We start from the raw sequence: 144179 nt of genomic DNA, 5'->3' as shown, positions 1-144179 counted from the left end.
ACAGGACAAGCCATTCAGAGTATAACTAGAATGCAACTACTCTGTCTCTACCCATTATTTGCAATACCATAGCTAAATAAGATAAATAATTTAGCATCTCTGTCTTAGGCAGTGTAATAAAGCTGATGTCTCCATACAGCGGGGATCTGGCTGGCTGTGCAGTTTCTAAGTGAGATGGATGAGGCAAAGCCTAAACTGCTGAGGGGTGAAGTGAATTAGGCTCACATTAGGGGCTTACATTTTACCATTACACTCAAAATGGAGACTGGGCAAACCTTATTCCTCTGCTAAAAGAGCCCAAGCCTTACCTTAGTCACAGTTTAATGAATAGGATTAAAAGTTTTAATGAAACTAAGGTGAAATTTCATTAGTTCTGATAGAGCAATTAAAATTTTAGATAACAATGACAAGGGCTATCTAATATATAGCCATATGTTAGGTGTGTGTGTGTGTGTGTGTGTAGGTGTAGGTGTGTGTGTGTGTGTGTGTGCGTGTGTGTGTGTGTGTGTGTGTGTGTGTGTGTGTGTCACATACAGTACGTGTGTGATCTGCTATGAAACAGAAATTAAGATAATTCAGTTAATTATGATGTGTGATGTGCTTACTGCACATATTTGACAATGGTAGATCCAAATTCATTTACCTCTATTATCAACCTTAAAGTAAATTAAACATCCTGTGCACATGGTAATTAATTTTCTGCCTTGCTGAAGATTGTATTGTCTGCCAAATCTGTGTGATTATCTCTAACATAGAGCTAAGTAATTTAGATCCATATCTATCAAGTCTGTTACTGATTATGGAGATTCAACAATAAATTGTCATAATGCAAACAGAAACATTGAGAAACTGAATAAACATTACAGTAAGACATGTTCTCTTCTGCCTTTTTCCTTTGCTTTCTTTCCCTGTGTATGCGTTGTTCTATCTCTCCCTACACTGGCTAACTCAAATTATAAAACCCCAAAATGCACACAGTTCAATTACCAATTCAATTTGCATTATCAGACACCAAGGATTACAGTATAAGAGACAAAGGACAGAGAAAGAGAAAAAAAAAAGTCTTCTGACAGGCTTTCACCTTGGTAATAAAATGTCAGAATGTCAAGGCTTTCTACTTGGCACTACTTGCAGAAGCCTCATTTGATACCCAATAAATGTATGACGACATTTTAGCAGAGCAGTCAGGCAAAGGCCTGGGTCGCATTTTAAAAACATCTCCTGACCTTTCCACGGTGGCGGTAATTGCTAATGCCAGACAAGGAGAGAATGTAAGTCTCTTATGAGTCACAGCATTGAGAACGGACCCAGTGGTGTCCATGATGGCAGAGAGGTTGAGAAGCCTGCAGCAAGGCAGGGTGGAAAACACACAACAAGCCCAGTCTCCAGGGAAAATCCTACCTACACTGCTGAGGAGAGGTTGCAGTTTACACCGAGCTGTAAATGCATCCAAATCACCCCCACACAGCACAGATACCTCAGCTGATAATGAAAATAAACTCCTCATCCTATCCTATTGAAACGACACAATACTCTTAAGTCTCAGAGGGATCCGAGTCTCATTTTCTTTACCTTTCTCTCAATGTCTAGGGGCTAAAAGTTGATGTCGGTGTGACAACAAATCCATTCTTCCTATTTCATTCCTGCCCACTGCGGCAATGCTGTGGCAGAGACAGATCAGAGATGAAATTAGAGAGACATAAAGATGACTCAAGGAGTTGGGGGGAAAAAAAAAAATCCTCTTGAAGAGAGGAAACGGCTTCACTCCGGAGCACAGTCAGGAAACTTCTAAAGGATCTCACCAGTGAGCGTGTCAAAAGGAATTCATCACTGGGAATAAAAATAAAGCTCCTTTCATATCGAGTTATTAAGACTCAGCTTTCCCACAGCAGTTATTCTTGCTGATGAAATATCTAGTTCATATTATATCTAAATAGGTAAAAGACTGGGGCTTTCCATTTCAAATAAATCTGTTTTAGATGTGATGGAAACTATTAGAGGCGCGGTGAGGAGTGGGGCTCTCCAGGTAACAGGTACGGCCTCTCATGCATTCATAACATATAATATGCTAAACATTAGTTACAGAGAATAGTGGCGTGGTTGTTGAACAGCCCGTTGAACACTATGTAAATTTCACCAGCTGTGTTCGGCGAGACCTAAATCAGAGATAAGTAGTAACAGGTGTACACTTCACAAGCAGCACCATGTGTTTGCTAAAAGTATAATGGCGTTACCCATTGTGCGATCCCACCCATGCCTGCCACCAATCACGGGTTCCCAACAGCCCTTCTGGCCAGCGAAGGAGGGACGTTAATCTCATCGCCCCGGTCCATTGTTGACCACACTAATCACAACCGGAGGAGACGTTGGATGGATGGAAATATATGTGTTTATGGCGCCTGGAACAGGACTTAAGCAGGTGTTTGGTTTCTGTGCCATCGCCCGCGCCAGTGCTCACTCACTGCCCATTCGCATTATAGCCTTCAGCCAAAGAGACAGCTTGTGAGGCACTGGCCCCTGATCCCAGCACATTAGTTTAATGCCTAGATCTGTGGAACGGTTCCTGACTCCCTCTCTGGCTTGGCACAGCAGCCTGCCAGACAGACAGACAGAAACACGTACACACACACACGAATACACGCACGCACACACGCAATCATACACTCTCACACATACACACCCCTCCCCCCTCATACCACAGTCCAGAAATGCAAAATAGCATCCTTAGAAATTGTGCTTGCTTTGACTTTCTCTCTAGCTTCTCTAACTGGCATCAACAGCGAACAGCTGTGTCATGTGGCAAAGATATAAATATTTCAGAGTGTAGTATTTAACAAAAAGGCAGGGCTGAAATACCCAAATGGCTAAGAATGTCTTTGTGTGTTTGTGCTACAGTCTTTTGTTCAAGACATGTGTGCACTTACTGCAGAATTGATTATCGTGGCGGTAACTCTCCCCATAAGCCCAGCATGTGCTCGTGATTAGGAGTTATTTACCAAGAGTAAACAGGATCTATGGAGTAGATCACTGAGTAAATATACAGCAGGTTGTGAGATGACCAATCGTCCCTTAAAAATAACCCCATCCATCCTCGTAGACACCGTCAGATGGAGACCAAGGGGGCAACTAGCAACCCATCTGTCTGGATGTCAGCACCTATGTGTCAGTGCTCAGGAGGCGCAATCTGCTCAAGAAAAGCTGCCAGAGGAAGTGACCAAATAAACATCTGCATGTATATTTATATATCCTAGCCCGCACCATGAGCGCCGGGCACAGGTTGAGGATTTGGATTTGAGTCCGGGCCAGCATTAAAGCACATCATCTGCTAAGATGTTCTCTCCTCTCCTTTTCTCGGTTTCACCTGGACTCCAAGACATGTTGACAGCTGCAGAAGCCTCCGGAGTGGAGATCTGGGAGCAAACATATGGGCTGTCAGTAGAATGGGAGAGACAATCTCTTGTCAGGGATTTTTCATTTTGCCCGACAGTTGGCGAGGATGGAAATTTTTTTAGAAAGGTTGGCTGAAGGGGCTGTCTTCAACAACAGGGTGCATGTGGTGAAATTACAAAAAAAAAAAAAAAAGAAAAAAAAAAACCTGCAGCCAGAATCACCACAGTGTCTAAATAATGATCGGGCTGCATGGAGCAGCAAATGTGACAAAGTCAGCTGGCAAGACTGCACTATCAATACAATGCAAGTGAACGATACACATTTCATGAGATACTCTGGATGAGCTGTATAATGTCTTCTGACAAAGAAACCATTTGTGGAGGGAAAGGGTAAATCAGTGGCTGAATCCTGGCAGGAAAATATCATTCCACTTCAGGAATAAATATAACTGGCATTATTGACTATTTTGCATAATGAGCATCATTCAATAAACTTTCATTGAATTGCAATAGTGTCAAAAAGTAAAGTGATGGGGTATCATTTTTCATACCTTTCCTACGTCGCTAAAATAACTGGAAATAAAATATGCTTAATTTCTACCCAGAAAATGCATTTTCTGTCTACCCAGACTGTATGTGGGTGGTGAAAACAAAGAGTATTTTTTTGATTCATAATGGGATGATTGCAAACAATGCATGATTGTTGACTGTTGTCACTGCATGACAATGAATTACTGCACGAGTTGTGTTATGAGCAGTAATTACGAGATAAATAATTACAAACTGAATAAACTGAATACACAAATATAAAGTACATTAACTGTAAAGTGTAACCACAGATGTGAACCTTCAATGAGATAGTAGTGTCTAGTAGCTAGATAGTAGCATCTATCTATCTATCTATCTATCTATCTATCTAGCTAATGGAGGGACAACACAGGCAGAGGGAGGGAGGGAGAGAGGGAGAAAGAGACGGACATAACTTGAGGGGGGGGGGGGGATAGTTCATTAACATTCTGGGTAATACTCTTCCCGCAGGATGCCAACATCCTCTCTCAACCCTGCCCAGCCCTCCACTCAAAACCAGCCCCAATCCCCCACACCCCACCCCACACTCACTGCTAAAAATGTCCATCTTAACAAGTCACTTCGTCTCAAATTCAGAGAAAAATAGAAAAATGTAAAATACATTTCTACCAATAGGGCTGAGATTATTGCACTTGTTTCCAATGCAGTTTCATTTGTCTCAGGAATTGCTCTAGTATCAGGGAAATTATGCTTAATTCAACAAAATTCTTGAAACATGTTGATTTGCATCGGAAACAATATATCATTGGCATTATCATTATCATTCTCCCATTGGCAGATTTTTTTTCACTTGTTTTAAGAAAATCTTTATGACTCAACACTAGATAATATAAGATGGATATTTTTCTGCAGTGTGTGCGCACACACACACACACACACCTGTCTCTAATGCCTTGTCAACACCCCTCCCCACCCTGTCTGATGTGACATGAACATCAGCGCTTGTTTGATCGGCCCATAAATTAGGAGCTGCAAATGTTTGCAGAGTTTAACCTTGTATAAGGGAGGGCTGTTTGAGGAATTCAGAGAAACTGAGCATAGTGTGTGTGTGTGTGTGTGTGTGTGTGTCTGTGTGTGTGCATGTGCGTGTGTGTGTTTCAATGAAGGTGTTAGGAAACTTGAAAAGGCCAGATTTCAGCCTGGGCTCACCTCTATGCCCCGTCAGCTCTTTGTTCCCTCGACAGGCTCCAGTTTTTTTGTTTTTTTTTCCGCACTCTGCTCCTTAAATACAATTTCAGCTCCTATGCTCCCTTAAGACAATTTCAGGCCTTATGATCCCTCACCTCTATGTTCCCTTTATCCCTCAATCCTATGTTTTTTCCAACACTGCACCATTTCTTAAAGGAGAGTGAGCAGTCTATCCTCCATAAGTATTTCTTTTCTAGAAAGTATCATGAACAGGATAGTGATGAGAGGAAAGTGTAAGAGCACAACAGCGGCTAGATTTGAACATCATTTCAGTTATAACCCAGTTGGGGAAAGTGGTTGTGGTCGGGTTGCAACAGCTGCTGAGTGGAATCAGATTCTACTTACCACGACCGTTTATGGAGAATGCCCATGGTCACGGAACTCTAATCTTGGAATTTTCATTAAGCGCAATACACATTCAGAAGAAAGTGTCTTGAAACACTGATTGTGATGTTTACTATGTTTTGAGACCAAGAAAAGGAGTGTGAAAGCTAAATTTCAAACCTTCATTTTGAATTTTTACATTATTGCTGCTGTAAAATAATTTGCATTGTCTTTTTTTTTTAAAGCATGAAGGAAAAAAAAGAAAGAAACAGTGCAGCACATGTTGTTGTAGTGGTTGAGTGACTATAGTGCACTCTCCTGGGAGATCATCCATATGCCAAAAGTTTTCAAATCTAGCTCACAGTATGTCATTACATTGCTCTCCTCTTTTTCTATATGAAAAACAAACCTAACGCAGACTCTCCTGTAAAATACAGCTTTAAGAGAAATGTGTGTGCATGTACAATAAATCTCTATTTCCACCCAGCTACAACATTTGTACAAACTTGATGTACTTTTGGTGACTGATGCTGCTCATGCCAAGGATTCAATGAGCTCAGCTGCCTTGTGTAGTTAGTGTCCATCCTGAGACTGAGAGCTTGTGAGTTCACTTCCTTCGGGTTGTAGCTGAAGTTGGCAATCAACACTTTAAACTTGCTAAAGCAGTAAGACAGAGACCTTTCTGAAGGGGTGTAACACTTTTTAACTGTATGAATATTTCAAAAGTGTCTCCGTATCTACGGATCAGAATTCTGACAAGTTTCGGAGAATTTAATTTAGTATTCCACTACATATTTTAAAGCTTTTCACTTGAGTGTCTCACTTTGCTTTTTAATGTGTCACTTTTTATGTGTCTCATTCACAAGAGAGTGGTTTTGGACATTTTGAGTGTTATGTAAACACCAGCAATAAGACTCTGAAATGTAGTCACAAATGTTGCAATTCAATTCATAACACTAAAGCATAGCTACAGTGCCAGATCTCTCTCTCTCTCTCTCTCTCTCTCACACAGATAGATAGATAGATACATAGATAGATAGATAGATAGATAGATAGATAGATAGATAATGTAAACACATCTATTATTCAAATACCTTTTCAATTTTTGTAAGTAATGTGGATTAAGGGAAAATAGGACTGACCTTTTTTACCATGTGACTAATTCTCTCACTAGATGATCTCACATCCAACCATACAGCCCCTTTTTGCAGCTTCAATGTTTATCATATTGAACCAGGCCATTTTGTCAGCTTGGCTAGCGTTGTCTCCTCCCCCGATCCATCATGGCAGTCCTGCTTATGGTTGAAAAGAAGGTGACAGGGTCTCTAGGCTTTCAGTTTAGTTTGAGGAGTTGCCTTTAGGGTCCTGACAAGGACAACTGGCTTCACGCACCGCCTGCCAATAATGTTAACAAGGACCCACAGCCCCATGCTGATGTGGCCTGTTCCAGCACTGGAGGGATTGCTGGCAGTAATGGCCATATCTCTCCCACATGGTGTCCAGCTCTCAGGAATCCTCCCCGCAGCTCGCAGTACAGCACACTCTCCATCCAGCCGGAGGAGACAACACACAACCCACGCATATACAGCACCAAGCCCTCAGTATGGCTTCAATGTGCGCTGAAGCACCTGCATCTATTCTGTATACCGAAATCAAGAGAGGAGAGACAAATTGTGAAGTTTTGAAATAAACTGTGCTTACTATGCTACATTAAGCTTTACTGTTTAAACAAAGATAATGGCATTGTAAAAATTCTCTCTATGGAGTGAGTCACGCTTGTTTGTAGTTTCTAAAGCAACATGCTGCAGACAGTATGCAAAAAATATATTGACATATGATTTTAAATATAGTTTCAAATATTTGAACTCGATGAGGGCCGCTTGATTGATTGTGCCAAGCACTACCTTAAAAAATGGTAAGCAAACACCCACTTTTTGTTTTCCAGGCAGGAATATAAATGCGTTTAACCACTGCTTTATTCAATTTTACCCATGTGTGCCTCTAGATTTGATTTAAAACAAACTTTGGTGAATGCAGCAGAGATTTAATCATTGTGATCAGTGTAAAAGGCAACACGAGGAATCAGGATTATGGCTCCACAACATTTCTGCCTGATTATACATGTTGAGAGATGGGTGAGAGGGGAAAACAAACCATACAACATGCTTGAGCAGAACATTTCTGAATCAGAGTAACTGGCTTGTTGTGTATTAGCGGTATCATTTCACGGTGCTCAGGCGATTTAAATACAGTCACTTCTCCTCCCCAACTATTATGGCATGCATAGTAAAGAGGTGGCGCAATCATTCGTCGGGCTTTGATGGAAGTTATTTTGCACCCAAGGGAGGGGCGCATTTTTTTCCACTCGCAGTTTGATTCAAGGTAAACAGAGGCTATGTGAGCGAGGGCGGTAGCTGTTCACCCGACTCAAAAAGCCCCCAACATTTAATACTCAGAACAAAATTATTATCAAAGCATTTTGTGGACAGAGGCTTCCCCTCACATGAGAGCTAATCAGTTTTAATGGGTATGTGTGCTGTAATCATGGTGCCAACACAGTCCCAAGGCTCGGGGCCTATTACACTCTGTAAAACATTAATGACTCTCCAGTAAAAACCATTTAAAAGCAACTCCCAGAAGACATGGAAGCCCAACAAACATCTTCCCCCCTGCTGAGCACTCTGAGACAACTCATCTCTGAATGTGCCTCTCTTCCCAAGCATTAACCACTGACCTTGGTAATAGAGTGTGTCATCGTCGTTCTGGTGACTAATACAGAGTGCGCGCACGTATTGACAAACTAAAAGCTAAAGCACTGTGAACAGGCTTCTGAGTGGATTGAAGCCTAAATAAAGTTTGGGAAATGTGTTTTGGGGGAAATTACGGAGTCGGCCAGAGCCAAAATTTCAGCATGGAAAAGTGTGCTGTCAAAAACTGACTGCATGAAGTACTAAATTGCATCATTTGGCGGTGAATGGGCTGCCTTATTGTCTTCGCTGGTCTGTTCGGCTTGCGTACGCGCTCCGGCCAGCTGTGACAGGCCCTCAGTGTGAGCGGCTGAGAGTGTGGACAGCCAGACCGGGGCCGGTGCTGGACGGTTAGGTTGGGCGACAGACCAGACCTCGTGTAAAGATCGTCCTTGCCCTTAATTACACAGAAGGAAATGAGTGTGATATCTTCCCTCTGACGCTCATTACATATCATCACAGCACAGTGGCCAATCCACTTAGCACATTCGCTGGCTTTGTAGAACTCCTCCATCTCATGAAGAACAGCCAGACTGACGAACAAATAGACACGAGGATGATAATAACTAGGGTGATGGAGCGATTGAATCGGAGTGAGATGAGCTGTGGAGCGCTCGCATCACGGAGAAAAAAGAATTACAAAGAATCAGGAAACATCACGGTGTTGATCATATTTATTACTCATCAATCACAGTACAAGGTCTCTTTGCAGTATCTTAAAAATGGGTGTTATGAAATTTTAATCCTAAATCAACATAGATGAAAAGGAACTGAAGACAAACAAACAAAAAAAAAAAACAGATGATGCTAGTGGGAGCAGATGGCAAGTGCTGCCACAGACACAGCACCTGGACTCCACTTAGATCATAAAACATTTTCACTCTCCTTTTATCATTCAGAACACCGGTGGGTAGACAGTTATTGTTCAAACAAGTGTATCTGCACCGTAATGTGCCATAAACATATCATAGGGGCACAATCTTCAATATGGCAACGGTAATAGCCCATAACACCAGTGATACAGAGAATGCCAGTCTGGAAGAGGTGCCATTAAGTGGAAGTAATGGGAGAACTGGTAATAGGACTATTAACGGAGAAACAGCAAGCGCTTGCATTGTCCTGCATGACACTCTGATAATTTGAAGAATATACTCATGCACAGCATTCATGCATGGATAGCCATAGATGAAAATAGCAAGAAAATTAGGCCAAATCCGCACTACCATCATTCAAGTGAGGACCTGTGAGGGCCTTTAAACCATGTTGTAATTACAAATTATTTTTTCTAATTAATTTTGGGCTTCGTGTTCCATTAGCTCGCGGTTATGCGGGTTGCAGCTAATTGAAAATGTTATTAAGCTAACAATGTTTACTTTGTCTTGTGTGGGTTGAACCCGGTACTGTTAAGTGCATCTCCTCCCTCTCTCTCTTTCATTCCCAGGAGCTGTTTGCTTATTGTAATTGAAGATGGGAGAGGATTTTTTCCTCCAGGGCAACTTCAGTCCCCCTAATCCATATTGACATGGTGTCTCCAGGAGATGGGCTGAATGTTAACCTGCAGTGCTGCTGTGTCCCTCATTATAGAGTGGCAGGGACCAAGGGACACAGGCAGGCCAAGTGGCTGCCTCCTCCCTCCTAAAGCACCCGTGACTACTCTCCTGTTCTATATATCACTGTCCAAGGAAGTGTCTCCCACTTGAGAGGAACTAGTTTATCCATGTGTTAAAGCATAATGTATGCATACACGCACGCCTCATTGCTGTGCCTGAAGTAACATTATGACACACATTTGTGGGTGGCGAGTGTTTGGCCTGAGCTTGGCTCGACAATGACGATGTTGTTGTTTGTTTTAATGTTATTACATTTTGCGAGAAACAAACAAAATAATTTCAAATGTGCTATATTGTTCAGTTATTTACCTTAATTTGATATGATGCAGATGAAAGTGAGAAAATAAGCGTAAAGCATAATGTGTAGTTTTAATTTCTCCTTTCTAATCTGTGTTGGTCTTTGTTATTCAGTGGCATACTGCGATGTAACCGTGAACAACACGTCCTCAATCTAATTTTCCGCCCATACCACTCTGTCTAACTTCATCAGTTATCAGCCAATCACATGGCAGTAAGTATTAAAGGTAGGCATAACCATTAGGATCAGCTATTAACACAGTCAGTGTTTTGAATGGTTTGCAGACATGATATTCCATGGTGCAATCTAAATTGGTGATTTGCATTGGAGACCACCCTGTTTAATGCCACCCTGAAGCACTGGGTGAAGTAAACAGGCTAACAAAATAATTATGTGTACAATAAAAATGAGATTGTACTGTTCAAAAACAACAAACTCATTTCTGCTTCATGTACCCTTACCTTTGATTCTTTAATTTTTTGAAAATTCATAGTAACATAGGGAGCTCACCCTCACTGCATGTGCAATGTGGAAAATGTCTTTTCTGTTCTTTGTTTGCCATGGTTAATATAACTGTGCCAATATCTGATCATAAAACATGTTACTGCAGATAACGTGAGCATATGTTAGGGCTTTACAACTCATAATCTTATATTTGGCCCAATGTTTCTTTGAATATCCAAAGAAAATATGCTGTACAGAGTAGACATACTTTTCTGCACCAAATCCTCTTCATTAAATATATATATATATATATATATATATATATATATATAAATATATTTATATTAAAAAAACTCCAGCTGATTGTGAAACTTTTGGGCCATGTCAATTTAATTGGGAAGTTTGAGCTTTTTCTGAACAGCATGACAGGACAATATCCAAGAAGCTTGAAGTGACAAGAACCAAGAAGAAAAACAACAGCCACAGCGACAAACATTAAGCTAATTTTAGTAACGTGGGAGCATTGTAAATCCTTGCCTTTGTTAAAATGATTATTCTCTCCATTCTGACAGTAGCGAAGGCATCTCGTGAGCAGTGACACGTTAATGTGTTTGGTTCACTGTGCTTGTCTTAGTTCAACTCTCACATACTGGGATAATGATCTTTAGTCTCCAACCAATGGCTACAATACAAATAAAGTGACTTTTACCATCCATTACTGCCTTTTGAATTTTAGACTTCCACAGCTTCAGGTTCCCAGGTGTGAGCACCAGTTGACTGATACAAAACTTTGCTTTCAAATCCGGTGCCCGGTCTACTTAACCTCTCGGTGTTCTCCTCACCTTGTTCCTGCCTTTTCCACAGCCCAGCTACCGAGTGGAGGGAGCCAATTTCCCATCAGTCTGCTGGAGCTAGATTTGCATTAATGAGGCCTGCAGCGTTAAGCCTGAGGGGTGGCTTTTGGTCGAATCACCAGCTGTCGCAAAATAAGCCACAAACTTTTACTGACACAAGCATTTAGCCAGGTTGAGCACTCAAGAGGATCTAAGGTAGAGGACATTTGAAGGAGACTGCCTTGATGACAGCCTTGTATCCTTTGAAATTTTCTAGGTCTACTATGAGGAGGAAAGCATATTTTTAAGGTGATTTTTGTTGTGCATCTGAGCCGACAAAATGTTATTCCATTGTAGTTGCTGTGCAAATGTCAAGTGCCAATCAAAACTGGATCCAAGTCATTTTCCCAAACTCTTGCAGCAACAATTCATCAATGGCTGAGTGCTTAACCTCAAGTATGAATGAAACTAATTCAGTTATAAACAAGCCTAAACATGTATTTACATTTGCACAGGATGTGATGTAACAATCAGGGGTGCGTATCCATCCCGAAACCCAATTCAGATGTCACAAGAATGATGTACTAACCCCCCAATGGTGACCGCAGAGGACATCAGGCTATGTCATCACAAATCTACAGGACCATCAGACGAGCAGCACCATCACTAGCTACCTAATCTAAATGTTACCAGTTTGAGTGTGTGGGTATATTTTGAGTTAGGCCCATATGACATTTCCCATAACACCTCATTTAAATGAGCCTCAGCGCAAACTTCCACTAGATCAGGTAACAATCTGAGGACGGCTGCTCAAGTTCAAAGAAATTATCCTTATGTAACTATCCACTGCCAAGATCTATAAAGCAGAAGCTCAATTATAGAGACATGGGAACAGGCAGGGAAACATATATCAGAACTTTTATCACAACAATCAACCTAACAAACATTACATATTAACAATATATTAACTTCAAAGGTATCTATCTATGTAATTATTTATTCTCAGATTGCCAGCAGCAAGATTTTGGGGGGATACAGGGTGGATGGGGTGGAAGTGGGGGGTGTTGGGTTGTTACAAAATACTGTGTCTCTTGCATTTTATTGTTGATTGTACATACTTTGTATATCAATTTAAAAAAATGATGCCTTTATTTCACATATTTGAAAGGTCATGTACTGCTGTGAAAACCAGAGATAATTTAAGGATTCGAGGATACATCCTCGGTGGGAAATCAAATGAGGGACAGTGTAATACCATAAAATTACACAAGCACAGCAAATATGCTTTTGCAATAAAATAGAACTTGAGCTCTGTGCGCAAACATTAAAGTTGGGAAATAGCTATAAAAATGTCAGTACTACCTGAAACTATCACATATTAGAGAGAAATGTAACAACCAGTATGGTGGATTGTGGATTTCTGTTTTGAGATGTAAGTAGCATTTTGGAGCAAGTAGCCATTTGGATCCCACTCAGTTTCTGAGTTGTGACCAAGCTGAGCTCTCCTTCCCTGCAACTCTCCCAAGCTTCACTGTATAAGCATGTTGACAATGAGTGAGATTTTCTGTAATGTATTCCAATGGTGTTAAAGTTAATGCTAGCTGGTCAGAGCACTGTCCTTTAACTCTCGTTGGTTTGGTGCTAACTACATCTCAGTAGGTTTTGGTTGATACACAATATGTAGAAATAAAATTCACTGATTTTAATAGTTAAATTCACTGAGTTTAAGTTGAATAGAAGTTTAATCAATCACTAATCAATAATCAATCAATCACATGTTCTCGCTGAGCATAGAGTATATATTCAGGAACTCATTACTTATCATCAAATATAATACCAAAAAGTATCAAGGACACTAATAAAACATGACACTGCTTAGTTTGCCACAGTGGAAAATTGATAGTAAATTTGATAGAAATGGTAGAAATTGAAGTTTCAAAATGAATGGAATCCCAAAGCTAAGGGAAAGAAACGTGTCTATTTGCCAACAGCCTAAATGGGTCTGAGTGAGAGGAGAAATTGAAGATTTGTGTGAAAAACCGATATTTTTCCTTGACAAAATCACAATAAATTGTAATACGATGTACTGTATATTTGGTTCATTGGGTCTATGCAGAAGAGCAAAAATATATTGTGCATCCATCCACCACCATGAGTTCATAAAGTGAGGAACCATTATCCACCCGAGTAACGGTAACAGTTTGTCATGTCCCACAATTTTAATCTAGTGGAAGCAATTAGCCATCATTAAGAAAAATAAATCTGCATGTTTTCCCCTCAGCGTGCTCCTCCTCACTGTCACCCTCCCCTGAAGCCAGGTTGCTGGCCCCATACCCAGACACCATGGAGAGGCCTCGCAGGCCGGCGGATGTTAACAGACTGTTTGTGTTGCTCGTCTTTAATTTATAGCAGACTGCTCCCATCCCGAGCGTGCTACATTGGCCACAGGGAGCTCAGACTTAATGTTCAAGGCCCAGATAGCTCTCAGCAGCAGTTCTCACCTCAAACAAAAATTGATGCTCTCCCTGGTGCTTCATACGCACAGTATGAATAAGCATTGTGTAAATGCTTCATGACTGCTGTGAAACTGTTTCACATTGATGGAAAAACACGATTGCGTTGGTGAATTTGAAATTGATTCTGAAGTTGAATCCATGAATTTGCATAAAATCCTTTTGTTCAGGCCAATCCACACAGATATTTACAGTGGGTCATTATTCCTCACCACATGTATTCCCATTCAGAATCTTCCACTGATCAATCTACACTCATGTTATTATTATTATTGAAGCTATTTCCAGCAATAAGAGTAAGATTGGAGCTCCAGTGACTTGTTGAATAAAACCCTAATGGATAGCTGTGGGAAACTGCCACAGAGAGTGATTAATTAGACCTTCGCCATGAGCTCTAAAGCCTCTCCTCTCCATCTCATTAGAACAAAAGCCTCCACATCTTGGCTACAATGCTTATTATCCTTTCACAGTCGTGAAAACTGATATTCTCTGCATGCAACATTAGAGCGTGTGCATCACATAACAATATGGCCAGTTAGATAGTAATTTAGTATTTCATCCTGAAACAATGAGACTGATCAGGGTCACCATCTTTTCTAGCTATGTGCAATATTCAGTTCCTCATACTTAATTTGACAATTTCCATTAATGCCCAGACCAGGCATTATTTTGTTGGTGGGTTAGGGTTAGGGTTAGTGCATCTCCTTGACATGCTTATGCATAAATTCTACAATAAATCTAACCTATGTAATCACCTCACTCCTCCATTCTCTTAGGGATCAAAAATACATCACCTTCTTGCCATTCTGTGTCAGTGCGCATTTAATGCGATGCAGTCAGGCAGACAGTGGCGGTAAAGTAGTATGCCGGAGAGCTGGCATGGTGCCAGACTGGACCAGAAACATCTGTTCGCATTATTAATGAATCAATTATATGTCACACATGTGCCAGGCCTTCAGGGGCAGAGGGTGAGATGCGGTGAGGGAGAGGGGAGAGAGAAGCCCAGAGTCTGCATGTGCCAAGGGTTTGGGCTCCCCACAGGGCCATGGCCTTCAGCCACTGCCACGGCCCCTGTGTCCCCCACAGATGACTCATATACAACCTGTCAGGACTGCATGGAGGGACAGTCAGTACACATAAAAAGTGTACCTTTGAAATCAAAGGGCAGCTGTGTAGCAAATAATGGGAATAGAAGGCAGAGGTGGGTGGAAAACAGAGAAAAGAGGGTTGTTATATCTCATAAGTTCATTCAAACAGTGAAAAAAAGTGCTAAGCCTTTGTTCCAAGTTGCAGTGTCACACTCAAGTTGCAGATGAGTGGAGGAAGGATAAAACAGTCACTGAGACTATTCCAAAAGTGGTCCACAATCATACCACAAACCACAATCTTGTGTTACTTTCTAACTGCGGTTTGAAAAAATATGTGCCATTACCGCCTTAGTCTGTGCATGTCTGCAGGCGCACACATACATGTAATGGTACATGTCAACAGTCAGACAGGTAGTGCTTACTGTTTACCCGGTCTGTGTGATTCATCATGCAGGCTGTGTGCGGGGCTGCTGTCAAGAAGCATTTACATCATTAGAGAAGAGGTGAGGCCACATTCTCCATGCTTAACATGGTGGCCATTGACTCTTAATGGGCTCCAGCATGTTTCATACCCCCCTAGAGAAAGAGCTGCTTGCCAGGGCAAACAAACTGTACATCCTCGCGCTCCCCACGGCAGCGGCTGCGGAGGGCTTCCCTCTCCCAGTCAAACTCAAATAGCATGGAAAAAAGTGAAAGAAAATAACTAAGAAAATGAGGATTAAGCCGAAAGGAAAACTCGATCATTGCCAAAAAAACAAGGTACATATATACAGTGACAGCCCTGTATTTACATTATGTCTGATGTGTCAAATGCCTGATGCATAAACATCATATATGTACACAACACATATTCCAGTGTTACTAAGTGTTGATTTTTCAGTTAGGATTATTTTGAGTTGACAAGTGTCGACTGGAGAGTTGTTTGTCCACTAGGAACTGATGTGGCTCTGACGCATGTGTTCAAAAATATAAAAAGTATTAAATTAACTCTTATATAAACACTGGAATAGTGCTGATTTTTACACTCAGAGTTAAATTAACACTGATAATTTTGCAGTGTAACATCTTGACATACAGGCTTGAGCAAATCTTTTCTCGATTATCTGCACAGTAGTTTATTGTTCGTAAGAGAATAGTCAAGCTGTTGTTTTTTTCTTATTCTCCAGAAATTGCTACGTTAAAACAATACAGAGAAATATCTCTGCAATAAGAATGGAGCGCACACTAAAGAGGCAGAAGTCTGCAATGTCATCAGAACCGTAGGAACTGACAGCTCTGTCAAAGCACGCCGTTTGGACAGGTCATTCCCCTGTGGTCTCCTCAGATTCAATTTCTATGATTTAGTTCCATTTTAAAATGCTGCTCCTTCACAACTGTCAAAGTTACTTATATCTAGCAGTAGACAGCCTATTCCTTTTAGGCTAGTCTTTGTATGATATACTGTTTTCTGCAAGTCTATATGATGACGAGTGTGTTAAACTCATCTACAGAGAGAATTACAAGGAAATGGTCTTAATTCCAATGCTCATTTTGTGCATTATTATTAGTAGCAGCAGCAGTAGTAGTATTAGTAGTGGTAGTAGTAATACTAGTAGTAGTAGTCATAGTAGTAGTAGTATTAACAAAAAAAAGGTTGTATTACTTTTTAAATATTAATTTTATTGAATGTATTAAGCAATAAATAAGCATGGAAATCTGGTTGCATTTATTTTTAGGACTATTGGCAACCTAATAGTTCTTTTTTTGAAATTCTACCAGTACTTGAAAATTACTGAGTAGTGTAAAAGTATCTTTGATAGAATAGTGAGAGGACACAAATTTAAGTTGATTTAAGTTTTATGCATTAGTAAGTTCAATACAATCTGCAAACATTTCAAAAAACCTTCTTCCATAGCCAGCAGATCACTTCAAGAAATACCTGGTTCCCTAACTCCTCTGCCAGTACAGAATAGAGAAGAAATCAGATTGAATAAGATTCAGGTTATTCAAACCGCTTTTACCTCGCCTGGAATTTGGATCGCTCAGCACTTTTTCACAAAAGAACTGTCCTTTTGCATTAAAATGAGTGACCCTCCTCTGTCATACAAAGTTCCACGCAGACCTATATTTTTGTTGATGCAGTTAGCTGTGCTTTAGGCAAAATAACAACTTGCTTTTTTTGACCAGAGCTGATGGCTTTTTTCCCTTTTTTTGTTGAGACACAAGGGAAAAAAAATTACTTCCATTCCAGTGCCCATTTGTTGCCCTTCCAGTGATGTGTGACCCTGTTTTATTTGATTTCATTTGTTCACTTTCATCACTGTTATTCATTTTGATTTACAGAAATGGCCAGGCGGAGAAGTTAGACATCTATTTGAAATGGCACTGGAAAAACCTCTGTCATCACCTCTAAAAGTACTCATCCAGTTACTTTTCTCAGAAACTCAGAAAAAAAACTGGGAGGAAAATATTCGGTGAATGGAGAAATACATATTATTGGATGTATATTATTGCTATATTATTGCAGCATGTTACTCCAGTGACCCTCAAGACACGGTTTCATCTCTTTGTAGAATCTTAGTTTTTTATGTAACATAATTTCCTATTCTGGACCCTTAGTCTCTGTTGTATAAGTTCATGAATATGTCAGTAGATTGCCAATTTATCCTGATATTCCAATTTCCATAAATAGGAAAAATGGAAGTACAGTGCTGCCAAGCAATCACTCTCAGTGACACTCTGATTAACAGCAGGGTAGTCGGAGGGCAGAGGGCAGGGCAGCTGGCACAGTGCACTGACCCTCCAGCTAACAAGCATAGGGCATAATTAGTAACTTAAGCAGCCTTATAGGCTCTGTCTGTGCCCTTCACACTAGGATCCCCCTGAAAACAAGGTGGAATTGCAGCTCATGTTCCCTGACTGCTCACCAAGCAATTACCGATTGGCACATCACCAAAGGAAAGGGGATTAGATCGGGAGGTAAAGTGAACCAGGAGAGAAGGGCAAACAAGAGGACGGAAGACATCATTGTCTCTCATTTTTGCATGTGATTAGACATGTAGCTCTCACTGTGATTTTGGACTTTTTTTTATCACAGAGATCAAACCTCAGAGAGTGGGTGTTTAATAATGACAAAACACCAACGATAACGATGAAAGCCAAACTCAGCAAATTAATTTGACGATTGGACAGCTGCTACACTATTATTTGCTTCAAAGTAATCAAAATTTGTCATTTGGGATTTAATTTAATATATAATGAGCGAGTGCTTGTGAACAGTGTAACCATACTAGATGTTTTCTAAGGTCTAGATTTTTTATCCTTTTCCACTAACAAATATTGACTCTACTTCACTGATTTCCCTCTCTGCCCTTTCCTCTGAAGTAGTTTTAAATGACCTTAGTTTATGGTTGATTGTTCCGCTTTAACTGAAAACCAACACATTACATCCATTATCCTGAGAAGTGGGTGGCTGAATTTCCCCGAGATGTGACTTTAACGCTTGCACAGCACATACAGCGACTGCATTATTTCTGTCTTGGTGAAAAAGGGTGCCGACGCATTCGAAGACCACAGCACATAGTTAGAAAATCTCCAGAGAGAGCCAAAGATAGCACATTCAGACGGATGAGCAATTGATGTAAAATGACTGCCACAATCACAGCTAGCAATGGTTATCAGAAATATTGGCTAGGGAGCACTCACCATTTCTGACTGGTTTAACAAGCAAAGAGGAGGCTATTATTTAGAGGGTGTTTCCGTTGGCCCTGGCAACATGTTAAGGGCGTGATGATCAGATGAGAGTAATTCATATCAATGCCTGCGAGGAAGGCTGATATTTACCAGTACTTAGGACAGCGTGAAATCTGTCCTACTTGAAGCTCTAACACGATTAAAAACTGCTAGGATTTTGTGTTTGCCTATTCTAGGGAAAATACTGAGACTGTAGAGTACTAATCAAAAGTAAAAAATATATGCAACCTTTAACCTTTAAGAGTCATTATTATGAGGCATTATTATTATTATTAATTCTGATCCATGAAAGTCAAAATGTGGTGGCAGTAATTTCAGGTTAAAAGCTTCTGCAGTGACAGAATGCTTTGTTTTATCATACTAGAAATAAAAATGTACATTTCATGAGGTAAGTAATAGTAAAGCTTACCAGCTACACTCTGTTAGTCTAACCCAGTCCAACTAGTAGGGCGATTAACAATGGTGTCAAAATAGTTACCGGCAAAGAAATAGCATTTTTTTTTTTTTGAGTGAAAAAAAAAATCAAAAATCTCACAAAAAAGTAAAGCCTTTGTCCCATTTCTATCAAGCCAAGGAAACAGGCTATCCCCAGTGGACAGAGTGTCATCATCGGCGGAGCGCTCTTGTCACTGATGCGGAGGAACACGCCGCCCCCCGTGCCCCCGTCTCAGACCACGCTGATCCCACTGCACCAGATGGGAGTGACTTTTCCCCCGCCCCTCTCTCTCCAGGCCCTGTCACCCATGGCTGCGGGGACAAAGCGCGGCGGAGAGCAGGGGCAGGCTGGTCAAACCCACAGGATACACAGATACAGGGAGATGAGCCACCAGAGACAAGGAGGGAGACTCTGACCCCCTCCGCTTGCTTATCTCCATCACCCGTCTCCTCCCTGTTCTCTATCCCGTGCTCCATAAATGATTTGAATGTTTATGTTTCAGGAAGTCTGCTGGGGTTCTGGGGTGTCTGTCCTGCCTCAGGCTGCCCATAGCTTGTCTCCGCGGCCCTTTACCCCTCACCCAGGTTGTGTAAACTGTTGTGTAAATCAAGCTCACACCCTTAGAGACATTTCCTATCTCTCTTTCTCTCTCTCCTCCTCCTCCTCCTCTCTCGCTCTCTTTTCCCCTCTAAGCCTCAGAGTAGCACATGTACCAGGCAGTGGATAAGGTCTAAGTCCTACTGGCACTCGAGTATGGGAGTTCATTTGTGGACTTAGAGTTTGCCAGTGCCCCAGAAAAGGCAGCAGAAGTAATTTTCAGCTCCCAGCTTAATAGCATTTCGGTCCCTTCCAAGTCGTTCTTCATATGCTCCCCCCGTTCTGATAAATATTAACAAATGAATCAGAGTTAATGCTTTAAATTAAGTGTCTGTGACCAGTCATCATTAATAAGTTCTATGGGGTTCCTCTCTTGCAAGCTCATTACAGTATTGTTCATAATTTATTACTGTTGACTCCCTAATGGCTTCTTAAAGGACTATTACAGAAAGCCCGTCCTATTTTTTTTTTCTGTAATAGCCACAAGTCAATCTATTTAAGAGGCTGGAGTGCCAAACACAAAATATTCTGAGAAGTCCATTTCAGACTCAGTTCCTGTAAAGGGCAAGATAAAATACCAGTAAAACGGTAGACAATATTAGCTGGACTAGACACAATGTGCAACCCCCACACCCCAACACACACACACACACGCACATACACACAGGAGGGAGGGGGAGAGAGGGGGAAAGAGAGAGAAAGAGAGAGAATTCGGGCAGTCTGGATATACCATGAAGATTTTGCTATCTGAAATACAGTGGGAGGTATTGTAGATTTCCCCTATCCATGCAATTCTTTTTTGAATGTTATACAGTAGAACCAAATTAGTGTATTGTAGCACAAGCACTAGAGTCTATCAAACAGCCACCACTCCTTTCGTTCATCCTACGTTCAACAGCTGATGAGAGCAAAATTAGTTTTTTTCCAAACTAGTCCTGGAGCCAAACTGCAGCAAAATGCCAAACTGCAACAAAAGTTCAGCAAGCCTGCAAAAAAAAAAAAAAACAGGACTTCTGGTTGGATGTGTAACCAAGAGATCAAATCAGAATATGATTTTTTTTTTAAAGAAATGATTAAAGCTTGACCTACAGTCCTGTTTTCAAAGAGGAGTCCGATTCATCATCCTGGATGTTTCAAAGTGGGATTATAAAGAAACGCTGCAGAGAAAATCCAGTCTGTCCTGTTTCAGCAATCTCTGTCAACCATAGAGAAAAACTAGACCAGGCATGGGAGTGAAGGTGAACATTTGTCCTTGCCTTCACTGTCAATGAGTGAGAATGCCTTAGATAACAAGGAGGGATAAATGGCTTATTGAAGCCCACCCAAAACTGAACAAATGAATATTCAATTTGTTTGCAGAGTGCTTTTTACACATTTTAGATTTAAGAGGACAGACAGGAGATGTGCACTCCATTTATGGATTAGATTGCATTTGAATAATATTATTCAGCCTTGTGATATCATTCCTCTTAAACCTTTATTTGTACATATTTGTATATCAAACCAATATTCCTAAGAATCTTTATTTGAGGCATTGCAGCAAGTCTGAGTTTGATAAGTATCTTACTTTCCATTCATCCCTATTCAGATATCCATCCCAACGCTCAATCAATCATTTTCATGGATCTCCTCAGTCCTTGCCAGGAGGCAGGAAAAAAATGTTTAGGCCAGAGAAAAAAATCGCAGCAGTCAGCAGTACCCATAAAATCCCATAACATATTAGGTTAAAATACACAATGAAGCAGAAGAAAACTATAGATTACAGTTAGTCAACACAATTTTCATTTTTCACACAGCTGTTTGTCAAAGAACTCCCACCGTGAGGCCGCAAACTGTTCCCGGGCTCTCATGCATCACAGCCTAGGCATGTCAATACATTATCTGGCGGTGCCCAGGGCTGTTGTTATTTATAATTAACCAGCCTTGCCCGCACCCTTCCACAAGGTATACCAACTAACAGGTAAACAATGATGTGAGCGGAGGCTACAGTGTTGCCGGGCTGCAATAGATCTAAGACAGACAGAGCTAGCCCCAGAGTCTGACAACATAACTGATGAGCAGCAAGCTTGTGCACACACACTAGTTTGTCATGAGTGACATCTTCATTTCGCCATCAATTCCTTAAAGAATAGCGGTGAGGTGCTTAACTAAGATATTTGAAGCGCTGCTCAAGCATGTCAACCCGGATTCTATAGCCAGAGCTCCAGTGTCCTGTAAGCTTCAGGCCGGAATTAGAAAATGACTCTACAGGGGTTCCTCAGAGGAGGGCAAGATACACAGGTCCGCCTTTGTTTAGAGACTTCCCATCCACGTAATGACTTTACATTATTATTTTCATCTTTCTCACAGCCAGGGAAGCGACCGTGATTGAATCCAAATCAATCTGTCAGATGGCTATGCTAGAAAAGCCAATTGCATTTTAGGAACACACAGAGGAGAGCTGCATTCACTCGCCAGGCGAATCAGAGCCTTGAGGAGATTATAAATTGGAGAGAGCAATCGAGTCTGGAGCAAGATTTTCATTCAATTCCCTTTTAATTAGATCTCTAGCCTCTAATTGACTTTCTAATTTTTCAATTAGCAATCAGCATTAGAAAATCTTTTTTTTTTTTTTCTCTGAGACCACATCACATTCAGACTTGCTAATCACTGCTTGAACAGGAGAGGAGACTGCAATAATTGTACAGATTGAAAGAGGAAAACATTAGAGAAGCCTTTAGAAATGTTTCAGTGTGTGATCATAGGGCTAATTATCAGTCACTTTGACGGGGGGGACGTGATTTATGAAATGTATGTATTAGAGAGCGATGGGCCATGCAGTACTTGCCAGCCATGCACCAGCCATGAACTCTCCTCCACTGACTTAATGCATTTCTTATTGTGGTATAAACACTGGCTCTCGATTAGCATCTCAGCGGTCATTAACACATGCTAATTAACTCATGATTATGGAACAGAAAGATTTCAATCAACATCAGCTTTATGAGTAATACTGTAAATGTGGGCAATTCTAAAGCATCTGTTGGAAAACCATTTGAATTTACAATGCACCGCATCCGGTGACTATCTAATCGGTGATAGGATTCTGTTGGCACTTAACTGACTTGAAGATGAATGAAATCGGTGGAGTAAAAGCTAGACCTCAGCTGCACTAAGGCCTCCACCTGGGCCATCAGAGCCTCCTCCAGCTGGGTCGGCTGGAGCAGGGCACCTCCTATGGGACCGGAGGGCCAATTACACCACATAATGATTCATAGCCAGCCGGTAATGAAGTCCCCATCCTCATCAGCTCTAATTAGAAAGTATGGATCTCTGAAAAGGGAAAGAGGATGGTGGAGGGAGGGAGGGGAAGGGATAGAGAGGAAAAGGGGAAGGAGAAGGAGGAAAAGGGAGATTTAGGATGATTGTGGAGAGAATTCTCTATCCCCTCTCAGGCTTTCCATTACAGAAGGTAATTGATATAGTTTCATGAAAAATTAACTTGGACTGCAATTGTGACAGCTTTTTTTTTTTTTTTGTATAGATGGGATAATGACAAAAAGGAATCATGTAGGCTACAAGGAGAACATGTCACCACCCATGAGCTCATTTCTGTGGCCGAGTCCAGTGCAGCAATACATTGTTTTTGCCATAAGAAAACTGTTTCTCTTGTCAGCTGTGGGTAGTTTGATTGGTCTGGAGGCTAATGAAGGCACAGTATCATATGTCTTCTGATAGGGTCTTCCAGTCTCTCTGTGGCAAACCACCCACAGTGAGTAATACATACTTAACAACCCCCCACATAGCTGATGTGGCAGTGGCAATGAGGAGGGACCCCCATTTGAATTAGGCCAAAAACTAATTTTAATTGCATTACTGAACAGCGGGATGATTTCAGCGCTGTTTACAGAAAATTGCAGACTTTGCAGTTTGTCTGTGCTACATTCAAGGACATACAAATGGATTAGAGTGGACAAAAACTATGCTAATACATGGCAGAAGTGGAGCTGGGATGTATGAGTCAAAAAGAGGGCTGGAAGTAGATAAATCCCTCATTAGTCTGTTTGCATATCGCTGGTCTATGTTTGGAGAAGGCTTCAGCCCACAGGGGATTCAGTCAATGAGAGGCAGACACAGGTGGTGTGATCTCCTCAGGGAGTACCAAGTGCTAAAATAACACTATTTAAATATTTTGGGTAAAATGATAATGCCAGTAATTATTCCAAAGTCACAATTAGGTCTGTTTAGCCATTCCTTTGGGACATTTTGCCTATGCAGGATACAATAAAGGAAGTTATGTGAGCAATTATTTGTTCATTTCGATTTTTTCCTGGATGCTTACATTGCTTAAGCGTGTTATATTGTGATGATAATATGAGTTTGGCTTTATGGATTTTGCTCATAAGTAGGAGGTACTGGACAAAGGCTGTGTGATGTAAGAAAGGCCCCCGACCACAGGAGGTCAGAGTTTTGCTAACTTTTGGCTCATTGTTTTCTCTGAGCTTTAGTCCAGCCATTGCTCTCATTCACACTAACAGGTACACATAAATCGACAACTTGAGTGAAATATGGAGTGTAGAAAATATTCTTCTAATGTGAGATTAACTCTGCTTTGTAAATTTAGGCCTTGCGTCTAATGCTAATTTGATTTTTTTTCTATACTGCTCACAGTGTCGTCCATTCTATATAAAGTACAATCTGTGGACTGGGTCGAATTGTTGTCAAAGAGCATTATATAACTGAGAAATTGAATCTCAGAGTAGAAATAATATAAAACTTAAACCAGTTCATCAAATACTTTCTCAATTTGGACGACTTAGATTTCCTTGCGGGGCCAATTTAGGCCCTGCTTCATTTAGAGAGAGATATTGCACAGCATTATTCATATACAATAATTATATTGCAGCCCCATAACATGACAGTAATATGGGGAAGGAGTGATGGTGATGTCTCCCAGTCATATCATTCTCAACAAACATATTCCCAGTTGGTCTAGTTAGATGCAGGAAAATTGCCTTGAAATTGTTACCTCATTGCAAATAACAGTAATAAGGTGGTGAAGATGAATAACTGTAGTGGCACTGAGGGTTCTAACTGTAAACAAAGTCATATATTACAGTAATGTTACTATGTGGGATTGCCACACACGTACTGGGGACGCCCAAACTGAGGTTATTAAAGGGTGAATGTTGTGTTTCTACATCCGCAACCTGGCCATTAGCGGGCAGGCAATTATTTGCAGCATGTGGTCGACATGTTGTACATTACATTCAAGAGTTTGTTTGTCATTAGTGGTGGTCTCTTCTGTAAATGAACAAATTAATTTTACCATTAGGTTCCTTACAGAAAGTGGTGTTGGGAAAAGACAGGAGGAGAATTGAGAATGAACACCTGGAGAATCAGCACATAAATCGAATTAACTTTATTGCCATCGCTTCATTTCAGCTTAAGAGTTGGTTGAGCAATTAGTGTTTTTATTGGAGTTGGAAACAGTCTTCGGAGAAAGCACTGTAAAGAGAGAGAAGATGGTAAAAACAAGTCATAGTAGAGCAGAATGTAACAGTAACAATGCAGCCTCTCTCTGGGTTGCTGTGAAATGGCTAACTCTGCAATCAGCGAGTCCATAATCTTGTCACAGGGAGCTGCCTGGCCAATTTGCTGAATTCAGGTTTTCAGTGACTTTTACAGTGACTTTTACCTCAACAGCCCCATAAGTTTGAAGTGCCAATGGGAGTTGAGGAAGTGCAATGAACATTACTCCCTCCACGATGTCAGACTGCAGCTCCTTTAATGTGCTGCTTAACTCTTTTTCGCCCATGAAGTGCTGATGCAATAAACCCTATGTGGTACAAGGCAAATACCAAAATAACCATGCAGCGCTATGAAACTTTCTAAATTATTGGCCTTACAATATCACACATCCCCCTCAGCTATGTCATTTACACCATGCTTGAGAAATATTACAACAATAGAAATCCTAGCCAAAATGTGTGATATTGGAGATTATATTCATCCTGTGTAATTAGGAAAGGAGAATATGAGTTTCATTTTATATTCAGGGGGGGACTATATAGCATGTCTTTCAGGATGATGAGATTTGCTCTGTCATAAGGGAAGTTTATATTTCCTTCAACGGAGGGCATACATTACAGAATAATAAAGAAATCATGGAATCAAAGATTAGAGCAATCTAGACTTCTAGGGCAATATCCACAGTCCTCCTCAGAATAATTTATTATCTGTTAAACTGAGAAGAGAAAGTCAGGAGGGAGAGGCAGTGAAATAGAGGATTTTCCAAGAAATACAGACATGGTTTAAAAACTTGATCTCAAGAGCTGGAGGAAGAAATGCAATAAATGCTATCTTTGTTCAGGCAAAATGACGCTCTAAGGTTCAATTGAATCTGCTCCAGAGAGGAGACAATGTTATCAGTATACTGTTACATAATTGTATGTATATATCACTGCCTGTGAATGGCTTTCTAATTACCTTATGTCTGCGGTTATATATTTTTTTCATTTTCTTTCTTTTTTTTTCTCGAAAGGTATCACATCGCCCATCCCAGTTACAATGTAATTAGTGAGATGATGTGACAGATAACCTATAAAAACAGTGTTGTGACTCATCTGATAACAACATTATGGAATTCATTATTTATGTTTAAACACAGCACTACCTCCCCGCTGCCTGGAGAGAGACAGAATATGTAAACTGAAATATGTATTTAATTTATTTTGTGTATTCCTATATGACAAAGTGAGATAATTATCATGAAATTTCTAACAAGATCGAAGGGGAAATGGCACAGGATTTGCCCTCCATCGACTCTCCATAGCAGTTACGCTGATGATTTCCCCCTTTATGCTGTTGCATAACATGTTCAGGTTATGGAAATCAAGGAAAACCTGCATACTCAATAGGAATAGACTAGAAGTGACATGTTTCACATGTTTTGGACATGCCCTTGTCTACAAGCATTTAGTTAATCCAGAACCACCCACTGCCATATTCAGTGCTAAACTCAAGAATACTGTTTTGTCAACAAATGTATAATGCTGTAGCCCTTACCACCTTATTCACTTGCCATCTCATTCTTTTTAACCAGAAAATCCTAAACCCCCATCTCATGCCAGCTGGCTGAAACATGTAATGTTTCACATAACGCTGGAGGAGATCAAATTTACTTTAGGTGTGGACAGCATTTATGTCAATTTCAACATTCTTCCTGGAATAACAACTAGAGTGCCTCTTGTTGTTCTTAATGCAAGAAAGTGTGGGACAATGTGTGGCTCTATGTAGGACACCATTATCAGTGGGTTTTTTGTGTGTGCGGTGGTCTGTGCTTGTGTCTGCGTATCTTTTTTATCCACAAATTGTATCATTTACTTTAACCTGTTGTGTTTGGTATATTTTCTTAGCAATTGCAGTTGGCCTGGGTTTGGGTGGTGGAGGGATGGACTGAGACTGAGGGGAGGGGAGACCTTCTATAATGTCTGCCACCATATTGCAAAGTTTAGTAGGCCTATACTTTACTTAACTATACTTTACAAAGTAACATAGATATGTTAATTTGTCCATGGCCATACTTACAACAAGAAATCAAACCTTTTTGCAATTTTTGAAGCGCTATATTACATGCATTAGACTTTTTGCCACCAGCATGTTTTAATTTGACATATTTGTTGTAGGATTAATTGTAATTAACTGGAAAATTTCTGTTGTGTGTGTCTATCTGTGCTTGCATACAACCATTGTTCTAGTTGGTAAGTAATTATTGGCTCAATAGCAGTGGTTAAGTTGGATGTTGGAGGTCAAAGCGGCTATTTTTGATCTTACATCGTTACATTGTCTTACAAGTGTAAGGGTCAGATAAATTCTGGTTTTAGTGCCGGAGCCCAGATCTTCAGTATAGAAACTGACTCCCCTCCTGCTTGACAACAGTATACTTTATCGTCAAGCAAAATGCTGCAGGCTTCTGTCTCACCACCACTGTGTGTTTTGAATGAAGATGTTGAGTAGAACAGTGCTGCACTTCACAGATTGGAGAATTGATTCTCCCCTCAGCAGGGATTGAGGGAATCAAGATCATCTACCTCACACTGTTAATTGCTGATAGTGAGGAACATAATGAGTGATGAATTCATCCATCAAGATTGTGCTAGCTAAGCTGAACAACATATTGCCAAGTTGAAACCCTCACATATAATTGATGCCTTTGACTCAACTGGTTTTATTTTATCTGGCATGTTTGCGGTGATAGTGTTAGCGTATTTATCACTCTGCCGGCTGGAACACATGATGTCTACAAGTTTTCACCAGACTGTGTTAACCGCAGGTCACAACAAACCTAACAACAACCTGACTAACAAAAGGTTACAGAGGGATGTGGCAGTTTTTGCCCACGACTTTGAATAGATCACGCCTCGCTCTCAGCCATCTGACCTTTTTACACAGAGCGAAGTTGCAGGCGTGCGACGGAGGTGCCCAAACCTCTTGTATGATCTTCAGAAATGTTTCACTTTTTCCAGAGGGCACGTTGTCGAGGCTCGTGTGTGGGTGTGTCTCTAATTTAAATGCTGAACAGGAAACATCTGCCTGGAGTCAGGAAGATTCATCTCCCTGTCATGTTCAATCCTGCACAGCATCCAAGGCAGCCCTCCTCCTCACAAAGTGGGAGGGAGGTGGAGAGAAAAAAATTAAAAAACAACAAATATTAATGAGGTGTTACACTGAGAAATAACGATGTGTGCACTCCCTGATAGCATCTGTACTTCCTTAATGGCATGCGCAATTATGTGGGCTTCCATTAATATCTAGGCAGGGACTGTCACTGCTAAGGGCTTCACTTCAATCACTGCTGCGTCTCGACTGCTTGTCTCCATAAGTACACAGAAAGGAAATATACGTGGAATGTAGAGAGCCTAGCCATTAAGCAACACAAATACCCCAATAGATATTTTTAACGAAAAGATAAAAATGATTTAAAATACGCTGTAATCTAATTCTGAAAAATTCTCAAGGCACATCTAGTATTGGGCCTTGTAATTTCTGCAAAGCCATAAACATAAGGCCAACAGTAATGAGGAGCTATGGGAACATGCTTTTAGGTTTTACATATTGTCTTTGCATTTATAACCTAAATCCTTTTGGAAAAAGAAGAAAAGATTCAGAGATGTTATCCTACATGTATCGTTGAGTGGCAAAGGAACAATTCATTAAAACAATTTCAAGGCACCAGAGGACACACATGTGACAGTAATCACACATCACAATAGGTGGTGAGGTATAAACATTGCTTATACATACTGTAAATATTTTGGAATATATTTGAAGCTATAGGGAATTTTTCACTTGTATGTGCAGGAAAATGACAGCACTGTAAAATACTGTAAGTTTAAGAAAAATATTCATTTAGCAAGATCAGGATTATCCTGATTACTTTGAGTCAGGGTGAGGTAAGCAATTAATGTCATACTGTAGATATGTGAGGATGATATAAACAAGACAAGTCCATCTACAATCTTAACATGCCTACCTCTTTTAACATTAAGATAAAAGTTCAGTTGCTGCTCTGTCAAATTGGTTTAAAAGTGTTAGTAATATTTATAACATAAACCTCATCTGGGTATAAAAGCTCATTCAATATTCAGCTCAATATTTTGTCCACAAAGTGATCCATTTATGTTCCATTTGTTGTGAATGAAGTAGCTATAAACTGTACATCTTAACATTACAGACTCAAGCCTAAGCATCATTATGTCTATTACTTTGGCAGAGAGTTGGCTGTGTTCATAAATGTTTATTTTAGTGCCCTTGGTTATAGAATAGCATATGTAAATTCTTCAACTGAATGAAATTCACCTTTAATTGCTGATTTAAGTAGAGAAAGACAGAATTTGCAGATGGGAGACGCTCAGGGACTGTGCTGGAGGGAGCAATTATGCCGGTGACATATTTGGGTGTCAGTACCCTGGAGCAAACTTTTTCACTGTTGGGCAGTTTTGAGTTTTTTACTTTCATTCAAACTGAATGGCATAAGCACAGAGATGCAGTGGGAACAGCCATTGTTAAGCTGTGATGCAGAGCAGGTCTATAGACACAGCTAGGGCAACTTGAATTTTGAAAATTGTATTGGGAAGGAGGGTAGCGTTATTTTGAAATCCACTGTGTAATTATATTGCATAAATGTTTCAGAAATGTGTAAGCTGTTATTAATGTCGATTTGTGAATCAGCCTTGAAACAATTCGTTAAACTCATGACTTAACTATGTGCGCTCCACAAAGAAAGAGTCTCTAGAAAATTCTGAAAATCTATGCAATGTATTTTTCTATTCGCACATGAATGCATACAGTACTTTATTAGATTAATATATTAATTCTTCCAAAAACTGTTTGAATGTGAATTATTTTTAGTGTCTTAAATTGCAGAAATCCTCTTATCAAGCAGGACAAATATTAACACAGAACCGAGTATAAATATGAGCAAATATAATATGACAGGCTCCAATCCCAGGACTGATCTTTCTTCAATTACCTCCAAAGCTTTCGGTATTATCCTTTAAAACCTTCACTTACCAAAGGCACTGGCATCAAGTTTGAACAGTATAGTCATCAGATCCAACTTACTTGTGGAGGAGGATACATGCCCTCAGAATAATGCATACAGCAAATTTCAATGTCAATAAGTGTTGATTTTTCAGTAAAAAATTATTGTGTTGAGCTAACAAGTGTGGTTTGGAGAGTTGTTTGTTCACTCATATAGCTGATATGGCTTTGGAGTTGTTTTGGAGTGTTGATTTTTACACTCTCAGACTTAAATTAACACTGACGATTTTGCTGTGATATGCATTAATTGATGATGAATTGAATTATTTAGATTAGGTTGCAATTATCTTCAAAAAGGAACAAAATCTTATAAAAATCTGATAAAAAATTGTATTGTGTACAATGGAGTAAGCCTAAGGACTGCTACTCCACTTAAGCACAATCTTCATGAGTGGCTAGACAGCAACACATCCTCACCATGATCTTAATTAACTTCTGCTCTCCCGTGAGGACACTGGCTGAATAAATCTCAAGGACAATATGGATTAATTCATTTATTTACCAAGCAAGCGCAGCTCATCAAATTCTGATACGGGCACGTCTCCTTCATGCAAACGTCTCTTGAATTAACCTCTTTACTGGAATAGCACCTCACCTTACCACTGATGCCATGATCCCTCCCTGGTCCTGCCTGTATTTAACAGACAAATCAACCTGGAGGAGCATGGGATGGCTTTATCACTGTTTTATGACTGACATCCCAAAACCACACTGGCAGCGCCGATATGCAGAAAAGTCAGAGAAGTAATAAGGTCTCATAAATACCATTCTGTGAAGAAGTGGATACCCATGAATCACTGCTTTAACTTAATAAAAAGAACAAATCCAGTCTTAATATTTAAGGATTAGCTGCATTTTTTACATAAACTTGCTCATTCTTTTCCAGAGTAAAAATTCAAAATACACCTGCAATAAAAATGTTTCATGCCTACACTAGTTCGGCTGCTTTCACACTGTGGCTTGTCCACCATGTATATACCACTGTGTTATAATCAAAAGACCAGTTAAAAATGCTTATCAAGGACAACCACAAAGTTTTATGAGAACAAATAACTCAGGATATATGAATATGCTAATAAGTCGATCCAAGGATTTGCTATGGCTATGATTACATACCCCAGGGGTGTAAAGCAAATAAAGAGTGTTAAAAAAAAAATACCAGCCTCCTCCCTAATTTAATACTCCCCCAATCTGTTCACCCCTCTCTGTAAGCTTCAGTAGCAGTAGAGTCACTACTGCTCTCTGTGCAGGGACATCAGAGAAATGTGTTATTTTCTCTACATAGGAAATAGACATGGGCATGATGGAAATTGCCTCCTTCACAGACCCCTGTGAAGAGCATTTTCATATTTTCATGCCTTTATCATTTCCTTTGAAAAGCGTGAAGGGAGGGGGTATGGATCCTGCGTGGCACGTGGCGTTTGATGCGTTCACCACTGAGTTGTTAAAATGGATCAATGGAACAAGACAAGAAAGCTGTTGGCAGAGCTGAGCTGTACCCCAGAGCGAGATGACAGTTGGGCAGGCCAATGGGACAGGAGGTGGGTGGGGGTTACCAGCAAGAAAGAGTCTGTGGTGGTCCCCTTTATCTCCTTCCTCTCTTCTTCCCCTTCCCCTTTGATTTCAGCTGACCAAAATCGACTTGGGGACATTTTCCCATTGATGGATCTTTTTTTTTTTTCCACTTTGCTCAAAAGTAAGATATGAGAAGTTGCCTTACGGCTATGGATTAGCTTTGATTATGTGACAGCAGTTATCACTGCACACAGCTGTCTGAGGGCCAGCCTATAGGGTCCAGACTATATACAGGAACTGGAAATGCATTGCACAGAATACTAATGTTATCCCACTACAATCATTGGTCTTTCAAAAACAATAATAATCATAGCACTTAAAGATCAAATAGAAACGAAGATGGAGTGATACACCAATGTAAGAAGATTGGAAAAATTGCATTTCAAATTTGGTAAAGGTGTTAAATTTTTAATATGTTCCTCATTTTGATAGATGAACCAAAATAGTTGTGTTAGCACAATTACTGTGGAGCAGTACTAGTAGATGTGCAAAAGACCCCAAAACTAAACAAAGCAGATGACAACAATATCCTCAGTATCCTCTTCAAATGAAGAAAATCACTTGTTACTGACATCAGCAAAAGGAGCCAACTGACCATGCTTTCCCCGCTCTCAGAGAGAGAGAGAGAGAGAGAGAGAGAGAGAGAGAGAGAGAGGGAGATAGAGAGAGAGCGGGGGACAGCGAGCTGCAGAAAGTCTCTGAGGGTGTGAATGTGATTTAGAGATGGTGTGCACTGTTTACACGGCCTGCCTGGAGGGATGCGCTTCTGTTGGCAGGAGAACATTGTTAGCATGGGAGGCACGTAGCTCCAACCCCACTTCCCTCTCTGTGTCTCACTCTCCCTCTTTCTCCAGCTGCTCAGGGGCATGCGATGGTCTGGGAAAGATTAATGCATCTTCAACGGCATGCCGTGAAATCAAATTAGTGTACCCTGATCCAGAGACGTGGAGGGCTTAGGCCAGGGCTGCAACGGGGACAATTCCTCAATAACCTACAGCTTTTCTCCACCCCATGAAAGCTGCAGCATGTTGATTATTCAAATAGGCGACGCACATCTGCTTTTACTGTCTTTTGGATGCCAGAACGACTCACTGTGCTATTGATTCACACATTTGTCCACCTAATTATCAAGACATGTTCGACTCTGTGTTTTTCAGTAAACATATTGATTTCTAACTCCTCAATGAATCATTAAATTATATCAGGAAAGACGTGGAAAAACAAAGCCACTCATGGCAATGTCACATTGCATTACCTCAGTCATGCTCACATGTTATTGCAGGCTTCCATCAAATTCAGTCAAGGATGAACACCTATCCGCCACAATATGCTGTTGAAATTGGATTTGCTGGGGGGAAATGAGGGGATTATTGCTACTTCTGTGTTCTGTTGCTACATACTGCTTTAGTCACTCTAGTACTTGATCATGTAATCAGGCAGGAGAGATGGAGTCGTTCACAGAGCTTACAGAGTAATAACCTGAAGAGGTTTTCAGCGGGGAGGCTGTCTGAGCTGAGGCTATAGAGTACAATGTGAAAAGTCTGTCCTGGGATGGTGGAGATTCACAATTATCCCTCAAGAGGTCACTTCCCGATGAGGAGCTGAACCAAGCTAGGTCATGTCCTCCACCTCTAGCCTGCACTCTGCACTAGTTTGCATTGCTCACACTGGCTTGTATTTACTTGTGTTGATCATTGACATTCAGTGTAGCTGCTGTTTACAACTGTTACCCAACATTATTAGCCCTGTGATTAGTATTGTGTGACCTGTACACTCCCAGTGAGAGATAGGTGAAGTGATGCCATGGTTTAGTAAAATTAGATTTATTCTTGAGTTGTGACTATATAGCTTTGGGAATGTAATAACTTCTGCTCTTTGGAAGGGAGGAAATGAATGTAAGAGAGAGAGGTTGACGTTGTACAGCGAATCATTATACAGTATGAACTTTTGACCGACAGGATAGGATTGGATTATGCCTAATTGATTTTACAGCTCAGGGGCTAATCAAGACAAGATAAGCAATAATGACTATTGACATCCTGATAAAGTTAACAACTAGTCAATGTAGAGGGACTTTATGTTGAAACAATGAGGGGGCAGCGGGTGTATGATTCATCCACATGTAATTACTTCACCCAATACACAGCCTATTATCACTATAAAGAATAAATCCTTAGACATATCGCTGTTGTCATGAGAAAAACTTGTAACTCCAATTTTGGTTGTAACTTCAATTGAAGGATTACATGTCCATCTATGGGTTGAGGAAATTATGTGACGCTTGGGATTTTGAAACCCTTTCAAACCTTATTGGGCAAACTCAAAACTACATGGTGGTCAAGCTAAAAAACAAGGCTGTTTTTCTTAGGTCCTGAAAGTTGGCATTATGGAGATACAAGGTTTTCACCTGACAACAATGATGATGTTTGTAAGACAGCAGGGATGACACACAGAGAATGTCATTTCATTTAAAATTAAATACATTCAAAAAGTTTTAACAAGATCACTATAAAAATAGGCATATTTGGTACACTGTATATGTGTACAGTGTACTAAATTTGTGACTGAAATCTCAAATCTGCTTTCTTATTTCATTTTCACCATATATAATGAAGGCCGGGGTTGGCACTATAAGCGAGGGACTGAGTTAAAGTGTCACTTGTGACAATTACAGAGTGCATGTGAATTGTTATATTAGCTGCTACGCAGGCTGGTGGAGACGGTGGTGATCAGTCTTAGCCGAGGCAGGTGCGATAGGCCGCGCAGCAGGCCTAACAAAGACAGATTGGGACCTGCAGGGCACATAGCTATAACCAGCAGATCCTCTCACACACTCCAGCTTAAAGCTCTGAAATGTGACTGTACATGGATCACTGCTGACAGGACAGAGATACCATGCACATAAAACATGGAGGACATACGCGAGGCTACATATAGTTCTAAAAGTTCAAGAGCATCGCATGGCAATGAGTCACACGGTTGCAATGGACGAAGTTGAAGAAGGTTGTTGTTAATTTAAAACAGCAGAGAATTTTCACCAGGTTCTACTCCTCTATAGAACATTTTCCTTTAACCCCTACCATATGGAGATTGTTTGAGAGATTGGAAAGGTTTTTTTTATGTTTTGTTTTGTTTTTTCAGTCCAAAGGTTATCTAAAAGCAAATATCAATTCATACATCTTCTGAGGTGTCTTTTTAGGTACATTCAGTCGGCTGGTCACTTCCAACGTCTGAGATTCAGATAGATTCTACAGAATGCAAAACAAATCAAACCGGTGTTTTATGCACAAAACATACGTCTGTCCCTCCTTCAATACCCTTCATTTGAGGTGAGCTCCAATTTAAGATTCGGAGCATGTGCGCTTGAACCAGCCTTTGGACAAGTGCACACATCCCTAGCATGAGCTTCTCTTTACCCTATTGACTGAGGATGAGCCTGTCACTGGATCCGGATTAAAGTCTTAAGACTATCTATAAAAGGGGGATGGGCAAGAAGGGGGACTTGTCAAAGATTTGTTTGCTGTCAGGGGCTTGTTAGTGCCAGGAGAAGGTATGGCTGCAGAATAGCAAAAGACTGGATTCATCCTCCTGTTCCAAAGTCACTTGAAGATCAAACATCTCTCTTGCTACAGTAATAATGGACCAGGCTCTTAATTAATCATCAGCGTCCTGTCATTGTGTTAACAAGTCAGGAACCTGGGGCCACCAGAGGCTCTCTATCAAATCTATAAAACCCTTGAGTTCTAATTTAGCCGTCCCCCAGATGCTCGCCAGCCTATTCCGCGTGCCAGTCTGCTTTTACACAATTCACTAGTTTTTCAACACCACTGAGGCCAGAGAACACATGAAAATTATAACAAATTGGGATAGCTGTGTTGTTTCTTGTAGACAGTGGATTACTGCACACCAAACTTCCTGCGTTTTCATCCTAGATATAAATCTTTCACTGTTGGTCTCCCTATTTCAAACTCAAACTGCACCAACATGTGTGTGGCTGCATTGTACTGTACTGTATGTCTGGTGGCTAACACAGGTTATTAACTAAATCTAGTCAAAAACCCCGGCTGCCCAGGTGCCATTGAATCTATTTGCCACCCACTCCCCTCTTTATATAGGGCCTAATCTCCTTTAAAGGCAATTAGAAATTACATCTATTCTGTTTGCCCTGATAAGAGATCAAACGTTACCTGTGTCTCTGTGCAAACAAAATGCTAATGCACAGCCCCCCCAAATGGATGCATATTGGGCTGGGCAAGTCTGCCTCTGGAACCCACATGCAGATTACCTGCCCGTCGACCTGTTCCTAATTATTATTCATGTTTACAAACTTTCATCTCTTGGGATGGGCCACAGACCCAGCTGCATACGTGATGAGCAAACAGAGCCTGCACCAGCACACAGGAGTGGACATGAATTTATTCATGGTACAAAGAGCCCATCCACGCAAAGGGCCCTGCTTCTCCCCTCTCCGTCCCCAGAGAGCAGACATTTATGAAGACATTCCCTCAAAATCATTATAATAGCATTACCATTCCAAGCAGCTTCTACCTGCGTCATGATTGCATTTGTTTCTCCTCCCCCCCCGCCCCCCATTCCCCGTATCCTGCGGATGTAACCAAGCAAGGTGAGGGAGAGTGCAGCGTCTGCATTTCCCTTGGGACGTGTGGAGAGGCGCTTAGCAGCAGTACGTTTTACACCCGTTCTTCACAGTCAGAGTGTCGGCACCACCCACGACGGGGAGAACAGCCGGCTGACTTCCAGCTATGGCACGGCAATCTGTATAGGGGAAAAAGGCTGAATTGTTAAAAAAAGAAAGAAAGAAAGAAATAAAGAAAGAATCCCGAAGGACCATAAAAACTCACTCAATCTCTCTCTTTACACACAGATGCACATGCACACACTCACATTCACTCTCTCTCCCTCTCTCTCTCTCTCTCACACACACACACACATATACACACGCACATACACACATCAGGTACACACATACTGTATAGGTGCCACAACAAACGATGCATGGACACACATAGACGCAAAGATGCACAAGAAGTGACACTGTAGTAAAGTGTGTATGAACCTGAGCTTTTGTAAGGCCACTAAATTGTACCATTAAGCATCTGAGGCTTTAGTTATGTTGTTCCTGTTTCCATGACAGTTTGACATGTGCTGATGGTTTTCTATGTGACGGCGACAGACCTTTTAAGAGACCATAGTTAAAGGTAATTGTGTGCAGTTTAATATGTTTAAATATGTTCTTCAAGGTTTCTTTTCATCAGCTCAGCCCAACAGTACATAAACATGTAGACAAGGAGGAGGGCTTCATAACTGATGACAGTTGTGTGTGCCGTCAGCTTTGTGTCAATCAGCACTATCAAAACAAGGAGCTGGCTCCATAATTACAGCTTGCTGTCGCCTCTTGATGAGGCGTTAAGACAACAGAACAAGTTGTCAGATTGATGCTCACGCACCTCAGATATTGTCTACATGACATGAGGTACATGACGCCTACAATGTCTGCCTTTGCTTCCCTCACAAAATACCGTACAGGCCACACATCTTGACAGAACAAATGTCATTTAAAACAAAAATAGCGGAAAATGTTGTGTGACACATGCATCAACAGTGATGTTGTTCCATGTTAAATAGAAGCCGTTGCTATTAAGGGATCCAGCTATTCAGAAATGGTGATGACATCTCGCCAGACTGTTGCATCACTGGATTGTCCAACACAGGCAGACAGGAAAAGCATGACACACCAATGGATTGTAGGCAAGGGCAAATCGTTTTTTGTTTGTAGAACTAAAACAGAGACGGTTATCCCCATGAGCGAAATGGGTGATTTAATGCAGTAATGAATCATTAGAAGAGATCATTCGGGGCTAGCGTATGCCATCTCATCGAAGTAATTGAGCTCAATTAAGCCAATCTCTGTAGGGCTTGCCTTGTTCTCCAAACGTCTGACCACTGCCTGCTCCGGCTAACAGAGATGAGTTGAGTCTCCGCAAAGTTGTACTAGTACAGTACCAGAGTGTCCTGTGAGGGGAGACGGGACCCCAAGAGAGAGGAGGCAAAAGAAGGCTAAAGAGAGCTTACATCGGCAAAATAATCCTATAGGCTGCTCCCAAAACAAATCGGCACTCATCTCCGGTCTGAGTGGCGCAAGGGTGTACCGCGGGGAAAGGAATCAATTCCACCTGACCTTCCAACTTAATCACCACTCGCTCCACTGCCACTCTGCAGAGACCTCCAGCTCTCTGAGATGATGCGAAGGGCAAGGCCGGGGGTGGGCCAGAAGTCACTGGAGAATTGGGGGGGTGGTATGGAGAATGAGAGGGAAAGAGAGAGGAATAAGCTACAATTAGCATTTTTGAGTCATGTAAGAGCAGTGTTAGAGACAGAAGGTCCTCTGTGGCCACTGACCACCTAGTAAGGCCAGTCACAATGCGGCCCGGCTCTGCTGAGGTGTGTATGGTCGAGGATCCTCACACAGTAGGGCCATGGCAGGCTGAGGTACAGGCAGGGTGTGAAGTAGGCTGTCTGGGCTCCAGGGGAACACAACAGTCGACTGGTTTGACATCGGACAGTAATGCAGGCATGTTTCACAGCTCTCAGTCTGTTTTACACCTACTGAGGTTCCAGTTTGCACCTGGACGGTTCAGAGCTGGTGAGTGCCAGCCCTCAAGATAGGAGAGAATTAGAGAGCGCTATGGGAGCGAGCTGGTACTTTATCTGGCTTTCTAGCTGGCTGGTTTAACCGATAATTAAAACAAAGACACCCTCAGCACATCTTGGCTATGTTTCAATGTTCACTTAATTGAATACTGCAGATATTGATTGGATTTAGGTGTTTGCAATGTTTTCAGCTAACCTGAGTTTGGCAGCCTAAATTTGTTATACAGTTAGGCGTGGCAAAACAATAACATATAATAAATTGATAATAAATAATATATTCTGTTTATTTTCTTGGTCACTACACATATTCATTTCTTTTCATTCCTTCTGTCTCTCTGCAGTCTAATAGCCACATGTTCTGTTAGTTGGTCCTACCTGTGCTGGAGCCTCTCCAGGTGCCCTTCATCGAAGGGTAGGGGAAAATAGCTTCTCTCTTCCGCCTGCTGATAAGCACACCCAGGCGCAACCAGGCCTCCTGAGACTAGGCTGCTTTTCTCCACAACACAGGAGCGCTAGTCTGCCCTGCAGAAGGTCAATGAGAGGGAAATCTGCCTCTGCCTGCCTGGGGACCAGGATGTAGAGGAGACTTAACGACCTGACACCACAGGCCACTGGGCTGCACAAGTCCAACAAGTTAAGGAAGTAAATTATGTATGATGCAGTTTGCAGACAGCAAATCTATCCTTGTTTGGCTTCATACACTTGAGAACATGGGGCGTATAATGAAAGGACAGTGGACTTGTTAAGTCAAACATATGGCAAAAGAAATTGCAGTAATGCCGCAGATGGTCTCAAGAGTTTGCAGTCACTATGTCTTCCTAGTACATTTCAGAGGTCAATATTTGCTGGCTGTATTGGCTTCAGTAAATACTGCCGTCCACACACAGAGCTTTACCCAGCAGAGTCTGGGAACAGAGTTCTCAACCAGCTGTACAGTAAGTATGAAATTTGTTGTGTCTCCCAGTAATGACACAACACAGAGCCAGGCAGGTGGTAATAAAGATTCTCTTTCTGCAGAGATGCCTCATACCCTCACTCTCCCTCCCCCTTAATTTATTCCCTGAGGTGCTATGAGTGATTTTGTCTGTTCTTTCCCTTATATTAAACATCGCACACTATTAGCTCTCAATAATCATTTACCGCAACCCAGGACACAATGATTTCCCATGACGCATAAAACTGCAATAACGTCAACTCAGTTTCAGAAATAATATTGCCATCATTCGTTTTTATGTGTCTCCCCCGGCTGGAGAAAATAGCTCCACAGGACTCGCTCGCTCTCATATGGAGGAAAAAAAAGAGTGCACAAAGCATTTGTAACTTTCAAAAGTTACGAAAAATCCAGTTTCTGCACATTTCTCCAAAAATCCACATGGAAGTTCCAAAAAGAACAAAAAGAATCAGAGGTGAAAATAGGCCACATGGTTAAATGCCTTGCTGAGAGAGATAGGTAGTGGAATAGTCTCATCCATGGCTTGTAAAGACAGCTGGATAAATATGCTGCATATTGTATTTAATAGTTGCCTGAACCAAAGGTGTGGCTGGTATACAGTTATAATCCAAATTAATTTACCACATAGAGCAATTACCTGTTATCAGAGAAAAATCTATGAGTTATAGTGTGGTATTGTGGTTTCTCTCTATCTCTTGAAGGTTACCATAAGATATTATGGGAGATGATATTTGAAACTGTCATATTGACTGTTTTTGGGGTGGTGCTTGATTTTGTATTCAACACCGTCTTCTTAGTCATTATCATCAGCTACAGTATGGGCCATAGATCACTCCCTTTCTCCAAAATGGAGAGGCTGAAGGTCTTTTATCTCTCCTGTTTGATGGTAATAATAAGGAACCTCTCTGTGGCCTTATACATGGTGTGAAATCGCAGCGGTGCCTCAAACTGTGTTCACGCTCTGTCTTATACTCAGACTAGTTAATTGCCAGGCAAATTTTGGAGAAGATGAATCAGGGTGAGGTAAAGAACAAAATCAAATTAGATGTCAGAGAAGGGAAGAAATGGTTGGAGCTTATTAAGCAGGGGCAAGTTTGCCCACTCATTTTACATTTCTCCAGGCATATAGTGTGGACACAGTATTCTTTTCTGTGGTAATCAAGTAAAAGACCCACCGAGGTCTCAGACAGCAAGGGTAGGAAAGATCAGGAAAGTTTCTCTTCTGTTATGTGACAAAAGGAGTAAGGAGACATTATTAAATCCCATGTTACAGGCTGCAAGGAGAATTCCAGAGAGTTTCAGTTATTCCTAGATCTGGTCGTGGTTTGGTATTAACAAACTGTCTGGCCGTAAAAAAGACAGGAGAGTTGAGAGTTTACCCTGCCCTCTAATCTGTGATATCAGATGGAAGACAGAGAATGTCACATCCAGTATGATTTTTTTTTTTTTTTTGTCATAATCAGGATACACTTTTTGCTTCAGAATAATAGTACTAATGTGGCATGAAACTCATTTGGATGCAAACTTCACAAAAACATGGGTCAACAAAGTCATTCTCGCATTCATTGTCAAGGAAGCAGCTTCTGGGTTTACGTTGCTATGATATCTCAATTTAGAGTCTTGGATCTCTGAGTTTTGCTCTAGGAGAGAAATTTCCATGCTCCAATTTCCTGCTTGGACCTCTTAGGTCATAACGATACATGTGAATTTTAATCAAGCGGGGAGGACAACATAATGTAAACACTGCATGAAGTAACTAAATCACAATTTCAAAGGCAGCTACACAGGCAAGCAAATTAGCAGTGTGTGTCATCTTCAAAAGTGGAATGACAATCACCACTTACATATGTGAGCTTTCAAAGCAACATGAGGCCATTAACAGAGATACAAAGAAACCAAATAGTCTGTGCCTGACCTGCAGGTGCATCAGTCTCAAAAACTGGCAAATGATGTAAGGTGGCAAAGGGGAACAGTCTTGAAAATCACGTCAACACTTGTCAAACACAGACAAACTGCAATAGCAACTGTTGCTAGACACCACAGAATGACTCACAAATTGCCGCAGAATTACCACAGAATTGAATCAACACGTCTGAGAGTCTCAACAAAATTGAATACCAGGATGAAGTCAAAAGCCTTCCACAGCCTGCTAAACCACCAAATCTAGACATCATTGAACCTTTATGGGAAGTTCTGATTTCCATTTCTTTTATCCATTTATTTTGTCCATCCATTTTATCCAATAGTCCAATATCCCACTACATACAGGATTTGCATAATAGCATTCCAAGCTGAAGCTGTTCTGAGGTCAAATGGTCGCCCTATAAGATGATATTCGTATGTTGTTAGGTGTTTCCAGTATTTTGTCCACCAACAGTATGCCAGCATTGCAGCGTTAGTTTTTGGTGAGAATTGTCAGCGCATATTCAGGGGAACATTACAAAGGAATGCGAAAGCCACTCTCTCCCCCGCTCCTCTCACCACGCTGAAATTAATTAGAGTGATGCTCAGCTGAGAGTGGCACAGGAAAACTAGAAACACATTTGTCAAACACTGTGGACACTGTCAAATTAGATTGAACTTGATAATTAGAAACCACGGTTTGGACTGTGATAATAATCTCAACATTTTGCAAACCTCGAGAGTAAACTAATTCACAAAATGCACTGCGCTAATTATCAACAACCACAAATAACAGCAGTGAGATAATACTCTTCCATTTACACAATCTGTAAAAATTACTAGGTTGAGGTTGGTGCTCTTATAAACACCATTAAAACTAATGTGCTCTCACTGTAAAGCAAGCTTTTCAAAGGGAAAACAGTCATCCCTCATGGTTTATGTGTATCGGGGTACTGCCAATTGCCTGATGACACAGTGGCCTCTTGTGGATTCAAGGTTTTGCCCAGTTTCCTCTTTTCTGCTTTTTTTCCCCCCTCTTTTCTTCTTCAATAGATGGCGCTCAAGTGCATGCCTCAGCTCAGTAGTGCTCAGTATGCCAGGCAGTATGCATTACTTCATAATCTTCCTGTAGGTCATCTGTGCTGTTCTGCAGCAGAGATTGTTATTGTCCTTTTGTACCTCACTTTGTTTCATTTTCCAGTGGAATAAATGGGGCAACTTTAACATGACTCTTCGCTAAGTATTTTTCTTATTAAAGGACATTGCGGTCGTGTTTGCCTAATTCAGGGCTCTCTTTTAATCTTTATCGGCAGCAAAGCAGATAATGGTCAGGCGTCGCCGGTGTTAAAGCTTAACTACCCCACCAAAATGAGGTTTCAAATTGTACACCATTATCAGTAACTCAGATCCCATTAGTTCCACTGAGATGTGTTGCACTGATGCATTTTGATGGTACTCCCACATAATAGAGGGAGTCAAAGAACTCAGAAGCACCTAACTGTTATCTACGCTTGAGGCAAGCAAACTGTATTACCTTTCCATTTCAAAGAAAATCTCCCTACTGGATCAGGTTTCACAGGCAAGGCTGGTCCATAGACTTAACCAGCGCTGATCAGAGAAGACTAGAACCTTTACAGAGATGCAGCTCATGTTGCCCTGTGTCAGCATCATGCGGTAGAAAATAAAAGCATCTTCCACCCTGTTACATTCCTGCAGTAACTTCAGTAGGCTACTTCAGTGTGTGAGGGATGGACGTGGAGGGGGAGGTGAAAGCAAAAACATTTGTTTTATGAGTCAGCCTAAAGCACATGCAGAGCTTTTCCTGCGCTCTCTGGAAAAACCTCAATGTGTGAGTCCTTTTTCCTCTGGTCACAATGGCATAGCATGGGGAAAGTCTCTCCAGAGCAACCTGATATCAAAGACTAGAGGAAACCAATGCCATCAGCACAGCAACAACATCCCCTCCATTGCTGTCCCTTGGTCAGTAGATGATGCCGTTGCATGTAAAGTTTTCAGCATGAAGAATTCCCATTGCTTTTTCTAACCTTTTTCTGTATTTATATATGCACATCTGCCCTGGCTATGTGGCCAATACAGTAATTGTCGCAATCAAAACTGCCTCTGGTTTGTCATAACAATAGCCTGTATTCAGATAATGAGCTACAGTGTTTTAGCGTCAGTAAAAATGAAAATACATTTTATCAGCCGACCTCAGACATCTACAATCATTGGAACGTTAAGATTTTTAAATTAATCTAATATGCAGTTTTTGCACTTTATTTTTATGGATTTTATTCAAGGTGTCTTTTGAATGTCTGAGCTGCTTTACACAGGCACTTGAGGAAAGGTAAGGCTGTACTGCAGGTAGGGAGAGATCCTGGGACACGCTCAGTCCTGTCAGCATTCCACAGCTCTGCAGCACTGCTTCTGGAAAATTCCTACCTGAGTGAACAGCGAGAAGGCAGAGGGGTGGGGGGTGGGGGGGGGAATTAAGGACAGTGAAGAAGGCAGAACTAGATCCTTCGAGTGACTGCAAAATTAATGTTTCATTGTTGGATAATTCCTCAAAACCTACATAAACTTTACTCTTACTTTGTAAAAGTCTGCCTAGTTTTGCCTTGCCGCGGGTCACAATAGAATGCAAAACCCTCTCCGACAACAAAGCCCTCCTCACACAGGAAAAATCTAAATGTCATGAATCTACAGCACATCTTGGACTTGACCAGATAAATTTCCATTTATTCTGGGCTCCCCAGCAATTGAATAAAAAAAGGGCATGGGATGAATATTTATCACAGATTAGATAGTAGTGCTTTCAATCAAATCCCAAACCCAGTACACTATTCTTATCCACATGTAAAGTAGGAAGCATTCTAGCAGTGTACTTCAATGTGATAAATAGGCACTTGCAGAGCAATACATCTGCCTTCCTTGTTGCCCTCTCCTCAGATAAAGAGCTTGGCCTATGAAGAGGAATCAGCATTAGATGTGGATACATAATTTAGTTTCCTAGCTGCGTTATCCAACCTTTGCTACCAAATAAATATGTAAAGCCAGGGGCTGTGGCTCTTATTTTCAAAAGTCAGAAACTCATTCTGCTCCTCATGTTTCATTCAGATAAGCAGAGGCCAGAAAATAACCAATACCAGATTACAAACTCTCAATTTAGTGCCAATGACTTCTGGAAATAGAATGCTAGAGGAACTGTCTGTGGGCTACATATCAACCGTCCTCTGTCTGTGTTTGTCATTCAGGTATTGACGTTACATTAACAACCCTTCTATTTTCTTTAGTTTGGCATTCAATATCCTTACAGTACTCTAAATTTTAATTTCAAGATAATTCAAACTTTTCTAATTTAAACACTTTGCTCGTTCACAGTGCAGATGATTAAATTAACGAGAGCGTCAAGATGAAAAGAGAGCAGGGACAAAGGAATACAGAAATTCTCAACATGGTTCCACTTTCCTAAGGAGGTTATCAAGCATGACAGTCCTCGTCCGCAGAGTATCCATGCCCTTTGTTGACTGATGTAGGATCATCTCCTCTTAAATGCCTTGCCACTAAAAATTTGGTGTCACCACTAATGTGCTTTTGCTGGCTTAGCCCAGATAATCCCATAACTCTGTCTATATAACTGAAATCTAGAGAACTTGAGGAAAAACGACTCCACAAGGGCAGGTTTCAGCTTCCACGTCTTAAAGGGTGTCCAGACTCACCAGTCCTTTCAGGGATCATACAGCAGGGAATATAGTTATATAGTTAGAAGTAGCAGCTGGCATTTATAGCTGCTGTCGACCTTTCCCATAGCTTTTCCATCTGATATTAATTAACGCACAATAACGTCAGATTTCTCAGATCATCAACAGCCTTACTCATTATCAGAGTTTCTCCGTGAATTAATATTCAAGGCCAATTTTACTCGAAGAGAGCAATGGGCTTTTATGTGTTTCTGATAAAGCCAACAACTTTCCCATGCAAGGAGTGTATGCCTTAATTTAATCGTTTCTTTGATGGAATATCTGATGTAGCCTTGATTTGTCCCTCAGCAGCCAAGTTGTTGAAGAATATCATTAAAAATCAAGCACATTGTGATATAACTATATCCAAGTATATACAGTTAGTGTCATTTTCACACATATATTCAGCCTATTAACACATTCTCGCATGAAATTCTCTCATGAATTTTAAGTGTTGAAAACATAATTTGACAATATACTGAATCTTATGCTGCTTTATGAGGGATGGATTCCTTCAGGTGAGACGTGACTGTATGTTTGAGAGCAGTCTGGCACTATTAACAGTCCTTGAGACACCTCCATTTTGTCATGCCAGTTATAAGAGAATATCCTGTTGCCAAGTTGTTGTTTTTTTATTGGCAATCACACCACCTACACATCTCGCAGAAAAGGTGTGTGTTGATTCAATTAAGAAATTAATATCTCCCAACACTTTGTATCTATATATACAGTATATATATACATATATACATACTGTATATAAATAAAATAAACCAGATTTCTATAGAATTTCCATCAGGATCTCAATCCATCTATCTATCTATCTGTCTGTCTGTCTGTATAAAATCATTCTGCACAACACAAACATTGGCAACATGGTGTAAAAAAGTTGAAATCCTGTCAATCTTAGATAGCCAGTCAATGAAAGGTAAAGCTAACCCCAAAAGCACGCCATCCAAGAAATATTCAATCTATCTATTCAACAAAAAATGGAGGGAAAGTTAATAGTCTCTGGATTCAGTGAGTTATAGGCTACTGTATGTTTTACAGCATTTGACATGGCTCAAAGAAGTTGTTGGACATAGTGATACATTAATTAGCATAGTTACCTATATAAAACAACATTTATTTGGTTAGCAGCTAGCATTGGTAAATGTTTGTCATTTTGTGCCTGAAATGCCTATGCTAGTTAGCAATAGATCTCGTAAGTCTGACACCCACATGCCCACATTCTATATGGCTCACGGTTCCATAGTGATTTCTCCATAGGGAAAATGAACGGGGTTTCACATAATCGTCTCTGTCACAGTCTATGTTTAATGCAGGATTTTCAAAGTCGGTCCGTTTTTACCTTCATATATTTGTCTCTAATGGCACTGGGTTCGTTGATTTCTGTAACCGTTTTCTAGTCCAAGTAGTATTTTTGCTAGCAACAAGCTAAACACTTCAGCACATGTAATTTGCATTCTCACACCCATATAGCTACATTATATATATGTATATACAATATCACACTTTATTTTTGTCTTTGAACAAATTTAGAGTAGGAGCTTCATTGAACGACCAGTGTAATACTCTTTAGGCTAATATTACACCAAGTCAATCTGAGATGCCCACTGGATGTCGTACTCGGAAACAGACCACTGCCATTATTTTGGTATTGTTTGTTCCCTGCTGCCGTCAGAATTTGACCAAATAACCTCTATACAGAGAGGCAGCCAGTGCAGTGCACACCCAGGCACACCTCGCTCACTTTTCTGCTGCTTGTTTTGTCTCTGGATTAACTTTTGACTGTGGAGGCTGAGGAATCTAAATTGGCTCTCAGTGACCCCTTTCAGTCCAGGCACAGTGGTTCTTTAACCTGGACAATTTATTGAGTTTCTGTGTCAAGGCACCCAACCCCTGCTCTCTAAGGTGGGCAGGAAAAATCCTTTTTTTGAGGAATCCACTGGGTGAATGAGTATTGAGTTTCATTTGAAAATTGGGATTCAGGAAAGGTGCCATAAACATTTACTCTATTAATAAGACTAGATATTCAAGTCTTGACTTACAGATGAGCTAAAGTTTGGAGCTGCACATTAATGTCAGATATAGTTTATTCCCATCTGAGTCAGACACCACACTTCACCTGAATTCTGTGCAAGCCTAGACAATATGCTTTCTTGACAGGTAGGCTAGAGCACACACGGATATTCACAGCACACAGACACACACACACACACACACACACACACACACACACACACACACACACACACACACACTGAAGCCTGGCTCCTTGCCCTAATCACCACCAGACCATTTGGAAGCCGATATTCCAACAGTGCGACATCTGACCCAGGTGCTCCATGGTTGTTCTGTTGTGTGACCAGGTTAACTAATGGACTGGCTAATCAAAGGATGCGGGTTGTGGAAAGGGAGGGATGGTGTCCGTCTAACCTTTGTCAATAGAAGAGTGTTAGACCAGCACTGACCTCTAAACTACCCCCTACCCCCAATCCTGTCCCACAGCACAGACACAGAAGCGCACACACACTCGCATTCAAAACAAACCACAACTAATCAGCACCTCCAGCCAGTTGGAATGTCCCCCGTCTCTATTGAAGTAGAGGCTTAGTGAAAAACCAGACAGGTATTCTGAACAGAAAACAAGCCCAGACACATCCACTAATGAGGCCGTGGTGCACCATAATAAAAGTGTTTTGAGAGCTTTTTTATTTGTAATCTCTCACTGAGAGAGAGCACATTTGGCAGGGAGAAATGTTGCAAACAAATTCTGCAAAAAAAAATGACTAAGAACGTAGCCTGCATGTAATAGCACGATGAAACAATGTCTCTTTATACAATTTGATGTGTTTTTATTCTCCTGGCAACAGGGGTGATGTGTTTTCTCAAGACACACTAATAGCAGCGATAGAACAGAAATGGATACGGTGTCTGTGGTGTCTTGCACTGCGATGACACTAACTAGCCATTCACGCTCCACTAATATTCAGATAAGGCACAATGTTGCAGCAAAAGAGAGCGTTTCCAATAATTCCCGCTGTGATGCCATCCCTCCACTGTCATTACAGCACATTCCATTACACCATGTCAGCGAGAGAAGTACATAAACACAGGGTATTGACAGACCCCCTGTCTCACACATGAATGGGAGAATTACCCAGCACCCTCCTGCCCTAACACATTCATTTTGGGGAGCAACATTTGACATGTACATAATACTCCATTTTGAGAACTATTTTCAGCACATTTCTCCCTCTGAAAGGCTTCTGATGTGCAGTCGCTCTGTGGCGGCCAATAGATGGCGCCGGGGAGCCACCCCACCTAGATTAGTGTTAAAAAAAAAAAAGGTTTTTAAGGGTTGAATTCTATTTATTTAATAGTATAGAGCTATACAGTGTGTAAAATGTATTACTTATGCAATAAATATGCTTTTTTTTCTATGCTGTCTGTGCCTGAGTTCTGCTGCAGTGAAAGAGAAGGGATCTGACTAACTAGATATTGAAATAAGTTATTAATTCAAGATGAGTCAAATAAGTCCTTGCTGAGGAACACCATGACCCAGCATCACCCCAATATGCTGTAACCATGCTCTCTATGGAGAAAAATATTGCAAATGACAATCCAGATATCAATAAAAGACTGATTGAAAGAGGTCGTCCCTTAAGGACAACAGAGCAAACTAAAATGCATTTATAAAGAATGAACTGATCCCTCTGAACCAGTTTACCTTCAAGCTTTTTCATGTCTCTGATGTCATTTTATTAATTCTCGTGAATGCTGAAGAGAAAAAGAATAAAAGCGAATGATTAAAATGACAAAAATGTGCAGAAATGAAGGACATTCTGCATCTGCCAGACCGAGTGGCACCAGCCACCACTGCAGCCACTCGTAGACGGTGAGAATGTGTTCTGTCTAAGTCAATACAGTCCATACAATAGTTCAAATCCTGGAATTTGAGTATGACTCATATGAGACTGTATTATTTATTATTTTGTTTTTTACAGTGACACTGATTCTCAATAAAAACTAATCACACGGCACTGTATTTGTCTAGAGCACACACAAATCATATTCACAGGGGGTCCACCTCATTTTCCAAGGGAGAGACAGCCCATTTGTATTCTGGGTGTGACATCTTGAATCTGCATCCAAATGGGGAATGAAATATTTATGCTGCAAAATGATGGCACTCTTCATTGTCAATTTGCTTGAACATAAAAGTGCATTAGATGGTAGGTGCATTCCTGCCCAGGCAAGTCAGAACAGACTCAGCCAATGAGGCATCAGATTCCCAGAGAGTCAGAGGGAGAGAGAGAGAGAGAGAGAGAGAGAGAGAGAGAGAGAGAGAGAGAGAGAGAGAGAGAGAGAGAGAGAGAGAGAGATAGAGAGAGATAAAGAAATGGGGAGTATCAAGGCACAGAGACATCCTCTGGGCGGCCTGAGGCTATAGAGCCTGCAGACAGGGCCGACACCCAGGAATCTCAGCACAAAAACATTCAAATCACTGTAAATGTCAAAAGCCTCTAAAGCAAATACTATGATGTAAAAAAATGAAAGGCTCTTTTGTTTCATTATTCATAGGTGGACTTATTTACTTTTGTTTTGGGGTAGATCTTGGGTTTTCAGGCAGGGATGTAGAACAATATATATACTTTTTTATTAATGTGGGTTTTACATAGCACATACAGTATAGTGGCTTTGACATGTTTCATGACACATACATGAATAAACAACCAGCATCTGTAACAACCTGAACATTTATGTAACATTATGTTTGTCATTAGTTTGCAGATTTCTGAATTAAAGTATCATAGTCCAATACATTTTTCATTCTAATGTACATGTAGATTGATGCAAATTATTATACCAGTGGCGGTTCACTCCTACACTCTGCAGTTTTGCTATTCATCTTGCGGACTAAAATGCCTCCAGTTCCCTAAGAAAAAGCTGTTACTTGCATACATACTTCAACCAACACCCCCGCCTCCCTTACTGTAATACCAGGCCACACTGAGCTGCAGTACTTTGCAGAGTGGATGACCAGAGTGTATTCACTACTGGCAAGTAAGTGCCATATTTTCATGGTAATGGAAATAAACTATTTCATTCCAACTGAATGGCTCAAATGCAAGGGAGTGGAGATGACCACTGTTAAGATGTGACCTGTAGGGTGAAAATTGTATTTGGTCAAGGGTGCTTTTATTTTGAAATTTTATTTGCTGTCATGTTAGCTACATGCTGTCCACCAAAGCTGTTAGAAATGATGATTGTTCGGTTATGAATTTGTCAGAGATCATGTCCTGTTAAGAGTGTATTATGTAAAATACTGCACTTCACACAATTGAGTCTCTATAGAATCATTGAAATAAGATGCTGTTCAAAATAAGAGTTGAAAAGAAAGATACAATGATCTTATAATAACAATGCAGTGTTTGACCAATCTGTGGAGGTTCAAAGTCAAGAGTTTTGTTTTATTGAGTTGTTTTTCACACCACCATATGCACTTACAACATCAGCTTGCTGATATGGCATCTTGGAGGCTCGGAGGGAAGCTCACATTCCTCACAGTGACGTGTTCCAACGGAGCCTTCGCTCTGTGTGCTGCCTTCAGGGAGTCCAGTGTTGAAATACAGCTCCTCTTCATTCAACAAATCTTTCTCTGTAAGGGTCAGCGCTCACCCCTAAACATCTGAATAACTGTGTTTCTTACCAGTAACCCTGCTTGTTCTTTACAGAAAAACATGGAGGCGCATGTTTTCAGACACCTCAGGACCGAATGCACTATTGACCAACCTGTCAACTTTGAGGTACTACTCCCAATGAGCCCAAAATTCAAGTCAAGCTCGAAAACCATGCAGATTTTCTTTTTGTTATAAAAAAAAAAAAAAAGGTTTCTTTTCTGAACAACGGAAACCTGAGGGACAACTTCTTCTGGGACAAGGCTTTGAAAAGTTAAGCAAACAGAGTCCATTTAAGGGATGATCTTCCCAGAAACAGTGATGGATGTTAAGTGTATAAAACACATTTGACTGATGCTATCTTGGTGACACCCTGAAGCAAAGGGCAGCTAATTGATAGAGCAGGCAACAATTCATGCATAACTTTTAACGTATAATTGGCCAGAAAGATCCCTAGACTTGATCTGAAGCTCATAAGCCAGCAGCAATCACATCTACTGAGTAGAGCTTGTTGAATAGGGGAGCCAACAGACTTTCTGAACTGTTTGTTGTAGTTCAGTGTTTGATGTTTAACTTTTTGTAACAGTTTTTGAGTAATATCCATGAAAAATCTTAATAACCACAGTGTTTTTCAAGGATAGGAGCTGCTATGTTAATGGTACTTTAACAAAAGGCCTTTTAATCTAATCTGAGACAGTTTCCCAACAACAGCACACACCTCTGCTAGGTACTTTAAGGACACATCAGTTAATCCATTTGATACACACTGATGCATACTTGCCAGTATCATAGTCTTCATAGCTGTCAAAAGAATAAGAATATGTTTGAATGCCTTTTATTATATATCCAGTTACATAACAACATAAAAGTAACAGTAAGAGACACTCCATCCTACAATGCAACAGAGCCTATGCAACTATGAAATTCTCCTGTGAACTCTTTGTTCCTGTGGTTAGTAAGCCAGACACGGGGGTGCCTCAGATCTGAGTGCTTTTAAAGGCTCGTTTTTCAGCTGTCACCTTCCGCTGCTCCAAAAGATTACCCCCAACAAGTTGCACTGTCCAGAGCTATCTGGCCCACACAGAACACAGAGGTAAAGCACAGTCTGTCTCTGGAGAGCAACAGCTCATAACTCAAAGATATTGGTGTCCTTGTCAATAAAATCACATATAAAGAAGATTGGACTCAAATGAATGTGCTCTCAAGAGAAATATCTTGTCAGGTGAGGCTTGGTGCAGCTAGACCTCAGGAATGTGCCGGGACTGTTCCTCCTCACCCATCCCCCTGGCCCCTCTATTGTGAGGGGTAGGAATGCTTTTCACAGAGTCACAGCCTTTTCACAGTGAGGGATGTTGGGTGTCGCCCCATTTTTCATGTAAGGCTGAAGGGAGGAGATATACTTGCAGCTATAGAACAGAGCTGCAAAGTTGCTTGCTAAGAAACAGACAAAATGTATGTTTTGAGAAATGGGCGTTTGCCAAAAAAGAAGCAAAGTTACAATACAGTGTGCATGGCAATACAGCTAACTGTATTGCTGAATTATTATGATATCATATTTCCATGTGGATTATAATGACTCTAGGGATGAACGCTGCTCAGAGGTGTAACATTCAGCACTGTGACTAATTACAAAGACTAAAATTATTTCTTTTCATAAATTCAAGCAAATTATCTCTCAAATATTGCAAGGAGAATTGATGTAAAATGGGCTGAGAGGCGTTCTGAAATGCAACAGAAATGCTCAATGCTTAATGAAGATTGGAGCTTCCTCTAGAGAATGAGCCGAACTGAAGCAAATTACAGTGCAGAAACTCATCAAATACTTTGAATGATGATGAGGCCCTTTAGGAAATCTATCAAGGGCCCTGCAGTATATTACATGTAATCCCCTTGTTTCATATTTGAAGTCTGATGAAGTTGAAAAAATGTTGATCTAAAATTTGGTGATGATGATACTTATGTTATAGTCAATTTCCTAATTCTGGCAGTATGGCCGCTTTTGGGAACACTCCTTTTACCTCATTCATGTTTCAGTGTTTATTAGTGCTTTTGTCAAGTCTTGGCAATAAAACCACGCCACATTGCAGGGTGTGGCTGCTCTTTATTGCTGAAAAGGGGGGTGGTCTAGCTCAGGTGCCAGCATCCTATTGGTCCTTGCAGTCCTCTAAAATACCAATACCTGAATCAGGTAGAGAAAAAAGTCAGAGGGAAGACGGATAGCGCCTTGTCAGTTCTACCTCCTGCACCTCATGAAGACTTTTCTCTCCTGTGAACATTGCCATTGTTCGCTTTTCAAACCTGCATTCGTATAACCACTGGGGAATTAAAAGAGCAAAAAGGTGAGTGGTGCATTTTAAGCAAGGTAAGATATTTATCCATGCACAGAGGGATCTGAAATTGTAATCTTGTAAATACTTCACACAATAGGTTTGTCTATATCTACTATATCATAACCACCAGTCTGTTACAGATGTACTCCATAGCTAATCTGTTAAAATGATTGTTTCACCTGGAAGAATCATACAGCACATTCCATTAAGATGAACAGAATTTTTTGGGTGGAGGAGGGCGGCGGTTGTGTGAACTTGTGTGCAAGTCTACATGAGTGAGATAGGCAAATGTATCACTATCCAAAAGCAACTGTGCAGGTGTGGGGAGGAAAGGGCCAGTGGTTGGAGTCGTGTTTCCCCAGGAGGGGGACTCTGCGGCGGACAGATAGTGAGGCTGGCCATGGTGGGGTTGCACCAGTGATGACTAAACAGTCGCTCAGCTCGGGCCTGTGATAATGTGCCAGAGCCCAGGATTTCAACAGCGGCCCGAAGCCCTGGAGCCAAAGAGCAGGGCAGGCCTGGTCTCGCTCAGGCTCAGGCTCAGGTTCAAACTCAAATTCAAGTACAGGGAGAGGCCAGGATCCAGTTCCTGCTGCACTCCTTGCCACCGCCTCTCCCTCCAAGGCTTCCTCATAAATCATACAGTCCCAAACACCAGGTGCCAGGGTCAGCCTCCCTTCTGAAGCGCCACACTGAAAGTAAAGCTTAAGGCCTTGCATAATGTTAACTTAGTGCACTCACTGAAGAGAGAACACATTGAGGCTTATTTTGGTATATTACTGTGGGAAACCTGGGATGAATATCAAATACTGGGATTGGATTTCAACGAAGCAGTATAATTTTTCTACACTGTGCATGTGTTTCTTACATTTCAGAGAATTTTTTCATCCTGTCTGCAAGAACATTCCATGTGTTCTATCCTTCATTCCACCGGAGTCTGTATCTCTACTCAACCAGATTTCAGTGGTGTGAAGTGTAAGAGACATGGGGATGCAACTTCACGAGTTAACAGTCAGAATATCAGAAGTCATCCAAGTCAGAAGTCAAAGCAGTAATGTGTTCCTACCACGATCTACACTCAATTTAATGGAAACTATATGAATTACTGTTGACCTGAACTGTTAAAGTTTTTCACACGATCCTACAGCATTATGTGATATGTGAAAGTTATTGTATAGAAATGTGTATGTATTTATTCCTGGAACATATAGTGCATGATATGTTATGCATGTATTATCATTACAGAAATATTGTACTTAATGTTGTAATCAACTCGGTGACATGAATAAATTCCCTGACCTCGTGCTCTGTCTGGTGTTTCCACAAGTGCAACATTTCCAATCATTACATGGAGCCATTATACCACCCACACCCCTGTACTGTGCTTCTCAACCCCAGAGCATGATTTTTTCATTAGCCAGCGTGCAGAATCTGAGACCCAGCCCACACAACAACCTTTACAGTTCAGCAAATTAAGTTTATTATCAATTTGAAACACGCCCTCACTCTAACCCACACCATGATGTCATTACATGTTGCTCCCTGCTAAAGAGATGCATCTCAGCTATTCCCACCACAGTTCTCTCCCAGTATCAAAACGGAAAGTCAAACATAATCAGCTCATGTCCGCTGCTGTGATTACTTTCCTGTTCCATACCTCCATTTTGCCACTATTCCATTTTCAACACACAATATGCGCATTACACACATATTTGTAATGTGAGTGATACAAATTCCATATGCAGTCTTTGTAGTTTTTCCAAAGCTGAGTCTCTAACTGCAGGGTTTGTCAACCAGTCCTGGTCTGCATAAAGCTTTTAAGTTCAATAGAATTTTGAATAAAACAGAGCGTTAGCATCTAGAGGTTTGTGAGTGTGCCCCCTCGCTGCCGGGGTCTGTTTTGTTTTTGGTTCCCTCCAATCAATTCCCCTTTGGAGACCCTTTTAAATGTGAAACAACAATACCAAAGAGCAAAGAAACATATTTCTGGCCCATGGTTATGCTTGTGGGTACTCTCATATAAACATAAATGCACCCTCTTGCTCTCATTGGCATGGAATGGATTTTTTTCCCAGTGGCCTCAAAAAGTAACTTAGCAATGACAGGCTTTCATGTGCATTGTTATTGTAGAGACAGCAATGCTAGTCTTTCAGGCAATATAGAAACACAGTGAGGAGTAGAGGCATCGTGCAAGCCAAGATATTATTGGGAAGATGCCCCGACATCTGTCCTTCTGCAGTCTAGTACTAGTTCATCTGCAACAGAGGTGTGCATCAAACCACAACCTCTGCTGTATTACACAAAAGTACAGTCACACACATTTATATAGTAATTCTTTTCAATAAGTTACCCAGTATCGCACCATATCCACATTAGCACATATAGCGCAAGTTGTTAATATATTGCCTAATGTGTGCTAACTAACTGGCATTAAGCAGGGACCTGTGAGAAAAAAAAGAATGCTTTCTTATTACATGAACGCCTTTGTATGGTGATTGGCTGTTCCAAAGAGCAAAGAATGCAATGCAAACAGTTCCATTGTTTAAAAATCAACAAATTGAAAAGGTTTGAAAATAAACTCCCGAGATTGTGTGCAGAGTTTACTTCTACAGCAGACATGAAGCTCTGGGGCCTTTTCCCCTTCCTCTTCTATCTACTTCTGAGCTCAAGCCTCGGAGACGACACAGGTGAGAGCAAATTTCCTGCAGCAGCTAGGGTTACATCATCAGCAAGCATGGAAGTCAATTGGAAAAAGAAAAAAAAATCACAGCAAGTCTGAATAGACTCTAAATTTGAAGGCTGTTCTGTTGCCTGTTGTGAAATGTTGATAATTCAGTTTCTATTTTTACAGCTGAAGAGGGTAATATGACAGTTTCACACCACACAAGCAGCACTTGCTAATTGAGAGCCATGCTGCAGTACATTACTGTTGTGTAGTGTCAGCACTACGCTTCATTAACTGGAATTTATACCTGCAATGATATGGTCCTTTACCGTGTATACGGTCATGTCCTTGTGTGACAGTAAACAGAGGCTGTCCACTCAGTTGAATACCAGTTAGTTACCTATGAACCTCTCAGGGCAACTGGCTAAACTGCTGTAACTACTCTCTGTAGAGAACTGGGTTGGTTTAGCATTTTCAGCACCGTCTGTTCTGACCCTACAGTGGCAGAAGACATTGATGTCCATCAGTTGGAGCGTCTGGTGGAGCTGCTGACATGCAAGGAATGCGAGGACCTCCTGTTTGCGCTCTCTCACCCAGAGGAGAACATCTTCCAGCACCTCGAGCGCCTGTCACTGGAGAAAAATCAGCTAGACCTCCAGCCTCGAGTCAGGAGAGAAGCCTCTTCTGACGCTGGTAGGCACTCACCATCATCTGAAACACATCTCACCCTGCACCTTTGTCACTTTGGACCACACACGTCACACGTCATACACGTCTACTAATGTCTGCATTACCCCAAGGAGTTATAGTCTGAAGAGACTGCAAAGACCAGAATGTTCTGCTTAATGTCGCTATGGTGTGTAACGAGGCTGACACTCAATAAGGACTTTCCAAGAAAAGCCCACTAAGGAGTACTACCTGTCTGTTTCTCCCATGTCCGGCTCAGCTTGGGGAGTTTGTGGCAGTGAGCTGACTGTCACAGACCTGTCTGACTGAGGGCCATATGTTTTGTGTTTACTAGATAGGGAGGCTCAGTGCCGGGCGGCTCTGACAGACTGGCTGCTGAAGTACGGCGAGCAGACCTACTACGACAGGCTTTCTCGTGCCTTGCAGCACATCGGCAGGACTGACATCGCCGTTGGTAAGAAACAAATAAAGAGAGAGAGAGAGAGCGAGGCGAGGGGGGACAGCACATGTGATACTGTGTGTCAGTAGCAGTAAACTATTTTTACACACAATAGTTCAGTGCGGTGCTACTAATGTAATGGGTTTCAAATTGAACCAGTTTACTTTCTATGTACAGCACAGTGTTGCTGATAGCAGCAAATCTCATGAGCAGACATCACAGCAAGAGTATGAATAGAGTCCCTTGACAAAAGGAAATTGGAACAAAGCCTCATTTGGGTATACTGTAGTGTATTTTCAAAATTGGTTTATTTCGGTCGAGAAGGCCTCTTCAAGACTTTAACAACAGTGTGTAATTGCTTCATTACTTTGAGATTCATTTTAATTGGAACTTCAAAAGTGGCATATTTTGCACGCTGCCAGTCTCTGGCATGTGTTGCAGTCCAGTGTGCACGAAGCTCCACAGCCGAGTGGCGTTGGATAGAAGGAGGTGTAAATGATCTGACAGAGGACTCAGTGGAGCTGACACCAGCCTCAGAACAAACCATCTGCTCCTTTCATCAGCAGCGTTGGAGTAGGAAAAGAGAAGAAGGGGATGGGCAGAGATGAGTTATAAGACAAGGGGGGGGGGGGGACAGTGGCAGCAACTCTACGAAAGCTATTTACGCTTAGATGAAAACGGGTGTGTGGATGCAGAACGCAGCAATTATCATGCACTTGGTTATAGTTCTGAAAAGGTCTACTCATACACAGAGACCTGACTGGTTCGTTTTGTTTTATTCAGAATTGAGGGACAGCAGTTGTTCTACTGCCGGGACTAATTATGTACAGTGCAAGAAAACAACAATTAAATTCAAATTTACAACCAGCCGTACAGTGAAATACATAAAAAATATTTGGCGCTTCAACTGACGGAGAATGCTTTTGATTGCTCCAGTGTTGTGTTTTCACAGAAGTGGGGAAGAACATCAACCAGGACAAAGCCCTCAGTCTGAAACGTTATGTTGAAGACTACCACACACATGTCAGCTCTTTAAAGTTGCTATCAGTCCAACCAGACACAGAGATCTACAACCATACAGACCAGCAAGTCCAAAGAAGAAAAGGTATGGTCATTTTGTAGTGCACTAATATGTCATCTTGTTTTTTACTATACCATACAGATAGTAATAGGGATGGTTGACCATGTCTTGACACTTGTTGTCTTGTCTAACTTGAAAAGCCCAAATATCTTGGATCAGAAAACATCTTCTATTGATGTCAACAGTAGATATTTGGGTTATCCCTCTGGAGGCTGTCAGAATGACAAATGATATAATGTTTCACTGAACCCTACATCTATTAAGTGTTTAGATGAGATGCCAGATTAGATTTGGTGGCCGTGGGCATGCTTCCAACTCATTACTCCTCAGCATCAACACCCTCACTAAACGAGGACTATTTGTTCCCAGGACACCCGCAAATTCAAAAATGTAATTATCACCTGTCAATTTTTTATTTTTATTTTATTTTTTTTGCCATTTTCTCCCAGGCACTTCATTCAAGTTAAAACTTAAAGTTAAAAATAGAGAGACAGAAACAGGTGGGTGGCTCCTGTGATAATAATACTGCCACAGTCCTGTATGATGGAAGTGTGTCTGTCTTTGTGTGTGTGTGTGTGTGCGTGTGTGTGTGTGTGTGTGCGTGCGTGTGTGTGCGTGTGTGTGTGTGTGTGTGTGTGTGTGTGTGTGTGTTAGTGAGGGATCTGACGTGCTGTGACCTGGATCTGATTGTAGTGCGGGCTCCCATCCCTTCGTACCAGAAGGGGCCAAAGGACCAAGTTTGGGTGGCGATCGAATTTATCCTGCTAAGCATGCAGTTAATGTGCCTCTTACTCCTCCTCATCATCCAAATGCCCCAATGGAACCAGTTGAACTGCCCCTGCGCACAGAGACGAACAGCTCGAGCCAGGCGCTCATTGTATGACATATAACGTCCAGAGAGGTGGCTTCTGCTATAGCCCAGCAGGGAGCCATACAAATAAAATTGGGATCAATAGATTTACCTGAACATTTAATAGATACAAAAGGCATAAATAAATAAAGGTAAAATACATCATTTTGTATTGGGGGTTTTTTTCAGTTTATTCTGATAACTTGCTTTGTCCAACAGAACCATGAATACATGAATAAAGGTAAAATACATAATTTGGTAATTTAATAGTTTGTGGCGCAGCGGCTTATCAAACTAGACTCGACACATCTGTCGCTTGTCATTGGCTCAGCCCAGCATAAGATTTTTATTAATAGATTTACCTGAACATTTAATACATGTACAATAGGCAAACATGAGTAAAGGTAAAATACTTAATTCAGTATTTTTGGGGGTTATTCTGATAACTTGCTTTGTCCAATAGAGCCAAAGCAACCGGTCAGTATCGATACCATCACACCACATCTAATTATGATAAAATATGACAGGAGTAATGCCGTTTCAGATAAAGTAATTATCCACGCTGTGTATTTGCTAGAGTGGTAAGCATTATTGTCTTGCCAGTGGGTAGATGACTAGTGGTGTGACAGATGCGCTGGAACCCAGCCCTCGCACCAAAGGTTGTTCCGGTGTTACTGTGATAGTGATGCCACTTTCCATTTCCCCTCCAAGTGACGGCAATGTGCCCGTCTGGCGTCGAAGAACAACTAATTATCCAGCCTGGCGCCTGCTTCCCCCGGAGCCTGCCGATACCTCCACAGGCAATCCAAAAGACTAATAACAACGACAATGCTAGCAGACAATGGAACACTCTTGGTTGTGATGGCAGCTTCTGGCGGGTGACAGAAGCCAAATAGAAAATATAGAGCTATATTTTTGAAGGTGTGAAGTAGCGAGGATTGTTAGCAGGCTGAAATAGATACATGAAATGCTGTGGAGAAGCACCTTGCTGGGTCCAGAAACTGGCACCAGAAACAACAGAGAATAAAAAATTTCCATATTAGAAGATTCAAATTAACTTTGTTGACATGTGCAAGCTTTGATTAAGAATAACACCGCACTGTTACATTTTGCTCATAACAAGGCCATTTTAACATACTCTGCTGAGACAAACACTTTCAGCATAGCAAGACAGAAAATATCCTCGTGGCACTGGAGTACTTTCTGTCGTCTCGTTCCCTGTTTTATGCTATCCCTACTTTCTTCTTCTTAATTGAACTAATTACTTCATTATACAAATCTGGCCTAATATGCTTCAGGAGGCAGACAGCTTGGATTAACAGTGGCACTAAGCAGCAATTACAGACAATTAGTTCATAAATCAACATTTAAACAAATTATAGTGCCGCGCAAGGAGAGCTGTATGTGCAGCACTCGTAAAGGCCAAGAGGGCATGGGTTTGAACTTTGAATGGGAAAGGTTACTACCCTAAATAACCCGACACCACATACTGTAGGTGATAATGTTCTTCATCTGCAATATTAATATTATTCTAGCTGCATCTTTTATTTTCTTGATCAGTGTTTGGATAAGAGCAGATCTGAATCAAATGTAAATCTTTCCATTCAATTTTGAGAAACAAATCATCACCAATTTTCTTTTTTTTTTTTTTTAGATATTTGGCATATGAAGTAGAAAGTCAGTAACACATAGTAATGACATTTTGCAGTGGTTTGTGTTTCACCTTCATCACAAAAGCTTCCCAGGTGGCTCAGTGGAAGTCTTCGTGACAAAACTTCTTCCCTCCCTCAGTTTTCCCCTGCTGGCTGTTAGGATCCTGAAGGTGCTGACTATGACAGGTTCACCTGCTGTGGGCTCACCTGTGTTTCTGTAACCAGTGGAGAGGAAAGCCAGAGAACTGTATGCCTGAATGACTCGCAGAAACAACATGCCACATGGGGCCCGCATCATGGTAGTGACACTCCATAGTATAGCCAAGGTCCCACCAGGAGGCTGCTCTTAGTGGATGCCTGGGATATATACATTAGCACAGTCTCATATGCTATAAAGTGGAGCTTGATCACATGTTCGTCTGAAATCTGGTCCTTGAAGATGCATTTCATCTACCGAAGTCTGAGCGCCAGAATAGGCCAACCTTCATTTCTAACCATTCTCATGCAAAGATATGAAGCAATCACAGACGTCATGGATGAATAGAGGGAGAATCTGACATGAAATTGACATTTACAGCTGAGGCGCAGCCGACGTGTGGGGCGACGGATTCCAGGCACATCCATTCTCATGTAAAATAGGGCTCCTTTCTGTTTTTTTATGCTCATGGTTTCTTTTTGGTTATTTAATAGTTTGTGGCGCTGCGGCTTATCAAACTGGATTCTCTCAGGAGAGCACATCTGTCTGTTGTCATTGGCTCAGCCCCGGCATAAGGAGTCAAGTGTTTGTCTGGATGAAAATGTAGATGGACGGGATGTGATGCGTGCCAGGGGGACGCTCAGACAGAGGGGCTGTGTCCTTGATGTGCTGAGGCTGAGCGTTCTGCACCAGGGCCTCTGGGGTGTGCTTAGTGTCACTAAAGGCTTTAGCTTCCCCCTCCCTCCATTTGCATCTTCATTCATCCGCGGGGCCACTGAGGTGCTGCAGTCCCCGCTCAACCATCACTCTCCCTTTGCTCAATATATATGGATCACAGGAAACAAGATCACAACACCAGCTCTTTTAAAGTCATACTTTTTTAATCGCCTCAGCTCCAGCTTTCACAACTTTGTCTTTCATGGTTTCCTTGGGGGAGTCTGAGACTTCTTCAAAGTTTTTTTTTTTTTGTTTTTGCTGATCAGACAAGAGCAGCTCCATGGGTTTACAGATAAAGCCACAGTGCCATCCTGTGGTTCTGGGAAGTCATTACAGTAGCCAGACTGCGCTATACTATTGTAGTTATTGTGTTTGAGTAGGGTTTTTTTTTTTTTTTAATAATCCTACTTTTTGAGTCTTTAAATGTCTGTATTACTGCTTGTGAGTATCACTTCTACTTAAATTTGAAAATGTTTTTTTTGTTGTTGTTTATTTTAATCATAGAAGTAGTGAATATAGGCTGCTCTCATTTACGGTAAAACTCTTTCAGGACTGAAACTCTTACAGCCAACACTAACTTTGCAGATATGGCTAATAATAACCATAATAGTACATACTATTATAGTAAATAATAGACATAATAGTACTCAAAAAAAAAATCAGTACAGTTTCTACCTCTTACAGCAGCTGTGGAGAAGCAGTCACACCATGAAGCTATACTGTTGCAGCCAATTAAAATGCAGAGAGAGGTGGAGTATATGCTCATAATGTGGTGCAGTCAGTGTAGCTAGACAGCTGTTTTCAGATGTGCTGTATCATCAGTCAGCACTGTTGTCTCAGTAATGGGAAAATGCTGAAACTGTATGTGTAATGTCTCTGGTACCTGCTCATGCATGTAGTTGAGCAATAAAAGAAACAGCTATTTGAGTGCAAATCTTTCTGATTCTGTTCCATTCAAATTACAGTCCACTTCTTAAAAATAATAAAAGCAAAATAAATATAACAAACATGCCTCCAAACTTCACATCAGTCTATAATTACCTAGATTCAATACAATAATCACATCCAACAGATCAAATCATACATTTTTATGTCACTTTCTTTTTCTTATTTTAATTAATTACATTTTTGTTGTATTAAATTTGATATCATGACACAGTTTTTCCAAAGCTAGGCTAGTAGGCTACAAGCAAGAGCTTCAAAATTGTAATCAATGCCAACAGTAATCATTCACCATCATTCAACAAGATGAGTTCTAAAGTGTCAACATGTTATTGCTATATGAATACATGTCATCAACAAGTTTTCAATAGAAAAACAGGTTATTAATATTCTCTTTCTGATCAAATCTATCAAAACCAACTCATGTGTGACTTGGTTTTGTACTGACAATGACATCGTTCATCAGTTGTCAAGTTACACTGTTGATGAATGTTCCAATGAAATGATTGAGAAGACAAAATGCTATGACTAAACTAAACAGCTTTCAAAATCAGGCGAAAACATCTGCAAATCTAAACCTTAAATTATACGAACACCTGTAAAGCAGTATGACATTTAGTAGTATGATGTTTTGTTTTTCATACACCAATGTAAATCATTTCTGTAGAATCCTCCATACCTAGCAATGCTACGTATTTTCACGCATCTAATGGTTGATTTTAATTTTCTTCTAATCTACAAAATTTAATTAATCGGCAACAGCAGTTAAATTCCCCTGATGAAAGGTTAGTTATGAGAAAGGAGAGAGATGTAAACAGAATGAGTGTTGGGCTTTGGATAATGGCTACCTGGCTTGTCTGTTTACTGAGATAAAAGCATGGCTTTCCTCCTGTGAGCTTCTGACAGGTGTGTCTTGTCTGCTGCTGATAGGCAGGACTACGCACGGGACACAAGCCAAGGACAAAGCAATCCACAACAACGCTGGTTTAATCACTATTCCAGTTAACTCCACTGGAATGCCAACCCCATGGGCCAATTTCAACTCAGCATTGTGTAGAGCATCAAAAGGTAAACTGTCCAGGTAGATTAAATGTAAATCAAGAGTTAGATTTACATGTCAGTCCAAAATGCAGTGAACTAAGGCAACATTACTTAATCCCAATGATACTAATTTACATGACCACAATAAACAGTTAGTGAAGGCAATAAATATGACTTCTCTCATTATTTTCAGTTTTTTGGCATTGCATATATTTTGAGGTTAGTGATATGGAGACCGTATGGAGAGTTTTTATACAGAGCTGATTGGAAAGCTTATGTGTAAATGTTACTGGTTGATACTGGTTGATTAAATTTGGTATATTATCAGTTAGAGGTAGCTGGCCACAATGTAGGTGTGTATGCATATCAACTCTGTGTCTTGAGGTGATGATTAAGACCGAAAATCCACCTTTGCCATCAGTTACACATCTTTATATGTTGACATAACTCAAGCTTGAAGAATTGAATTGCCTCGAGTGTGGCTCAGTTCTTGAAACCGTTTTTTTTTTTCGAGACAAGGACAAGTCTGTGTGTCTAGAATTGCCTGTCAAGTGTTAGTGAAATTGAAGGGTAAAGGCAGGACCATGATGCAAGGAAAACCCAAGAAAGAAGAAAGAAAACCCAAACAACATTTTCAATCACATTTTCATTCAAAGAACTTCAAATCTTTCTTCAGGCAACCGTGATTTCAACCAGTCACACAATTATATCACCATTGACTGGCTTTTAGCTCTGCTTCAGCATATTGCAACTTTTTAAAAAATCTATTTAAATTAAAAATATTTATATTCATCTTGGCCCACTGACTTCACCATGCATGATTCATAATATTAATGAAGTAATTGTGCATAAGTTATTGAATTATGGGGATGTAATAACACACGCACAACACCCTCGATGACATGTTGCATGCATTATGTGACTTCCTCCCATGCTGTAGAGTTGTAATGAGTTCCCTCAGCGTTGCACCACACTGCGTTGTTTTGCATTGTCTACTCTAATTTCCCCGCTGATACTGAACGGCTCAGTAAGGAGCTGGTATCTGTAGTCATCACACTGCGTTTTTTATCTAATGAGAAGACAGGAGAGCATACAGTACCTGCCGCTCTGTTTAATGAGCTGATGGGATGATAAAACGTTCCATTGATGACTCTCACATCGGTCCCTCGCATGTCTGCCCTCCCACGATAGCCGCGAATCAATCTTTGCCTTGATGGCATGTTTACTCACTCCATCAGAGTGAATGAGAAGGTCAAATTAACTGTTTATCAGTCTTGTGGATTTGTTTTCCGGTGCTTTGTTACTTATCCTCTGGTCCCAGGGTTAGATTTATGTTATACTTTATGAAACTGCAATTAATTCCTCCTTTCACATAAAACATTCTGCAGGAGATAAGAGCAGCCATCTTGGACCCATGCATTACAGGGTTTTCTGCAGCCTTAATTTCAAACTTTTTTTTTTTTTTTACACATCAAAATCATTATTATCAGTAATAAAGGTCAATCCCAAAAGACCTTTATTACTGATTACAGTTGATGCATATACAGGGAAATCAAAGAACTCATTACACCTACAAGTAATAAAAGTGAAAAACAAAAATGTCAAGCAGGTGGAACAGTATTTTGCATCAAACATGGGGTTGCGGCTTAATTTAACTTTAAATAATTAACCATCCTCCAGTCAGAGGCAGACTCAATAATTTTATGCCTTAATTAATCACCGGAGAATGTTCCATTGTTGATGCATTTAATTGCCATTGGACTACTGCAATGAGACAATATTACATATTACATTAATTAATATCAGCTATCAGTGGTCAGATTTGCCCTCAGCAACTCTGTAAACAAACCCTGTCCAAAGGTGATGCAGTTTGCTGAAATTGCACAATCAAGATTTATGATCCTCTGGCTGCAAACCGGTTTGTTAATGAAGCAGAATAGATCCCCAACACAAGCCTATAAAATGCATATGCAAAGTACCAACTGCTGTCGCTTGATCAATGTCAAACGGACGTTATTTAAATTTCCAGAAGTGGTTCGGGCCGCTCTGTCATCCTCAGCCCCTGAGATGACTCTTAGTCTTTCTAAAGACCGGCCTTACAAACCCACAACCCATTTGGGCAACAGTCTCTTAATGAAATTTGGCTTCCTGGCTTGTTATTCAAGAGCTCCAAATTTGAATCTCGATTCTGAAAGGTCAGAGCTGAATATTTTCCCTGGGAGGGCTCTCCATAAAGGCGGGCAAGTGCTAAATGACAAGGTCCCATGACTCAACGAGGAGATACCCTCTGACACCAGGCAATTAGTCTCAATAGTCTGAAACCACTGGGCGTGTAAACAAATTTAATACATAAATCTTTCTGCCTCAAATTTCCAAAAGGGACCTTGTTAATTAAACCATCATGGTCAATGAATGTGCAACGAGTGTAAAATTAATTTCTTAGTGAACTTGCAATTACAGGGATTGAGAACCTACAGTCCATTATAACAGCATCTCATTTGGAAATTGATTTAGCTAGAAATATTTCATAATTCAATGCAATCGTTTGACCTCCAGAAAGGATAGTTCTTTCTACCTGTAGCATCACTGATAAGGGGTAATTACATGGCACAATAACAGGAGGGTCATATGAAAACCTTGTAACTGCAAGTTGAGGTGATTTTCATATTTTTACTTCAATTGAAGGATGACATGGCCCTCTTTGGATTGAGATAATTACACCAATTATTTGGCTTATAAAACCATTTTTAACCCCAGTGGATAAACTAAAAAATGCATGGTGGTGCAAGGCTGCTTTCCTTAGCTCCTGAAAAGTTTACATTTTAGATACAAGGTTTTCACCCAACTGCAACACTATATTAAGTTTGGATGAGTGAAAAGAAATAAAATAAACAAAGCATCACCTTCAATGTTCAACATTCAAACACTGAAAGACTAAAGAAAAAAGGGCAGAGTAGCATTCCATTAAATGCCATATGCTTCATAACCAGATCACAACCTGAACTCTGATTACACAAAGTTATAATATTTCTCCAATTCACACCTATAGACAGGATGTGTAGCAGGCACAGGGCTGGTGCAGCAGAATGAAACCAGTGAGGGACAAAAGAAATAAGGGAGAAAAGCTGCAGGTGATACAAAAAAAAAAAAAAAAAAAAAAAGCAGTAAGAGGTGCGAGACTTTCCCAAAGCTCCAAATTAAAGTTGATGGCTGTAGAAGCCTTGTAATCACTTGCGGTGCCAATTTGCTCCGGAGAAGAGGGAGAGCAGAGGAGCAGATGTGCGCCAGAATATCTTAAGACAATTTCTTAATAGCTTCATAAATCCATTCATGCATCACAGGCATACCAACACCATCATCAGCCCGCCGCTAGGCCAGACACCACAGGCCTTTGAGCACCTGCTACCCAAACGTAAGTCAGCTGGCCCGCATAGTTCTCTTTGTTATCGTCACTCCGGAGCCACTCTGCTGGTGTGCCTGGCTGCAATTAGAAGTGTTATTTTTCTGTATTATAGGAAAAGAAGGAGACCTCCTATCCCCATAAAAGAGAGAGATAATGATGATCTGTAAAATAGAGGCTGCGAGACAACAAAGCCACGTGAAAGTGCTGACGCTGTGTATTCCTCCCTTCATTCCCGTCTGGCCTTTCCCAGAGTCTTGTCTCCACAGGGACGAGGCAGACTGCTCAGCTGGCTGCACCTCACAGCTGTGGCCGTACACACTCTCAGTTAATTACAGGGCCACTGTCTGCGTGTCTGCGCAGTCAGCAGGTTCACTCAACAGTTATTGTGAGGAGTGGGCAAGTTGCCTCAGAGTTCCCCTCATTATCTGCTGATGGGTTACTTGTTGTCGGGGGCTCTTGTGCTGTAATACACTGCCCCCTGTCAGCGGAGTCAACTACTGGTTACTGCACCCAACCCCAAAGCAAAGGGTTTTATTAGGATAATTGGGCAGGCTGCCGACAGTAAAAAGATACATGATCAAGCTCAGAAACGATTTCTGCAACAATACATTTCTGTAAATTACAGTTACAGTGAAGTTTTTTGTTTTTTTTTGTTATTTTCTATGCATCAAGTCCTCTTCAGCACGTTCCTCCAGTTCATTTTCATTGCAACACTAGGTGCTCAAAACATTTCCTGTAAAAGTAAAATAATTCTTAGATATAGAATAATGGTTTCATGATGATTTAGAATAACTAGGCTAAATCGTCATTTTTGTATCAGCTTGTACAGAACATACCTGTTCCAGATCCTTCTCCTCATTAATGCTAAAGGCAAGCTCCTGTCTTTCTCTCTCTGTCTGTAACCGACACAGAGAGGAATCACATTAGAAGTCAAGCTGGCATGTATAATGTCACATTTGTGAAGCAAAACATACATGTAACATTATTGCAGTAATCTGATTGCAAAAATGAGAATAAAATGTGTTACATCAAAAACATCAGAATGTGACATTAAAGACACTAAGACATTAATAATGGTATTTGATAATGTTCTGCTTGTATGTTCCATGAATCTTAAAAGGTAAGGTAAATTTGAAAGGTAAGGTAACTGAAATTGATCGGATCTGAATGAATTAGCCTACATTAAAGACTGCAATTTTAAACAGGCAGTCAGTAATCTGTAATGGACTGCATTTTGAAAATACTTTCCAACCCCTTTTAAACAACAATTAACTTCTCAACTCAACAATAGTCGTTCTGAGTATCAGCAATTTTTTCGAGAACTACTTTTCTCTTTTGAAAATGATGACCTGTGCACATAAGCTGATTCAATGAATCTTCTAAGACCTAATGTCAAAATAAATATGGGCAATTTTGCAAACAATGACAACAAAATGTGTTTTTTCATTACACTTTTCCCCCACTGTGTTATCCACATTGATTTTGTCCCACTTACATTTTCAAATCCTATTAAAGATAACATTTATCCTGTCAACTGCCTCAAAACGTTGCCCAGGAATCATTGGCAGAAAGAAAGACAAAATCAGCACAAAGCATACAGTATGCAGTCTGACCTTAGTGAAATACAGAACTTTGTTAGTTGTGGCACTTGTGGCACAAAACCTTGTGTGATATTTCTGTTTACCCTTGTTAACCCAGATAAGGTGTCAAAAGGTAGGCTAAAAAGAGGAATTTATTAGTCAGAAAATAAAGCTTGTTCCCCTCCACTTCTTAATCTCTCCCTCTCTCCCTAAGCTTAGAACCTTCAAATAGCAGGTATTGTGTATGTGATGTTGTGTAAAGGGTTCTTGTGATAAGGTATGATACAGTGGGGCCTACCTTTGGGGAGACTCCGCTGTCTCCGGCGGTCTGCTGAGCAAAGAGAATGGCATCATGGACAGAGAGGAAGAGGTGACTGCGAGCGATACTGCCGTCATCAAACACCCCTCCCACCTCCATCTCCTCGTACACCTGGGCTGCAGGCAACAGGACAGCAAACATCATACAAGGAGCGGCACACAGTGAAACTCAGTGACTTTTCCTGACGCTAATGTGGGATTTGGTGAGAAATAAAATGACAAAAACCACTGATTTGAGGCAAAAACAGTCTGTAAACACCATGCTGGAATTCCAGTAAGCTCAAACTAGTTTTAAGAGCCCGGGGCCTTTGAATGCATTACATAGGTAAGGAGGCACAGGGGAAAGTTTGCAAATTACAGAAATACCAATCTGCTCTTTTCACATTAACGGATCACCACTTTGTCTCACTGGGAAACAGAAAGACATGTACCCCCATGACAGGTACCAAGAAATTTAATTTCCGGCTTGCAACTGTACTCGCTTTCGCCCAGTGTCCTTCACAGACCTTAGGGACTCAGCGCTGTATCGGTGACAGGGCCTCTGTTGCCATGACAACTGCTACAGTAGAGCCAATAAGTTTGAAATGCAGTGAAGAAGATCAATGAAGATTTTACCTTGAACGTTTGCCAGGTACAGTTTAATGCCCAGTATCTCGTAGCTTGACTTCATCTTTTGAGGGAAACAAAAGAGAGGAGATTGTTTATTGAAATGCTGGACAAACCCAACTATGAATGCATACACCCATACTAAAACCCCCATACGGTTGTACTGCAAACAATCTGACCTTAGTGAGCACTTTGATGCCCATTAGGTCTATGAAGCAGACCCCCGCCAGGTCTAGGATGAGGGTGTGGAAGGGCATGGGCTGGGACTCCAGTGTGACATCAGAGGGACTGGGCGGCTCTTGGTCGGGTGCCTGCTCACCCAGCTCAATGTCACTACAGTGGAAGTTGACATAGCTGGTGGGCGGCTCAGGTTTGCTGGCACTGCCATCGTTCATATCAAAGTCATTCTGCAGTTCAAGCTGTGATATGGTCTAGATTTTGAGGAAATACGTACAGAAGCGGTAGAGGAAAGGTCACAGGTTATATTTCACATATGACTGGTGTATTTTCAGAGGGCCTTTGTAATGGGGCTGGAAATAGAGACAGTAGAAATATTTCATATAAAAAGAAGGTTTTTTGCATGTACAAGAAGCCTATACAGACTACATATTGTCCTGCACCACAGTCTCTTTTTGTCATGTATTGTTGCATGCAAGCGTCCAGAATGTACTCCTCCCACCTGAGACTTCATGTTGACCAAAGAACTCGGTTTCCTCCTTCTCGTCTCCTTCTCCTTCTTCTCCTCTTTCTCTTGCTCCTTCTGTTGTTTCTTTAAGAACTTCCTCCTGGCCAGGATCAGTTTGCCAGGGTCCAGTCCGGTCTAGACACAAACACGCATAGGTAAACACTCGCACACCTCATGAACACATTCATTCAAACACGGCTGACCTTGACTGGCAGCCAAAGAGGTCATTCATTCACTGTACCTTTTTGATGACCTTCCCGCGAAATATTTCCGCATTCGCAAAATAGAGCGGAGAGCAGTAGTTTACTATTTTCACACCCTTTATAGGTGTTATCTGTGGAGGTAGAGCAAAATGATGAGACGCAATTCCCTTTGCAATATATGCGATGACAAAAACACAGAAGAATATAAAGTTTCAATACCTTACTGTACACCTTGGGGTTTTTGTAGATATCTGTATCCATGATCTGGACCATTGCTGAACCATTACGACTATGAGAAAAACAAAATACTACAATAAATGTCATATATTAATATTTATGCTGTACTTAGCAACTCTTGCTGCATTGTCAGTCCTTTCATTTCTTCCGTAGAATTCACTCACAATTGTGTCTTGAATATCACCACCAGGATGGAGAAGCCCACTCCGATGGCGACGCCATAAGGCAAGCTAAGAAAGAATGTGGCCAAGAATGACACAACCCACACACACTGGACAAGAGAAAGGACAACAGAATAAGAAAAATTGCATTGCAATATGCTGCAATACTGCATCTGAGGCATGGCTATGACTTACACAGTCTAGTTTGCTCTTCTTCCACAGGTAATATGGGTCAGAGAGCTGTAGGAGCGTGTTCTTCAGGTTCACCGCAATCAGGGCTCCCAGCACTGACTGGGAAAACAGTGCCAATAATAGTGTATTTGTAAATGTTTTACTGCTCATTCAGCTTTTTATATCATTTTTGAAATCACACAGCTCAATTATGTCTACCTACTTTTGGTAGCGGTTTCAGGAAGGCCCCCAAGGCCAGCATGGTAACCATCACGACCAGCATCACACACAGACTGGCAAACTATGAGAAGGGAGCAATGGAAGAGCATTAGTTAGTGGTTTGTTTATTACTTTGTTGTAGTCCATGTTATGTTTCTTCATAAGCTTCCATCCTAGGCTTGACCTAAATTACAGTTGCAGTACCTTTGACACAGTACCCACCTGTGATGTTCCCCCTGCACTGTCTACAGCCAGAGTTACAGACAGAGCGCAGCAGATGACATGGATCTTAAAGAAGGACCCAAAGAAGTTGCTGCAGCCGAGAGCCAGCATTTCCTGTACAGAAACACGCATGTTTACAAAAGAGAGTAAAATACAACTTTTCTACAAGAGTGAATAGAAGAGATGTTGTTTTCTACCTGGTTGGGATCCACATCATAGCCATGCTTGGCTGCCAGTGTCCTGCCCATCGCCAAGTTGATGACATACCCCACTATTGCTAGGGAGAAGGCTGTGCTCAGCATGTCATCCCACTCACTCACTGTCGGCAGGATCGGTGCTGGGAATCTGGGATATGGAAATAGGAAACACATCTAAATGAGATAGTGAAAATGGGTTGAATGATAAATTTTAACTATTGATTCTGAGATTGCTAAGTGTGCTTTACCCCAATGGAATTTCTCCCACTATGTCCATATGATAAATCTCAGGAAGACCCAGAGGGCCTGAGATTGCTGTGGCCACCACAACCTGAGTAGAACGGGAAAAGAGATCAAACATCTCTACCGACCTCCAAATGTATCTTACAGCTTACAAATTAGCTGGGTAACGCTTTATTTTCGGGGTCTGCAATTTCCTAATAATTTCCTAGAAAGGAACTGTTAATTTCTTAGTGAGTTTCCTGGAAAGAACCATTAAATTATGTACTAATTATAGGGAAAATAGAGAAAGAGTTCAATGGTAGTTGGTAGTTTGTAAGTACCTCCAATTTCTTCTGTTGTTTCCAAGACAGAACCATGAAATTATGTAGTACAGAAAATTAGAAATTAACCAAAATTAATTAAGAATTCAACAAATAACTATATTATATAATTACATGAATAATGATTTAATTGACCTCTGCCTCTGTTATTTTTCCAATAAATAGTTTACAGTTTTGCAGTTCTTTCCAGGAAATTTACAGTATCTTGTCGATTCCACCAGACTGCTTACATTTCCTTTAGGCTATAACTACTACATAATTTCATGGTTCTTTCCAGGAAACCCTAACCCTAAGAAATTAACAGTTCCTTTGTAGGAAATTGTGGACCCGGAAAATAAAGCGTTACCATTAGCTGACATGACCACCTCCCATGTCTTCAGAGAAATGGCTGAACTACTTACGATGATGATCTCCATAGGAATGGGGAAGGGCAGCTTGTGGCGGTAGTGTGCGCTCAGCTCCTTCACCACAATCAGAACCACACTGCTGACCAGAGCAAACACTAACGAGGCTATGTTGGTATCAGGCAGGCCGCAAAAAATATCTGTGAGAGTCTGAGACAAACACATCGTCTCAAATGGGTGGAAAATGACAAGATAATTTAATAGCAAATCATATTCTGAAAGCATTTCACTTTATGACAGTGTCACTTACATATATAATGGCCAGAGGACCACTATAGGGAGGCACTTTGATGCCAAAGATGTACTTCAGCACTGAGATGAGGATCTGTAATCCTGCAGCGGTCATGAAGCCTCTGACGAAGGATTCTGACAGATAGATGGCCACAAAGCCGAACTGCATCAAGCCCAGGCCAATCTACACAGATAGAAATTATTCTCAATGTGTCACTTTGAGAGGGCAAGGCATAAACGCATTAGATTGTTTGGTACATTTCTTTCATTCCCAGTTTCTTCTGCAAAGTAAAGTGAGAAATCATAAAGAGTGAGCTTTCTGTGGTAGCAGTACCTGTATGATTGCAGTGAGGCAGGCCAGGGTTCCAGATATGCCCAGACGAACCTCATTCATCCTGTCTGTGTCCACTACTGTAGCATTGAGAGTGGCATTGAAATGGCTGAATTCAGACTCTGGGGCCAGCCTAAGACACACGATTCCCACCATAATGCTGAGAACAGCAAAAGTACCTGGACACGGAGAGCAGAGCGTCACATCTATTTTCTTCACCAGACCGCAAACTAGGCAGAGTCAAGCAGAGCGCAGCTGATCTGCACTGTGCACGTCTGGTAACTAATCACTGTCATAATATGAAATGGGTGTAGATAAATCATCCAGATTTACCTGGGACCATCTGGTGAGCAGTGCCCATGAAGAAGTAAGGGATGAGGGGGAAGAAAGACGAATAGAGACCGTTGACAGGAGGGAGGTTTGCCAGTAGGGCAAACGCCATGCCTGGAAGGAACAGGGAACATTTTAGCTGTCAGATAAATCCTGATAGAAGATAGAAAAATACAATAGGAAGGGCTCATGAGAAAGAACCTTTTCTCTGACTATAATATAAACTGGAGCCAACTTGCAGCAACTAGCATCAATCAGAGGGTATTATAGAGAACCGGGTTGAGAGAGCATGAATTGAATTGAGAATGCATGGAAAATTCCAATTCAGTTCCTGGAGTTGGAGTTGGAATTGCACCCAGCTCTAAGGAAACAGAATTGGAATTGAATTGGAATGACAGGAAACAAAATAGAATTCCATTAAATTCCATGAAATTCCACTTCTAAGAGAGGCTGTCTTGACTTAAATATTATATATCAAACATTATGAATCAAATAAAAGACAGTTAAACCAATCAAATACATTCAATCATGATGTATGTATTACGATTACATGCTATGCATCAAATACCACCTGAAAGAAACCTTTAACATTTTATGTTATTCAGTATTGACAATATATAACACTATGTGTAATCTCAGATATGTGGTAAGGAAAACATGGACAGTTGAATTCCTCAGTTGAATTGGAATTGATGCGTTCATTCATGAATTGACCCCAACCCTGATAGAGAGGCATCAGAGAGAGAGAGAGAAGAGAGACTGACCCTGGGGAACCTGGATGGTGCCTGCGCTGACCCCGCTGATGACATCACACAGCAAGTTTTCTTTCACTTTGTACTTGGGCAGCCAGCTCAGTATAGGCAGGTGTCTGTACAGCAAGCCTTTCAGTCTGGGCACAGAGCATCTGACAGCAACAAACAGTCAACTCTTAGCAAAAGGTCAAGAAACAGGAGAAAATATCTTTGAAAGAGCTTGGGTTCAGTAGCTGTTACTCGAAAACATCCAAAAAAACATGTTCAAACTTTGGATTGAGTCATCAGGAGTACACAGCTACTCCACTGTTTGATTACAATATAAAGCTTGTCACAGGGAGAGTTTGTGTGATAAGAAAACTTGTATTTGATGTTGACTGTATGGCTGGATTGTAATTCTGTACCTCAATAGTTTCTTCACTTTCTCCCCGATGGGGAACTGTCGGTTCTTCTTGTCAAACTCTCTGTCAAAGTCGGGGAGGTTATATGCAGACCTGTCAATCACGTAACGTGGGCAGTCCTGGTGCATGGCTGCAGCCTATCAGGAAACATTTACCCCTATAAAGAATGGCCTATTTAATATTGTATCCTCAAAGTGCAATTTAAGAAATATCAGGATCTGACAAGTAATAAAACAGGTTCACAACATACAGTATAATCAAAATTACCATAAATATGTCATACTCTGCAAAACATGTCCATCTTTATAAGTCATTTAATCTAGTGTTGAGTCTTACATTTTTTTAAGTTTCCATTAAAACCAGTCAAAAATAAAATCTGCTAATGGTGTGAAATACTTTCACTTGTTTACAGTGGAGGTGCAATACAATAGCTTGAAATATGGCAGCATCAAAATCATGTCACTTCAAGAACATACTTGAAATAAGTAAATTTGTATTATAAATAAGCTAAGTGAGATTTTCTCACATTTTAACAAAACGAAGACTCAGTCCTAGGCTGAATGAATTGTTAAGATGAATAATTTTTGCAGTGCATTATGTTCATAGAGAGAAACACAAGTGTCTTATAGGATTGTACTGATGTCTTATTACATCTAAGTGACACACTTCAAGTGCATTGCCTTTATGGTCCTAATCTAACCTTGAAGGCTCAGCCAACAGGTCAGTAGAGTGATAATGTATTTGATCAACACCAAGTAAATAATAGCACACACACAAGTTCACCCTGCCCTCAATCATCTTACCATGCTGTATCCTGAACAGAAAACCTCTAAAGATCATATTTCATTCAAGGTATAAATACATGTGTTATAAATCAAATTCATATTGGCACAATATAATGTCATGTTTAAATGGCAGTACAATAGCATGTTAGTCGTGTTTCGAGTGAAGAGAGTGTCAAACTAGATTTTGAAACCAGAAAAACTGCAGCTTACAAAGGGAATTTAGCAAGGATTTGATTAAAACAAAAAGTATGACATTTTCGGGAAAAAATGCCCCTCAGCTTGTTAGATTATCAGACTATTAGTTCTTAGAAAGTTTCGGCGGAGGGTTCAGAGATAATGAAAAAGCCAGGAGAAATAGCTACATAGAGAGCTGCATTTAAACACAGATTCACCCCTTTAAATAAGCAGTTTCCCAGCTGAGAATACATACTATCTGCAATGAGTTTCAGACAACAATGTGCATTAAGTGAAAAGCTTTTGTTCAACAAGGTTTGTGTACTTATGAAACAAGTCTTTCTGACAGACCGATATTGTTGATTTCTTATCGGAATAGTGTCAGTGATAGAGAAAAGTATCCATGTTTGGGAAAATCTAGATTGCAATTTATGAACCTATACCTCTAGAAATTAACACACTGACCTCAAACCCAGAATTATCTGTTAAGAAAGCTCAGATTCTGCATTAGATTACAACGTTGACAATAGAGTAAGAGTCTGAAAAACACAGTACTGTACCTTACAGCTGAAGTAAAAGGTCTGGTGGCATTTGGCTCAGGTGTGACTATTGTCCACTCGTTTGAGCCAGTGGTGTTGATTATTTATCTTTTCGTCAACTTGTGCTTAAGACCCTCTACACCTTCTGGGTGGAGCTTAAGATGACAAACTTTGGCATAACCAGGCTTGAAGGGAAATTCAGCTGGATCATTTCTACAACAATGGTTGATTTGTAAGAGCACAACTGTATCTGTCCAGTGAGAAACTATGACAAGACATGATGAAATTAACAATATATGCATGTTTAATGGGTTTCAGTCTCTTTATAGCATCCTCACTTTCATTCTCTCATTAACAAAAACACAATTTTACACGTTTTATGGTAAAAGGTAAACATAAGCTATGGCTGGAACTAAACAACTTACAAAAAAACTAGTCCTACTTGACTCACACAAGCCACTAGTAACATTTGTAAAATAAATGAAACATATAAATAGTGTTCATCAACATTAAAAAGGGTAAAACAGAGATGACGATATGGAACACATGATTATTTTTCATTGGATCAGGACTTCCACATTTTGGGTTTGTGAAAAAATGGCAGCAATGAGTGTGCAAAACAATGGCAGCAATATCAAAATCTAAAGTGCAATTATTTATCAAATCCAAATTTTCAAAGGTACTGTAACAGAAAAAGCAAGTCTCCCCCTGGTGGGAAAAAAGATGAATAGCAGAAAGTTCACATACCTTTTTCTTCAGGCATTTGACAATTCAACAATTCAGTCCTTCTGAGAGGAAAACCATAAAATTTGGTGAGAAATGAAGTACAACAAATTCTTATACTTTCTTCTCTATGGTTGGTTAATGTATTCAAGATTTGAGTACATGAACCAGTCTCTCCAAAAAGGTTTGTGAGTGTAAATATTCGAATCTGTGATTTTGTTAAAAACATTCTCGCTGCTTCACAGACAATGAAGGGAGCTGAACGACTGACTTTGTGGACACCGGGAGAGTGACTGTCTGGAGATATGGGCACATTCTGTCGCTCAGAATTGCTACTCAAGCTTTTTTGGGTATAAAAGCTCAAACAAACACTCAAACAAACAACTCCAACAAACACCATCAACAGAGTATTAGCAGAGTGTTTCCTGGTGACAGGCTTTAGTTTTGGTTTCATTTTTTATGAGATTTCCTTTTAAATATTAAAACATTTTGAGATTATGGACAGCATTAAACAATTCCAAAGGTAAAATTCATCTCACAAACCACATATGTCGCTTCACAAATATCCTTGAGCAAATCTTTCATTTAAAACATAACCTCTACCTTCATTTCAGCAAAGCTGTTCCCAATCAGGAGTATATAGTTATGACTACTGACAGGAATATAATGTGTGGTTATTAAAAGTGGGAGAACAGGTTACAAAACAAATGCAGGGCTTGTTAAGCAAGTGCAACAAGTGCAACTCTGTGCGGTAAAAGTCAGATGACTTTTTAATCTAGCCATGTCTGCTTTTCCTCCTCGTTGTTACAAAAGCTCTTTGACCAGCTCCTGCTGGCAGCCCAAAGCCCTCAAAGTCCACCCCAGTCTATAAAATCAGTACTGACTAGAAGTCGCTGAGGATGCTGATGTCTGCAAACTCCTGGCGGTATCTATACGAGTACAAGGCCAAGAGGAAGGACCATTTGAGAGTCAGGAAGCTCCACACACAGGACAGGTAGAGGCTCCTTGGGTCAGTGGGAGCTGTGGGACAGAGAGGCGATGTGATTAAACAGTTCTGCAGATATGGCATATAAACCAAATCCTCCTCATTGCATTATGAGAATCCACTCATCTCTGGGTCAAACAGGATATGAGTTATTCCTGGAATTAAATTGAGTCTTCTAATCATCATTTGTATTGTATTCAGGCTATCATAAGCAATAAAAATTGATATGATACATAAAATTATACAGCAACTATGAACAGTAGAGGAAGGCTTACATTGCTTCTGTGTGATGGCGAGAGTGAGGAAGGTGATGAAGGCGGCCACAGCCAGAACAGAGAACAGCACACCAATAGCAATGAAGAACTTGAGGCCTTTGAGCCAGGTGCGCCAGTAGTCCTGCAGGTACATGATGTGTGTGACGAGGGCCCAGAGCGCCAGCACTCCTGTCAGGACAGATCAACACATACACTTTTAATATATGGAGTGTATATTATTGACACTAGGCCTACACAACTTAGCAACTACATCAGAATAACTGGAGCACTTTATTACAGAAAGATAGAGTCCTACACTCTATAGAGGGTTATATGCTAAAATTAAAAACATTCACTAAAACTGACATTGCCAAGATTCGTGTATGGCAGAGAAACACCACTTTTAAAGGCCTAAAACTACACTTTTAAAGGCCTAAAAGGTGTTGCGGAAGGGAATACGGTACAAATTTGGCCATATGATGCAAGTGTGACCTACGTTATGGTTTCTAATACACAAAAATCATTCAGAGCATTATTGAATTACATACAGTGCGCTGATTTCAGCTCATCACAGTAATGGCACAAAACAGGAGAACCAGGGAACAGAAAATTAACATCTTTATCACAATGGTTTCGTTTGACTGTGCTCACACAGACACATAGGCCTACGTGCTTAGATTAGGCAGCATACATGCTCTTAGGCTCCAATACCCTGTGTATAAGACAAACTTGCCAATCATTGTAAGTAGTACAACGTTATTTATTGATATAGGCCTGTTGTCATACCTGACAAGCCCCCCATAGCCGCCGTCCATGGTTGTTTATATGCAATATTCCAGACCAAGAAAGCCGAAAATCCAACCAGCATACCAAATGTAGCATAACCTATGCTGATGTACGTTCTGCTGACCCCCATTGTAAAAACGCTTGTAACGGGCGGAAGAGATAAAGGTTTAATTTTTAAAAACCGACTGGTCTGCTGACTGGTATTTACACCAACAGCTTACCACATTATGTAATGTCCTTTATACTATCCTGGAGTGATAGGAAAACGTCAGGAGGAAAGTCCCCTCGGCCCCAAACAGGAAAACAACGGTCGCGAATAAAAGTTAGCTTTCGAAATAGCAAAGTAATTGCTTGTTCACGTGCCTACAATGTACAAACACCGACGACACAATTTGGATATCGCTCAAGCGGCAGCAAGATACCAAGTGTTTATCTCTCGGTAGCTAGTCGCCACTGCAAAGATTATATATTATGCTCCTGAAAACGCTACTACTGTGCATTTCCGTCTTCAGCCATGTCAGAAACACATCGGACAGAGCGGGTTTTCCTCGGTCTTCCTGGACCATACATGTATTGCATATATAGACTTAGCAATGCATAATCTTGGGTCTATCAAAGTGAGATAATGGGACTTCTCGAGGGTATTATCAACAATTTCCCACATGTAGTCAACTATCAGTTGTTCTCGAAATATCTTTGTTCTGAGGAAACCCCCGCCTCACCGTTACAGCGCCTCTAGTGGAGAAAAGAAGGATTGCAATTCTAGACATCTGTGGGTACCATAGGCTGGAGTGGCCACAACTATTATGGTGATAATGTGCTGACATAAGTTGTGCAATGTGTATAGGGCAAATTTATACATTATTGTTTGAATAGTCAAGGCAGTCCACTGTATTTTATTATTATTATTTTTTTTAGGTAGGGAGGTCTAGTGGTAGGAGAGACCGTCTTTCAAATGGACGACCCAGGCTGAAGCCGGCAAACATCCACCCTGCTGAAATGTCTTTGAGCAAATCACTGAATCCCTGCCAGCTGTTCTCTATCTGACCCTGACCTCTGACCTCCCTGGAGGGGGGGGGGGCAAGCGAAAAGAGAATTTCCCTACAGGAAACATTAAATTGTAACATTATTATTTTTTATTTTTGAGGTATGCTCTACACAGTTTGACAGTAAATCAAGCAATAGTACACATAATGCAGCTGTGTTGAAATCAAATCTTTCCTGTGGTGGTTAACATGGTGCTGTGAAGGATGGTACAAAAGAAAACCACAATCTTGTTTCACTCGTAACCAAGAAGTGAAGCTGATTTTTATTATAGGAAAATACACCGCAGCATTGCAAGTGTAGATGCTCTGCTCTTGTCTTCATTCTGCACACGCTGCGGTTGTTTGCATGCTCAGACTGTACACCAGTCAACCCCTCTCTCACTCAGCCACTCACACACACACTCACTCCACTCTTTCTCTCTCTCTCACCCCCCCTACACACACTCACTGCCTTACTCAAGCCCAAGCCCGGGGGCACTCTCATCATGACCAATCGGAGAGATACAGGAAGCTGTGTCCAACACACTCCCTAGAACTCACACACACCACAGTGACTGAGAAAGTATCATCGGGCATATGACAGGAGCAAAGGCTTAAAGAGGAAGACAGAAAAGCCGAAAAGTGTGGAAGAATCTTACAAGAGGTTTCAGGTAAAAGCAGTCTATTGATAGCTTCTCAAAATAGTGAAATCTATTGACAGATTGTTTTCATGGTTTATGATTATAAAATATTCTGTCATAATGTATATCTTCTATCTTCCTATGGAAATGGCAAAAACTATCAATATTCATATGATATGCAATAGAAAATTACTAACACTGTACGCGTTTGCAGGATACTCTGATCAATTATTATTACATATCTGACATGGTTTTGTGAACTTTTTTCTTTTGATATATCCACGTAATTGTACTATTGCTCCATATCTCAAGAGACACTCAAGAAATCAGTCTCTAAATAACAGATGCCATATATTTGTCTCTTTTGAATATGTAAAGCTGGATTCATTTGGTAACTATCGCCATGTGGCTGTGCTGCAGTGGTTCAGCGACGGGCCTGTGAAGACGATACTGAGAGTCTTGAGGTGTCGAGGGGCTCTTCAGTCTCTTCAGTGGCTTTCACTCATGAATTACTGTCTGCTTTACTTTCAGCTGCAGTCCTCCTTTCCTCTATGACCATGGGGTCAAATGAATAAAATATCTGCCGTTCTGGCCCCCTTTTGCCGCTAACTGGCCAGGGGTGACATTAGGAAGGAAAAGGTGTGTGTGTGTGTGTGTGTGTGTGTGTGTGTGTGTGTGTGTGTGAGGACTAGCAGACCGTCACAACAAAGAAAGTTGGCAAAGAACACATTCCATGGGCGTAGATATGTTGCAGGAAATCCCACTCCCATTCCCAGAGGAGCTGAGCAAAAACACACTCACTCTCACACACACACACACACACACACACACACACATACATAAACAACACACACAAACAACACACACACACACACACACACACACACATAAACAACACAAAATCTGACAACATTGGATTGCCAGTGTAATAGAGGTAATATTGTTACATTAACATCCATCATTGAAGCTTACATTGACATGCACTCTTTCAATTATGCCTCCTATACAAACAACAGGGGAGACACACTATAGATGGATTTGAAAATCTCTCTGTCTGCACTCACATCGCTTCACTGTACTTCCCAAAATAAATGGCAGCTAAGATCAAAGGCTTTTAGTGAAAACTTGACTGAGGCTTGTGTAAGCGTTTTATCTCGGTGTCGGAGTGATACAGAATGAAGCGTATATGCATTCTCACTAGAGGGCAGCATTTATTTTCAAAATGCAAGATAGGGTTGTGAAGCTTCATGCACAATGAGCTCGGGCTTGTGACATTGAGGGACAAGTTCAAGATGTCAGCAGCCTAAATTTCATCTCTTCAGTAAGATCCAGATTTTTGATAATTACAGCTGTTTAATATGTTCCCAACCTAAAACAAGGTCATCCGACCCCAACCCAGCCTTGAATTTAGCAGCAGTGTTAATGAGCTGTCGCTCCACTCCCTGGGCCACAAGGCAATTATCATTCTTGAATTTTCTGCAGTTAGTGTTCTGAATTCAATCCACCTCTTAAATTCTGAGTTTGAGATTATCCCCATCCAGTTTAAATTAACAGTCTACAGGCAGTTTGTCCCTTTAAGTGTGGCTGGAGCCTCTTACATTAAGAGCAAAATTAGCCCTAGAAACAGTGACTTTACTCTCTATGATCTGCTGCTGTGCATATACGACAATGACAGTCACCTTGACAGAAACTAGCCGAGAGATGGTAGCTATGTGCTCGTCCTTATCAACTAATCTACCATGTTTACATTCCCTCAGGAGGTCATAAGAAGGAAAACTGGATTCCTTCACTGTGAGCATTCTTAAATTGGCATCATGGAGTCCCTGCAAGGCATTCAGAGACAGAGAGTCATACATGACTAGCTGGAGCCACGCAAAGCTTAGCTGGCCTCACTTGGAGCTGACGCTTCTAAAGATCGATCCTTTTTGTTTGGTTTGTTTACTTGCTTGCTTGTTTGTTGGTGTGTGGGACATTTTGGGCTTATGCTGAGACAGCTGAGATAGAAACATCTTCTATAACCCCATGGAAGTCTAACTTGGTAAGCAGTTGTTGTTTTTTTCTGGGGATGGTGGTGTATATAGTCACAGTAGCTTCAGAGAACAGGGAGTACAGCTTCTTGTGTTACGCAGCTGAGTTTCCTCACACTATCTACATATCTTGGATGCTGCTATTTGGAGGGTGTTTTTATGATAGGCAGCAAAGTGAGTTCTGTAGGCTTTGTGATCCAGCATTCACTATACACCCACTGCTGGAGTAGGGCTCCAGGAGTAGAGCAGTAATGTCTAAAACTGAGGTATCGCAACAGGTGTTGGAGTTTTAATAATGATGCAGACAAGAGGGAGTCCCAGTGTACTGTACTCCAACGTCTTTCAACAGTTAATTCATCCACATTTAAGCATGGTAAACAGGGCAGAATAGACGTTCTTGTCAGCGTACTCCATGTGGAAAGACATGGCAATTTGACTCAAGCACTGAGGTCAGTACAGGAAGGGCAGCCCTCCGCTGGAACAATAGCTGGGATTTAAACAAGTCTTATGTAACGTGTCCAGCCTGCGGAACACAGACCATGATCCAGTTGTAGCAGAAAGTGGGAAATCAAGTCAAATAGAGGGTCCTCCTGTCCTTGTTTGGCAGTCCCCAGATTTACAGCTCTTTGCCCTACTTTGAAGATCAAGGTTACCCACAGGCTAATGAATGTTAATGCATTTCTGTGTTTCTAACCATTTTCCTGCTTCTCCATGTCTCATACAGATACCGCTGAAGCCATGTTCTCTATGGAAACCTTAATCAAATCAATCCTTTCTCCGCCTAGACGGGTCACACCAGAGTTGGGGGAAGTAAGTCATTTGTTTCTAAACCACAGAGGAAATCAAGTCCACAACAGTGCAGTAATTCTGAGCCACAAACATTAAGCCTGTGCCCCAGCCAAAGGTAGGGTTATAACAACAAAGAAACACAATGCTATAGCAAGATAGCACCAGGCATTCACAACTGGACATTACAGCATGCCTATATCAGTAAAATGTAATGAAATATACACCATTGTAATTTGAGTTTTATTAACGTAATAAACCAGTAATGGGTATATGGCAGTTTAACACCTGTGCAAAGGACAGACATCTGCACTCAAACTGAGAACTATGAACCCAGGACAAACCTGCAGGTGGATTTACTGATGTGAGACACCGGTGCAGCTGTCTGCCTGTTCTCCTACCTTAACTGCTGTCTGCCCTTGAAACAGTTTATCTGTGCGTCCATGTGCCTACAGTGCCGGGTTAGCCAGACAGCTGGACAGCCTGATAAGTGTGTATGTGGTGTTCTGCAGTTGATGCTTGTGGACGGCTCTGAACTACGGAACAAACCACATTGTACAGTGCCTGCCTGGAACAGTATGCCTCCTTAAATTTGCCCTTGACTCAGCCTCATTAACCTACACTATCAGATGAAAAGCTGAACAGGCATCCTGTGCCTGCTTGGTGGGGGTATTTGTGTGGTTTCATTGAAATGTTCATTAGCAGGGATGTAGTGAAGGTTAAACCCACCTAAACTCAATTTACTTTCCTTTTTATTTGTGGAATAGAGTTTATTCACTCTTTTAGGCTGACTTAAATCTGACATTAAAAAAAAAAGGCATAATGATTTTCTAAATATAATGGACTTTTGTTATAGTGGTTGTTATTTGCATTATGATGATCACTACCTTAAAGTTATAGGTTTAGCTTTTTATTTACCACTGCATCACTGCCTGCTGGTGAAAAGCTGACTGGGCAGCCTGTGCCTGGTGAAACCACCTGCTTAGTCCCACTGATATTTTCATTATATTTGACTTTTTAAACTTTTCCTACAAACATAACCTGGCCTATATGGACATGTAAAGTCACCTGCCCTTCCATCATAGACGCACACACAAGAGGACTCCGAAGTCAATCAAAAGAAATTAAACCCAATTAATAAAGCTGTAAAAATGTCAGAGGAGGCCGCCTTAATGACTCCCTAGTTAGTTGCCAAAGAGCGCACAGTGACACACGCAACTCAACAAAGTGCGCCTGTGCTGAGAGGGATGGCAGAACACTGCAGCCTGTATTCACAGGGGCAGTCATAGCGAGGTAACTCGGTTTGGGTAAAGAAGCGACACACGGAGTACCGCCTGGAGTTGGAGAATAACCGGTCCGGTGTCGTAAAAAATGCGGAATCCTGGATTATTCCTCTCGGTATGCCGTGTCGTCTCTGTAACGAGCCGGTGTCGGTAGATAGATAGATCATGTCTGGAGGTGCCGAGTCCGCGTGCAGATCCTCTGACCGGGAAAGTTGTTGTTGGTCGTTTTGATCCAAGACAAAATGCATCTATTTCGGAGTTACAATTACCAAGTGTTCCCCGACCGCTCCTCCGTGGAAACACCGACCATACGAGGCATCAGCTGGGTACGCTGCTTTCATAATTCCTCCAGTCATACACATAACAACTATGGTTGTACGCTGTCAGTCAGGATCGTCCTGAATGATGATGAGGATGAAGATGATGAGGATAATGAGAATGTTTACACTAATGATAACTAGGATCACCATCCTCATCTTTATCATCATGTGCACATTGCCTTCTTGTATTGAATAGTATGTATGTCTTGCACAGTTTTGAAGTAATGGGAGGATAACTTCGCAGGCTGTTCTGCATTATTTTTGTGCATGTTTATAGTTGACTTTGCAGATTAGCTTCCTGCAAAATGCACTTTATCAGCCAGAACATCAGTAACAGAGTTTCTTGGTAAGAGGCAGTGGAGTATAACACTATGCAATGCTGGGGAAGCTGATTTCATTTTCAGAGGATCATTTCTTCTTCATGTCTTGTGGGATTTGCTAGTTTAGTGGGGTTATGCTGTATAGTCAGTACCATAGCTGGAGACACTGGGATTAAAAAAAAAAAAAAAGCTCTAGGTTTCTCTTAAAAATTCTCTTAAAACCACCGTCCAGCATAAGGTCTGGGGATACTGCAGCTATACTAATGCATGTTGTGCTGCAGCTTAAACCACGGAAACTGTGTGTGAGATGTGTGAAAGTTGCAGAGAGATGGAGAAAGTGATAGGTCCACCACTATCAGAGAGCAGGTCTACAGTGTGTGTATGTGGAAAATGGGGGTAGTAAACCGTACTTCCTCTCACCTCCACTATGACTCCCACTATAAATTGGCAAACAATGCTTCAAGAATGCTTCCAGTAGACTTGAGGTGGATTCCCTATTGTGTTAGCAGCCAGGGTGTGGGGGTACAGGAAGGTAGCAAAGCACAACCAAAAGTTTTATTAAACTCAGGTTATAAATAGTGCATTGTTTATTGTTCACCTTCACCACACCACCCCCGCTCAGTTTACAGCACAGATTGCTGAAGAATGCACAAAGGGGAGTTTTTTGTTTCCAGGTCACAGGAAGAGGCAGCGAAGTGCTCTTAGGCTCTAAATTTACTTGACTTTTAGCATCTATTATTCAATAGGTCAAAGTAGTGACCAAAACAATTATAAATCTGCATAGAATGTGTCAACCTTTTGCTAAATCTGTCCATTTGAATAACATTGAACAGTTATAGCAGCTACATATAAATGTCATATTTTATTGTTTAAACAAAATATTTATCGACAAAGAATTGACAAATCTTTGTAGAATTTCTGACCTTGATATCTCACATTCCTAGCTGATTTTTTTTAGCAAGTAGGCTACATTATAAACAGCAGCAGAATCCTACAGCCTGGAACCTCTTACAGACAGATTTGCAGCTGAATGAGCTGATCCCGTTTAGCACTTTTAAAAATGCAGTGAAGGGTTTGGAGGCCGATTCAATTGGAGTTTGTAAATGCTTCCCTAGCTAGACTCATCTACTCATTTTAGGTGCAGGATTCTGTTTTTTTAATTATTTGTTTTACTGCCTTGTTTTTATTGTATGTCTCTTAATGTTTGTTTTTGTACATTGTGGCAACACTGTATCGCTGCTGTCTTGGCCAGGGCTCCCTCGAAAAAGAGATCTTGTAATCTCAGTGGGACTCATCTGGTTAAATAAAGGTTAAATAAAATAAAATAAAATAAAATAAATAAATGTTACTACATTTGCATATCAAAACAAGGTGTAAAGTAATGATATTTATGTGAATATACTATTCTGCATTGTACTACATTATACTAAATTCTTACATGTCACAAGAGCCGAGGAGAAAGGCTTAGTAAAGCTTGTAAGCAAGAGAGTTTGTGTTTGTTTAGGTTATCTCATACATGATAAATGACATAGGAAAAACCCCACAGAGATGTGTTAATCTAGCCAATATGACCTAAATACACAGACAACTATAAAGTTCAAGTTGACAATCTGTTGAAAGCACCATAATGATAAAATGATTGAATGCATTGAGTTGACATTTCACACATGATCATCTTTTCTATGGGAAAATTGCTTTCAACATACTGGCAAACAGGCAGTGAGATCTGCTGTAAGAACAATCTTTTATTTACTTTTTATTCTTTCTTTTACTGTATGTCGCATATGTTAGGCTTGAGATTAATTTCAATTACAGAGATTTACAGAGATCCATTCTTCCCAAAGCATCCCCGGTCTCCAATCCTTTGTTGTCCTTTGGCATGTAATACCAACAATGGACCCAATTAAACTGGCTCCACATTGAGGCATTAACTAATTCCTTTTCTGAGCACATGCAGTCAGATACCACCAACAGGGGCAAAGCTGAGCTCATTTTGCAATCATCATTAGGAGATGCCAGACTCTATTCCCCCTGTCCTCCTTGCTCTTGCATACCAGTGGTGAGACATGGAGACAAAGCAGAACAAAATGCCTCACATTCATAAAGCTTCCTCATCATGTCTGCCTGTCTACAGACCTGGGAAGACACTGGTTTTTCCACATATTTTAATTTTTTCACTCAAGGGGCACATGTCTTCCTGGTTGGGTCACGCTTGATAAAACCAGGTTACATGATTTCATGGAGTCATTTTTGTTTCACTGCTCTAAAACAAAATATTAATCTGTGGAATTTTTCAACTTCAGCTTCATGTTTCTGCAGGCTCTTGAGCTAGAATGACTGCCTTGCAATGGGTGCTGAAGGAGTCTTTTTATCGGAGCTAGTTACAAACAGAGGGCAATGTACCACTCAGGCTAAGATCATGTGATATGGCTGGCTGCATAGCAGACCGGCCAAAGCATACCGAATTTACTCTGTCAACAGAGGCGGTGGGGGCATTTATTTGATAGGTGTATATGAATGAACTGGACAGCTGATCACAGCTGCCTGATCAATAGAGCCAGCTACTTTACACATAAATGCCAGGTATGTCATGTGATTACTTTGCATACTTAAACCTTCTAATCTCTTCAAACAATATAGATGAACACAAGCTCAGCACAAAGGCACCAACAGTTTTCCCACATAATGTAAACAGGTACCAATATCCGATACCATAAATCTTTTGTCCTCGCCGCCTGAGCTTGCAACGCCACACTGTGACAAAGTGAAAACCTGGTGCCTGTAGATCAGCTGTCTTTTATTCTCTGATACTCTTTATACCCCCGGGCCTCAGGGGAAACATTAAGCACCCACAAGTTAACCAGATCTGGAGAGATACGGGAAAATTGGTCTCAACAATGGAGCTGTAAAAGGCCAGTATACTCCTCTGACACCTCAGCCAGTGTGTCTGTCCATAGCAGTTGGCTTGGGAATACATGGCTACAGTAACTGTAAGCGGATCATAAAAGTGTTGTTGATAAAAACTGAGCAACAAAGAGGAAGTACAAATTAGGCCAGAGTACAGACTTGGCAACATGTGATTTTTATACATGGCAGCAGGTTTAAGTTATGATTGATCTGACTGTTGTCAGTGCAGATTTTGGAATTGGGAATCACTGGAAGACTATGTGATCAACTTTATGTATCTGGGGCAACCAGCGCAGTATATTTCATCGTTAAATACTTGGCATACTTAAAAGTTTTTCATAAGAAAGATTGTCTGGAGTTAAAAGCAACCCCTTCACGCATCAAAACACATGGCAACAGGCTATGTGCTTTCCTACTGATGTCTATGCACTGTTTCCTCCCACTGCATTACACACACTGACACCCACCCACACTAAGTTAGAGACAATGGTAACTCAACACAGATTGAGCTGATATATTTTTGTTCACTCTCATCCCAATGAAATCAAATACTTGCTCTTTCTATCTAGTCCAGCTTGGATGTACCTGTGGTTGTTATAACGTGACGCAACCACAGTGAGATTGTAATAAGCAACCAGTCCAGCTAGTTCCTCTGGAATGTTTTTCCAAAGCAACTTACACGCTTCATTTCAGTGTAATGGTTTTAAATATGAGATATGGTAGAAATGCTTTAATGGTGTTAACCCCCCCTCTCTCTCCCAGACTCCGCTGCCAGAAGCCCTGGATTCAAAGGACACCATGAAGCAGGTGTGTATGCGTGCCAGCGATGGTGAGCTATGCTTCGGTACATCGCCTCCCCCAGCTAACAGTAATCCAATGTTCTCTGCAGTGTTCTTCTGCTTCTGCTGAACATAGGGAGGGACAGTATCAGAGGAGAGGCATGATCTGAGTCATTTTTTGCTCTCAAGCAAGTATGGATTGCCTCCAATTAAACAACATGAGTGGGAATGGGGCTGTTGAATGAAAGTGAATGTTAGACATGTAAGCTTTGGGTCGGTAGGGTTAATTATTAATTGTTTAGCATCTTATGATACGTCATGTGGCCTCATATATAACGTTTGATTTAAGAGCTCCACGACATGTCACGCGTATGAGAAATGAAATTACACATTGCCTCAATATCATGATGATTTGTAAGCACATATTAAAATAGCAGCACTCTAGTTATGACGCTGTCTTGAAATTATCAGCCCAGGTTTCTCTCACTTTGTGCTGTATCAACCTCTGCTGCCGTCCAGAGTTGCAGTGCTTGCATCCTCTCAAACTGCTGAACTTGTTCTTTTGTTGTTATAATATCCTGCATTACTACTCAAGCGAGTCTTAAAAAACACATTCCTAGCGGGGCAAGCAGTCACAAGGAGTCTAAAGGGCACTCCAGGGTCCACAGTTAATTGACCCCCAGCCCTCCAACCCCAACCCCACCTCTCCCAGCCCAGCCTCTCACACTCCTTTATCTCGACTCCTTCAACAGCCCGCGGAGGAAAGAACCTTTAAAACACTGATAAGAGGGTTTGACATGGAAAGTGAAAGTTTGGGTTCAGTCAACTCCTCTTGCCCATTAAAAGAGGTGGACAGAGAAAGAGAGAGAGTGAGAGAGAGAGCATCTTTCAGAAGTGTCCAGTGAACAGAAGGTGGATTTTAACTTCCAAAGAGTTTTTTTTGCATGTTTCATTGTGTGTTAGAGAGAGGAGATATAGCATGCAGACAGTAATGGGAGAAAAGTAGAGGGGCTGCAGGAGGCAGGTTTTGTCAATTTCTTGGTGCTTTGTTTGGTTGCTTAGCAAGTGTTGGCTTGTGGACTCCACATTGAACCAGCTAGTAATGAACATCATACATCCTGATAGCATTCTACAAGATGGATTGTTTTTAATAACCGTTTTCGATCGAGCTCCATTGTTTGTATTGTTGGCAAAACAAATTCCTTTAATATGAAAGCCTTATTAAAAGAAACATTTGAACTCCACCACACTGAGGTAGAATGCATTTGATCACAAGCTTTGTTTTGATTTAATAATGTATTAAATCACAAATACATTTGTCTCAGACAGTGACCACATATATATTTAAAATAAGAAATAAGCCTTTTAAGAGTGTTATTCTTGTTTATAAACTTTTTAGATTTGCGTCTTTTTCATTTGCTGTTGACTGAGGTGGTTCTGTTCTGCAGCTGGAGGGCTTTGCACCACAACTTATTGTACGGAGGACGGCACAATTACCAGCAAATGCTCAAAGTTCTTGTCAAATATAGCTCTTAGCATGTGGTTGTGTGTACAGTTGTACAAATGTGGTTGTGTTCCTGTAGGCGGCTTTACCTTATACATCTAGGTCAGACGACAAGTTCATATAAACAGCTGACATAACTACTTGAGAGACCTTGAAATTACCTTATCAAAGGCTGAAAAACCTTTTGTACCCTATTGATTGCTGGTGCGCTGCAGGATGGAAACGTTACCCTTAGAAATGCGGTCTAGTATTTTTCTCAGACGTAGAGAGGGGGAGAAGTCAGGTATCTGCAGTCCACACAGCTGCATTGTGCTCCTTGTCTCCTTGCACAGCCTTCATTTGTAACTGCTTCTCGCACCACACAACCCACCAAGGTCACAGAGATGGAAAGTAAGAAGCAGAGAGAGAGCGGCTCGCCCACAGAGGAAACATCAGCCTCTCTCCCATGCACCGGAGAACTGTATTCATCATCATTCCACCCAACAAGGAAAAAATAACCAAACCACATACTATACACTTTAAACACTGAAAGTTTCAGCTATTGCCAGAGTATAGTAAGATAATAGGAGTAACATGATAGTGTAGTGAAAAAGGCAGTTAAGTGCGAAGAGCCCATGTCATAATATATTCATGACCATATGAATTTGACAATTAAGACACAAACCAATATCAGATCAACAGTCCTAAGATACTTTTTGAACGTGGATCATTGTCTGGATTGTGTTGACAACACTAAATCATGACTTGGCTGCTATAGGAATACCACTTCTCCTAAACATACATAGCATAACTTTGTGGAAGTCACATTAGACTAGCATAGGACTCAGTAGTAGAATTGACCTCAGTCATAAAATGGGTCATGATTGCCTATCCAAACGTTACAGCTGGCCCGTCCCGCAGCAGAATACGTCAGTGCACCAGTGCACACGGCCTGCGTGTTATTGTTCTTTGTGTCATTGACTGGTGCACCTGTGGGAAAGGTGTTTGCTCTGTAACTTGACTCAGTTGGAACAATTACCTGCGTAACACATGGGCTATAGCTCCTAGATAGCATGATTAGATGGCCTACATGCAGACAATAAACAATCTACAGTCCACCACAGATGGCATACAATGGAATGAATAGCAGTGATAGAAAGTACTGAATGGAACTATTTATTCCATTTTCTGCGTGTTTACATGATTGTCAAGTGTAGTGGTGGGGGCAGGTTCCAACAGTGAAATATGGCCTTTTATGTTGTTTTTATAAAGACTAGGCCAGGAAATGGAAAATTACCTCACCGAGCTACTATGGTAGTTCAGGAAGATTTATGCCTTTGGAGATCCATATCTCAGTTTGGGAGTTGACATGCCTGAGAATGTGACTAGGGGCGTCCCAGGGGAAAGTGGGCCCCTGGGAATACTGGTGACCTCTAGAGGCAGACTGCCCCATCCCCCTGGGAATGAGGGGCGCAGCATGACTACCATGGGGCACAGCAGACGCCTGGGGACACATTCAGTCAGTAGATGTCAGGTCTGGGAACAGGCCGATGTGGGGATGATAGGTCGAAGTGTGTGCTGCAGAGTGTTATTCACATAGTAGATAAGACCTTACGCTTTTTATCAATGGCTGACGTGCATGTATCATGTTTTACTTGCTCCCAGTCCAAGTGAAAGCGCATGTAGTCTGAACTCAGCTGTGGTATGTGATGTTTGGGTCAGACCGTGTGTGTGAGAACCCCAGGTTCTGTCAGGTTGCGTTGTCATCGTTGAGGCACGGGGTCAGCAGATCAGTCATAGGTCACCAGTCAATTTTTTCATCCTGACTGACTTGCAGAAGACTCTAGAGGAGGCGAGCAGGGCCAGGCTGCAGGGAGTTTCTGACGCTGGCTTCCCCACATTGCCACTACTCCGCTGAATAAGAGAGAGCTGATGAATAGGAAATGGCCATTGTTGAGTTCTGTATGCATCTCAAGATCACCACCTTGGACAAACAGCAGTGCCTTGAGGAAAACCAAAGAACAAACAGGCAACCGTCTGAGTCACTCGTGAGATCACAAGACCGGGCACAGGAGACGTGAGAGAGGGAGCTGGAGAGGGAGGAGGAGACACATAAAAATGTCCACCACAGTCATTAAGAGAGTAAATCTTGTTGTGTAGTAGTTTGGTAAAAGCTGCTTTTGATATAGACACGGTGCATACAGCATGAAAAGCTAAGCAAACTAAGCACGTTCTCCGTTTTATTATGTAAGCCTTGCTTCTGCATCAATGGCTGATACAGCTTTTGCACCCCACTTACGCTGCTCTCCGCAGTGTGTTCGGGTTTTAGAACTGATTGGAGCGAGTTGGGGTGGTTTGGGGGGGGGGTGGGAGGGGGGTGGCTGTGAAGCATGTGGGATGACTTGGCGCAAGCGAGAGAGGTTCAAAGGAAATAGATTGAGGGTGGTCAGAGAGGAAAATGTGTTGTCACCATGTGCCAGCCAGTGACTGAGTTGTGGAGGCTGGGAGCTCAGCGAGGTGTGGGAGAGTTTAACGCAGCAATTCTTAACACGTTCTCACCCACCCTGCCACCCACACACACACCACGTTACACTTCAGCCCCCGCAAAACTCTCCACTCACACCGTTGACGTGTGTGCCATCACACATGATCTCCATGGTGTGTCTCTCTCTGAGGGGAAATGCAAAGAAACCCTCTCTCTCTCACACACACACACACACACTTGTTTCTCTTACTAACTCCTGTCTGCCGCCAACACAGAAGTCGACTGTTTCGGTAAACAAGACCATCTGTGTAACATATCCTCCTTATTTATGTACACAGCTCTCTCCCTCTCTGTCTCACTCTGTTTTCATCATGTCATAAGAGGGAACATAACTCAGACATACCATACATGTCTTTGGTACAAAAGGAATCATTGTTTCAGTGTTTGTTACTCTTTTTTTTCTTTTTATCCTGATCCAGTTTCTGTCAGATCGTATTCTGAAGGCAGCGAGGTCGGTGTATAGTGTTATGATCGAGCGCGACCCTGGTCTGATCCGAGATAGAAAGTATCACCTCAAAACATACAGGTACCAACCCTAGTGGTGTGCCTTTCTCCATATTAAACCATGATGATCACTGCAAAATATGTGCAATCTGTCACATTAAATTTACTCTATTTACTCTCTTTCTCTCATAGACAATGTTGCTCAGGTAAGGAGCTTGTTGATTGGCTAATGAAGCAAAATGAAGGCCTCCAATCAAGAAGCCAGGCAGTTGGAATGTGGCAAGTCTTGGTGGATGAAGGAATCCTTGTCCATGGTAAGAAAAATTAAATGAAGACGTGTTTCTTATAAAAATTTAATGTACAAATTGTGTGGTCTTTGAAAGTGTGTATTCAGTGCCATTTGGGTAACAACCAAAATAAAGGACACACCAACATAACATGTCGAGTGTCCACCAGAAAAGCTTCACTGCACCTTGGTATAGACTGCAGTTTAATAACATTTTGCCACAAGAAATTCTATAATTTGGTGGGTTTTTGATAATGATATAAAACACTGTCCCTGCTCCAGAAGTGTTTCCGAGTAGGTTGAAATGTGGCGACTGAGTCTGCCATGACAGATGTTTTACAATGTGTTCTCGCTCAGCCAAGTGTTCAGTGACCACTCGTGCTCTTTGGACGGGGGCATTGTCATCCTGGAAGAGACCACTCCAATCAGGATGGAAATCGAGTGAAGGGGATCACTCAGAATAGATTTGCATTTATTGCCATTTATCATGCCATTTAGGAGTGTGGTGGAGTTATTACATGACAGGAAAAATCAACCCATCTGCTTTAAACGGATTTTAATTTCATCATTTGCTCATTTGTTGCCTTCATTTTGCCACTTCCCTGTGTTTAAGAGAGTTGTGTTTTAGTAATATTCAGTCACTTGTAATCAGCATATCTCTCCATTTAGGTCTAGATTTACATCTCAGTGTTTTGCCTCTTCCCCCTTCGCAATCAAGTGAAACACGAGTTGAACTTCCATGATAAGGACACCCAGTTCTACCGCTTCCTGGACTCAGAGTTTGGCCTGAACCACATGAGCAATGAGAAGGACTCAGAGGACGAGCTGCAGGAAGGGGTGTCGCTGCTGTCTCAGATGGGTCCTGATGCTCTGCTCACTATGATCCTGCGGAAATGGTCAGTGTCCTTATCATAACTATGCTGCATGATAACTGTATGATGACTACGATAACTATGGTGATGAATATGTAACTATGTTTTAGGCTTATTTTAGAGACCAATGTTCCTGACATCAGAAAAAAATACAATTTCAGTTACAATGCATAAACCCTATGCTTGACATCTGTCTTTTTCATATTCATCTATCATACATCCTATGAGGTTCAGATAGAAATTCAAAGGGTTTTTGTACAATCCAGAACATTGTAGGACTCTAACAATCCTATTGGACTGTTGCATTTTGATTTTATTGCGTTTTGGAACCACTCCAGTAGGATAGATTTCCCGTTTTTTAGTAAGGTTGTTCAATGGTTCTGTGGCTGAATACAGCTGTTTGTCTGTGCGTTCCCTGTGTTTAGCCCCAGTCAGAGGAGTGCTGAGGACCTGGAGGTCATCTATGAGGAGCTGCTCCATGTCAAGGCTGCTGCTCACCTCTCCACCTCCGTCAGTCACTTTTACTGCCTGCTCCTGACATCAGTAGACATTGTGTCCTGTAGAAATAAAGAGCCACTCTCACGCTGTTATCATTAAAGTGTTTGTTCAAAATCAAATGCGGCAATTACATCGCATCGCAAGTGCAGGTCGGGAGATTTGCCTTGATGATGCTGGAATAGCCTAAATTTTATTTGATTCAAGAGATAGAACAGAACAAAATAGAACTCCATTGTAATGTATTTTTTTAAGGCTTGTATTAATAATTTCATTCATTCATCATTTCTTCTTAGATATACGTCAAAATCAAGCACAGCACGCTTTTTGTGCTAAAGAGAGTGATTTTGACAGTCATTTGCTAAATTTAACAGATTGCATTGGATATTACTATAATCAAACCATGCATCCAGTTTCCCCTGGTTCTTAAACTACTGTCAGACTAAAGAACTATCTGACTCAAACATGACAGAAGCAGGAGTTATCCTTGAAGTCCAGCCTCATGTCTTGTCCTGTTGTGCCTGTAGGTGCGTAAGGAGCTGGCAGCGGTGCTGGTGTTTGAATCGCATGCCAAGGCAGGAACAGTCTGTGAGTGTGACCGCCTTGCTGACATTTGAGCTTGGGCGGGAGAGAGCCTCACACACACACACACACACACACACACACACATACACAGTTTCATTGTATAGCTGAACGGCACTGCACTGATGCTCTAATGTACACAGATGTCCTGTGAACATCCTCCTCTGCACATCACATGTCCTTCAGACGTAACATGATCTCTTCCAGACAAACCGGGTGAACCATCTGGAATATTCAAATGTCCTCATGTCATGATTGATTCATCACTTTACTAAGGGCAGTCAGGCCATAATATATCTTTTACACTCTTCTCATCTCTCACTCTTCTCATCCAGCCTTGCGCATGAAAGATGTACATGGTAAAGCCTATTATGTAAACATGCTCTGTTAATCTGATTTTCATGTAATGACTGATGAGGTTATTCAGATGGAGATTAGTGTAAATGGCCGATGTCGGTGCTGATTGTCTTTTTTTGTGATGTAGTGTTTAGTCAGGGGGACAAAGGCACTTCATGGTACATCATTTGGAAAGGATCTGTAAATGTGATCACACATGGGAAGGTAAGGCGATATGCAGGGTTGCAAAAAACCCTCATACAACACAAAATTGTCACACATAAAAAATGCCGTGACTTTAAATTGTCTGCTAGTATATCCATAAATTACAATTGTGCTGTATACACGCAGGGCCTGGTAACAACACTGCATGAGGGTGAGGACTTTGGGCAGCTCGCTCTGCTGAATGATGCTCCTCGTGCCGCCACCATCATCTTGAGAGAGGACAACTGCCATTTCCTCCGAGTTGATAAACAGGACTTCATACGCATCCTCAAAGTACGTCCGATTACCTCTTGTCGCTACATACAAACTGTAATTACTATTTGTGCAGTACCACGAATTTTTCCCAAGTCAAACCAGGTCACAAAATTCGGAAAACCCTCAGCTAAGATCAGAAGTGTTACCATGCCATGTAAGGTCATATGTGACTGCGTAATAGTTTTGTGTGTATACACTAAAAATTCCACTCCGCAAATATGGCAAATATCTAGTTGATCGGGTCGTCATCCATGTCTGTGTTTATTGTTCCTCAGGATGTGGAGGCTAATACAGTGCGACTGGAAGAGCATGGGAAAGCTGTGCTGGTCTTGGAGAAGAGCGCCGACTCGTCCGAGCAGGGAGGAGCAGGAAACAGCAGCAAGTAAGAAAGTGTGACACACCCGCCTCTCAAGACAATACAGCAGTCTCTTAACAAGCAGGGTTACACTCATTAAGACCCTTGGAACGCTCTTTACCAAGGCGTGGGCAGAAATAACGCCATTAAAACAAATGCTTCCATTGGTCATTGTAATGTAATGAGGGAGAAATATACACATCCTTTGTAAGATGTGTTAAGGGTGTTATTAATGGAGTGTTTTCTTTGTGAGTCAATGGCTGGTTCAAAAAAAAGATTTGGACTTTTTTTTTTCACCTTTATTTATTCAGGGGGAGTTTTACTGAGAGCAATGCTCTCTTTTTCAGGAACGCCCTGATCACATTCACACACATTCACACCTGGAAGCTGACCAGTACAACCACAGTCTGATCTGCTGGCCACTGAGCAGCTCCACTGGGGCGGTTGGGGTTAAGGGCCTTGCTCAAGGGCACCTCAGTGGTGGTAATGAGGGAGGGGCAAGCACTGCTTTTCACTTTCCCCACCCAGATTTATCCTGCCGGTCCGGGGGATTGAACCGACTACTTTCCGGGCACAAGCTCGCTTCTCTAACCTTTAGGCCACCACTGCCCACTAACTTCAACCCTGCCTTGTTGAATGACTTGTTATCAGTCTCGAAGTGTTTTAGCAAACATAAAATCTAATTAATGTGATGCTGACCTCCCCTTTCATGCTGACCCCTTGTTTCTCTCTTCAACTACACACCTACACAAACAAACATCCTCTCTCATTCCTTCACTCTCTCTCTCTCTCTCTCTCTCTCTCTCTCACCCTCCCTCTCTCCCTCTCTCTCTCTCTCTCTATCTGCTTCATTCATCAGTTTCATTTTCATAGTGTTAGGAGTTTTTCTGTCTGTCGTAAAAGCCACAGCCATTGCCTTCTTTCAGACAAGCTCCGATCCTCCACTTTACCAAACAGCCAAGCATTACTATCTGTTCTTCTTCTTTCTCTTCTCTCTCTCTTCTGTCTAAACTGTGCAGGTACACGGTCATGTCAGGAACTCCGGAGAAGATCCTGGAACACCTGCTGGAAACGGTGAAGCTGGACTCTAATGGAAACGACGCTATAGGTGGGAGACTGCATGCATCTGTTTGGCTTTGTCTCTGTTTTACTGAGCAACTTAATGCTGTTGTAACTATTTACTAGTCATGTGACCAGGATGACCACAACTTGGTTCCCATCCAAATGTCTAGCATGGCTTGTGGTTTCATGGAAAATGTTGTTTGGGTCTTTCACACGAAATGGTCGACCAATATATAAAAAATTAGTGTAATCAGACTGGCTGCATTCCTCCTGGTTTGTTTTATGTCCTTTAAAAGCAGTCAGATGACGGAAATTATAGTACTAGTTAGTCAGCTGTGTGTTGTTGTGATGTTTGTCTCCCCGCAGATCCCTGTGTGAGCGACTTCCTACTCACCCACAAAGTCTTCATGCCCTCCAGCCAGCTGTGTACTGCTCTACAGCACCAATATCCGATGATGCTTAGAATGATGATCATAACAGTGATGATGAGAAGGATAATATGTGCTGCTGCTGCTGCTGATGATGATGATGATGATGATGATGATGATGATGATGACGATAATGCATTCACAACGATGCGTTTGTAATGATCTTGGATGTATTTTCAATAGAAATTTGTAGATTTCGTTACAAGGGAGCGGCACACTTGAAAAAGAATTAGGAAGAGACTGTCTGCAGACTGATAAGCATAGTCAAGAAAATCATGAATGTCCAGTCAACAAAATTATTAACTTATTAATGTGCAGCAGCACTTAGAAACAAACACATTTCATCTTTTAGTTTCATCTAAGGGCATCCTATCGCCAGGAGTAAATGCTTATGCTTATATTGAATGCGGTTGTGCTCATGCATAATTGAATTCTTCGTCAGTGAAGCTTGTTTGGTAATGCCCCTTAACCTTGAGTGCACCTACCGTGCGGAGCCGTCAGACGGTTCAGAGCTGGAGAAAGCCGCCTACACTCTCAACAGCAAGCAGAAGGTAGTGAAGCTGATCGGCCAGTGGGTGGCGCTGTATGGCCTCCCGCTGAAAGAAGACCCTATCGCTTTAGACTTCCTGGAGGTGAGGTTGCAGGCTGAAGTTCATTACATTAATGCTCATGTCTGGATATACATATGAATATTTGTCATTGCATTTTAAACATACTGAGCAATATAGATTTTATTTGTGAGGGGAAATGATTGCTTATTCACTCAAGACCACATGCTTTTTCAATTTTCATGTCCGTGCTGTAACAGAAGCTGAAGAAGGAGGTGGCAGTTGATTCCCGTCTGTCCAGCATGCTGAAAGAACAATTCAGAGACAGGAGGAGAACCAAAGTGTAAATTGTCTACATCTATCCACATCTTACTATAGCTATACTATCTTTCTCATATTTTACAAGTCAAAAATATTGCAGCATACCATCTAACCCTGTTTCTCATCTCTTAATCCCTTCACAGGTTGGAGAATGGATATCAGTCACTGACGAGGGTAAGCATCTTCGCACTCATTTCCCCTTTTGCAGAAAATGTTCTGAGATGGCAGCAGGAGCCGGAATGTCAATGTCAGCGATTCATTTTAATGAGGAAACAATTTGAATGTTACGTTGTTGTCATTTGTCATTTGTCATTTTAATGTCACTGACTTGCTGACTCACTCTGATGTTTGATTTATCAGCAGAACCAACAGTTTGATTGGTTTTCAAATTGTGAGGAGCCAGTGGGGAGGTTACAGCCAATCAGAGCACAGGATAAAGGTGAGTAAGGCTCAGGAAGTAAAATGGGCAAATCCCATCCATCAGTGATGCGTGTCTAGATACGTGAACAGAGTGCAAACATGAACTTAGCTTGTTATGATCTTGTCCTGGAGCAACACAGAGCAATTAGCTCACATTAGTTCATGTAAACTTAGTTAGGCCTAACGCTGTGGGTGTTATTTATGAGCAACAGATATTATCACACATCATTACTCGCGTCATCAATTATGAAATCAGCATATCATGACATTTTCTGTTTCTGTCCTGTCTCGTTGCAGTGTTGTATGAGATCTACAGGCCAGACAGCAAGCCTCTCAATCTGATGCTGCCGGTGAACACATCCGTACAGGATGTGATGTCAGCCATGGTCAACCCTGGAGGAGATCACGTCCTGGTCAAAATGAACTCCATGGGAGGTGGGCATCAGAAACTGATCATTCTGACATCTTAACATTATTTCCTTCAAATCTATGTGGGTATTTGTCATGTATATTGCCAGTTAGAAAATGTAAGTGGGGGTAAAGCACACACAGCAGCATATTGATGTCAGGCCTGTATAGTGTTCATAGAAAATTCCTTGTCTACTGTGCTTTGTCTGCAGTTACAGTTCATTATGCTGCACATTTGTTTATGATCCATTCCATCCACACAGAAAGGGCTCAGCTGAAGCTGGATGCCACTGCAGTCTTCACCGCTCTGGGACTGAACGAGAGGCTGTTCATCTGCACAACCAGCCAGGTGGAACAACTGGTGAGCGCCGTTCCCCCTCCAAACCAAATGCTTTTTGTTAAAGCAAAAGATCCCAGCACATGAGCATTTTAATTGTGATAATAACACCTAATTTATTTAAACAGTAACAACTGTTGTTTTGTTTTTTTCGACAACAATAATATGTCGTCATACTGCAGTGTTCATAAATCTGTGTCATATGTCAGTGGGGTGCAGTACAGAATGATGTCAGGGGTTCTGATTCTCTCTCTCTCTCTCTCGCTCTCTCTCTTTCTCTCTCTCTCTCTCTCTCTCTCCCAGATGCCCCTAAAGGAGCAGCAGGGTCCAGAGCAGGGAACCACTGACACCCTTGAGCAGATGTGCTCTAAAGACATCGCCAGCCAACTCACCAATTACGACTGGGAGCTGTTCACTGCCATGCATGAGGTAACTCACAGCTTAGCCAACAGCAGAGATGACAAGTCTTACATCTGACTGCGGCATATAAACAAATTGATTCAGAACGAAGTTGCATATTTACACTGTGAATACCTCATCACGGCTAAGTGCAAATACAATACAATATAAGTAGTATAAGTATAAGAAGTTAAGCCAAAGCTGATCCTGGCATTCAGACATTTCCTCATGTCAACAGAGGATAACAGATACATGGTTAGTCAGACATGTATCTGAGTCACACTCTCTGGCACCTTTTATCTGATAGCGGCAGCTTTGCCATCAGATCATCTGCTCTTCTGACCCATCACTTCCTGCATGCTCAACATGTTTCTAAAGCCACACACATTCCTGAAGTTTCCTCTTTCTCTGTGGAGTCTTTTTTTTATTTCAATGAGTCCATTGTTTTTGTTTAATAACTCTATAAATGAATCTTCTCAGCATGTGTAATTTAGTCTAGTGGTTTGTGACTCACAGTCCGCGTCTCTCTTCAGGTGGAGCTCGTCTACTACATATTTGGCCGACATAAATTCCCATTCGCCACCACGGCTAACCTGGAGCGGTGCGTGCGGCGCTTCAACGAGGTGCAGCACTGGGTGGTGACTGAGCTGTGCCTGTGTGAGGACCTGGTCAAACGAGCCGTGCTGCTCAAGAAGTTCATCAAGATGGCTGCAGTGTAAGAGTCACGCGCAAAGAACCTCATCTTGTAAACCCTGTAACATCAATTCAAGAACAGCACAATGTCACTTTGGGACCTAATGGTCTTTGGGACTTTGGGACCTAATCCGCCGCCATGTTTCCTCTCTGTCCCAGATTGAAGGAGCAGAAGAATCTCAATTCGTTCTTCGCTGTGATGTTCGGTTTGAGCAACAGTGCAGTACAGAGGCTTTACAAGACCTGGGAGGTGAGACCTACTGAACACAATAGTCATGATCAAAGTAAACACTTTGTCACCATTTACTGATAATCATTTTTGGAAATGACTGATTAAACACTTTTTCTTTGTTATTGTGTGTTACAGAGAATACCCAGTAAGACAAAAAGGGTCTATTGTGCTTATGAGAGGTTGATGGTAAGCATCCTAAACACACTAAAATACACTGAATAAATGTTCCAAAACAGTCAGTATACTGTAATATCTAGAGCTTTCTATTTCCTCTGTTCAATGCAACTTATCTGTTTTCATGTTACTCATATAAAGTGTGAGTGCTGACGTTCCTCTGTTTATCCTCTGCTGCCATCAGGATCCCTCTCGTAACCACAGGGCCTACAGACTGGCTGTGGCCAAGCTCAGTCCTCCTTACATCCCCTTCATGCCTCTGCTGCTCAAAGGTAACAGTAACCCACAGCATTTTATATAGTACCAACATGTAAGTGGTCATGTAAATCCACCTTAAATCACCAAGATACTTATCACTGACATGTTTCTGCTGCTGTCTGTACCTAGACATGACATTCATCCATGAGGGAAACAAGAACTACACAGACAAACTGATCAATTTTGAGAAGATGGTGAGATGCAAAAATGTTGCTGTAACTACATGTGTGACATTTCTTCTCTTTCATATGTTGCTGTTTTTCTTCAGGTTTTCACATCTTGCCTTTAGCGTGAGTAAAGCTTTGGCTTAAAATGCTTCCTTTTCCTCTCATTGTTGCAGCGCATGATTGCCAAGACGGTGAAAATAGTGCGAGGGTGCAGGAGCCAGCCTTACGGTAAGTTATCCAGTCTTCAGATTCAGATCACTGGCACGCATGTGGAGCCCATGTGAGACACACACTCACACTGATTTTATATTATATTCAGCAATGCTGTCCAGTTCTTACAGGACTTCTGCATGTGAAGGAGATTCACTTTGTAGTTTGGACACTGCATGTTTTCAGGAAAGGTCAACAATTGCACATACATGCTGAACAACATGGATGATGTTAGGCTTCTGTCTAAGAATAATAATACATTCTGTTAACATTGTCTCCTCTCGTTCTTCTCTAGTGCCTTCATCTCCACAGAAAGGCCTGGCAGATCGCATGTTTCTGGAGGCACCTGCTATTCGCATATCTACATGTAAGCTACATTACATCTGCTGTATCACTTACTGTTGCATCCAGTTGTATCGCCTAGTTGCTATCCCAGTAGTCAAAAGGTTTTTCTGACTACATTGATTTACTTTGTTTTGTTTTGTTTTATTTTGTTTTCGGGGGTTTAAGTAATGGTGTTTTAATGGTGTTTTTCTAGTCGTGTTTTTTTTTTTTTTACTTTTGTTCTCCACAGCTTCATTATTCATTATTCATTATTCTGATTCATTACTGAACAAAAATGTATAATTTATAATAATACATCTTAAACTGAAGAATTGTCTCAATACAATATTATGGAATGGAATCCACGGAATTTGCATGATCATTGCCTACATTTTCAAACTCTGAGCTTTCAAATAAACCCCAAACTGTTATCATTACACCACTTTACTTGTTAGGCATGTCCTTTTAAACCTGTTCATCCTGGCAGAATTTCCCAAGGAGAGGCATAGAAAAGATGTGCTAATAGTAACCCACTAAAATGTATGCCATTTTAAACATGATTTATCCCTGTTGTCCAGACTCGGACCACTCTCTCCCTCTGCGGAGTCCCAGCAACATCCGGCACTACATCCAGAACCTGAAGGTGATCGACAACCAGCGCAAGCTAACGCAACTGTCAAGAACAATAGAGCGCTAGGACTTCAGCCCGCAAGTGTGTAAAGACTGTAGCATTGTAGCCCATCTCTGAATCAGAGGACGGATCACGGCTGGATAAACAAAACTTCCACACTCATCTGAATGAGATGGACTTCTGAAGGTGAAAAAGGGGGATTCGTGCTGTGGAGCATTCATGGAGCAGCTCCCTGAAGTCATTATCAGCACAGCATGGAGGGAGAAGAAGACTCACAGTGTGCACAGTAATGACCTCTAGTGCCTTAACAGAGAATCTGGTCCTGTGTTGGTTAATAGTCTATTGGACTGTGTTGAAGACAGAACATATGCCAGTTGGTGGACGTTTTTATCCATAAAGCCTTACTGTACATAGGTGTATACATAGGAGTGCATACATTTTTGGTGTGGGTGGCCCAAGTGGGAATTGATCCCCTCACCAAGGCAGTGTTAATGCCATACTCATCCCACTGAGCTTCATATACTGTATAAGTGACACAATCTGTACAGTTACGCGGAGTATGCCTATCTTTTGTGTTAACATTCATTTATGTGACTGTTTGTATAGTTCAATCTGAGGAGGAATTACAAAGGCAGGTTCACAAAAGTGCCATAAGAGCCCATTCTGCCATAGGGAATTAGTTCAGTGGTTTGTGCACTAGTATTTCCACATTAAAGCTGAATATATCGTATCAGATCAATGTTTGTTAGGCAGGCAACTAACTGAACATGCATATTATTTCATACCACGTTGTACGTTATTTTCTAAATAAATTATTTTCTGAGTTACGTGGATTCAATCAAAACAAGTAAAGATTTGTAAAAAGGGAAATATTTTATTTAAAATACAAACCATAACAGGTACAAATTATCCTCAAAAGACAACCCCCCCTCCACAAAAAAAACAAAAAATTCTCCCCAATATGGGGTGAGAAGAATTCACAACAAATCAGTTTATCATTTGAATTCAAAAATACTCTCCTTGTCATAAATATGTACAACTTCTTTTTGAAAGTCCAGGAGAGTGATAATGGGCTAAGACACATAGAAAACTAAGGGCAAACCCAGTGCCTTCTCCTGATGCAACCATGGAGGAAGAAGTAAAAGAATCCCCTTTCATTATAAATAACAGGTTGACATGTTCAGTCTGCATATGAATGTTAAAGCATTCTCATACAGACAATGTTAAAAGATTTACATATTTTAGATGTATCCGATACCGAATGGAGATTTAGTAGACTTTGCACCGTGAGACTTGTTGCGGTGCTCCCATGACAAATAGCCAAATAGTAAATTACTGTCCAATATGAGGAGGCATGAAAAAGAGTGTAATGAGGCAAAACAAATGTAACACATATGGTTAGTACGGTGGTGGTGTTTGAACAGGTGATACAACTGCACAGCACATAAATTATCACACTACATCAACACACCCGAGCTCAACTCAGATATGTCCTGGTGGTCACCGGAGTCTGCGCTTCACTCTCTTGTGTCCATTTGTGGTATTAATATCAGTAAGATCAGAAAAGTGGTCCAGCGTGTAAGTGGTGAGTACGTCTGCAGGAGGAAAATCCTGAAAAGAAATGTTTCACACTCTGACTATGCTTTGTGAGAATGCAAGTGAAAGTGAAAAGCCAGAACCCCACAAGGGATTTAGTCTGTATGGTAATCACACACACTTCAACACACTTCACCACATGTTACAAAGTTCTGGTTTATCACAACTCGGTGACAAATAAGAAAAAATAAAACAAAATGAAAATTGTAATATCAACAAGAGTGAATATAAATATTGCACTTCCAAACAACATTTAGTTCCCAGTGCCTAGTTGTTATCCCTTTGTTAGAGGTACAAACTGACATTCTGCACAGCATGCAACATGTCTGGACGGTAGGTTACAGTCTCTATTGTTTGTGACAGATGCCACTGAGGTCCTAAATATTCTAACTTCCGTCACGCAGTTTAACAGCTCATCCTGAATGATGATTGTATTTATGCCATCTTTACCAACAGTAATGCAGAATGGCTTGACCTCAATGATCTCAAGCTACAGAGGCGATGGGGATGGACAGGACTAAGCAATGGGAAAGGCATAACTAATTCATACACAAAGCAAACATTCATAAATATACCATTCACACACATGCATGTGTGCATGCATTCATGCACATCTGCATGCATACACACACACATGCACGCACACTCACAGACATTAACTATTTACATTTAAGGCACATAAAACCTATGTACAAGACAAATAAATGAAACCAACACAATGCATTTCAATGTTGAGTCCCTGGGTGAAGCTGTAGCCTTTTGGTAGTGGGATAACTTCTGCCACTATTAGTTGTCTTTCTAAACATGGGCAACTTTTACTCAAAAGACAATCAATCAAACATACAGTATCTCACAGTATCACACACTGTAAGCTGAAAATGGATCTTCTACACTCACAAGAGTGAAGGTCCTGCCTGCTCTCAGACTACACTACTGCTTCCCTACTCTCTTTAAAGGCTACAACAGATGATTGTCGTGTCTTTGCTTCAAGACATCATTACACCATGGCCATACACTCTGTGGTTTCACCTGAGCATTCTTTGCTTGTGCCCCGTCTCCATGCTGCCCGTTATGAGCCTAACCCTAGCCTGGCATTAGTAGAGACAGCAGATTCTTCTCTAGGACTCCAGGAGAACACCACTAGCCATCTTTCTGACAGAAGCACCACGCTGTTTCAAGCCTAATGTGAGGTTCCACAGGTCTGTGGTGGTTCCAGTCACATCCCAGGTGACTACAAGACAATGATGATGCCAGCATTGGTAACTCTGAACATGAACAAACAGGATTTAAAACAAAGTGATCAGTAGGAGTCAAAGTCAAAACTCAAAGGAAGGTCAGTCAGTCTTTGGCATCTTTTTAGTTATATCAGTAGATTTCTCCTTTGAGTGCAAAAACAACTGAACCCAGCACTGTCCACCAACCTGAGGCAGAGAGATCATTTCCATGAACAGTTTGGCAACAAATGGGCTTACACTATGTAAAATACATGAAATGATGTAATAAAAGCTGAGTCATGAACAGATTTGGTTGTGACATCTGGGCAGGTAATATTGTCATCGCAATAGCCAGGTTAATGTTTCCACCCTAAACCTGGAATCCTGATCTTCTGTTTCAACAAACCGCTTGTGTTCAGGAAGTATCAGAAGAATACTGTTATGCTACAGCGATAGCGGTGTTCACGGCTCCTCGCCACCATATGCAACATGTGGCCGTATCCTGTCAGAAGCAGTGATGCACACCAGATCATTAGCACCAAAATAAGGCAGTTAAAAGGGTAATATGGAATTCTCTATCACGAGGATTCACAAAAGGAAAGCCAACAGGCATCTCCCTCCATCCACGGCGTGGGCCAAAGCTTGCCTGCGTTTCTGCACTTCTTTTGCAGTCACTAGTGTTGTTGTTCAGTCCAACGTTAGCCTTGAGGCAGTCCAACTGTGACATTGAGAAAAGTTCTATTTGGTAACAATCCCAACCTGCCGACAAACAAGACATATATTAAATTTAAAAAAAAAAGAAAACATTCATTTGGTTTGGAGATCTTTGGGTTTTTATCGTCCTCTTAGTGCAGCACAGTGGAGTTCCAGTGGTCTTTCCTCCTCCTAACTCTTCAACTGCAGTCTTATCCTCTCTAGACGCTCCGTCATGTTTCTCCATTGCAATCATATGGCCAGGTTCTGTGGTTCTGGTAGCTCTGGCGGTCGTTTAGGCCTCCGAGGCAGCCTGTGGTTTGAGTTGTGCTTTCTCCATGGCAGTGCCGTAAGGTAGGGATCGCTTGAAGAAGCCAAGCTACAAGAACAGGAAGAAAACAAGAGAATTTAGAAGTGCACCCTGACCACTTCAGTAGCAATCTTGTGAGTCCCAAGTCATTGTATCACTCTAGATAGTCACTAGGAGAGAAGTTATCAATTATTGTCTTTAAACAGATGAAGCAACAATAGTACAGTAGTGTGTAATATGCTTTGTTAGACAGCAGCACAGACCTTGTAGAGGACGTAGATGAGTAGAGCCAGAAGCAGCAGTCCAGCCAGAATGGCCAGGATGATGATCCACAGAGGAACAGAGTTATCAATATCTGGCTTGTTCCACACCACCGGGGTCACCACCTGAGGATCAGAGCACAGTTGGTCCTCATCTCAATTCAACTCAACAAAAAAATTATTTAAAATGATGCAATTTACATAAAATAGGCCTGTTGGAATGAAAGAATGAATGAATGAATTTATAAGGTCTAAATACCGTTTTGTGTCCGCTGGGAGAATGCTTGGGTAAGATGGCGTAAGGCATCTTCATCACACTGTATCTGGCCAGGCACTCCAGCACATAATGCTTATAGGATCTCTGAAGGGAGACACATTATTGTTATTAAATCAGATCCAAAAATGTATTTATTATTGAACAGCAATATATAACATTTTGCAGGTTTACATGGGGGATGCAATTCATTCGTTATACAGTAGGTGGCGATAAAGCCTCACAGACACCGGCTGCCTCTTCCACAGAATATCCCTCTGACATTCCAATCCTATGAGAAGCTGTGACCACCAGCTAATGAATTTTCAATACATTCACACATATGCCTTGTGTTACAGCATATAGGAGCATGTAAATTCTCTCTCGGAGTAGCTCAGACAAGGCAGGTAGACAGACACACTGTAGTAGAAGCTGTACAAACACACTGCATGCACACTTGCACAAAATACCTGAATACATAAACAGCCAATCCTAAATAGAGCAATTTAAATTCAATGCTCAGTTACCAACTGTTTTCCCATTTGTTGAACCGAATATGTGAGACTGTGCTTATTGGCAGACTTAAGAACTCAGCCACCAGTGCTGACATCCAGTCAATACAATCCAGTGTGACTGTGAGACCGACTACTGCAGCGTTTCATCTTTGCCAGCCTCACATTTGAGGTTTTAGGTCTCAGTGTTTTCTTTCTTGATGCTTTAACGAATAGCAGCTACTAACTTCCTGCCAAAGCTTGACATGAGAAAATACACAGACAACAATGGGAACGGGCAGATCTACCGTGCACAGACTTTCCTGTGCCATGCCTTTGTCATCTGGTGGAAACATGTGTTCATGTACATGTAGTGTAGTAACGTGTAGTGAGTTTGTGAGGCAGGGTTCGTCTCCTACTAACCTCAATGAAGGTCTCAGCCCAGATGCGGGAGCGCACTTTGAGGATGGCAGTCGTCCCCTTCTCCAGAAGACCCACGTTACACTTGAGGGTCCAGCACTCCACATTGGAACAGGACTAGAGACAGGGAGAAAGCACAGGAGTGAAGACAATGTAAAGACAATGTTAATTAAATGCTAAATCGTTCAAATGTGTTCAAATGACTTTTTTGTAAAGCATCTACAAAATTTAACCTGTCATCCTAGTCGGTCATTAGGCACATGACTTAAAAACACGAGAGACGAGAAGGAGAGAAAGTCGAAAAGTCAGAAGTCAAAACCGGAAGAACAGATATGGGAAGGGCAAATAACAGCCGTGTTAATGTTGCAGGCCAAATAAATATAACAAAGAGCCCAATGTTATGATGTTATTCCAGGCCTGCTTCGAATTAGAGAGATTGAGGGAATGTCATGAGACTGTAAAAATGCAGCATGCAGTCACCACTCTCCCCATTATTGCCCAACCACTAAAACCAGCCCATTTTTCGCAAGACTGTAGAATACACAATTTTAATTAGATCCCCATAATGCAGCTTGGTGCGTTTAACATTTTAAAACGTCCACAAACTGCGTTTTAGAGCCGGTGCTGCAGAACAGACCACCCCCAGACTGAGAGGTTTCGGTGGGTTTCCTGCGGGAGCGCATTAGTTTACTTATTACGCCGAGGAGGGCAAACACGGGAGGAGAAGAGTGTACCCGCCTAGCTCCCTAAGGCTCAGTCTTAGACAGACTTAATAAGGGCACACAGACAGACAGGGAGCATATCAGTCCACTTCCTCCTGCTAGACCTCCTCGATGCCCCAGGGCACAGGGGGCTGAAAGGCCCCGTAAAGGCTGGTGGGTCTGTTGGAAACGGCAGGAATATGGTCCATTGCCAAAGACGCCTCAGCCCCAAGTCCCACATATCCTCCCTGGTGGGATTATGTGGTCAAGAGCTGGAGCTCGGGGGTGTGGAGGCTGTTCCCACAACTTCAGAAAATAAGGGGCCTCGTCTGTCTAGCTGCTGTATGCACAGGGCCGACATAGGTTGACACTTCGTAAATAAGGAGGAGGAGGAGAAGAAGTATATAGCACTTTTCTTAACATTACAAAGTGATGTAAATTACAATTAGGAACAAAAACATCAACAAACACTCAATGATAAGGGGAGACTTGGACTGCAGACTCCATTATTGCCAATAGATTGTTAAAGCAAATTAACTGTAGCACTACAATGCAATGAGAGCAGACACAAGTTATCAGGTAAATAGAAATTCAAAATAATATCCAAATTATTCCAAATTCCTTTTATTGTTCTAATAGTAGTTAAAAGCGGGTCTTTGTTCTTTCTGCCTAGCTCAGCTCTTCAAAAGACAAAGCAAGTCATCATAGATTCTCCGTCTCACACTACAACCCAGGCCGACAACTTCATCCAAGCGACGCTTAACACTGCCACACTTTCTCCTTTCATCAAGAGACACTTTGAACAGAGACGTCTGTCCTCCCAAGCATAAAAACAAAAGTGCAGAGACGGGAGAAAAGAGGGAGAATGGGGTCCTTCATACTGACGTGTCATCGGACATGCTTGATGAACGAGCACGGTTAGGAGCGACGGGCCGAGAGACAAAGAGCCCTTCAGTACAGGCAGGTAGCCAGAGACAGAGGCGGAGGGAGCGGCTACCTGCAGCTGGGTGGATCAATAGGGCCAGTGTATGGGGCGCGCCGGCCCTCACAACACCCAGAGTCCAAAATTAGAGAGCGGTCTGTGAAGTCACCAGGGCATCACCGACAAAAAAGCCCTCCTTCCCATGTCCCATGTCCCATGTCCTCCCAGCCCCCCCACCACCACTAAAGGCCCTTTAATGTTAATCACCACAACGGGACAACCCCATGCCCTCTGACCCCCTCCCTTTTAACGACATCATAACCTAATTACCCAGTCCCAGGAGCCTCATGTAAGAGCGGGGCCAGTGCCGCCAAAATAGATCCAGACCTGCACACTTAACTTCAGGCAATGCAGCAAAATATATTGTTTCAACCCTCTGGTTCGAGCCTTAACCTTTATCTAATGGAGCTTCAGGCCTTCCTCTTATGTGATACAAATACGGTTTTAACTGTGTAAATAAATTGACCGTAAAAACTGCAAACTGAAGCCCTTAATTCCCTCACTTTCAAGTCACCTATCAGCCACTTGTTACATTAGACTTCACCTTTTGGCCTGGAGATGTGGATTCCTTTATCCAATGTACTGTATTTAATGACTGTAGACACTGCCACCTTTTACAGATTTAAAATTGTAACTTTTTCCTCGGAGCATCTCATTCCAGATTGTGCCAGTACAGAAATAAAAGAACATCATGTGTGTAAGCCTCCTGTGAACCCAAACCCTAAGTGTCTCACCAGGTTAGTCAAATGAGCCAGTTGGTCTCTGTGGACGTCCCTCCTCTCGACATGGTGCTCATGGGCCTTCAGTGCCAGAAGAGGCGGCTGCTCTGTGGAGGTCTGCTGGAGCTAAGGAGAGAGCACACACACACACACACACACACACACACACACACACACACACACACACACACCACCCATTAGGTCAACACAGACACTGACCTCACCAGAGAGAAGAGCACACCACCCTTTCTGTCAATATAAGACCTAATGTTAGCATGACCCAGAGGCTTTTGTCATTAATCAGAAGCATGCGAGCTTTACTCCACATGGGCTCCTGTGGAAATACACTGTACTTAACAATTCACCAGGGGGTAAAAGAAACCGATAGATCACAGCCAAGACAGACAACCGCTCACAGCCCTGCTCAGCATCTGGCCAATTTCAAATGTAAACACAAACAAACAACTACATAAAGTTGCTTTGCCCACAAAATCTCAAGTCTACAACTTGGCGTAAAGGGGGTGGGGAGGGGTGTGTCGTCTGATGTCGAAGATGAGTGAGTTTATTGCTGGCGAGGTGGTTCGTCAAGCTGCGCCGAGTGTAGGGAAGAGCTGCGACATCAAAGCGGTGGTGGGGCGAGTGTCCTGGGTGGGGCTGAGAAGCAGGGAGGAGGAGGTGGGTGTGGACCTACCAGCGGGACGGCCCATCTGTTAATCACACAGTGGAGTGGGAAGCTGTGGGACATCTTCACTGCTCTGACTGTCTGTGAAGTGCGTTCACACACACAGCTGGACTTTGCCTCATCTGACCCTGAGAGGTGTGCGTCTGTGTGTGTGCATGTGTGTGTGTGTGTGTTATTTACTTTGAGGTGTAGGTGGTTCATCTTGTGGTTGGTGGTGCAGTTGAGGGGGCCTTCTGTGGAGAACTCCAGAGGGTAAAGCAGAGCCTGACCCTGGACACTGAGGGGGCAGCGCAGCTGAAGCAGGGTGTGGCTGATCCGACTGGGCCCGTTGTTCACCAGCTGACAAAGACAGAGAGCAAAGACAGAGCGGAAAGAGGAAATTAACAAGGAAAACTTTAATATGTAAAGCATTAGAGAACTTCCAGAGCAGCTGAATGATTTCATATTTGAGTTCATTTTGATTCATGCGCCTTAGTGGAGTCGCGAGGCTGCGACAGAATTTCTTTTCCACTTTGAAGCTTTAATATCTGCCATCCTTTTTTTACTCCCGCCTAAAGTAGAGCACTGTTAAATCTCGCCTAAGTGAAAGTGGATCTGCACAGTACGATAACAAATCACGGCACTATCTGGAATATGTTTTCTTTGTTTTTGCTTCATTGCGGCCCTGGGAAGTCAGCTTTGCTACATGAATAGTAAGATCTGCTTTCCAACCCAATCTGTTCAGCCCTGATGAGTCAGTGCAGCTCACAGCCTCCTGGAAGAACAAGCCTGATTACCTCGTAGATATGCTCCACTGCAGGCCCAATGTCCTGCTCCACCTGATGGCTTTTGGTCACCTTCCAGTTGGCTGGCGGGAAGAAGACCTTATCAGGCCGGGACACGCTTCAGAAGAGAAGGGGAGAGTGAGAAAATGTGTAGGAACACAGAGGAGACTTTATGAAGTTCCAAAAGTTCAAATGAGGCAATCTCAACACTGAACTCACCCTTGAAGAATGACGTCAGCCTGGACAACCACCTCCAGCTTGTAGGGTGCAACCTCACTGTGGGAATTATTCTCATTTTTACTGTGGAAAGAGAGAGAGAGAGAATAGATTCAGATTAACTGACATGATTTGAGAATCAAAATATGAGGTAAAGGGAGATGATAAGAAACCACTACTAGTGCAACAAACCACACAAAACAAGTCGTACCTGCGAATCTGCAGCTCAAACTGAACAGTCTTGTGTGTGTCCTTCAGTCGTGGCACTGTGAAGCGCAGGCCGGCCCACAGCTGCAGAGAGGAAGATTCATCATCATTAAGTATAAATGGAGACTAACCCAGAATGTTTCCCATTACTACCTAAGAGAACAAAGGAGCAGGTAGTAGACCTGGCCCTAACTACAACTGTGGAAAGTGTACTCGAGGACCGTACACAAGCAGTACTGTAGTTCTCAGACAGCCATGCCTCCTCTCTTCTCTCCTCTCCACTCTGCTCCTCTCCTCCTCTGCTTATTCTATGATATTCTGGGGTCAGTCAGGCTGTGAGCCCCTTGTCTGCCTGGCAGACAGCTGCACTACACCTGGGCAGGCCCAGACTGCAGCTCAATCTGCTGCCCTTTCTTCAATTGTAATTTCATACCCTTTTGTTTTCCACACAAACCGCACGCATGTTCAGCACAGTAATTGCAATCAGGAGGCTTGTGTGCAGCTATTTTTACGGCGCTGTGTGTGTGAGAGAGTGTATTCACATGCAGTGCGTGTAAGTGTGGGAGAAGGAAAGGAGAAACAATTAAAATACTGCCCATAAAAATTTTGGTTTCTCCCCGACTCACTGAATCATTGGTATGGTCATAAAGTCTCTCTGCACCTACCTACATTTATGAGTTACAACTGATTCACATCAGAACAATATGTTGAGCCAACATTACAAGCCGAGACCTTCAGAGACAGCTAATGATCAGATTCTATAAATTCTAATTTCAACCTCTATGCTTTCTTGCAGAGAAGTCTGTCTCCCTCTTCCAGTTAACATCCAATTGTCTTCCTCTGCAGACCTATTAAACAGTGCCAGCCTGTGACTTGATCATTAGAAAGAGGAACTCTTCCCAGCATGCAGCCTTGGGTACAGATGGAGAGAGGCTTCCTGTCACAACACTGCCTCACACATGAAACAACTGTTTCCTGCGCTGTTCATACCCAAATCCCAGGATGACACACAATCTTTTCCTCCAAAGAGCAGGAAACCATGATGTTGTGTCGTCAACCATTATGACTTTTCCACCAGTAAGCGCAGCTCAGAGGCAGCACTATATCAACCCTCTTCTCTAGGCCTTTGACTCACCATGAAAAACCCTGTGTCTTAGCTTGTAACAGAGTCAAACAAAAAGAACAGTGGTATTCTTACACTGGTACCAGACTTCATAGGATTGCCCAAATCACAGCTGAGGTAGCGGGTCTGGTTCTCGGTCTCATAGCTGCAGGTCAGCTGGGTCAGGCTCTGGAGAAGAGATGAGCAAGACAGAGAGATGAAGAAGATCAAAAGTACTTCTGAGTCAGTTACATTGTATCAGGAAAAACTACCAACTGTTATCAAGTCCTAACAGACTTTGCTTTCCTGGAAGTTCCTCCATGATGCCTGCTGTATAACATATTGGGTATATATAGAGATATATATATAGAAATATTTTTATAGAGCATCCATAAAGGTTCTATAAAAAGTAGGCTTGAGTGTGTTTTGCATTTCCACTCACCTCATTATTGCGGGCTATACCGCTGTAGTCTGCTTCAGGGGGCAGGACCACGTACAGCTCCGCCTCGTACGCCCCTCCCTCGCCCTCATTCCTGGCGTTGAAAGTCAAGGTCAGCGAGTTGTCATCACCTAGGTAGACTTCCTTCCTGTCCCTGAGGACCCAACCAAAGGAAAAATTGATTACTAATAGGGTCAGCGGTCAGGTCAAAAGGTGTCAGGCCTCTTTAGGTAAATAAACACGGAAAAAGGTGTGTTAGGGTGTCATAAGTAAACAATGAGATGCTTTGTTCATGGTAGTTGGCAAAACACAGCCACTAACTGGGTAATACATTGTTTTTGCTTTAATAAAACAAATAAATCCTCAGGCTTTGTGCTCTGCATATCTATTAGGTTTAGAGCTGGGCCGCAACCCAAAACACATCAGTTAGATTCATCTCAGGAAGCCCCCGTCAACTGAAAATTTTTCCAATGTAGTAATAAAGTCATACATGCAATGGAGCACAGAGCAGGACTGTAAAACACCTCCCCCTTCCCTGCTTTCTCTCACTCCCTCCGCTCCCCTCCCCATGCCCCTCCGCAGCTCAGAACAATGAGAAATTCCATATGGAGGGCCACACAGACGCTTTTAATTACAGCCCGGCCTCATAAAGCAAGGCAGGAGGAGCAACTGAGAGCAGATTTCTAACGCTGATCCTCTGTTGGCCAGAGAGCCATACGTACTCTGATTCTAACCGGCATCGCACTTTTTAAACCAAACAAAGGCTAAAAATCAGAAAACACCACAAAACCTTAAAGCTTCCCCAGGGGATTCTTGGTCTAACAGGTTATGTGCCTTGGCAGTGGAATAGCAGGAATAACACTGCAGGAATGATGGATACTTTTCACTGAAATTCCACTAAATCATGGCGGTCCCCTTAACCCCTCTAACTACTATTAAGCTTACATACACTACTGCACAACAGACAAAAAAAGTCAAGCCATTATTTCAATTGCACTAGTAATCACACTTTCTACAGCTCAATTTATGTAGCTGCACTTGGATGGAACTGGGCACTAATAGGCACTCACAGCAGGTTATTCCATACGTGATGGATAAGCTATACATTGAAAAAAATGGAGGCAGAGGGTAGATAAATATAGAGATGTGAAATCAAAATGACAGAGCAGAGAGGGGAGTATTGGGGAGGTTGTTATTTTTGAGAAAAATGCTAACAGATTTCTTAAATCAAAGTGGGGCAGGGTGCTCCTGACACCGCTTCAGAAGTAGGCGAGGTTGGGACTCTTTGGCACACTGCTCCCATACTTTCCAAACTGATCTCTTTCATCTCTCCTGTCTTTCCCCCAACAGTTTGTCAGCCAATCATAGCACCTGTAGAGCTGCTTCCTGTTTTTAGAGGACAGTATCCCCCTACTCCGGTGCAGCATTGTGGCTATTAACAGAACTCCCTGGTATGCTAAACTAAACAAAGCAGAGAAGCGACAAAAACAGCTGTATTTATGCTGCAGTACTTAACACCGAGTTCCCATTTGCATAGAAGAGGTGAAGAGTTCAGCGTCTGTGACCCTGTTCACAGTTTATCATGCATAATCCACAGCATCCTAGTGTATTTCCTGAGATCTATATGCTCTGGGATTTCTAGAAATATATGAGGAAATGAATAGACTCACCCATGGACTGCCAGCTTCAAGTCAGGAACACAGATGTTGTCCTCTCCACAGTCCAGGAGAATCTGAGCCTGAAAGATGCACATAGGGGGGAAATAAAAGCTTTAATAGGGAGCAGAGCACACAGTCATGACACGGATCATGCTTATCATAGGTTCTGTCTGAAAACACACTTCTTATACACATGAATTGAATTAGACGCACAAGATAAATCACACATCAGTGTAAAGCAGAAAACAGGGTGAGTGTAGCAAGATGGGACATGTGGTATAATGACTAATACATTCCACCGCCACCTCCCACCCACCCAACACACACACACACACACCTGGACTGCAGTCCCCAGTCCCTTCTTTACAAGGTGTCATCACCGCTCATCAGACACCTACAGCAACGCCGTTAATACCAATCTTATTGCTCACAGGGAGAATGGCTGACTCAGTGTGCTGATGACAGGCACAGACCTCCTCCCCTGACCCCGCTTCCCCCGACACACACATGCTCTCTGTCTGCGCCATAAGAGAGGGAAATGATGAACGGGAGAGAGCGCTGCTCCAGAGCCCCGCGACAGTGCCAGAGGAGATACTCCTGTGGAGCCGAGCACAAGGCTGCCAGCCCGGCTCTCGCCAACGTTCCACATCACAGCACTGTGTGGCGCACCGCACTTTCACCACACGCTACGCCACCCAGCCAACCACAGCAGTATATGATCATATGGAGAGGGAGGGGCCTGGGGGATAAGGGCACTTACTGAGATATATCTCTCTTGTCCTGGAGAGGGGAGGGGAAGGGGGGGTCCAGAGATGGAGGGAGGGAGGTAGAGGGAAAAACAAGAAAGGAGGAGAGACACTGCTGGATGAGTGGATGACCGCTGAACGTGTGGCGGGGCAGGACCAGGGAAAGCCCTGTGGACTGGTAAATTGCTTCCCGCTGTGATTGTGACATAGTGTGATGATGCTGATGACGATGATGATAATAAATAGAAATGGAGGAGGAGATTAGAGACAGCCAAGCGCCTCCCTTGTCATTACAACATCTAGGGGCTCTAATTATGGACACCATGGTAACCGCCATGCTAACTTGGCCACATGCGCTCACTGGCCCGTAGCCTATGTAGGGCAGAGGAACAAGGTCTGTAGGCCCATCGCCCTGCTTAAACAACAACAACAACTGGGAAACACAACTGACATCAGACAGCATGTGATGTATTGAGGGCAAGCATCACATGCAGTATAATCAAAAATATCTTTAAATGAGTGGAGTCCATTAATCAAAGTCATACTCATGTGGCAAGATGTTCTTATTTAAAGAACAATGAGGGCATTGAAGCACAACTTGAAGCCATTTCTAACTTCTTAAAAGGTGACAACTGGGAGCTTTCCTGATTTTGCATAAGCGTAAGTCTTCATTCATGAAGAGGTTGCTTGTGAGATCTGAGAATGTTCCCTACGGCAATTAATAGATCCATCATAATGCCATAAAACCTCACAGCAACATGTGTAATGCGTTATGATGAGAGAGCGAGACTGTGCCGAGACGCATCAGCCATCTCTCACTCTCACTCAAGCCTGAACAGTGTGAGAACTTGGCTGAGCCAATGTAATGTTACAAGGCCTGCCACACATTCTCAAGGCATATGGAGAAATCAATAGGGCATCATGTGTCTGATCAAGGCCAAGGCTGTGGTACGATACTCACCCCTTCTCTATTTACACACGGTTACATTCACACAGCCTAAAGCAAGATTAATGAAATATGTTGGCAGTTTTACACTACTCCCACTCCCATTTTACACACACATACATGGAGGGGGTTTGCCCTGTTCGGATGTTTGGAAAAAAGCTAAGCTTTTTCAGGTTTTAGGTTGATATTTTAGCTCAGCGTCTCAAGACCTTGGTTCAGCAATAGACCACATCTGTTAGAGCCCCAACAGCTTTGATATCTAGGGAGGACATCAATGACAGGGTTCAGTCCTGATCCAACAGGAAAAAGATAGAAATACACAAGGATAGAGAGAGAAACAGAGAGAGAGGGGGAGAAGGGGGAGATCAAACTACGCTCATTGCCTTTCCCCAAGTGCTCCAATCCAGTGGCTATTGCTGAACTCACATATGGTGCATGCTGCGCCACAGCTGAAAGCATGCCCACATGTTGAGCCAGCCCTACTCACTGCCAGAGAAACACTGGCAAAAAGACGATAAATTTCAACCAGATGGGCAAATGGCCTGGCTGTGCCCCACCCAGAAATAACCTTCTGTGTCTGTGCAACTCTGGAACGAACCACCTATGAACCGTTACACAGCCAAGCGGGCCGAGAGCTATTCCTGCTGGGGCAGTGAAACACTCTGCACTATACACATGCCTCACATTTTTATATTGAAAACTGCTTTCCAGACACTCTGGACCCCTTCCCAGCAGAGTAGTTTAAAATATAAAAAAAGAAGAGCAGCCTCTCTCTTTCATCAGGGGACTGGAGAGAGTCAGTGAGTGGCTGCTTGATGATAAGGGAAATGGCTACTCAAGGTGGCTGATATTCTTACCATCAGCTCAGAGGGAATGGAGTCTAGGTCAAAGTCTCACTACCACTTGGACATTAATAGTGAACATTGCTCCACCTCAGCAGATATACTGATGCTATAAACCCTGTAGATCACTCCAAAGTGAGTTAACTGCTGGATGGAGGATCAGGGCAGTGCAGTGCACGTCAAAGTACCTTCTGCTCAATGATGTGGGTTGTCTGATAGTTGAGGATGGGCCGCAGGCCGTGGGAGTCAGCTGCAGCATTTGGATCCAGGCTGAAGTTCAAGGCCACATAAATGGAGGAGAGCTTGTCCCTGAACTCCTTCTCATCCTGCAATCGAACACAAAGATACATTAACTAGGTTTCTTGTGAAATGCAATTTGTCCAAACAAGATCTTTTTATAAAGGATGTCCCGAGGAGATTAGTTCTCATCTTAATGTCAAATAACGATTATTACTGCTTCATCTTTTCACATCTTGGGTTTCTGAGTGCATTCATCACAGAACGAGTGATCATGATTATAGAGGTTATCATAGTGAGAGATTAAAAGCAGGCGTACTCTTAGGTAGATCTTGGTGTGGTGACACATGCGCTCGCCATGGCGCACCCTCACACTTTTCTGGACCGAGGCCTGCTGGGAATCCAAGAACAAGGCCCTCTTCACTGCACCTTTCTGCTTGTGCTTATGACTATCCAGCTGCACCTCCACCTGGAAGTCTGGAACACATAACACAAAGACACACACACACACACACACACACACACACACAAATGAGCATTCATGGCATGATGAATGTTCTTGAGTCGCGTAATGACAGGTTTAAAAAAAGACCATAAATACTCTCAAGCACACGGACAATGTAGTCAATGTAACTTAAATATAATGGCAGGCATATCGGAGAGCACTTGTATATAGAGGAAGGAGTAATTAGAGATAATTACTAGGGGTTGATAGGGAATGGAAATGAGCAAAAAAAGAGGGCTGGTCATTAAAGGTGGATCACAGCCGATATTTGGCGCACTGCACTCCCTCTCTTGTCATAACACAATCCAAATGCTGTGTCACTTGCCAAAGCACTTTAACCTACATATTACTGTGGACTTAATACATTACTATCTGTGGCTATTTGACAGTTTCCCCTGCATGTAATACAGTGCAGATGTGAAAAATTGGCTCACCGAGGTTGTCTGGTAGGTACTTCCCATCAGCAGATATGCAGAAACTCAGGTTGACACTGTTTTGGACAGAAGGGACAAGGACATGATGAGGGAAGCATATGCATTTATGGCAGAGAGTCAATGTACACACACTAGACACACAAGACACCCCACTCAGTCTCACTTATCCTCTCACGCTCACTTTCTCCCATGCCCCGCTTTTCTCAGTGGCTGATGTCAGCATTAGCTCTTTACATGCCTCGCATTACAAGGCATGAGGGGTAATGGGGATACAACGAATAATATGAAAAAATGTCAACTGTCTGGAGACACACCGGCATCTGACTGCTTTCACCAGCCATGCTGATAAATGGTTGTGTCTCCCTTTCCACCCTCGGCCCCCCCACACACCATGGAATGAGAGTTAAGAAGGGTGAAATTGAGCAGCGTCTCGTGTTTCAGCGCTGACCAGTCAACGGCTAGCGTCTATATGAGCCTGTAGCTCTCTCCCATGACATCAGCCACACAACACGCTGCCGCTGTCCAAGAGTCAGCAACCCCAAAACCCCCAATCCCTTTACTAGCAAACCCACACTGGAAGCACAGAGCGAGAGAAAAAAAACACAGAAGAAGAGAGGGAAGAAAAAGGGAAAGAACGTCTGTTAGAGAAACACAGGAAAGGGAAGAGAAGTGAAAGACGAGAAGGAAAAAGACAGCGAGTACAAGGAGGACTTCTTTCAAGGTGCAGTAATAACTAGATGTGTATGCTCCTGCGTCTGTGTCTGAGTGTGTGCGCACGCTCACGGGAGTCTACGTGTCCTGATGTTTCCCAGCTGTGTTCCACCACCAAACAATATCTCATTCAAAGGCAACGACAAAAAAAAAAAAAAAACTCTGGCCCCTCCCTCCTCATCCCCTCCCGCCCTCCTCCCTCCCCCACCAACAACTCCTCATCGCCAGGCAACGGAGCGTAATCAAGACACATGTGTATACAAGAGTTTCCTTTATGGATTGGGAATCTGGAGAGGGGAAAAGCAGACACATGAGCGCAGTGTCAACCATGTCGAGCAGCGAGCAGCGAGCAGCCCCGGCCCGTTTCCTCTGCCTGTTGCTGGAAATGAATACCATGCACAGTTCGAGGAGGCCAAGAAGCGGTTGACAATGCCGTTATTCAGCATGTTATTTCTCTGTTCCTCCGCAGAAACAGCGCGCTATGAAGCCGCTTTGAAAATAGGTCAGCCGATAAGAGCTCGGCGCTCAGCAAAAATGAATACTGTGACTGTTGATGGGAAGGATATTCCTTATCAGAGCTTCCTGTTAGGGTAGAAGTGTTTATGCATGTGAGAAAATGGGGAAGCCCATCTTGCTGGAGGTGGGCCAAGAGAAAACCAATCAAGAGGCAGTTAGACGGACTAAATGCTCACCAGGAAACATGCATGCTGGTGTTGCCATTAGTGACTACACAGTTTTTCTCCTCAGGGTTGATCATGGTGGGAGACACTGTCAAGGAGGCGCTGGTGTTGACTATTGGACGGGATCTGTAGACAACAGAAAGAACATACACTGAGGCCACGATCAGAGAAAGTTAACATTTCTACTTGTATTGTAGCAGACCAACAAATATGGATACAAGGGAGTTTAAAAACAACATACCTATAAAGAATTGCCTTGTCAACACCAAAGGCACCGACAATAAGATCTGAGGACATAAATAGAACAGAATTAGATCATGGACACTAAAAAAAGATAATGAGGGTCATTATATGCTTACTTCTATCCTCACTCACCTGGGTATCCATTCATGTCCAGGTCCTTAGCACCTCTAAGAGCAAATCCAAAACTGGCAGGAACGGTCCCAGCGGCCCACTGGCCAGTGATCACCTGAGATGGCTTGTCCCCAAGTCCTCCTGAGTTTCCATTATAGATGTAGACCAGTCCCTGCTGGTCCTCCCCTCCAAACGGACAGCTGATGGCCACATCTGCAGAAGGACAAAGAGGGAAGACAGTTAGCACATTTTCCAGATTATCTTGAAACTAAAAAGATTCTTTGGTGAGAGACTGTTAGCAGATTCGACTTTTAGTTCTACAAACATTTCTCAGAGGCAGAGCTGCTCTGGAGGCAGAAATAATCTCATTGGTTGAGTTAAACCTCAGTGGGCGGAGCCAAAGCCACCATTTCTCTGGCTAAGTAACTTTAGCTACACTGATTCCAGTGAAAAAGGCGTAAGAGAAGTAAAAGAGGTAAGAGAGCAGGTAGCTAATATTATGAACGCTAATGCTGTACTTACTGCAAAATGCAATCTAGCCATACTAACTTATCTAGATTAGAGATCATGAATGCCATGGTCATGAATCAGTGAATCAAGTAGTCATTGCCGTTTATATTTTCAATTTACATTTTACCAGATTTTCTTCTTTTATTCAAGTTTTATGCCAGTTAGATAACTTGCACTCTGAAGAACTGTGGTTCTGCCATTTGAGATTTAACTCAGCCAATTACATTATTTCTGCCTCCAGAGCAGCTCTGCCTCTGAGAAATGTTTGTACTAAAACTCCAATCTGTGGACCATGAACATTTCGTCTTCATACAGGAAAGAAGTAGGAGCCAAGACAAAGAGACAAACCATTTATCTTTCTACTCATAACTCCTAGTTATACCCCTACAACAATCCCCATTCTCACCATTGAAACCATCCTGGTTCAGATCTCCCAGTGGTGCAATGGTGCTGCCAAATCTCCCAAACACCTGAGTGCCTGTCAGGTGAGGTAGGTAGGGCTCCAGGTTCAGGGGGCCACGCTGTAGGTAGACATAGACCCGGCCCATCTCTTCCAGACGGCCATCGGAGCCCCGCACCATGAACATGGGAGCTCCCACCAGCAGGTCCACCATCCTGCAGAGAGGAAGGGAAGATCACACAAATTAATTTAGACTCAGACACATTGGCGCTGCAGGTTCCTGCTGTAATAAGTTGTGGGTGGGATCCAATCTAGATACTGCCCAGCTAATTAAAATGAGATAAGAGAGATGGAGAGAGAGACAAGGAGAGAGACACGGAGACCTGCCTCATACTCACCCATCATTGTTAATGTCAGTCGTCGCCACAGCATAGCCAAAATATGATCCCATCTGTGAAAACACCAGTGTTACTCATATTTCCATGACTGATCAGTGAAAATCTCACCATCCAAAGTCATCAACTACGTCAAGATTTGGTTTATTCTTTGTTTATACAAAACAGTCACACTACTGTAAAACTCAGACATGCTTATAAGTCTGATTCATTGCTTGAATTAACTGAGATTTTGTGAAAGAGTCGTGAAGGCTTTTCGCACTTCTGCTGCATGATGGACTTAATTAGGTGCCGTGTCTGTTACAGCTCTGTTTCATTTTCAGGATTATCTGTCCTGAACCTGAGTCTGGAGTACAGAGAATGCAGAAGCAGCCTGAATTGCCAGACTCCGAGTGTAAGCAAATTCACTCAGGATTTTATTTATTCAGCTGAGCCAATCAGCGCTGTTAAAACCACCTCAGCCGCGCTCCTTCTATTCCCAGAACCATTTGTACAAATTGCCTCTGCACTTTCCCCTCAATAATTGAGCTTTACAGCAAACCACGAAAGAGCCTGACTAGTAAAGAGAACATTGTCAAGGAAATTATTTTTGCTTACACCGACTCAACAAATTAAGAACTCTCATGAGGAACCAAGCAATGAAAACACAGAGCGACTGGCGCTTGGAGGGGCTTTCTGTAGATGGAGGGGAGAGCAGCTCTCTGACTCACCTGTTCACCAGTGTAGTAAATCATGGACTTCAGATCAGTGCCGTTCAGTATATACACCTGCAACACAGCAGCCGCATATGGTGAATATCTCTGTATATACTCTAACATAAGCATAATCTCTGTTATGGTATTCACTAAAAAAACGATTCCCTCTGTGACATATATTGCTAGGGCTGTTTTCTTTCTTTCATTTTCCTGCTGTATTAGTCCCACAAGTCCAAAGCCCAGCCCTCTCAACCTCTTTCCAAAATGAGAGTAATGATTAAGCCTTCTTACCAAACCATAAAGCATGAGTCCTTTTGGAACGCCAGCCACAAAATCTGAGAGGTGCACAGAGAAAAGGAGCAAAGATTTAGGAGGGAAAATACCATACAGGTCAAAACAGCCTGGAACTTCAGATAATTCCAGCATTCACAAGCTTTCCAGCTCAATAGTGAAGTAAAATACTGTAGACGAGTTCAGTTCATGTTCACTTCAGGTGTAATATATGCATTGCTCTGTGTGTGTGTGTGTGTGTGTGTGTGTGTGTGTGTGTGTGTGTGCGCGGCACAGGCACATTGCTTTATTCCATGTACACCACATCTAACATTGCAGCTGTATAGCCTGTTTGATGGCCTTACCTTCCTCCTGATCACCACTGAATTCCCCAACTGCAACAGAGTAGCCTGTAGGCAGCATGAGAGTACAGATTTTAGCCTTAGCTTGCACAGTAAACATAGAAGATACACGGTAATGTGCATTTATTATAACAGCACTGAGTTTTAGTCAGCCACTCTTACCTCGATAGCTGTCATCAAAGTTGGCCTGGACCTGTCTGGTCTCGATCTGGCCCCCTACAGACTGCATGAAATAGCCTGGGTAGTACGCTTTGATAATCTCCTCCTTGGCTGCAGAGATCACCTGACCTGGAGTGAAACAAAAGATTAACATATACTTAGAAAGACGGTCATTCTCTTCAAAGGTGAATCTGATGTTTGTGACAGACTTTCAGATGATTCATTGTTATGTCCCACATACCTTGCCAGAAGTAGCTGCCTGGCCCTCCCAATACCACTTTGCCATCCTGAAAGATAAAGCCTTTGCATTACTACGCTGAAAACAGAAAACATTGTCACGGAAACCTCTGGTGCTCCACTAAAAAGAGTTGATACCTTCGTGAAGTCAGCGCTGAATCCTCCCTGACAGTATCCCTGTCCGGACGCCCCATTGATCTCTGAAACACAGAGAGGAAATGCTTCATGAATCATTTGTCATTCATAAACATCTTAAAACTGTTCAATATTCCCCTAAGGTAACAGATAACCTATGATTCTAGACAGGCTAAATAACCCATACAAATACTGTTGTGTAGGGAAATATCTCAATAATATTCTATAATAATGTTCTATAATATATAGTCTTCAGTAAATAAATGATAGCAGGTGCCAGCTCACCGTTATTGTTAATAAAATCAAGCTGTCTAATGTCACAGCAGGGACTGGCTCGGTCTCCATGGAGTAACATGATTGATTACAACACAGAGGGCTTAGGTGTGTTTCTATAGCCGGTATAGTCTCTGGAAGCTGTTAGCCACTGTTACTTGATACTATTTCCATCTCCTCTGCCTTGCCTCACGGGCAGCACAATTGACCCCTTATCTACCTCCCAGCAGAGAGGACAGCTGTCATGTTAAGGTGGGTTACATCAGGTCCTTAAAATGGGAAGACAGGAACATCAATCTAGAGACATTTTCAGTGGTGAGTGCTGATACCTACCTGTGCGGCAGGGAGCATACTCCACAAATTTGGTGAAGTTATGGACTGAGAGGTAGCAGGTTCCTGTAGCGTCCGACTGGGGGATGTCCTCTTTAGTTCGCCAGGAGTAGAGAGGGGCGCAGGCCTGGAGGGGGGAGGGGGTGGAGAGAGATGGGGGTAGGTGGGGAGGAGGAGGGGGAGAGGTCAGGTGGGAGATGTTTTTCCAGTTCCAACAACAGCCTGCTGAACTCAGGAGGAGACCCGGGCTGAGGTCAGCGATACATCTGGAGCAGGGTAACCACGTAACTCAACCCAGGTCACAACCCATACAATCAGACCAAACAACAGGCGGCTCAACTTTGATGTCACGGGGGGCACAAAACATTTCTCTACGGTGTTTCGAGACTGGAAGTGAAAATTGGACACGAATCACAACAACTCAATGGACAATAACCTCGGAGACAAACTTTTAACAAAGAACATACACATCCCCCATGACGTCAGAGCGGGACATCACACATGTAGACAGCAGTTTCTCATGGCCATGTGACCAGCGCAGGCTTCACTGAGGACTCTAATCATAACAGTGGAGGGCACCAGTGCTGAGGAGCACAGTTGAAAGCCAAGTCTCCCTCTGCCCAACCCCCCACCATCAGTCTCTGAGAGGGTCACCTTACCAGAATGGTGTCGCCGTGGGAACGCACGGTGGCGCCGAACCATTGGTGGGACTTGACTTCAGCCTGATAGTTTGTGTCGTTGAGCAAGACGGTGCGGTCCCCTGGGAGAGACACAGAGAAAAAAAGGACACTGAGTAACGGCACTTTGACAAAACATGCATGTCTGAACCCCAAGTATTCGTCCTGCCTTTTCCCCTTCAGCCTCCCCAGGCCCTTGGAAACATCTGGACATTTGGCAGAAAGCAGGCTTACAGACTCCAGTTACACTATTTTTCATGCAAAAACGATCGGGGCGAGAATTCGAGGAGAATGGTATTTGCTACACAGCCACTGTTCAGATGTCAGAGTGAGACAGTTCTCTTAGCTTGGACGGGGTTGGACTGGCTTAGCCTCGTTGACCTTTGGCTCTGTTTGGCCACCTGGCCACTAACCCTGATCTCCCACCTCAACTCTGTGACAGCAGCAGGTGACATGACAGATGGTCTGAGGAGTCAGGTTTAAACACAACTTTATTGGAAGACAGATGTTACATCTGTGCTACAATGGAGAATGAAATTCAAACAAATTGATTGGGCAAGGACCTTTCTTCAGCACCCCATAGATCATACAAATAGGGCTTGTAATTCACAAGTGACTTTATCTGAGGGAAGTACAAATATGTTTTGATTTGTTTTGAAGAGCAACCTAGGCAATGTTGAAGAAGCACTCCACCCTATCCCACCCTAGCCCAGTCCTCCAACTCATTTCCGCCTGTAGATTGCGTCAGTAAAAAACCACAAGCGTGTTGCAAAAGAGCAGAGCAGCATCTCTCAGGGAGAGCGGACTGATGCATACTGCAAGGGGTCATGACCTATGAGGATGTGAGGAAAGCAGGCTGTGTGTCAGCCCCCTCTATCCATGCCTCTCCACTCCTATTCTTTCCTCTCCTCGTCCCAGCCAACTAGGCAGCCTGGAGCTGGGGGCGAGGACTTGCTCCATGTCTTGGTGGAAACAGAGAAGAGGCGGCTGTCCAAGGAAAACATACACTCTGGCCCAGCTTCCTCATAGCAACCTCCCAATCATCTTTGTTTAAGCACACACTTCTCTCTGTCTCCCTCTCTCTAGTCTGTCTTTTCATTTTCAATATTATCTCCAACTTTCTATTCCTATTTCTTTACACTATCTCCACTACATCTCTATTTTTCAAAGTCTCCATTTCAGTACCTCCCTTTTTCTCGCTCTCTTTCAGGGAGTGCTGCCTCCCCTCGCCCCAGAAGGTAAGCAGCAGGATTATGGTTCTTTAATAACCTAACTCTAGTTCTGCTATATCTCCATCGCCAGGCTTTGCTTCCTACATTACTCATCACGGGCCAACAGCAGCCGACCTTACCTTACCCCCACTGTGTTAAGTGTGCGGCGGGCCATGTGTGAAGAGACGTGCTTTAGCCACACCAGCAATAACATGAGCAGCACATCAAAGGGCTCCTTATAAGCTTGTTACTTTAACTAATGTACTCAAGCTATATGTACCTTTACTTAGAGCATATCGTCTTTATATTTTCATAACTCAGGGGCCTTTGTTTGGTTAAGGCCAATGCGGTGCCACCAGGGAGAAGCCATACAGGACTGTGTAGGTTTGAGCCATGTTACCACGGCAACCAGGAGCAGAAAAGGCAACTTCTAATTCATACTGCAAAACTATGATCAGCTTACACCTCTCTGTCATCTGGTCATGGTAAAAGAGTGGAAGCACTTTCCACATCTACGTCACTGTTTTGTTTTCTATTTCAGGAGCCGGGGAAAGAGATTTGGGCGTTCTCACACAGCAGCACTGCGAGTCCTGTGTCACTGCCGGTATTGTCCGTGTCCGAGACGCCACGTCAGGGTTCATACAGCGTGACATAACGAGAGATGAAAAGATCTGTTAGTTAAGAGTCTCTGCATGGCCACCGGACGCAGCCAGCTGGAGTCACGCGAAACGCTCACAGCCCGAACACGGGTGAGATTCAGAGGGCAGATAAAGGGAAATCCAGAGACGGGGCAGAATAACATGTCGTCTGAAGTCCTCCTGGGACGCTGTGTGCTGATGTGACATGGTGCCTGGCCCAGTCTCTCCCGGGACAGCAGAGGAGTGTGGGGGTCTGGAGTGCGTCCATATACTCACTCTCCCCTTTGAACTGTGTGTGAGAGGACGGCCATTAGTGGGGTTAGAGCCTCTCAGTGTGTGTGTGTGTGTGTGTGTGTGTGTGTGTGTGTGTGTGTGTGTGTGTGTGTGTGTGTGCGCGTGTCAATAGGGTAGAAGACAAATGGCCAAATTCACTCATCACATCAGCTGCCCCTGAGGGAGTACCGACAGGAGGAGAATGAGAGGGGGACAGAGTCGAGAAACAGGGCTCTGGTTTCTCCCTCCCTCCCTCCCTCCCTCCCTCCCTCCCTCCCTCCCTCTCCTCCCTCCCTCCCTCTCCTCCCCTCCCTCTGGCCTCCTTGCCCTCCCTTCCTCTCACCCCGTGTGTCCCACTCTCACACCCTCCCCGCTGTCCTCTTTCCCCTCTCCTCTCCTCAGATCCATAGACAGGCTCTTATCTCAATGGAAGAGGAAGTGGATGGGAGTGGGGCCTCTGGCCACTCTGACCCAATTAGTTAGGCTAATTAAGAGGGCCTGTGGCCTCTGGGTCAGACCTTCACCCACACCAAGAGAGAGGGAGACCACTGACACCACTCTCATTTACTGGGTACCAACACTGAGGCCAGAGATGTATCTAATGTATTAACAGCACTCATTCAAAGACAAGTCAGTATTCAGTATCATCACTAAATGTAAGATCTTATCACCTATCCCTTATTTCCAGCATTGGCAAAGAAAACACAGTCACAGTTAAATTAATTAGAGCAGTAAAATGCCATAGGCGTCCATGTAACAGCTCTTTGGCACAGATAGATTTGCATGTGAATAACAATGTACAGAATGTTCCTCCATTGCACAGCGGTTCTGGTATGGTCCAGATGGCTGAATTGGCTCTGGCACACTAATCTGCACTTTCAAAGCCCATCAGAAAAATGAAGGACACTCTCTGACAACCCAGGGGACTATCCTTCACCCCAAAACCTCGCTGTTCGCACATGACATCACTCACCATGGCCTCCAGCCAGCGCCCAAGGATGTGCAACACATTTTCTGTTGCAAGAAAAAGGGTACCAAAATAAATGAGCAAAGGGCAACCAGCAGTGCATTCCCATACAAAGAGGTTGTTAAACGAGGCTTGTGAAAGTTTCAGTGGAATATTTCTCCCCTATTGTGCATTATGGACAGTAAATCTAAGTTGGCCCATAGTGCTAGGCTTTGATTTCCCAGGAAAGAAGCCAACAGTCCCCCGCTAACTGGGGAGCATGCACACACCACTGTCGTGCTACATGTGTGATGCATGTGTGTCTTTTCAGGGCATATTCAATCTAAAAGCTAGTAAGATTTAACCAGACACTATTTTTATTTCAATTGTACCTTTCCTCACTAAACCATTTCCCCATTCCTTCAAAAGTGGCCGATGGGTGCTTTGACTGTCCACACTGAAACATGAATCCATTCATTAGAAGATCTCAGAGACTTCCGCATCTTCTCCCAAACCAATTTATCTAATTCTGACTCAACTGAAGCCTTTTTGTCAAGACCGGTGGTGGGGACATTTCTTTGTTTGACTTATTTGTTTATTGGTTGCTTATCTCCCCATAGCTCCTGGGGCAAGGCAACACAAACATGGCCCAGAGGAAGGAAGGAGTATCCTTCAAAACCCTCTTCAACACCCCATTATCCTTTTCATCCCAAAAGAAAGGACACAAACAGGAAAAAGGATCATCTAGGTTCCAGGAACCAACGTAGCCAACAACAGTTCAGTGGAGTGGAACGCTGACGCCTGATCCAGACCTGCTGCTGAATGCAACAGCAGAAAGGAAATGGCCCACTGGCTTAAGAAGGGTACAGGGGAGCAGCAAAGCCCAGACAGCTTAACAGTACTTAAACAACACCTCCACTTTCCTCATCCCCTCCAACAGCCAGACAAGACAATAAAAGAGTAGTCACAGATGTAGAGTTAAATGTCAACGTGCTAGATGTCTGACTCTGGTGAAAGTATCTGTAATATTTATTGGCTGTCTATTAATTGTTACCAGATTTTGTGTGCCGGTCTCATAGCAGCACATATGAGCGAGGAATAAAGTGCAACTCATAGTAATAGGATCCTGCCTCATGTGTAAATTTATATAAATCAGATCACAATACCATCATATAGAGCTACTCAATGCATTCACGTGCTATAGGATGTATCAGAAAAACAAATTTCCTACTTTCATATGAGTGCCATTGAAAGTCAAATGATGAAGTTGGAAAGTTGGAGAACATTTTGCTACCCAAATTATGTTGCAATGACAACATTTAATCTTCTCAAAATGGCATAAAAATCACTTATATACACACACACCCGCCAGAATAACCATTATAACTAACTTTTGTTTAGATTAAGTTTGTTAAATTAGCTTGTTGAGCTGCAGGATGTTTGTGTTTGTTTATTGTTTGTCTTCTGGGTTTGATGAAAATAGCACGTGAATGCAAACATGTTTAGCAGCCGACTTGGAAGTCCCGGATGTTGGACCGTCCCACCAGCCTGTGAGCGCACAATATGTCTATGTGTCAATGACGAGGCTTACCATCATTGTCAAACTCAATGCTGTGACACTCTGATTGGCCGAGGCTCCATGGGCAGTAGAAGACGGATCCTCCCTCTGTAATGTTCAGCTGGCTGGTGTTGGCCTTGGGAGCCCCGATCAATACACTCACACTGGGAAGGAGAGAGAGAGAGAGAGAGACAAGTTGCTGTAAATCAAATGTTCCACATCTACCAAACCACAAGATCCTTATAAACCTGAATTTCTTTATCTATCCAATGCTAAGGTTGGTAAAATTAGCTCTTGGTCTGGCATCAATTAAAAAGTGCATGCCAGACCTCCCACCCGACAGCTTTTAACACAATGCAGTACACACATTTTACTGCTTAGCGCGCTGTATTCTGACTTTGTAACAAAACATTTTAACAGGTTTCAGCACCGCGTTACATAATGCTATGCAACCAAGGGGAAATGGTTGCTATGACATGTGATGTTCATGGACACCAATACCTGTGTGCAGCCCAACACACAGGCAGAAACACTCGCACACATGCACGGGCACACATGCATCCCTGTTGGGCAAATTCAATAGGAAAACAAGAAAGCAGACGGCCTAAGTGGAGTCACACTCTTGTTGCTACAGCTGTGGCGCACACTAAACATCCATGTCCTTGGAGCTTCACTGTAAGACTACAGGGCAGCGTAAGGCAACCACTTCAACAGACAGACCAAGAACAAGCGAGGCTACAGGTGACTCGAGAGTACAAGTCTAAAGAACAGATAGGACAGACTTCAGAGGCGGAGGAGAACAAGAATAAACAGAGAGTGATGATAGGTGACGGGTGGATGGAGGAAAGTGGAGGGAGGTGAGAGACTTGGACATGGTAAGGTTGGAAAGATTTTTTCCCCAGTAGATAATCTGTCTTAAGTGGACGGTCCAGCCATTACCTCATTGTGGACCCACTTATCCCACTATCATCACAGACATGGTTGTAGGCACTGATGTGGGTGGAAGAGGCATGGGAGCACTGAGTGTAGACAGGGTCGGGGTGGGGGGGGGCCCAAAACAGGAAGAGCCCACCCTTTCCTGCTCCAGATCTTCCAATAGTGCATGAAAGTTTACATGTTGGCTAAACTTAGCATCCTGCCCCCAAGGGTAACTACTCATTGGGTCCAGAAGAAGGGAGAGCCGGCAGACAGTTAAGCAGTGCAATATTCCATGACCTTAATCCTCCACAAAAAGTAAAGAAGTGTGACTAATACCATCAAACCCATCTTTCACCTGTGATGACAAAATGTCACAGAAAGTTACTGGATTTGGAAGAAAAAAAATGAAAAAAATAATCACAGTGAATTACTGGGCCAGGACTGTGGTCTTGGTACAATATAAGCCGATCTGTGGTTTTGAAAACTGTGGGAGGACAAAGGGAAAGGTCGTAAAGCAGAAGTTATGAGTTTAATATCACACTATTACCTGTGGTCTCACTACCTCAGAAGAGATATAGTACAAACCCAATTCATAACGAGGAGCAGAAACCCTCAGTTTGTTTTGGACGAGAGAAAAAAGAATCACATCCTTCCGACTTGGAGAGGGAGAAATAAAAAGAGTAGCCCCTTTTTTCCATCATGTGAGCAGACGGAGGGAATATCCCAGAAGAGCAGCAGAGCCCAGCTGTAGAATAATGTAAATCCCAGAGAAGCTTCCTTGTCACGGATTCTCACGATGAGACAGCTGAGGATCCCCCTCTCTCCCTCTCTCCCTCTCTCCCTCTTTCTCTCTCTCTCCCCCTCTACACTCTCGCACACAAATATGTGAGTAGCCCGGTAAACATTTAACACTTCAACATACTAGACCACACTCGTGTGTTAATGTGTTCTGGACAAGCTCAGTACTTATTCACAGGGTTGCAAGACTGTCAGTCACCTGCAAACCTTCTGAATCTTTCCGACGAAAAGAAAAACATACTTTCCAAGAAACTGCAAGAGACAAACTACAAGAAACAAATGACTACCTGTGTTTCTGGCAAATGTGAAGCACAGTTTAATCTGGTGTTTCTATGGCAGAAAACAAATAGAAGTAATCTGAGGTCAAGCACATCTACACAAAAAAATACAACTGGAGCAACATGTAGACACTAAAAATGCCAAATAAATTGGAAGCCATAGCGACTATTATTGAATCACTTCTGAGCACAGTCCAGCCATCGCTGGCCATGGCAGCTTTTCAAAGGAAAAAATACAGGAAACAACAAAACAAGCGGATCATGCTTTAATCAGCAAGTTGGCAGCTGAAGTGAATTTTCACTACCTCGCACACACATACACACAGATGCGCAGACACACACACACACACACACAGACAATTACAAATTGATAGTGATCTGAAAGTACTGTAAATAAGGAAGAATTAGCATTTAATGAGTCTTTATCTGGTGAGGATCGGTCTGGTTCTAACTGGCATTCCCCCTCCCCTTCACCTTATCTGCCAGCTCTGTCCACAAAGGTAGAGCTGTTGTATCGTTAGCATTTAATGAAGCTCTAACTGCAGTTGGCTGAGTGCTGGATTAAGAATTCCTTTGTATAAGTAGGGGGGAGTCTGTGACCGGCGCTTTGATGGGTATGCAAATGTGTGTGAGTGGTGGAGGCAGACATACTCATGGGCTTGTGTTTCAGCCACATTGTCTGAAGTGGCTCTAGACAAAAGACGGTTCATAGTGGGAGCGAGAGCATAAGGGTGAACCCCATCAAAGCCTTGATAGGGGTCACAACGGGCAAAGGGAGATGTTTTGGCTCCTGGTTAGAAAAAAAAAAAAATCATTCCTTGCTCATTTGTCAGGTTCGTGTTGCTGCAGAAAAATAGCAACTGATTTGGTAAGAATGAGCCTTGAGCAATTTACTGGTGAGGGTGCGGGCGGAAGAAAAACATTAGCGGCTTCACCATGTCTCCCATAGTCAATCCCACCAGCCCAGTCAGCTGCCATACACCACTAATGACCCCCACCACTCATTTGACAATTCAGCATTAATTAAACTACTGTAATTGATTTGGGCTGCTAGTGAGGAACGCGTAAACACCAGCCTCACTGTAACCGAGGACTGGGTTTGTCTCATTTGAAGCTTTAGCAATCAGACGACATTCTAAAAAAATATCTCGCCGCACCATAATTGCCGCACTGTAACCACTATTTTATGTGGGGTTGAGAAATTAGGGGTGATGCAGAGTGCTGGAACTTGCTGATGTGACACGATCGTGCATAGCCATGGCTAATAGGGTTTATGATGAGGTTACAGAAGGAGGTTGTCAGAGGGCAAATTCCTGTTTTGCCCCCTCCCCTTCAACCCAAACACAGTTTTCCCCCCATTCCACATTTAATTGTCTTCCTCCCAGCTGCAAAGCTTATGTCACTTGAACACTATTATAATTGATTTAAGCTAGAAGGGAGAAAAAACACATGCAGCTTTGACTAAGTAGAAAAAAAATCATAATCACATTTGTTAAGCCTGCCAGTGCCGGCTGCAGTCACCATCTGTAGTCATAAACCAGCACACTGAACGCTATGGCACAGACACCCAAGGGCCGGGTGAGACTGGGAAAAAAAAGAGCAGTGGCCTTTATAGGCTTTAGCGCAAACCTCAGCAACAGCTAAGTAACAGATGTACAGCGACCCATGGAGTTTACACTCAACTATCACCACATACTTGAACAGTGGAGTGGTTCCAAATCAGTGAAGGAATTCAGATGCGGCGACCCGAGCTGAACCAAGGACGGCTCTTGACCTGCACTCCTCTCACTGCAGCAGTGGAGCGACAAGGCGCAGACCAAAATACATGTAAACAGCAACCACCGTCTCTCACTACCTCCCACTCTGAGGACCCACTGGACCCACTCCACCCACCCAGGTGAACAACATCCTCACGGATCCATGGGAAGAAAAAGGATGAGGTGGACAGTCAGTGGACATTTTCAACAAATATGACAAATGAGTAATGACCCCTAGCCTATGATGTAAAAGTACTAAAGCAATATCGGCTTTTCAAAGCATACGTATTCAGTTAAGGAGAATGAACGACGGAGAAATGAGAAGCGCAAGTAGTGTGTGATGACTTATTCTAGACCACATGGAGCCATACGAATAGTCTAGCATCCTCTCAGAGCCAAGGCCAGACAGAAGCTGTTTCAGTCCTTACGGCTGCCATACGGATGATCGTCTACTCAGCGTTCAAGTGAACACACACTCACTCACTCAGACACACGCGCACACCACACACACACACAAACGTGTTCTCAGTGCTGCTGTCCAGGAGCTTGAGGATGATGAGAGTAGCAGTGCCTGCTGGGATGCCGTGTGCTGACTACAGAGAGTCTACTGTGCTGTGCTGAAGCCACGGTTTTTTTTTCAACAGTCAGATGGTACTGTAAGTCACTGGAGAAAACTGCACTACAGGCCCAGAGCCGTTCATGTCTAATGAGTTCTAACAAAAGGCCAATAGGATACGGTCCAAAGATGCAAACCGTAATGTAATTTATAGACATTTCCACGTCTCAGGATGAACTTGAAAAGGAGCCGTTCAGAAACGAAGCCACACCAACCAGTGTTGTTCAGATAAACAGTCCCGCCTGTTGAGGAGCAGATCTCGCCATCATCACAAAAGCATTTCCTCACTATCCTCAAGGATATTGGTGTTTGGCAGCAGGTGGCCTGCAAATTACAAGTCCCGGCCCAGGTGACCAAACTGTTACAAACACTGCTCTTTATTGTCACAGAGGAAAAGTATGCTGACATCCAAAGGCGAGTTCACATGTTACAGTTTTAACGCTGCTCTACACCTGGGTAGGAGTTATTATTCTACTCTGGTAATTGCATCAACATGTTGACACAAAGCTGATTTTGCTGACACTTTTTCACTGCAGACTGCTCAACAAGCCACCTTTCCTGTTCCTTTCTTCCTCCATGTAAAGAGACACCACTTACACCATCTTTATCTTGATTGCCTTTGCAGCTAACGTGTGAAAACTAGTGGCTGTTTCACCCAAACCGCCAACCGTGTCATTTCACTGCAAAAAAAAAAAGTTTCACAAGTGGCAAGGGAGTAATTTGAAACACCCAGCTACTTAAGAAAAAAAATCAACATGACTTGAGGTTTCAGCCTCTGTATTTTCTGATACCAAATTGTAGCCTATCCCCGCCCCCCCAACTACCCAGCCCCCTGTAATTCACAGCCCCACTGACCCCAAAATCCTCATGAGGGGAGTTTAACTGCCGCTGGTTCACACCTCTCCACAATGCTCACGTCAGGGGGTCCAGTCCTTCACACCTCTGGATAGAGAGGCCGTTGTATAAAATGTATAGGGGGGTAAGGGTGTGGGGGTGTCACACAATCACCTCTCTCATCACTCCAAATCACAGCAGCTGTTGGAACACTTTGTCTGTACACCCCCACCCACCCACACACACACACACACACACACACACACACACACACACACACACACACACACACTCATACATACACAATAAAGGCCAGAGGTTGGAATCTCTAATTTCTCATTTCCATCCTGAATCCGAGAACTGAGGCTGATTTGAATTTCAGCCATTCGAACGTCTCAGTTCACAAACGGACAGTGGCGTCATTCGCTTCTGTGCCACATAAAGGACGGCCTTTATCAAGTTACCAATGCAATGAGTCATTTTGTGACCCTGGGGTTAAAACAAACCAGGCCTGTTGGCAGTCACAGATTACATCTCAAGTGTGAGTCAGTTCGGCCCTGACCGATAGCCACTTCCACTGCAAAGTAGACACGGTGTCCTGGAGCATTCTCAACCCCATGCAGCAGACGTGACACAGGCTCCACGGGCCCTTTAAACCCATCGTCACCATCCACACTGACATCTTTTTCCACTGAAACACACACAGGCTCATTATGTAAACCCCCTATTACCAACAGACCAGTAAAAGCTGGACAGGCACTTTATGTTTAAGACAGACTGCTGTGTAGCTTGTGTCACCAGGCTAAGTATATCCCAATTGACCTTTACAACTAACCTACTGGCCTGACAATCATAGGTACATGCTGTAGTTCTACAAAAGACAATCTAAGCAGCTTTTCAAAAAGCCAATAAATAAAAGAGAGAAATGAGTCATAGCGAAAGCTTCTCCAATGGAAAACAGTAAACAATTTCCGCCGTCAGACAAAGGGCTCCATTGTCTGCAAGCCATGGCGGGTAGCGATCGCTGAGAACCTGGATGAAGAATAGCTTGGCAGCCCAAATATACAAGCTCCCTTTCTGCAACCCAAACACGCACCCATTTGATTTAGAAACAGGTCCATACAAAAGGACAGCAACGAAAACAATAAGAGAAATTGGACTGATCATATATGGAAGGGGACCGCGGTGTAGACACAGAGAAAACATTGCTGTTTTAGTAGCCAAAAGAGACCCCGGGCCAACGTCAATATTAGTTCAACAGTAACCCTGTTAAAGAGGGTAAACTCCAGGAGAGTGACCAACATGCACTGGATGACCTCGGCATACGCTCGTCACGGCCAAACCATCCGTGAGCTCATGCACGTCGCCAACACCCCAGTGAAGCACATGCTGCCGAGAGGGGCGGGCTGGAATACATTATTATCTCCATCATCAGCTGCAGAGGGGCCTCCATTACAGGCCGCCACTGCTATTTAATGAGGATAGTGCATGAGAATGACATGTTGCACTGTTAAAAGAATAGAGTGGCTGAGAGTTATGTGCAAATACTTAAAGGTGTTCCTTCAAAGTCCAACATGAACCATTTTTCTGTTGCGGCCATCTCCACTGTCTTGATTTGTGGGACATCAGAAGCTGTTTGGTCCTTCCAGACACCCCAGGCCATGTCTGTTATTATTTACAGCTCCTGACCTTTGACCCCGTCTATCTCAGCATGATCCACTCCCTGATCCCTGCCTGGCACCAGGGAAAGCCAAAGAGTGAGTTACGGTTGTTTGATTATCAAGTGTTTGAGGAGAGAGTCAACACTCAGAAGTGGACCAGCAGTGCAGAGACTGACATTCATAGACTACAGCCAGGTCTGTCCTTACTAGTATGAACGTAGAAGCTAGCACAAACACACACACACACACACACACACACACACACACACAGGGAACCATACATATATATATATATATTTCCCTTCCTGTGTGTATCTGACTTGCGCAGTCACACACAGTTCACAGACTCTATCCTCAGGCGTTCTTCCATGGTGGGCTGCCAGTGTCCAAACTTAATTCTATTACACTGGGCCAGGGGGCACGACAGACACGCATACATAAACTCGTTGTCAAAGAGCGTCAAAGTAGGAGAAAGTAAGCCTTTGTGTCTGTGGGCCTGAGAGGCACATGTGGATAGATCTTGTCTCCATATCTACATGTGCTATCATTCTCCTTTTCCTCAAGCACCACAACAGTTCAGCTAGTGATGAACAGAAGTTTTGTCATGTTTAAAAAAAAAAAAAAAAAAAAAAAAAAATGTATGCATAAGGTCAGAGCCGTGCTTTGTACATCTTGCACCAGCTCATCTTGACATGAAGAAACTCCCCTGCAACCCAGAGCTGACCTCACCCCTGGATTCCAGCTACTCCCCCACTCCCCTGTGTCTCCACAGAGTGGGCGATAATGATGTGATGGCAAACACAAGAGATAACAGAAACCCATTTCATGTCTCTGTATCCCCATTTACTGACATGGTTTGATGTGTTAAGGTCTAAGAAACTATGGGTGAGAAAACGGGTGGGATGCATGTGGTTTGCTGATAAAGAAGATGATGCGTGGACTTAAATCTGCTCTCTCATACATTGTTTGCTTTGACATTTGACTTTTGAACACATATCATCCACAGGAAAATTACAGGGAACTAGGCTGTAGGATGCTGCACTTACGAATGATCCCTGCTCTACATATACAAACCATTGTCTCATCTCCTCCTCCATAACCATGGCGTCTCAACTGTAAAAAGTTCAGATGAAGTCATCAGTTAGATGACGTCTCCTCTGTCTCACACATAATGAGACGGGAGAGATGATGGGGAGGGAGGCTAGACAGTGGGGGAAGGACTGGGGGATGGAGGGATTAAAAAGCCCTGCAGAATGACATCAGCATAGGAGGAAGTGAGGAGGGGGACGTTAGAGAGAGGAGAGGGCAGCCTTTAACATGCTCTGCTCTGACTCAGTGTCTGCAAGCTTCACGTCCTAAATCATAGCCCCTGTTTCCCCGGGCAGAGAAATAAAGAGCAATAGCAGCAGGCCTTTAAAGAGAAATTGAGGGCTGGGGAAAGAGGAGGGGGATCTCCCCGTGTCGGAGCGTCTGCTGTCCCGGGATGTGGGGAGGAGAAACAGGGAAACTGGAGCTGCTGGCGGCCCACTCGGCACAAAGCCCTTCCTCAAACCCCGGCACGCTGGCTGGCTGAACTGTGGGACGATGAGTGTCTGCTGGTGCTCAGCAGACGCACACTCAGGAAGTCTGATTCTGTCTGGGCAAAACCCAGCCTGGGCGCATAACCTTTAGTTAATGATTATTACAATTACAGAGCCAGGTCCAAGCAGACCAAAATGTACTGTACTGACACTGAGACAGACTGACATAGTCACAGAATCTACTACTTCACTCATGCCCTCCTCTCTGCTGCAGCCCTTTTGATACGTGACAGTCGGGACGCCTTGCATCATCATATTGTTATATTCTCCTCAGACTACTGGGTCGTTGTGTTTGACCACAAGCATGACATGAGCTGAAGTCTCTCAACAGGAGGACTGATGGGGCCCAATGCATGCCAGAATGCTGAGACAGTCACAGCATGTTCACATCCCCACTGAGCCAAGCAGCATCACAGTCAGCTGGAGCACTTCAGACCAATAAGATGTGACTGCCAAAGGTGGCAGTTAACCGGCTTTGTTGGGCATTTAAAGGCTAAAAGGTCAGAATTCAATTACATTTTGTGGGGCAATGAGATTAGAAATTGAGGCAGATTATTTGAAGTTGTTCGCCTTTGTTTGAGGTGATTCGTTTTTAATAATGGAATGGCTACTCTTTTCTATTGGTATTTCCAGGGCTTGGACCATAACAGAGTTTGACAGACGCCTTTTAGAGCATAAATTCAATTCCTCCTAACATATTCAATTAAAATGAATTCCATGCAGACCGAGGGCGTGTGCGCCGTGCGTAAAGATCTCCAAAGAGATAAACAAGAACTTGATGTGGTGTCAGGGCCAAAAGCAAACCCCACGCATGAATGAAAATTGTTCCTGATGGAAACAACACTCTGTAACATTTAGCGAGGAGCTGTACAAGTTCTAAAGTTTGGCAAAATCACTGATACAATAAAAATGGAAACTTTGAGTGTTTGTGTGGCAACCGGGCATCGTGAAGAGCCCCCAGATAAAATTATAAACAAATGTTTCAGATTTTGCACTGGAACTTGTAATGGGCTTGGAGCCTGCTGCTGAAATATCCCGACTGCTACTTTATTTGCCCCTCCGTGTTTGCAACAACTAGCAAAATATATTGTGTCTCGAAAAAAGAAACTCACCTCGCCGAATCTGCCAAGTAAAACTCCACCGCATATCCGAAGTAGCTCCCGTTAGGTCCGCTGTATACAGCTGGGTTCTCCACGTCCAAGTTGAACGCCTCGCAGACAGGCTGAGAAAAAGAGAGGAAAACCCCGATACTACAAAGCAGAGTGCGGGCAAGAGGGGCTGCTATTCCCGGCGTCTTTGCGCGAAATCGTTCCAACCCCATTTTAAGAATAAATTAATCCACTAAAGTTTGTTTTAAATGGCGAAACTGTCCCAACTTTAGCGCGTTCAAATCCTCAGAGCCCCCCGTGAAACAGTGGTTGAATATGGCTATCTAAACTGCATCCCTGTAACTCTAACTGGGCAGTATCTCATAAATGCTCCGTCAGCTCCTCTGTGCGTCCTCACCCTCTCTCTCTCTCTCTCTCTCTCTCTCTCTCTCTCTCTCTCTCTCTCTCTCTCTCTCTCTCTCGCGCTCTCTCTCTCTCTCTCTCTCTCTCTCTCTCTCTCTCTCTCTCTCTCTCTCTCTCTCTCTCTCTCTCTCTCTCTCTCTCTCTCTCTCTCTCTCTCTGCTTTTCACTACGCCTTCTCTGCTCACCTAATCAGCGGTATATGGAAAGCAGGGAGTTCCCAGACCCGTGACAAACTTTTGGAGAGGTGGAGCTTGTGATTCACAAAAAAAGTTTGGAGAGGTCTCTTCTGAGCCGCTACCTCAGAATAAGGTTTACCAGACTGGTAAAAAATGTGGCTCCTGTTGCTCTGAGTTTGGAGAGACGCTTATCAATGACGATACCAGGATTATTAACCAAATGAACAATCGATCCAAAATCCTCTGTCGATTTTATCTCACGATTATCTTGACCTTTTCAACCTGACGTTGCTGTCAGAGAAGACAACCTGATAGGTGATGGAAAGGTCAATGAAACTGCACATGTCCAACCAAGATGGCGGGTTATTTACATGCCTCTGTTGTCCAGGTTAATCAACTATTGGATCTTTATCATTGGAGAAGGTCTTTGCTGATAAGACAGGAATGTAGACTGTTAGCAGCATTGTTTTTTCTCTCCTGGGGGCATCAGTAGCCTTAACCCCAACTCCTTTTTGTTTGACTTTATCAGACAGTGTTGTGTGCATAGTTTTGACAGCCTGTTTTGTGGTTCCACAATTTTTCAGTGACTTTTTGCCAAAACCATGAATAGAAACATCCACTGTTCCACTGGTCAAATAACCCAAAACATCCCAAATATACTACAGTGTCATAATAAAACAATTACTGAATTATTACATAACTCCACACTAATTATACCTTTATTACACAGCATATGACCAACTCAATGTGTGATCCATGTGTGTTTCTGGCTAATTACAGTGTTGATCAGATTTGGGGATATGATGTTCTCTGATGCTGCTGGGGGTGTAGGAACATTTCGTACTCCTACTTCTGAGTCACACGAGACCAACGCATTTGGAAAGTGGTTAGGCTGCGAAAAGCAACTACTCACTGAAATGAGACCTTTAATAAACCTATCCAGGCTGGCTGGAATTAGTGACTGTTGGTTTAGCTGATTCACTTCAAGCCAAGGGGATTGAGCACAGGGGCCAAATTTGGCTGGGTGGCAGCAGGAACATAGGACCTCTCTGTCAAGTGTTGCTCATATTTATAACTGGTCTGGAAGCAGCCGATAGAGAGGGGGAGGGGGGGTCCAATCGTAGACTGATGGGAGAAATCCAGAGTGCCTGGGGGCCAGTTCACAGCTGTTGGGGGCAACTTGACGGTTCAAAGCCCTAATCCTGGAGCACTCTCGTTCTCCCACTCTTTTTTTAGGTCCACATGATGAGTTTGCAGATGAATGAAATCTAGAGTTTAAGGAGTGGTTACCATCCAAAGCCAGATCATGTAGCCGTCAAAATGATTTGGGGTTCAAACTTTCCCACTGGAAAAGTGATTTGGTTTTTCAGAACAGCGTCATGTGAAAACTCTCTCAAGTGAAAACGTGCAAGCTCTTTTTAAGCGGTGTGTGTAACTGCCACAAACAGACTGATGAATTTGAAATGATATGATGATATGTCTGCCTGTGTCACCTTGATTTGTGTGTCTGGATATTCCAAGGTCTGAAGGTGGTCATCATCGTCAGCTACGCACAGCCTCATGATGAAGTCAAAAGTTTGAGGTCAGCCCCAGGAGACAAGTAAAATAGTTTGGGGATAGATAAGATTGGTATGGGCTCTTAGTCCTTCTCTTCTCTGTCCGCCTGGTTGTGCTGCACAGCTCTTACATTTGGCCTAATTATCCGTTTATCCAACTGACCTAATAGAGATAACAACCTTCACCAGTTAACCTCTGCAGAGAACACAGGATTTGCCAGAGGGCGGCAGAAATGTTTCTTGACAAAAAAACACCTTTTATAGTGTTTGCCCTCTCTTTCCCTTCAGTCTTGCGTGTGTGTGTCATCCAGTAGCAACTTAACGTACGAGCCAGTGTATACAAGTCTGGACCGTTAGCATTTTTGTGTGTGTGAAGCTAGAGCCCGTTCTGCTTTCGGCGATGCATAATTGGGTCTGGATAACTGAACGGTATTTTCCATCGCGCTCCAACTGTGATTTCCGTTGAAAAGGGGGTGTGGATATTCCAATGCCTCTGCTTTGACATCACCACTGGGCCGCTATGGCAACAGATTTGAAGTGCAACAAAACACTTATAGAACATTTAGCAGGACTCTACACAGCTGGCCAACTTTTATAAATATAGATCTGGCACATTGGCACATATGCACAACCAGGCATATACGTGTGCATGTGCATGCGGACACACACATACATACACACGCCTCCTCTCCGGGAACTGAACATATGTCTCTCTGAATAGTGGGGCAAATTATTATTAGCACAACCACAAGGCCAGTCAGCGGCATTATCTTGACACAGTTATATCAAGACAAGAAGGCACGAACCCCGTGCTCTCTGGCAGATACTTCTCATTGGTTTTACACATTATAAAATCCCTTGCAGGGGCAGTAAAATAAATTTGGCTTGACATGAAAAGACTTAACTAATTTACCACTCTATCTAATGTAAGTGCTTATCTTCAACTCTTAATCTCCCTAAACTTTTAAAGTTCAAAATGAAGGTAGTTACGGACTCTAATTCAACAATCAATCAGCACATCTATCTTCCACATTCAAATGATCTTTATTCCCGGAGCTCCCGGCCTCCACCCCACCCCTCATCTCATTTCTCTTTGTAACACAAACAGTGGGCTGACAGTGATGGACTCCGTGGGGGCGGGGTGCAGAGACACACTGATGGCTGCCATTAGGCAACTGTTGAACTGTGAAGTCCCAGAGCAAACGCCATTTTACCGCTCAGGAACAGACAGCAAATAAGGGTCACAACAGGCGACATGGTTTGTTCACACACAAGCCGGCCACAACAATCAAAAGAAGGATTTAACTCCTGTTTGTTCCTGGAGCAGTTGGCAAATCCCTTTGGATGTAATGTTTTTGTGATACATTTAGCCATGGATAAGGAGTCTTGTAAGGAAGGAAATTGGAGGCAATAATGGAAGAAAAAAACTGGGTTTTGAATAAAGGCCTATACTGTAGTGAAAAACTGTGGTCAGTTCTGGATGGTTTAAGTCTTTGAGAAGAATGGGCTACTGTGGCTTAGGTTCTAAATGGCAGAACCTGCTCTTGATCTAAACCTTAAGTCTGAAACCTGTCCCAAAATACCTTTAAAACATACAGAGCCAGCTTTCCTTCCTCCTCCTTCCCCTCTCTCCCTCCCTCTTTCTCTCTTTCAACTGTACCGATACAGTGATACACATCTAACAGGCAGGAAATTCCTCCAATGTAAAGGCCTGTCTGGGCTTCCTGCTTCAGCGAGGTTCTACTCTTTGCCTCTCTCTTCCATTCAAACACAAACACACACACACGCACGCTCAAACCCTGAGCCCCTTTTCTCTGTGCACTCGGTCACATTTTCCCTGCAGAAAGAGGAAGGGTGGTAGTGGTGAGGCGTCTGCTGATTGCTCCCGCCAGAGATGTTGTATACTGGACGACAGATTTGTCATGAAGG

At 42.4% G+C, this 144179-nt stretch overlaps 5 protein-coding genes across 8 annotated transcripts; 2 read left to right on the top strand and 3 right to left on the bottom strand.

Annotated features, from left to right (window-relative positions):
• Positions 1–55843: 55843 nt before the first annotated feature.
• Positions 55844–60821, top strand: tmdd1 (transmembrane and death domain 1). The gene is made up of 6 exons (XM_071921406.2): positions 55844–55913; positions 56393–56584; positions 56913–57032; positions 57970–58122; positions 58753–58879; positions 60740–60821. The coding sequence occupies exons 1-6, from the start codon at positions 55844–55846 to the stop codon at positions 60819–60821; spliced, it is 744 nt and encodes a 247-aa protein (XP_071777507.2).
• A 6667-nt stretch (positions 60822–67488) lies between these two features.
• Positions 67489–74638, bottom strand: LOC139928780 (solute carrier family 26 member 9-like). The gene is made up of 20 exons (XM_071921435.2): positions 74514–74638; positions 74122–74261; positions 73361–73471; positions 73031–73206; positions 72716–72880; positions 72463–72615; positions 71747–71829; positions 71499–71646; positions 71302–71415; positions 71084–71161; positions 70885–70980; positions 70693–70799; positions 70511–70580; positions 70330–70422; positions 70083–70223; positions 69583–69834; positions 69413–69467; positions 68778–68914; positions 67736–67795; positions 67489–67632 (listed from the first exon to the last, which is right to left on the bottom strand). The coding sequence occupies exons 1-20, from the start codon at positions 74636–74638 to the stop codon at positions 67621–67623; spliced, it is 2316 nt and encodes a 771-aa protein (XP_071777536.2). The 3' UTR covers positions 67489–67620.
• A 1674-nt stretch (positions 74639–76312) lies between these two features.
• Positions 76313–79196, bottom strand: slc48a1a (solute carrier family 48 member 1a). Its single transcript, XM_071921427.2, has 3 exons — positions 78757–79196; positions 77992–78159; positions 76313–77751 (listed from the first exon to the last, which is right to left on the bottom strand). Exons 1-3 carry the CDS (start codon positions 78884–78886, stop codon positions 77615–77617), a joined length of 435 nt encoding a protein of 144 aa, XP_071777528.1. The 5' UTR covers positions 78887–79196; the 3' UTR covers positions 76313–77614.
• Positions 79197–80420: 1224 nt separating this feature from the next.
• On the top strand, positions 80421–104161 carry rapgef3 (Rap guanine nucleotide exchange factor (GEF) 3). 4 transcript variants are annotated; one of them, XM_078288141.1, is made up of 28 exons: positions 80421–80452; positions 83174–83259; positions 88828–88872; positions 93292–93398; positions 93509–93630; positions 94321–94498; positions 94900–94984; positions 95497–95557; positions 96036–96112; positions 96239–96385; positions 96643–96749; positions 97742–97830; positions 98151–98218; positions 98683–98844; positions 99021–99103; positions 99225–99255; positions 99442–99520; positions 99799–99936; positions 100173–100270; positions 100550–100675; positions 101179–101360; positions 101498–101588; positions 101706–101756; positions 101929–102016; positions 102132–102196; positions 102343–102397; positions 102675–102746; positions 103282–104161. In XM_078288141.1, the coding sequence occupies exons 2-28, from the start codon at positions 83188–83190 to the stop codon at positions 103398–103400; spliced, it is 2598 nt and encodes an 865-aa protein (XP_078144267.1). In that variant the 5' UTR covers positions 80421–80452; positions 83174–83187; the 3' UTR covers positions 103401–104161. The 4 variants fall into 4 exon arrangements, with proteins under 4 accessions (XP_078144267.1, XP_078144265.1, XP_078144264.1 ...); XM_078288139.1 differs by lacking the exon at positions 80421–80452 and adding an exon at positions 82272–82460; XM_078288138.1 differs by lacking the exons at positions 80421–80452; positions 83174–83259 and adding an exon at positions 84527–84844 and having other exon boundaries at positions 99445–99520.
• Positions 104162–106268: 2107 nt separating this feature from the next.
• On the bottom strand, positions 106269–140569 carry itga5 (integrin, alpha 5 (fibronectin receptor, alpha polypeptide)). Its single transcript, XM_071921441.2, has 30 exons — positions 140120–140569; positions 130599–130729; positions 125922–126022; positions 125266–125389; positions 124663–124724; positions 124529–124574; positions 124291–124416; positions 124132–124176; positions 123788–123831; positions 123512–123568; positions 122805–122857; positions 122413–122621; positions 121518–121709; positions 121384–121429; positions 121155–121268; positions 119752–119807; positions 119132–119289; positions 118764–118901; positions 116054–116121; positions 114387–114537; positions 114041–114133; positions 112847–112926; positions 112639–112719; positions 112432–112537; positions 111836–111994; positions 110989–111099; positions 108575–108688; positions 107667–107768; positions 107411–107533; positions 106269–107216 (listed from the first exon to the last, which is right to left on the bottom strand). The coding sequence occupies exons 1-30, from the start codon at positions 140326–140328 to the stop codon at positions 107133–107135; spliced, it is 3183 nt and encodes a 1060-aa protein (XP_071777542.1). The 5' UTR covers positions 140329–140569; the 3' UTR covers positions 106269–107132.
• Between the last annotated feature and the right edge of the window lie 3610 nt (positions 140570–144179).

The sequence above is a fragment of the Centroberyx gerrardi genome, chromosome 14 (genome assembly GCF_048128805.1).
Source record: "Centroberyx gerrardi isolate f3 chromosome 14, fCenGer3.hap1.cur.20231027, whole genome shotgun sequence".
Lineage (NCBI taxonomy): Eukaryota > Metazoa > Chordata > Actinopteri > Beryciformes > Berycidae > Centroberyx > Centroberyx gerrardi.
Note: the sequence above shows the minus strand (reverse complement) of the source record. Positions and strands in the feature narration are given on the sequence as shown.

Bases quoted from the DNA above. Each gene is read 5' to 3' on its own strand.
- tmdd1 (XM_071921406.2), top strand. From the start codon at position 55,844: ATGAAGCTCTGGGGCCTTTTCCCCTTCCTCTTCTATCTACTTCTGAGC. The intron at 56,585-56,912 runs GTAGGCACTCAC...TGTGTTTACTAG, and splicing joins AGAAGCCTCTTCTGACGCTG to ATAGGGAGGCTCAGTGCCGG. The intron at 58,123-58,752 runs GTATGGTCATTT...TGTGTGTGTTAG, and splicing joins GCAAGTCCAAAGAAGAAAAG to TGAGGGATCTGACGTGCTGT.
- LOC139928780 (XM_071921435.2), bottom strand. From the start codon at position 74,638: ATGCACCAGGACTGCCCACGTTACGTGATTGACAGGTCTGCATATAAC. The intron at 70,581-70,692 runs GTGAGTGAATTC...TTTTTCTCATAG, and splicing joins GTGATATTCAAGACACAATT to TCGTAATGGTTCAGCAATGG. The intron at 70,224-70,329 runs GTACAGTGAATG...GTTTGTGTCTAG, and splicing joins GCGGGAAGGTCATCAAAAAG to ACCGGACTGGACCCTGGCAA.
- slc48a1a (XM_071921427.2), bottom strand. From the start codon at position 78,886: ATGGGGGTCAGCAGAACGTACATCAGCATAGGTTATGCTACATTTGGT. The intron at 78,160-78,756 runs GTATGACAACAG...CTGTCCTGACAG, and splicing joins GGCTATGGGGGGCTTGTCAG to GAGTGCTGGCGCTCTGGGCC. The intron at 77,752-77,991 runs GTAAGCCTTCCT...TCTGTCCCACAG, and splicing joins CGCCATCACACAGAAGCAAT to CTCCCACTGACCCAAGGAGC.
- rapgef3 (XM_078288137.1), top strand. From the start codon at position 84,761: ATGCATCTATTTCGGAGTTACAATTACCAAGTGTTCCCCGACCGCTCC. The intron at 99,256-99,441 runs GTAAGCATCTTC...TTGATTTATCAG, and splicing joins GATATCAGTCACTGACGAGG to CAGAACCAACAGTTTGATTG. The intron at 99,937-100,172 runs GTGGGCATCAGA...CCATCCACACAG, and splicing joins CAAAATGAACTCCATGGGAG to AAAGGGCTCAGCTGAAGCTG.
- itga5 (XM_071921441.2), bottom strand. From the start codon at position 140,328: ATGGGGTTGGAACGATTTCGCGCAAAGACGCCGGGAATAGCAGCCCCT. The intron at 130,730-140,119 runs GTGAGTTTCTTT...TCTCCTTCCCAG, and splicing joins TACTTGGCAGATTCGGCGAG to TGTGAGTGTATTGATCGGGG. The intron at 107,217-107,410 runs GTCTGTGCTGCT...CTGTTCTTGTAG, and splicing joins TCATCTACGTCCTCTACAAG to CTTGGCTTCTTCAAGCGATC.